Source organism: Lacerta agilis, chromosome 3 (genome assembly GCF_009819535.1).
Source record: "Lacerta agilis isolate rLacAgi1 chromosome 3, rLacAgi1.pri, whole genome shotgun sequence".
Classification (NCBI taxonomy): domain Eukaryota; kingdom Metazoa; phylum Chordata; class Lepidosauria; order Squamata; family Lacertidae; genus Lacerta; species Lacerta agilis.
This window is the reverse complement of record NC_046314.1, coordinates 89,415,519-89,559,697: the sequence shown is the minus strand read 5'-3', so window position 1 is coordinate 89,559,697 and position 144,179 is coordinate 89,415,519. Positions and strand designations below refer to the sequence as shown.

The 144,179-nt window shown below is 42.4% G+C and overlaps 2 protein-coding genes across 8 annotated transcripts; both read right to left on the bottom strand.

The window, feature by feature from the left end:
* Window positions 1–5,072: 5,072 nt before the first annotated feature.
* TLR5 (toll like receptor 5) lies at window positions 5,073–25,818 on the bottom strand. Of its 3 annotated transcripts, none has more exons than XM_033144706.1 (2): window positions 25,698–25,818; window positions 5,073–9,692 (listed from the first exon to the last, which is right to left on the bottom strand). In XM_033144706.1, the coding sequence occupies exon 2, from the start codon at window positions 9,678–9,680 to the stop codon at window positions 7,056–7,058; it is 2,625 nt and encodes an 874-aa protein (XP_033000597.1). In that variant the 5' UTR covers window positions 9,681–9,692; window positions 25,698–25,818; the 3' UTR covers window positions 5,073–7,055. The 3 variants fall into 3 exon arrangements, with proteins under 3 accessions (XP_033000597.1, XP_033000596.1, XP_033000598.1); XM_033144705.1 differs by lacking the exon at window positions 25,698–25,818 and adding an exon at window positions 25,514–25,685; XM_033144707.1 differs by lacking the exon at window positions 25,698–25,818 and adding an exon at window positions 10,707–10,727.
* A 20,391-nt stretch (window positions 25,819–46,209) lies between these two features.
* Window positions 46,210–119,451, bottom strand: SUSD4 (sushi domain containing 4). 5 transcript variants are annotated; one of them, XM_033144699.1, is made up of 9 exons: window positions 119,187–119,451; window positions 118,243–118,461; window positions 76,246–76,458; window positions 68,842–69,021; window positions 63,036–63,224; window positions 50,504–50,695; window positions 49,491–49,635; window positions 48,140–48,522; window positions 46,210–46,789 (listed from the first exon to the last, which is right to left on the bottom strand). In XM_033144699.1, the coding sequence occupies exons 2-9, from the start codon at window positions 118,424–118,426 to the stop codon at window positions 46,761–46,763; spliced, it is 1,515 nt and encodes a 504-aa protein (XP_033000590.1). In that variant the 5' UTR covers window positions 118,427–118,461; window positions 119,187–119,451; the 3' UTR covers window positions 46,210–46,760. The 5 variants fall into 5 exon arrangements, with proteins under 5 accessions (XP_033000590.1, XP_033000592.1, XP_033000593.1 ...); XM_033144701.1 differs by lacking the exon at window positions 119,187–119,451 and adding an exon at window positions 118,838–118,857; XM_033144702.1 differs by lacking the exon at window positions 63,036–63,224 and having other exon boundaries at window positions 119,187–119,450.
* Window positions 119,452–144,179: the final 24,728 nt, after the last annotated feature.

The window sequence follows — 144,179 nt, the reverse complement described above, 5'->3', positions numbered from 1 at the left end:
GTGCCACCCCTGCCATGTGGCTCCCAGGAGCAAATGCAGAGAGATTCCTCACACACAGTTAGATGCTTGCGTTGTTTCCTAACCTGAGATCTTTGGCTAAAGGGTGGGTTATAAATTTATTTTATTTATTTTAAAGAGAAAATGACAATCCTACTGGATATTCCTCCCCTCTGTTACCCTCTTTCCCTTGTTAGGGGGAAGAGGAAGAAATGGTGATAAACAATCCCCCAGAAGTCTAGATCTTTGGGGAGATGGAATCCTGAAGGGCAGAAGAAGACACACTCATAGAACTCCTCTTTACCTTCTTGTGGTTTCTGGTACTGAGTCTCTGGTCTACATCAGTTTTTCTAGGTCACATTGACAAATAAACTTAACAGAGGATCGCTCTATCATACTCCATGCCCCTGTTGGAAGGATACTCTCTGCACGATAACATCGTTCATCTTCTGAGCAAAACTAGGGAGGGTGTCCTGAACAGGTGCCATAGAATTCTAATAAAGCTGTAATGTTCCCACTGGGGCGAAAGGGAATCCAACTGATAGTTATGAGCCCAAGTCTCAATTTACATGGGCTCAATTAATCAAGCCGTTAAAAAGCACGCACTCCCAGGGAGACGCCTGGTGCAAGTGCTCCTTTCTTCCACTGTTGAAAATTGCTAACGTAGGAGACAGAATTGAGGACACCAGTTTAATAGCTGCACTGATCTCAAAGAGAGCATAGCTCAGTCAGGAGAGCATGAGGCTCTTAAACTCAGGGTTGTGGGTTCGAGCCCCATGTTCAGCAAAAGATTTGTGCATTGCAGGGCTTAGATGACCCTCATGGTCCCTTCCAATTCTATGATTCAGCAACCATGTACAGCCTGCCTTTTTTTTTTTTTTTTGCATGGGTCAAATGTACCAATGTTTTATATTGTTCAGCAATGTACAAGAGCCACAATCTCTCCTCCTCCCATTCCCACCAACAGCAACCAGCCTAGCCCTTGCAGCCTGCACCATGAAATCCACCGGGTCCTTTCCTGAAGGTGCTTTTTCATACAGCATCTCTACTCTGTACACCGGGGACGCCAGAACCGACTTGTGTACGTACACAAAATAAACATTAAATGGCTTCCCTCCAAGAACTGCTTTCGCTAGAGCAGGAGATAGGGGGCCCCAAGCCCATGACCAAATGTGGACTCTAGCCATTATACCACACTGCCTACCCTCTCCCCAGGCTTCAATGACACACTCCTGCCAGGGAAAAGACACTTGGGATATGAGGAGTGTGACCTGGGGAAGGAAGTGTGGCCTACAAAGAGTTTTGAGGTCCTGATAGGCGTGGAGGGCCACATTTGGCCCCTGGGCAAGCACTTCCCCATCCATGGATCAGGGCTTAATCAACAGCCATGATACCTCTTCTCCTACAGGTGTTGTTGTTGTTGTTCAGTCGTTCTGTCGTGTCCGACTCTTCATGACCCCATGGACAAGAGCACGCCAGGCACACCAGTCTTTCACTGCCTGCCTCCCGCAGTTTGGCCAAACTCATGTTAGTAGCTTCGCGGACACTGTCCAACCATCTCGTCCTCTGTCATCCCCCTTCTCCTTGTGCCCTCAATCTTTCCCAACATCAGGGTCTTTTCCAGGGAGTCTTCTCTTCTCACGAGGTGGCCAAAGTACAGGCATTAAGTTTCCATAATGCCATGGATATTATGGTGTTACCCATTTTTGCTGTTGTGAATGGTCAAAATGCTACATTTTAGCTTTTTGTAGACATATCAGAGATTTGTGTCTCTTGAATTTCATGAGTTTCTGCCCCCAGCTGGCAGCTCTCTCCCCCCCGCAATATAACCAGGTGCGTATCTGTAAAATTACCAAGTCAAAGTGGGCTCTTGTTTGAAAAAAAGCTAATGCCATCACAAATCTCTTAGCCCATAACGAGCCACAACATGCCTTTGCTGCTGTTGGTTTTGTTTTGTTTTTTGGTTTTTTTTTGCAATAATTTGTCATTGGAGTCTAAAATGGGAATGCATAGAGATGGGTCTAGTGAAAAATGAAGTGCAGCCTGATAGACAACCCTGGAGGAAGCTTTTTTGCAAAAGTCTTCTTGGCAAAATCGCCTATTGAAATGCAGTGAGCAGGAAACTTGGCACAACTGGCAGGGCTTTTAAAAATCCTACAGCGCCACCTGCAGGACAAGGACTGTGCCACCCACTTTCTGATTTTCATTAAAGAATCAGCAGTATCTTCCTTTATGGACAGAATCATGTGATATAATTCTTCCCAAAATCAGTCATTTAATGTTAGCTTGAGTGAAGTTAACTGCATCTTAAGAAATGTAAAGATGTATTTGTAACTCTCATTTCTAAATATATTTGTAAGCAAATCAGCCTTTTGAAAGGAAAGGATGCATAGCGGTGTGCGATTTTCCAATTAAACAGCAGCTAACAAAGAACATGGGACGCGGGTGGTGCTGTGGGTTAAACCACAGAGCCTAGGGCTTGCGGATCAGAAGGTCGGTGGTTTGAATCCCCGCGATGGGGTGAGATCCTGTTGCTCAGTCCCAGCTCCTGCCCACCTAGCAGTTCGAAAGCACGTCAAAAGTGCAAGTAGTTAAATAGGTACCACTCCAGTGGGAAGGTAAACGGTTTTTCTGTGCGCTGCTCTGGTTCGCCAGAAGTGTCTTAGTCATGCTGGCCACATGACCCGGAAGCTGTACGCTGGCTCCCTTGGCTAGTAACGCGAGATGAGCGCCGCAACCCCAGAGTCAGACACAACTGGACCTAATGGTCAGGGGTCCCTTTACCTTTAACAAAGAACATAAAAGCAACATATTCAAAACATTCCTCAATGAAAATACGGTATTGCCTTCATATGACTAAACATCCAGCAGAACTTTTATTTTTATCAATTTAATTATACAAAAATACAAAATATGTCAAGATCACTATAAAAATTAATACACAAGCACAGCCCCCCCTTAATGGACATTATAAAAAATAAGACAATGATACAATCCAAGCACTCCCTAGTTTAAGACAGGACATTCCATTGGAGGTGATATGTCAAGGGCCCCATGCCAGAGGTAGGCATGGCCAACCCATTTCTCTTTGTCTGCCATTCCCTTCTCTCTCTTCCCATCTCGCTCTCTTCCTCCCCATCCACTGGGTTGCTGAAGAGGGATAGTTCACTCTTGCCAAACTGTTTGCTTGGAGAGATTTTTCTATCCCTCCGCTTTCCATCACACCAGCTGTTTCCCCCTCCTGCTTCCCTCCATTTGGTATCTTCCCTACTCCATGAAATTAGGCGGCAGGTCTAAACCCCACCACCCAATGGTGAACCTTTCTAGCCAGATCTTAACTCCACACACCCCTATCAAAGTCGGTCTACCGGGGGGGGGGAGGTATAGCTCAAAGATGGGACGCAGGTGGCACTGTGGTCTAAACCACTGAGCCTCTTGGTCTTGCCGAATGGAAGATCAGCAGTTCGAATCCCTGCAATGGGGTGAGCTCCTGTTGCTCTGTCCCAGCTCCTGCCAACCTAGCAGTTCGAAAGCATGTCAAAGTGCAAGCAGATAAATAGGTACTGCTGTGGCAGGAAGGTAAACGGCGTTTCCATGAGCTCTGGCTTCTGTCACAGTGTTCCGTTGCACCAGAAGCGGTTTTGTCATGCTGGCCACATGACTTGGAAAGCTGTCGGTGGACAAACACTGGCTTCCTCAGCCTGAAAGCGAGAAGAGTGCTGCAACCACATAGTAGCCTTTGACTGGACTTAACCGTCCAGGGGTCCTTTACCCTCTTTTACTATAGCTCAAAGGGCTTGCTGAGCTCTGTCTGCAGCGCTTCTAAAATGCCTGACAATCAGCTGCCTGCTGGATGCTTGGGAAGTCCTATGCAAAGCCTCTTTCCTTCAATCCCTGCCCTTACTTTCCCTACAACTGATTGTCAGAGGGGCATGACTTATCCAAAACAGCCTTGTGAGCCAAATGGGCCTACTGGCCCAAATCTCACCATTCCATGCCCCTGGTTCTTAAGGGAAAAGACCTCTGGTAAAATTTCAGAATATGTGCAACATACTCAGTACAGTACTTGAGATTTATCACCATCCTGCACATACATAATTCCAGAGGAACAAAGTTTAATCATTATTAATTGAATTACATCCATTGTTCCCACTAGGCTTTATGCAACTTCTGCAATTTTATTCCTGGTCATTTACCTTATTATCTCAAAGAAGAGGCCCTAATAGAATTCCATCATTCATTCATTCATTCATTCATTCATTCATTCTTTGCAATAAACATCCTGGCTTCAATGCTCATCTTAGTTACTGAGTGACCAGATCTTGTTTCAGCTGATCTATTTGCATCAACACCAGTTTAGCGGACAGAAAACCCTTTCTCCCCTAAGGCTTCTTGAATTGCTTGTTCTTCCCCAACCAAACATCCAATCCTTCTTACAGCCACCAACCACATATAAAACCTTTACACCTCCAGCACTGCGTAGATTATTTTACCTCTTTGCCTCTCGCTTCTGGTTGCTCGGCTTCCATGCTGGATGGAGCTTCATCAACTCCTCCATCCAGCAAAGGAACGGTGATGAAGGGATGGGTTTCTCCGGCCCTTGGTCACCACCAGCCCACTGCACTTCTGTGTGAAGGCTCGACCTGCATGCTCAGCTTAGAGAACAAGTGGCCTGTGGGTGAGACTTGGATGGCTCCATGCTCTGGTGCTGCATATCTGTGCTGGACATCCAGCATAGAAACACAGCAGAGGGTGCAGGGAAGGAGTGCTCCCAGCCCACTGGATTCTGTGCTGGCTATGGAAGAGGCAACTTTATCTCTTCTATGCCCAGTATAATGGGAATGCAGTGGGCTGCCGGAGGAGGAATGAAGCACCCCATGCTGCCTCCACTAATAACCTGCTTGACTTCTAGGCTGGGGGGTGGAGGATGGAGTCTGTGTTTCCTTGCTGCACAGCACAGAAATACAGTGGACTGCTAGAAGAGGTTCATCTGCCAGCTCACTCATTTGCCTGGGAGAAATGCTAGGTTACCTATGCAGACCAGATGAGGAGGACTTGATATCAGGCAAGACTGATTTATTCCATTTTATTTACTTCCAATAACATTCATAAGCCAGCAGCTCATTAAAACCATATATAAGGAAGGTGTACCATAAAATCAATAAACCATCATAAAATTGCAAGATCATAAAATACAAAACAAATTACCAACAGTGAATGTTGTTAGCTCTCTTAAAAAGGTTTCTAGCAGGTGATGGAATATCAAGAGTCATGGGCGCTAGCTTCATTTCAATAGGAACGGTGTTCCAAATAACTGGTGCCACTGTGCTACAAGCCTTTGTTCTCTTAGAAACTAAATGAGGACTGATAGCCGGAGTTTCCACCCCCTTTCAAGCTGGTAATGAACATCTGTGAATCGCATAACTAATACCAGCTATAGATGCACAGCACCTCCAGAAGTCATTAAACTCAGTTATGCACTTAAGATTTCAGAACTTCACATTAAGCAGCAGTCCCAAGATTTCTGCCCTGAGCCAAAAACCTAAATATTTAAATTCATTCAGGCACATGTACAATAACCTGATGTCTTTAGGACAAAGGACATTGCTTGAATATTCCCTTTTTGTACACACGAGGAGCAAGGAACCTGTGGCCCTACAGATGTTGCTGGACTTTCAACTCTCATCAGCTCCAGCCTGCACAGCCAATAGTCAGCGATGATGGGAGCTGCAGTCAAGCAACATCTGGAAGGCCACAGGGTCCCTCTGCCTACTGTGCAGTCATTCAAGCCCTCAGGTAATTTGCTTGAAATACATTCAGGTAGGCACTGGAATTTGTAATGGTCACTATGTTTTTATCTGTATTATGTACACCATATAATAAAAGAGGTGCTGAACTGGGTTTCTAAACCAGTTCAAGCTTTGAGGTAGTTGACATATAAAAATAGTTCTAATATAGAGTTGTTTAACTGCTTTTCCCCACGCATGACAAACATCAATGCGGGGCAGGGTAGGCTAGGCTCCACCCCCGATTCATCCAAGATGAACTCCACAATGTGTCTGGGGTGTTTGCGTTCCCTATGGACATTGTAATGAACATACATAGGTGAGGAGTGGAGTGCCACTTTCCCGCTCGAGGTGTCCGCGCATGTGCATTTGATGGGCAATGAAGGACCAAAGAGGCCACCATCTTTCACTGACTCAATACTGATATTGTACAGGAGATAGGCTTAAGTAGGAGTAACCACCTCCGTTAAGATATGAAAAGGTCACAATGGAAAACACATAGCTATCTCATGTTTCAGTTTAAAGCTGTGCACTCACACTGCTTTTCAGTGCTAGGTTTTTAATGCATGTTCATACGCTATCCAAAATGCATATGTATCCCGTACCTTTGTTATAAGATACTATGGTTTGATGCGTCGTTTTCCAAACCAGCTTCACAGTGATTGGAGTCCCTGAGCCATTTCTAATTTATCTCCAGCCAAGGTGTGAACACCTTTCTTTAGGGTAAAGACATCCTTGTTCCTTGAATGCCCACTGGTGGACACAAACAGAAATGGATTGGACACTAATTAAGCTGTGCTGATGTGAACAGCTAATAGGGAAAGGGCTGTGAAATGCACCTTGAGAACTTCACTGTGCTCTAAGTCAGTAATGCAATTGGCAATATGTTTTCAGGTCTATGGGCAAAGTAGTGGGTTCCCCCCACCCCTTTAACTAAGCAACTTGATGATTGTAACAATCCTTCAACCAAGAAAAGCTTACCTAGTTGGTGCTCACATACCAGTAATTGTTACTATAAACATGCAAACTTCCTTCAATTTCAGTCTGGTTATGTGCAAGACTCATCAAGTGCAGCATGCTGATCTTTGGAAAGTCTTGGCAGTGAAGGAGGAAATGGCATGAAGATCTCTAGAGTGCTCACACCACAGCCTTCTCAGTGCATGATTTGCCTTGCTTATGTAGAGAGATTAGGGCTCAGTACGTTTAAGGAACTGCATGACACATTTCTCTGACTAGCGGCCATTTCAATGGCCTGGTAGTTAGAACTGTCAACTAAGAGATGGTAATAACATTCATTTCCAATGTCTTTGATCTCCTCCTCTTGAGTTTCTTCTTCTTCTTCTTCTGTTTCTTTTTTACTTCCTTCTTCTTCAGTATTTGGTGAGAAAGCGCATTTAGAAACCACTCCACATCTTGGGGGTCTTCGGGCCACCTCAAGTATTGGCCCCTTTGCAAAAACACTCTGACTGGTTGATACTTCATAAGCTGATATTGGGAAAGCGATCCAGCCACCACCATTATGAGGACGTCTTTCAAGTCACAAAAATACCGACTCTGAGCAAAATTGAAAGCTTCGACGCACCAGCCATCCTTGAGAAACTGCTTTGTCACAACACAAATCGTTTTCCTACAGTTCCAAATGGCATCACGAATGTTGCTAATATGATCCTCTCCAGGCAAGAAATCTCGCTCTTCAAAGCAGAGAGAAAATTTGTTTTTATCAGAATACTGGAGGTCTAGGTGCCTTATCAAGGAGTTTTGGACCCACTCAAAATCCTTGCTGCTGTAGCACATGTAGGCATCGTATCTATAGGTCTCTTCCTGCAACGCTGCCTGTTGCTCCTTCAAGAATACTCTTGCCACGGTCTTATACCAAATGAAGCAAGTTCCTCTAAAGCGAGCAAAAACAATCACTGCCGTTAGGAACATTGTCACAGCAACGGTGGTAAAAATGAAGAGCGACAACCGCAGAGGCTCCAATATCTTGTCTTCATTGCAATCATCAACATTAAACTCATGAAGGCTTTTGCCAGCAAGATCAGGGGGTCCAAAACAAAACCTTTCATCTGGTGACCCAGCTAAGGTGACATTGGTTTGGTTCAGCCACACAATTAGGTCGCTTAAGAGGCAATTACAGTAAAATCTGTTATAGGTGATATCCAGATTGTCCAGAGTTGCAAAGAGCTGTGGATCTGGATAAAGCAGCTGGTTCGAGGATAAGTCAAGGTTCCTGAGGCTCACAGGAAAGGCACTGTGAGAAATGTAAGTTAAGAGGTTTGAAGCCAAGTTAAGCCTAACCAGTGATACCAGGCCATCAAAGATGCCCTCTGGAAGGAAACTAAGATAGTTATTATTGAGATGCAGGACCTGAAGCTTGGACAACGCCTTGAACACATCCAAGCACAAACTTCTCTCCCACACAAGCTTCAACATATTGTCTCCAAGATCCAAGTAGAGCAACTGGTTGTCTTCTGCTATATCGTTGTACCTGTAGCAGTAGGAGAAGCGATTGTTTCTTAACAAAATATACTGTGGAACTGGATATCGGAGAAGTTCATAGAGGTCTCCCAGATTGTCCATCCTGTTTCCTCCCATGTCAACATATGTTGAATTTATAGCCACTATTTTACTGTGGTCTCCAGACTGTATCCGGTTGCTACCTAAAAAAGCATAGCTGAGACTTGGGAGTGTTAAGATTACTTTCAGGGCATTGTCATTGAGGTTCACAGTGTGAAGGCTTGGCAAGCCTTTAAATGGAGCCCTATCAATCACCCCAATATGATTGTGTTGCAGAGCTATAGTATGCACATTTTGAAGACCTTCAAAAGTGTCATCAAAGAGTTCTCCCAGCAGATTGTATGACATGTCTAGGTGTTGTAGGCGCCAGAGACCAAAGAACGCTCCTTTATGAATTTTATTTATTTTATTTGAGTTGAGATCCAGCAATTCCAGATCACCAAGATATTGAAATACACCTGGCTTAAGAGAAAAGATAGAGCCATGTGAAATATTAAGCAGGCGAAGGCCACTCTGGGCCAGACCTGCAAATGTATTGTTGTTTGGGTCTGGCATGTTATTAAAGCCAAATGATGAGCCCATGATGTGATGCGGTATCTTCAAACCCACAAGTGGTGTTCCCTGAATAGCTGCACAGAATTTCTGGGTTGTTCTTACACCCCAGCCATTGCCACCAACATCCAGCGTATCGAAGACAATGTTTTTGAAAGGATTGCCACAAGTTGTCCAGTCTTGAGAATCTCCTTTAAACAAACCATTAGAATTAAGATCCAACAATGTGAAAGCTTTCCCTTGAAAGCTGTAGAGATCTCCCTCACATATGGTCTCAATGCGGTTTAATTTCAAGTTCAGAATCGTTAACTTGTGCATGTTGCGCAATGAAGGGTGAGGGTGAATCCTAGCGATCTTATTGTATGCAAGGTCCAGATATTCCAGAGAGACCAAATCTTTAAAGTAATCCTTTTCCAGAATGGATTCGTTAAGATCATTATAGTATAGCAGAAGGTTACTTAACTTCCCCAGCCCCCTGAAAGCCTGTTGATCCAGCACAATCATTTTATTGTAAGCTAAATCCAGTTGCTGAAGATTTGGCAAATTCCTAAAAGCATTTTTTCCTACTGTGACAGGAGAGACCAGCTGGCTTCCAAGTGACAGAACCATCAATTTCTCCAGCAGTGGGAAGGATGTGGCATTCACTTGCTGGATGAAATTGAAATTTAGGGAGAGTAAAACAATGTCTTCAGGCAGAGGGGGAACCTGTGTGAAGTTGCACCAGTCGTAGTTCACAAGCCTGCCTGTTACGGCACACCGAGGATCTGCATTTATTTCTCTGTATGCAAATGTCAGTCCAATGAGAAATAGTAGGTGACCATGAAGCATTGTGCTCTTGTCCTAGAGGAGAGAAAAACAGCATTGTAATTCACACAGGACTAGAGAAGGCTGGGCTAAACAGCACACAGAGTTTGCTTTACCAGAACTAACCAAAGGCTCTTCTAGGCCTATTTCCAACAGAGGCCACCCACATGCCTGAGCTCATTATTTAATTTGATGAGATTTGTACAGTTCTTACTCATCAAAGCCCCTGTGCAATTTAAACAGAATAAGCAGGGTATAAAGTTTATAGAGCACTCTCTGCTGTTGATGAGCAGAGGGATGAGACCTGAAGATGAAAGCTTCTATTTCGTCATTATAGCCAATTACTCAGGCGCTGGGGGAACCAGTGGCTTTCAAGATATTGTTGGACTCCCAACTCCTAGCCAGCAAATGCAGTGGTCTGAGATGATGAAGCTGGGGGGGGGGTCCATCAATAGCTGAAAGCCACCTGTCCAATATATCAGGGATGGGGAACCTCAGGCCAGGGCCCAAATTCAGATCCCCAGGCCTATCCAACTGGTATCATCCACACACCACATGCCCCCCCCCCCAGCCAAGCCACACTTTTGCCTAGCTGGAATGAATTTTTTAGCTTCTGCCTCTTGCTTGGCTGAATGGAGGACAGATATGGTTATGCATGCTTCTGTGTGTAGAAACTAGACTGATGTATAAAAGGTAGAATCTGCATCTCTTTTGCCTCTGATCTCACCAATGAGATCATGTGGCCCCTGGAAGTTTGCACATAAGGTCCTGAGCAGTGCCAGATTTACGTATAAGCTAAACGAGCTACAGCTTAGGGCCCCGCTCTCTTGGGGGCCCCAAAAAATTAAAGAAAGAAAAACTGGATGTACATTTCCAAAATGTAAGTTCAACAATTACTTTGATAAAATACATATTTTGTTATGTGCGAATGGCTTTAGATACCTATTAGGTCCATAAATTACCATATAGCATATACAGTATTTATCACAAAAAAACAGTGGCAAATTGTTGTTGACAAAGGACAGCTGGACATATACAGGGCCCCATTACCTTCAGTAGCTTAGGGCCTCATCAAACCTAAATCCAGCCCTGGTCCTGAGGGAGGACATGCAAGGACTCTGCTCCTTGACCAGGAGTAGCAAGTAACTTCTTTCTACCAGTTTCTGTTGTAGCAATAGTTTGTTGCATGGTAGCTGGGCTGAGGAGAAGAACACAACAAAGAGGCTGAAGGACTCAATGTCTTCTTGATAAGGAAGGGTTGGTTGGGATCCTGGGCTTCCCACACCCATGACAGTTGTTATCTCTTTTCAGTTCCTTATGAGTTGGTTGCACAAGCTTCTCACCTGCACAAGCTACATGTTTATGGCAGGGTATAAATCCAGCAACAGATAATATAGAGCTGAATAATTAAACAGGACTGAAAATAATTAGCACTGCTACTACACAACGCTACAGGCTCCTCTCCTTTGCTATTAAGGTTGCCCTTTTTACTGTGCAAAGATGGATTTAACAATGTACTACTTCCCTAATCTGCTGGGAGAAATTATTCTTTTCATGTTTCCTATCCCTGTGATACTGCCTGGGCCAGAAGGAGCCCAATATATATTAAGTGGAATATTAATCAAATAAATGAAGGATGAGTAAATGAATCATTGGCAGTTATGGCCACATTCACACCAAATACCCTTAAAGCATCATGGAAGCACTTTAAATTGTCGCGGAGAGATGATCTTCTGGAGTGCTTAAAGCAGCCTTGCCCAACCTTGTGCACTCCAGATGTCCTGGACCTTGTATGTTAGTACCAACTCCTTGAACTTGTCCCAATAGCAGTTTGGTAGCCAGTGCAAATCATGCAAGCAAGATGTTTATATGCTGGTGTTAGTTTGTCCCCACAAGCAACCTAGTCATGTTCTGCACCAGCTGCAAAACTCCTGACCAACCCTCAAGGGTAGCCCCACATTGAGCACAATGCAATAATCCAACCATGAGGTCACCAATGCATGGGCAACTGTGGTCAACCTATCTGAAAGACACCAAGTTGGGCAATGCTGCTTTCAGCATTCCAGCAGTACTCAAGATGACCCTTCGGGCTAGTGGTTTAAAGGCTAAGAGGACCCTGCTACTGAAACAAGCTTCCCACCAAGGATGTGAATTGTGGAAGAAACACCACTGTGGTTGATCCCGTGTACAAGGATGTGGGCCTTTCAACCAAGAATAGCAAATGTAGTGCCCTCCAGATGTTGCAGTCTACAAACTCCCACCAGCCTTCTCAATGGTGGAGAACATAAGAGAAGCCATCCTGGTTCATGTAGTCCAGCGCTATGTTCTCATAGTAGCCAACCAGATGCCTATGGGTAGCCCCAAAGCAGGATCCGAGCATAGGTGGGTGATGGGGGTTGTCCTTCACAACATCAGGAGGACATCACGGCAACAACCTCTGCTTTAAACATTATCATGGGATGAACCTACAGAAAGAGGCTCCTCATAACATGTAAATAGGCATGTTATAGTTTGTGCAGAACAATGTCGTTTGCCAGCACAGGAAGAGCCAGTTTTTTTTTTAAGAGTTTACTGAGATTATAGCTGGAATAAACGACTGGAAACCAGAGGAATTTTTTTTTTTGTCCCCTTCAGCATAATTGCGTTCAAAGTTAATCAGCATAAACTGCTGTGGAACCGAAATCCCCGCAAGACATCCCATAAATGTATGCTTTAGGGGGGAGCAGGGGGGAGAACTGGGCCATGGGCCAGTAATTAACAAATAGGCCAGTGCCATGAATTATTGATACCGAATTAACTGAACTGCTGCATTCACAGAATGGGCTGCCAGCATCTTGCACAGACTGCTTTTTGCAAAAGGTTTTCTGCTGGGCAAATGCTTGTGTTGTTGTTGTAGTTTAATTACTAGAAACGTTTGCAGACTTTTGAAGCGGTACCGATATCACTTAAGAGTTGATTACTGTGACAAAATAAAGAGCAACCTGCCTTTTTTACTGCTAATCTGGACGGCATATTTGGAATGGCTCTAACCCCAGATCAGGTTTAATCCAAAGACACCAGCAGCACGGAGAAGGATTTTTGGGGATGTGTGGGCAACCAATTGCAAACCAGACACTTCATTGTCCATTTTGGCTATTAAAAACCTGATAGCAGACGTTCCCTCTCTTTTTTTTTTTACAGGGTCTCCCATTTCTCCAATGCGTGAATTCCATTCATCCCCAGTCAACGTGCCAATGCAGTGATGATGGAAGATGCACCCCAGATGGCACCTGAAAGGCCACATTTTCTCTTTATCAGCTGCAAGGTAAAAGGAGGATATCCCAACAGCCTAAAAAGCATAAATTGTCAAGCTCATCATATTAAAAAAAAACAACCAAAGGTTTACTGCCCCAAGCTCATTTAAAAAAAGAAACTATGGACAAGGTGATTCTCTGACAACTGCGATTTCTGGATGCATATCAAATGGGTTAATGGAGATTGAACACATGAACTCAGTAAAGGCTGTTAACTCATATTCTTCCACCCTGACTGGAAGATGCTGGTGACTCAGGAACTGTTAGTTAATAGGAACATAAGGAGGACAGACAACTGCAACACACTGAACATGGGGCTGCTCACAACGACTGTTCAGAAGCTTCAGCCAGTGCAGAAAGCAGCAGCAAACACAGTGGGGGAGGCTGTGACAAATGTATTATATTGTCGCATCAAATCTGCATTGGCTGCCAGTGTGCGTCCAACCACAATTCAAGATGCTGGTTGTTACCTAATGTTATGCATAGTCCAATTACAGCACTACCTGTGTTTGGTTTTCTTTAGATGGAGGTCACTGGAGGCTGGTTGGTGCTTGCAATATTTGTGTTTATTTACAAATATTCAGGTTACAAATGTATATATGGGGGTCTCACCCACATGGCTTCTTCCTGTGCAAGCAGGAGGCCTCCACCTACAGATTCAGCAGTCTCTGTGTGAACCGAGGCTGCCCATCAACACTCACTCACCTTTGGTGTACATCCTTAATGTACATGCTGTTCTTGGCAAGGCTTCCATACCACACATGAAACATAAGATTCCTTGTCACCCAGTGAAAATATTGTTAGTGGGAGTACAGCTTCAAAGAACAAAGAGAGCTAACATAGTGCCCTCCAGATGTTGGTGGATTACAATTCCTGTCATCCCTGATCATTGGCCATGGAGGTTGGGCCTGATGCTCCAACAACATCGGTGGTGGTGGTGGTGAAGATCTAGGTGTGGTCGAAAGCATTTCTACAGTGCCATAAATTAGTGACACTGAACAAACCACAGACGCACACAAAGAGGAACTTGGGCATACTGCTGAGCTTTTAAAAACTGACCTGCACTGTTTGCACAAGACACAACCAGAATCAAGCTGTTCTAAGCCAAAAGTGACTTCAGCTTTACCGGGGGGGGGGGGGGGCTGCCCCCACCGGAGAGCTGGGAAGCATGTGCAACTGGGTGTCTGCCCAGTTCCTTCCCTTTCACCAACTCTATCTTCCATGGCTTAAGCAACAGCAGGAGTCAAACATGTCCTTTTTGCACGGGCATTCTGAATGGGGATGGGTAAAAAAGAAAAGAAAAGTAGCCTCAGGAGGTTGGGTTTTGAACAAAGGAGTGGCAGCATGTGGGGATGTGTGCATGTGCACCCACCAAGACTTATCCTGACAGCTCTTCTGCTCAAAATAGTTCCCTACCCAGCTGGTTCCCCTGCAGATCTGAGATGTGTACAGGCACCTCCCTACTTGTGCATGATCAATATGTGTATGATGTTTTCAGCACCGCAAGGGGATGGGGCAGGGGCAGAACGAGGTGGGGTGGGTTTATGCACATCCTGCTAATGCACCTTGTGCCTTGGAATGTAATTGCTGTGTAAACAGGAAGCTGCCTGTATTACACTTGTAAATGTGCATCTGGAAAAGAAGCTGCAGGGAATTTTGAGCAGAAAAGAAGCTAGTAGGGAAAGGGCTGAGCATTCCTCCTCCTCTTCTCCTTAACTCACTGCCATTACTCTCTTCAAAATCTTTGTCTTCCAAGCATGCTTTTCAGTTAAAAAAGCAAAAACTATTATTATTATTATTATTATTATTATTATTATTATTATTATTATTATTATCATCATCATCATCATACTGCCCTATACCCGGAGGTCTCAGGGTAGTTCAGACTAGTAATTACTTGTCCCTGATTCTTAAAACAGTCTCACCACAAACTATAGTAAATACAGAATACTGTTTGCAACCAAAGACAATACTGTACAGTGTTACCTCTGGTTACGTACTTAATTCGTTCCAGAGGTCTGTTCTTAACCTGAAGCACCACTTTAGCTAATGGGACCTCCCGCTGCCGCTGTGCCACCAGAGCACGATTTCTGTTCTTATCCTGAAGCAAAATTCTTAAGCTGAAGCGTTATTTCTGGGTTAGCGGAGTATGTAACCTGAAGCGTATGTAACCCGAGGTACCACTGTATTATAACCAAACCAATATACTGATGCCATCCTTTCCAATATCAAAGATGTAATGAGACTTAACATTATCATATATTCTTGGTGTCTCAGACTGAGTTAGACTGTTTCCATTCCAAAAAGAAAATAAACATGGGGTGGGGAAGGGAATTTATTTTCCCTCACCCCATAAAATTCATACAACCTCAAAAGACAACCTCAAAGCGGTTTACAAAAAAGAAAATACAAAAAAAATTACCAGCAAGAAAAATTAACAACAATTTAAAAACCATTCTGCCTAATAACTACTTGATCTTGTTACTGAAATTGGTCTGGGTTCTTGACATGCCTGTGATCTTGCTCAGTGACTTGCAAATGCAGAGACAGAAAAGGGGGTGGAGGGAGAGGTAGAGAAATTAAATGCCATATTCACACACACACACACACCCGTTTGTGTTATTGTATCTGATTAACATTTAGTCCCCATCCTTCCTAATATAGCTTCATACAAATCATGAGCAAATTGAGCAATTAAATGAGCTATGTAACTTGTACTATTTTCTGAAACAGTAAAGCTGTCATATAGTATTTAAGAATTTATACAGTTATATAGCTCATATTCTTAAGCAGCGGAAAGGTTCTGTTTAGCTATATCACAGCATGTTTTATGGTGATAACTTTAACCTTAGGCAGGCTCCCTCGCAATCCTGTTTTAGATGCCTACTAAAACTTTTCCAGGCACATAATTTAGCTACATATACCGGTACTTGTTTTTAAAGGCTGCTGATCTATGTAACTGATTTTTCTCCCTCTCTCTCTCTCTCTCTACACCACTTAGCAGTTGTTTGATTCAGGTGTTTATAAATGAATCTCAAACAAAGAACAAGTAAATTAGTGTGCACTTTTGCTGAAGAGAAATATCCAGTGTAGAAGTCTGAAACCTGATCTCAAAGATCCACTGAGAGCAACCTTTTAATTGTCCAGAAATATAGTCCAGCCTTATGTAAAGGTTTAAGGAGTGCGGTAAGTATCAACCCCGACTAATCTCACTCATCTGTACAACAATCCTATGCTGTAGTTCAAAGTGGAAAATCCCAGACTTGGGACATGAATGTGGCCCTCTGTGCCTCTCACTCTGGCCCTTCAGACTCTCTCCAGCCACACTACCTCCCCCAGTTGCACCCCTCAGCAGCTCTGCTTCACACCCTCATGTAATTTTTGCTGGCTGGAGAAGAGAGGTGTATTTTTTTTGCTCACTTTTGCCTGTGGCCCTGCCCACTACTGCTATGTGGCCTATGGAAAAGTTGCCCAGAAGGGGAATGCAGTACTTTGACCGAAAAAGATTACTCACCCCAATGTTGATCCACTGCTGCTCCTGTTTCCATACAGGGAACCGGCTACTTGCCAGATCTGCTTTGGGTGGGGCTAAGGTTCCCCCAGTTAATAGGTGACCTTTCAGCCAGTGGATCATATCTGCCCCTAGCAAAGAGGAGTACCATTTGCCCTGCTCCCACAAATATTGGCAAGAATGCACAGCTCACATTGCAACAGTCAAGGTCCAGCCAGGCCCTACGTTCTCATTCCCCACTAAAGAGGAAAGTATTAAAGCAGGCATAGGCAAACTCCGGCCCTCCAGAAGTTTGGGACTACAATTCCCATCATCCCTGACCACTGGTCCTGTTAGCTAGGGATGATGGGAATTGTAGTCCCAAACATCTGGAGGTCCGGATTTTGCCTATGCCTGTATTAAAGGCACATTATCATCCTTCTGCGATTAAAAAAAAAATCCAGTGTGACCCAGAGAACAGTTTTCTTTTTTTTAACAGGAATGTGACATGGTTAAAAGGGATCTAACAATAGGGAGACTTTATGCACACAATATGAGCCAAATGGGTTTCCTATCTAAAATATTCCAGACATTTAGCAAACTTCAAGCAGATGATTTGATTTGGGAGTGGGGGTGGTTTGAATTGGAAAGGACTGGAATCGGATCCTGCACTATTAGTAAAGGCACGTCAAAATTGCATTAAAGGGAAATGCAATACATTGTAAGGGAAACTTTAATTTCTAAACTTGATTAATAAATTTGGTTTGAAGGACATAGGGTCAGAATGCATCCAGCACACCAAAGTTTTACATTTCTGCTGCCCCCCTCTCCAGTACATACAAGTCATTCAAGGCTGGATAGTGTACGGCTCTGGAACTGATTTTGAGAGTTCACCAGAGCACAGGGGGGCTGCAGGGGAGAAGAGAGGAGGAAAAAAGTTCTGTTCTGCTAGTGCACATCTTGCATTGGATAACACCCCATATTTAATACTTAAAGTCCAAACATGCCCCGTCTCTGTGTGCAGGTGTGATTTGAGCTACAAGCCTTAAATTAAACAGTTTAAAGAAATCAGATAGTTGCTATGCCTTCAAGAGCTAAGAATACAGCAGGTTTTTGTCTAGCTTTGCAAAAGAAAATATTTATATTATGCAAGGAAGATGATCCAGGATTAGCGGCACGAAAGGTAATAGCTAACGAGATTAAAAACACTCACACAACAATGAACACTCATGGTAGTCAAGCTATTCCAGATTACATGTATTTTATACTTAGGGGCTGTCACCCAATTACAGTAATTGTGGTCAACCAAACAACAAGATGTGATACAAAATATCCAGTTATTTTTTCATATGAGTAAAACACTGGTTCTCAAGCGAAAAGCATTCAAATTGTTGCAAGCCACCCTAAGCAGTGTATGAAAATAAGAAGGGGTGGGGGGGAAATGTTACAATCAGTAATAAAATTGTTCTATTTTAAAGGAGCAACATTGCAGTCATTAAGGTTGAGAAAATATGCTTGAAAATGAGTCACCAATGCCTGCTGAACTTTCAAGTGCTAGGGATGTGGCTGAGTAAAATTTCAAGGCTTCACCAAAATCCTTTCACTTCCCTTGACTAACACAGTGTTTTTCAACCACTGTTCCGCGGCACACTAGTGTGCCGCAAGATGTTGCCTGGTGTGCCGTGGGAAAAATTGTGTTTATTTGATTCCTATTCAAGAGAATTACTTTATATATAGTCAATATAGGCACAGAGTTAAATTTTTTAACATTTTCTAATGGTGGTGTGCCTCGTGATTTTTTTCATAAAACAAGTGTGCCCTTGCCCAAAAAAGGTTGAAAAACACTGGACTAACAAACACAGAAGTGGTTTGAAAGCAGGAAAAAATTTGGACCAATTGATAATGCAATAAAGATTGACTGACACTGATACCTATCTGGAATGGTTTACTCAGACACTGAATTTGTATTGTTCCTGGTTCTCACTCACAAACCCATCTGAACACTTCCCCTTTAATAAACACATTGAACAATACTAGGAAGTTTTCTTAAGGATGTAATATGGAACACCCAAAAGAAACAAGTTACTGTCTTTCTTTTTCATCAGCTGCAAAGATGTTACCTGTATTATTGTAACATGTTGAAATTCCGGTTAGCAAGTTTGTTCTGTACATTTCTCAATTACAGTTTCCTCTGTAATGGAAGCAAAATTGAACAACAGCTGCTCCTTGTCCAAGTGTTACCCTTAAGCTAAATTCATTGGCAAAGCACATCAATACACGGTAAGCTAAGGTATAACTTTAGGACACAAACTAAGGAAACATGAGATCAAGGGAAGGATTCACCTAAGGACTCCTGTCAGCATAGGAAGAGACTTCTGCTATAGGGCTTTCCCACTCTCCTCCCCAGCACATACCTGGTGCACCCTAAAACAGGATTCAAAGGAGTCGGGTGAACCCCCAGAACAGCAGGCAGATGGGAGATGATCATTCCACCTGGAAAGCAGCAAGTTAAATTTTACCCTGAGTGAATCCTACCATCTGTGGTGGAAATATGTAGCCTATAACTTACTGTAGTATAGGGCAGTGAAAGGAACAGAGAGGTCTATAGACAATCTGATAATGGTATTCATTACTTGGACACTACTCATCTCTCCTGAGCTTTCTAAAGCCATGTATGGACACTGGGATTTAGAAAGAGAAAGCAGTTGTACCCACCCTAATCCAGCTAAAAGATACATACATGAATTGCACTCATTTGAAAATCATTCATAACATCAAAAAGCTGGTGGGGCTTATACAGCATTACTGCTGATCATTATTTGATGAGATTAGGCCCCAGCCACTGAGCATGTGTACCACTGGATTTGGGGTCCGTGCTAGGACTGAAATCTGGATGCAAGGCTGGTACATTTATTTCTGTAGTGGGGAACTTCAGGCCCAGGGGCCTTAGCTACATCCCGGCTGGACTACTGTAACACACTCTACATGGGGCTGCCTGAACACTTTTAAATGTTCAGAAGCTTCAGCTGGTTCAGACTGCTGCATTCGGACTGCTGACTGGGGCCACTTACAGGGAGCGTATAGCTCCCTTGTTAAAACAACTTAACTGGCTACTGGTCTGTTTCTGGGCACAATTCAAAGTGCTGGTTATGACCTATGAAGGCCCATATGGTTTGGGCCCAGGCTGCCTGAAAGGTTATATCACCCTGCCTGGGTGCTAAGATCCTCAGGTGAGCACCTTCTCTTGGTCCCATAGGCATCAAAAGCACAGTTGGTGGTGAAACGAGAGAGAGCCTTTTCTGTGGCTGCTCCCATTGCAGGCTAGCAACTTCCTATTCAGACAGGCCTTTGATAATTCAGGAGCAGATGATGCCACTCACTGGACTGCCGTTAGGGCAAGCTGCATTTTAACTGCTAGCATTTTAACGTGTTTTGGTGTGCTTTAATTATTGCTTTTCAGTAGTGTGTTTTTATTAACTTTGTATTTTACAATGTTGTTCTTAAATGTTGTGAGCTGCCTTGGATTCCCATGTGGGAGAAAGGTGGGATATAAAAATATATTAGATGAAAAGAAATATAAATAATAAATAAATATCTGTCTGGTCCTCAGAACTTTTCGCAGGCCACATTCCTCACAGACACATTTTGCACCCTGGTCTTTTTGTCCGGATGGAATGTGTGATCATGCCTAGTTTTGATGGTGGACAGAGAGGAGTGTATAGAAACTAGTACACTGTACAAAGGTAGTGTTTTCATGCCCCCATCCACGTTTGCCTCTGGCCCCACCCACCTCTGTTAAGTGCCTCTCAGGTGGCTGTCCATAAGGGGAACCCTGCTTAACCTCTTGAACTTGTGCTAGTAACTTAGATCCTCAGCATAGTAAGAGAAAGGCTAATATTTTCCTATTTTAGGGGACATGAAGAACCACTGGACAAAAGCTCGAATAATGGGTTTAAACAAAATCAACTGGATGTCAGAGTCTACAACAGAGAGATGCTGGGGTTTCATATATTAACGCCCTGCTTCCAATCTCCAAAAAGGTTTGAAATATGACCTTTCAGTATCAAGCTGCATCTAAAGAAGAACATTCAGTTCTCTAGCCATTCGTATGCATTCTTCCACACTCCCAAAGGCTGCATAAATCATCCTTCTCTTAGAAGCCAGCAGGAAAGAACAATACAGAAAATTTAACTTCTGCAATTCTCAGTTTACTATGATGAGCCAGCAAGATAAGATTCACTTCCCTTTCATGTTTTGATCAAAAACTTCCATAGAGCAGAGGTAAGGAACCTGTGGCCTTCCAGTTGTTGTTGGACTCCAGATGTTGCCTCATCAAACCCAGCCAGCATGGCCAAGGGCCAGGGATGGTGGGAGTTAGGCTCCAACAACATATGGAGAGACATAGGTTCCTCATCCTCAAAAGCCAATATGACCACCCTCCCCTGTGTGGGCACAGATACTGCATGCAATGGAAAAAAAATATGAAAAAGTAAAACCAGGCAAATAATTACAAAATGATAAGAACTACAGAACTATAAAAAAAACAAGCAGCTTAAAGTAAACACAAGAATAGATTAAACGGGTTCCAATATTTACATGCACATGATTTATTGTCGACCAGTGTAATAGCCTCTACCAATAACATTATATAAACACATGCAACAGACAACCACCAAAAAGAACAGACTCTGCCTTGTGCCTTGCTTACTCTAACACGCCTTTCTTTCTTTCTTTCTTTCTTTCTTTCTTTCTTTCTTTCTCTTTTTGTCAGAAACAGCTGCAGGGTCTGCGATCTGCTTCAGTGGGAAACTGGCATCAGATGAGCAGGGAGCAGCTTCTTGCCTCTGACATTTTCTCCCACTAAACACCACCACCCTCCCCGACTTTTCCCTCATGCAGAAAAAAGATAACAGGTCCTTGCATCACTTTCCTCATGGGGAAAGATTCGGCTAGGTAGCCGTGTTGGTCTGACGCAGTCGATATATATATATATATATATACACACACACATATACATACACACACACACACACACACACACATATACATAGATATGTGTGTGTGTGTGTGTATATGTGTGTGTGTATATATATATATTAGTCCAGTAGCACCTTAGAGACCAACTAAGTTTGTTCTTGGTATAATCTTTCGTGTGCATGCACACTTCTTCAGATACACTGAAACAGGAGTCATCAGACCCTTATATATAGTGGGAGGGTAGGGTGGGGGTTTTCTAAGGAGGGTAGTAGGAGATGGGTGACTGACTCAATGGTGAAAAAGAGCAGCTTGGGGTAGTGACAGTTGATTTTAAAGGGAAGTCTGTTAAGAAAACTCTCTACTTCATCAGCTGTCTACACCTTTTGCAGCTGATGTAGGTTAAAAAAAACCAACCAAAATAAATCACCAGTAACTTAAACAACTAGTGGTGTTTGGCCTGAAGTCCATTCAGCAACCCAGGTTGGTCGCTATGTATGGTATGGTTTAAGATGGAGCAAAATTTGATATAAAAATAACAACTCTGAAGACTCTGCTCCAACAGTCATGGAACAAGAGACAAGTCCTCTTGTGGATCAGGAATTGGTTAAGCAGCAGGAAAAACAAAGTAGGAATAAATGGACAGTTCTCTGAATGGAGAGATGTGGAAAGTGGAACCAACCAAGAATCAGTATTGGGTCCTGTGCTTTTAAACTTACTCATAAATGAGTTAGGGGTGAGCAGTGAGGCGGCCAAATTTGCTGATGATACTAAATTGCTCAGCGTTGTTAAAACAAAAAGAGATTGTGGAGAGATCCAAAACGACCTCTCCCAACTGAGTGAATGGGTGGTAAAATGACAAATTCAATTCAATGTAAACAAGTGACAAGGAACAAGATCTTGGGGTTGTAGCAGAGTGCTTGATGAAGAAGCTAACATGGCAGCTGTGAAAAAGGCAAATTCCATGCTACGAATCAGTAGGAAGGGAACTGAAAAATAAAACTGTTGCTATCATAATGCCACAATACAAACCTATAGTGCAACCACATTTGGAATACCGTGTAGTGTGCACACTTCTTTCCCCTTCACCTCGAAAATGAGATTGTAGAGATAGGAAAAGGAGATTGTAGAGATAGAAAAGGTTCAGAAAAGGGCAGGGGCTTCTTTCCTGTTTGGCTGAGTGGCACCCTGCGCCACAGCGCCCACCCAGCAGGGGCGCACAGCAGCGGGAGTCCAGGAACAGCTGCTCTGCGCGCTGCTTGTGTTGGGATTGTGAGTGAGGTGCTGCCGCTGAGGCAGCCAGCTCAGGTGCCTGGCCTGGCCTTGCTCTGCTGCTGCCCCTCCTCCGTAGTACTTGCAGGGGGCTGCCTTGCCGGTTCCTCCACCCTCAGCCGACTCGGGAGTCTCCTCGGTCGGTCTCCTCAGAGGAGGAGTCGCCATGCCAAAAGTCCCACAGAGCAGTGTCTGGCACTGGCCACAGGCAGGGAGAGGACGGGAAGGAGGCAGATGAGCAAACAAGTGGAGGGGGAAGGAAGGAGAGAAGCAAAAGCTCCCTCAACTGCGGCTGAGTGTGGGGAGGGCTGCGTACTGTTGGGTGAGCATTTTTATTCAATTCCACCACCACCCAACAACATTGTGCTCTTTCCCCTAAGAGAAGCTTAAAAACTCTTGCTAATTCCTGCCATAAATACCAGTAGGTCAACTGCTGGCACTCCACTCTAAAAAAAGTTCAAAAACTGGCCAATCCTCCCCCCCCCCCAAAGGCTCAACAACTCTGGGCAATCGCTTCCAACTGGGTAGATCACTGCCCTAGAATTACAGTATTGTAGAGTTGGAAGGGACCCTGTTGAAGATCACCTTTTTACATTTGCTCTCAGCCTTAATTTGCCCTCCTCCTACTATGTAAGTTTACATCTCTCTCTCTCTCCCTCTCCCCCTCCCTCCCTCCCTCTCACACATGCACACAAAACAACAACACACAAACACAGTTGCCTCGGATGCTAGTCCTACTCAGAGTAGACTCACTGAAATGAATTAAAAATCCAAACATTAATTTCAAACGATCTGCCCTAAGTAGGATTTAGTTGGATGTAGCCTGTTATTATGACCAAACTATCTTACCCAAAAAGAATTGCACAAATCAGTTTACCTGAGTGCATTATTCTCAGGGTGGGGGGGACTCATTTATTTATAATTGCATAATCATATGGGACTAAATTGCATTATGTTGTAAGGACCTTTTATTAAATCTTAGAATTGTAAAGTTGGAAGGGACCCAAGGGTCATCTAGTCCAACCCACTGCGATGCTTGGAACCTGGCACTGGGCTGCAAGAATGTACTGTAAACTATCACATTTTCAAAATGTCTGATAGCCAAGTTCCACTACTTTTCACAGGCTGGGAGTAGTGGCTCCCTCAGATTGTACCCATTATGGAAGTAGACTTGAAAAGAAAGTACTAACACAGTTTGTGTTGTGGATATGCTACTTCCATAGTTTACTTGACATGGTTCAGACTGACCAATGCATTGTTTTCAATGACAGTCTGTAGCAGTTGAAGCTGTGAAATGTGCTAGGGGCAGGCATTTTTGTTGTTGTGAATTCTACTGATGTTAACAACGTTATCTGACCAAGAGTACGCAAAATCTCTTAACTGGTATTTGAAGCATACAGTATGTGTTAATGAGATGAAAGCAAACTAACCATGGCTCCAATTGAGAAAATGTTTGATACACATTGACTTTTAGTGAATTTTTTGTGGGCTGATTCATTTTCCACATTGAACAATGATTTATGACCAACAAATTTGCTAGACAGAAAAAAATTTAAATAATAAAAAATGATCATTTTTTAAAGAGCTGCCTTGATGTAGTGGATTTTAAATTTTAATTATTTTAAAATATGTTCGCACGTTGTTTTAAAAAGGTCTCCCTTATTAAAGCAAAGGATTAAGGTGTTAGGAGAACCTTAGAATGTGAGGAAAAACTATACCATACAATGTACTGTATCAAACTATTTAACATGAATAAATTTCATTTCCCAAGCAGAGATAACGTGCAAGTGTGGTGTCAGCTCCCTAAAAAAAAAAAGGTCAACAACTCTGGGTAACCTTTCCTAAAAATGGTCAACAACTTTGGGGTCCCCCCCCTTAAAAAAGGTAGACAACTCTGGGAAAGGGGAGGGGGAGGGATCTTTGCACCACAGAGCCGGATATGCTTAAGACGGCCCTGGAAAAGGGCAACCCAAATGATCAAGAGGATGGAGTAACTTCCCCTGTGAGGAAAGGTTGCAGCATTTGGGGCTTTTTAGAAAAGGTAAGAGAAAAGGTTAAGAGAAAAAGTAAGAGGTGACCACATAGAGCTTTACAAAATTATGCATGGCATGGAGAAAGGGGATAGTATAACTCTCTCTCGTATAACGCTGGAACTCATGGCCATCCAAAGAAGCTGAACGCTGGAAGATTCAGGTGTTGCGAAATCCTTAACTTTATATTTACCAATGGGCATTTTGCAATCGAAGGCAGAAGCGTTCTGCTCAAATCATTGTGGCCATTTCCCTTCATGGTACGGTTACCAAATCTTACTTAAAATAAACACCTCCATGTTCCTTCCCCAAACTAGAGGCACCGAAAGGTGAAGTGGCTCAAGTGCTAAGGAAATATGCAGCGTCTTGCTCCCATCCCAGATATGTAGCCCAGCACACAGACAGACAATGGGGGGGGGGGGGAATGAGCTCCAACAGTATCCAGGGGCGCTTTCTTCATTTCACTTTCTTCACTTCTTTCATTCATTCCTCTCAGAGTTAAGCTCTTTCGCTCTCCCGCCACACATGCTCTGAAGCACTTTTGGTGGTGAAACTTGCATCTGGAGTAGATAGTATTAAATATTCAGGAAGAGTCAGAAGCCCAATGTAACTTCGTTTATTCAACAGCTCACTCCCACATTAAAACAAGAACACACTCTGAAAGCCCCAACAAGAACAAGCCTCTGCCCAACACGGATGGAAATACACTTTAAACATGCTCAGAGGCACTAGCTCACTTGGCCCTCCTGAGACTAAGGTCTAGGGCTCTCTCTCAAGGAGGAGGGAATGGCAGCTTACCTTGGGTTGCTTCCTATATTCCTTCCCGGGCTCTGCCTCTCATGACAGAAGGGAGAAAAGTGAAGAGGAGGTGACCATTGCCGCGAGCAGAGACTCTGTGGCAGAGGCGGGGAGAAGGCGTCTCTCCAAGCCAGACGTTTCCTAGCTTACGCCTCGCCCACCCACTGCCACCCGTCCCGGACACCTTCGAGGACCAGCGAGGAGTCCGACGGAACAGGTGCCTCGCGCTGCCCTACTTGGACGCACCTGGATGCAAAGCAGCACCCGACGCGACCACTGAGCAAGGGGAGGGGCAGAAGCTGCCTAGACGGTGTGTCTCCCCCCTCCCTAACGAACAATGTAGGGCTTCCCCCCACTGTTCCGTGGCCAACTGGTTCCGCCCAAGAGGGTGGCAAAAGCCGCGCGCCCCCTCAGAGGAGCGACCAAACGGTGCCTTTGTGCGCCTAACTCTACAGGCACGGTCGCTCCTCCTCGACCCTCCTGAGGACTAGCTACGTGCGCTTGCTGCATTCAGCCCCGTCTTTCGCCACAGGGCCAATGCAGGGCAGAGGCGCCGCCCTCTCCCTTGTGAATCTTCCCCTCCTTAATCCTTCCGCCGCTCAGCAAACTGGAAGCGTAGAAATAGGAAAGGCGTCTATTTTCCGAGCCTGTAGGGGACTTTTTTTTTTTTTTTTTTTTTTTAAGCAGAGAAGACGCTCTTTTCCTGTCCAGGAGCCGCGTCGCTGTTGCTCGGACTTCGCGGCCGCTTTCCGGGCCCATCCTCCCTGAGAGCTTATAGTTGGCGTTGCAGGAAGAGAAAGCCCCAACACCCCCCCCCCCCGTGGGTTTGCATAAGGCAGGAAGGCTTAACACTGCCACAAAAGAACTGCTCCAACTTTTATGGAAGGCGACGGACCGTGTGAGCGGCCCGCGCTTTCTCTGTATATCCGCACTGCAGCGAGGATCCTCGCAATGGATCCTCTGCGCAGCCCTGACAGGAAATCGTGCGCTTCGCCAGCCAGCCAGGGAACAACAAATTCCAAAGGGCGAAATCCAGGTGCTATCGGGGCTCTTGCAGAAAGTCGGCCTAAGGCCAGCTGAGGCGTGCTGGAGACCACTGAAATTGCCTATTCTCCCATTATACCTTTAAAACACATTCCAAGCACATTCCTTTCCCCCAAAGAATTATGGGCACTGTAGTTCAAGGGTTGCTGGGAACTGTAACTGAGAGGTGAGAACTACATCGCTCAGAATTATTTGAGGGGAAAGATTGTGCTTCGAATATACTATTAAAAGTCCATTGAGTATGCATCCAAAGGATTGCATGCTCTATAAAATGCTCTAACATGCTCCCAGCATCTTCTTCTTTCTTCTTTGGCGATCACTCGTAGCCGAGAGATTGTCTTCCATAAGCATGGTTTTAACAATGAGTCCGTAAGTGACAACAAAATAAAAAATTCTTTCCAATAGCACCTTAGAGACCAACTAAGTTTGTTCTTGGTATGAGCTTTCGTGTGCATGCACACTTCTTCAGATACAGTCCATAAGTGACTGTGGAGGGCAATTCTGGACCTGATTATCGTCTTCCAAAGCAACTGCTCTAACTCCCAGCATAGGCTTCTACCAACAAGGGTGGATTATTTCACACACCTGCCAATATAAGGATTTGATTAGCTGTGATTCCTGCATTGGGGTGGGTTTTGATGGATTGGTTATTTAATTTTTATACTGCTTAATATATTAAAAAAAAACCTGCAAGCATTGCACAGAAAAGTGAAACAACAACAGACACCTTAAACAAAATAATATAAAAATGCACTGTTACTTATAAAAATGCACCCCATACATTTAAGAGCATGTTTAAGACTCTTGGTGTCCCCCCAAAGAATCCTGACAGCTGTAGTTTGTTGGGAATTGTAGCTCTTTGAAGGGTAAACTACAGTTGCCAGGATTCTTGTGTGGAGTGCTTTACATCTATGGTGTACACAACAGCATCAGCAAAGGCACAATATGGAAATTAAAAGGCCCTAGACCTACGTACTCAACAAGCTCAGCAGGAGGAAATGGGACTTTGACAACAATTCATGCATAACCACCCAATTGGTTGTGATGTCCTTCCTCCTCCACAACTCTTTAAGAAAACATGGAGCAACATTGCTAGATTTAGACCCTAGATCTTATCTGCTGTCCTTTTAAAGTTGCACAATTAAAACAGCAACAACCCAGATTCATAAGAACAAGTAATGGAAAAAAGCAGAATTTGTTTTAAGAGAGATGGCTTCTGTTGGGGATGTTCTGGGATAACAAGTTTTAAGGCAATGCTCAACCTTAGACTTTTTTGACTTATTAAATATGTGTATTCCTTTACTAACTAAAATATATATGATTCATATTAAAGTAACTGCATGTTTAAAAAAAGGATTTGTGTTTGACACCCATAGAGAGGTTGGTGTATATGCATTTGCATCAAGCATGTTTAGGACCCGGTATAAAGGCACCTACCAAAGTGGATGAATTATTTCCTCAAAATCTAAGCATAAATATGGGGAAAGCAAACTACTTGGAAGATGAGCTAATTTATAGAAGGAGCTGGTTCTCCCTTTGAAATGCCAGCCTTTACTAATAGGTACTTTTGATAATGCCAGTTGGCTTGGTCTTTACTCATCTGTCATCTTTATTATTATTTAATATGACATTTAGCAGTAAAATGCTCCTCTAAGTCGTATAGAAGAGCCAGTCCAATAATGCACACTCTACACATGAAAGGCAAAAAAGAGGGGACAGAGTAGGGAAGACCAGGACTGGCCTAAGCTATTTTGCTGCATGAGGTGAAGGGAAAGATGGCACCCCCATCCATTTCAAGATGGTGACCCCATATATGACACACTTGAAGGCAGGGAAAGCTGAGTAGCACACACAGATATATCCAACACCTTGCTGCCACTCGCCTCTTACTCCAGCATCTGCTGCCTGAGCCAGTTGCCTCACTGTCTAATGGTAGGACTGGCCCTGAAGAAGGTAGAAACCTACATTCGTGCCAACCAGCTTCCAGATAGAAACAAATTTAGTTCTTAAAAAACTGGCTCTTGATAGGGGCACACACGTATTGTCCTCTTCTAGGTCATATGCTGAGTGTCAGACTAAACTGATGTGGAAAGTCTGAAATCAGGCTTTCCTTTATTTTAAAGAAGGTGCAGGGCTGGGGGTGGGAATCTGCCCCATTTTTTCCTATGCTGTTTTCCAGATTTAAAATTCCCACCCATCTCACAAAGCTGTTTGCCCTTTGGGAGGAAACATTCATTTACCATATAGGCCAGGGGTTCCCAAAGTGATGCCCTCCAACATTTTGTGGAGCTGGTTATCTTGTTACAAAATCCCCAAACTATTACTGAGGAAGTTATTTCCTCATATTTAGCTTTACAGTTTGACCCTTGGTAAATTGTCATAATTTTCTTGGGCAAACTGTCACCTTTCTCTTTCCTCTAAACCAGGGTTTCTGAAATGTGGGTCTCCAGTTGCTGTTGGACTACAATTCCCATCATTCCTGACTACTGGTCCAGCTAGCTAGGGATGATGGGAGTTGTAGTCTAAAACCAGCTGGAGACCCAAGTTTGGGAAACCCTCCTCTAAACCAAGAATGGGTTACCTCATGTTCTCTAGGCCTCCCTTTCTGCACCTTGGGACTCTTCCCCAGGCCACATCCTTCACAGGACTGCAAGCCTCCCAGGAGTGCATTGATCTGGCCGGAATGTGTCCTTAACTTGTGATAACATCTCTTGCTTGCCTGGATAGAATGTGGAGTGTGTGCAAAAGGAACCAGAGCTGGTGAACCAGCTGTAGCTGGAAAAGGGTATTCTTAGCCATCCAGGCCACCTGAGCCCCCCAGTGACAGTACTGAACTTGGGACTTGGGCATTTTCGTTTCTTTTCCTTTACTGACAGCTACAACATGAAACAGTAACTTTAGCCGACAGATTCCTCAGGAAACACCATACATACAAACTCTAGCTCATTGTACTAGTTAAATATTAGCTAGGAAAAGGAGCCTTTCGACTTTTCACTTCAGGTTACAAATACCTTTTAAGGCCAGCACAGCAGGCCAGATCCACACAGCACAAGGCATCTGAGGGACAGAAATTCCTTCAAGTCTGAAGCAGACCACACTATCTTCCCCTGTTCCTGTTATACAGACAGTAACTAACACACATGCACACACACACACACACACACACACATTTTTGTGTAACATTCTAACACAGCCAGCACAATATTGGATCCCATTCCCATTATGGCTATCACGTTAGTGGCTCGAAACACAATGAGCTTGTTTCTCCCCACGGCACATCAAGTCAAATTGTTACATTGCTGTGTATACTGTGGGGTGGTGAGGATGTCTTCACCCAATGTGTTTTACCTGATTTGTTTACCTGCAAAACACCCCCCCCCCCAGCTCCAGTTCAATGGACAACAGCTGTCTGAAGTGTACACAACTCAGGATAACCATGGCTTGTGTTTTCAAAGTAAATGGAAGCTGGCTTGAAGGAAAACACATCTCAAGAAGCTACAGAATACATATGGATTTATGACTAGCATCATGTGTGTTGGGCTTCAAACACCAGTGGTGAGAGCACATTGGAGCCTGAGTAAAAGGAAATGTGTGCACAGCCTCTCTCTCAAGCTGCTGCTTATTTTGTTCTCTCTCTCACCCCCACACCCATCAGTCAAGGAGAACTCACTTTCTCAAGCTGATGGATTTCACATTTCCAGCATGCCATATCTCCACCTTGAAGTAAACACCTCTGGCCATTAGTTAGCCCCCTGTAAAGAGTCATCACGTTACCCGAACATCTTAGGTCGTTCCAAGCAATTTGCCAGGGATGGGGAGGTATGGCTATGTCAGCATTTATAAGAGCCCTGCTGGATCAGGCCAATGGCCCATCTAGTCCAGCATCCTGTTCTCACAGTGGCTGACCAGATGTTTGTGGAAAGCCTGCAAGCAGGACATGAGCACCACAGTTTTCTGACCACCTGCAGTTTCCAGCAACAGGTATACTGAGATATGATGCATTCATAACAGGGGAGGGATAAACTAAAGCACTTGAATACCACAGACATGCTTTAGGCATTGAGAGAGAGAGAGAGAGATGATTTTACTTTACTCCGGATGCTAATGATACAAGGAGATGCCTTATAGTATATTATGTCAGAGCAAAGGACTATCAGCAATAATTTGTAACAGCTTTCCTTGATCTCTGAAGCAAAGGTTCCCCCTGGTCCCAGGCTTTCATCCAACATATATTTGCTAGATATGTGAGGGGTTTTTACTTGAGGCTTCATGCATGCAAAATATGTTTCATGACTCAACCACAGCTCCCATCCTGCACTCTATCCCCCATGACTTAAAATCTCCGACTGGTATTTTACTTCAGCTCTAGAACAGTGTTTACTCCTGTAAGCGCCCCATGTGACAGGAGAAAGGAAGGCAGATTTTCATAATTTATGGAATTAAATTATGTATTTAACCAGTGTAAACATGTTTAATTAATGTCACAAACAATTAGGGGAAGTCTTACTCTCTGCCTCATATGAAGGATATATAGTGCTGTCATGCTGAAATCAGACCAGCATTTCTAAGTAATATTTATTTGCCTGGAAGCAAAACAAAAAACCTCACAGATCTTATCTCAAATTGAACAGACTGAAAGGATAGATTAATCACCAACTATGTTGTGCTGGCAGCAAATTAAAAATGTGTTAAAACATAGTTCATAAGCGATAGACTCAAGTGCTATAGTGGAACAAGCACTCAATATCTGAGAATCTATAGTTTTGAAGAATTTATAGTGCTTCATTTAAAAAAAAAATAGAATGCAGCTGCTTAGATATTTAGGAGTTAGCCACCCAAAGTGGCTCCTTTCTTCTTCTTCCTCATCCCCAGTGGCTGGGGAAACCCAGCCAGATGGGTGGGGTACAAATAATAAATTATTGTTATTTCATTTTTATACTGCTTTACAGTATATTTTTCAGAAAAAAGTTAAAGTGCTTCACAACCTACATTGAAACATCCACTAAAACAATCCAGAATATAACCTTGCTAAAGAAAGTCAAATATAAAGTATACATCCAAAGCAACATAATTAACAGGAAACTAAAATATTATCTAAAAAGATTTCAAAACAGAACATTACCAAGGAGGTCAGCTACAGAATGCATGTTTAATGCAACAAAGTTAACAAACAAAATCTTAGTTACAAGTAGGTAGTAGTGTTGGTCTGCCATAGTCAAAACAAAATAAAAAATAAAAAATTCCTTCCAGTAGCACCTTAGAGTCTGCTTCAGTGTATCTGAAGAAGTGTGCATGCACACGAAAGCTCATACCAAACTTAGTTGGTCTCTAAGGCGCTACTGGAAGGGATTTGTTTATTTTTTATTTTGTTTAAACAAAATCTTAATTAACTCAAGGAGATGTTAGGTGTAACAAATGCAGTCTAATATAATTCTGTCACCACCCTGTTATTACTGATGAACTGCCTTGGTGATATTGTGAGCGACCCTGGTATTCTTGATGCAGGGTGGTACCGAAATTCTTTAAATAAAATTAACACAGGGACAGGAAATATTTGAGACTGCCAACACTCCTATATGTGTTGAGAGTGCTTTTGTGCAGTGTTCTGCTTGGTTGATAGATAAGCTGATGAACCTATCAGTCTGTTTGTCAAGACAATGCCATTGAGTTTACTGTTTTGGCAGTGAGACATGGATGACTCTAAGAAGGGCTGCTTGCCACACCTTCCTACAAGCTGCTGTTAAACAGGCTAATGTTCATTTTTCCAGAGCACACCTATTAATGGAGGAATAAAAGTGCTCTTTCTGAAGATTCTGAGGAAGGGATGTGATCATTCTCAAACCAAACAGGATTGGGTTGGCACTGGCAGGTGTTATGTGCAAAACATGCACCAGTGTAAGATATTAGTGCATACTGGTGCAAAATGCTACAGCCAGAGCCTATTGCTGCCAATGTTCTTCCCTAAAACATTCTCTCCTACCTTCCATAGCATGAGCATACATGATGTCCCAGTTTGAACTGTATCCAATGGTTGTGTGAATGGGAGGCAGCCCACACAAGTGATCTTTCTAGTTTTCTTTTGCTCTTTGCAGCCCCTGACCAAAACAACAACAACAACAAAAAACCCAACATAAAACCAACTTTTCAGAGAGATGGGGAGCCCTCCTGAACAGTGTATATTGTATGGTAAGGCGCTGTGTGTGTGTGTGTGTGTGTGTGTGTGTGAGAGAGAGAGAGAGAGAGAGAGAGAGAGAGAGAGAGAGAGAGAGAGAGAGGACCCAAAATCAGGCAGAGAAATCTTCTGCAAGCTACTTACTAGCAAATAGAGACGCAGAGATATGTTATTCTTACTTTAATTGTATTTTACCACTTTTATGTTTGTGAGCCAACCACAGAATTGTTACTGAAGGGCCTCAAAACAAAATATAACAATATAATACATTCATAAATGGCGCCTGTCTCTTAAGTTTTTGTTTGCTGATTTTAAATTCACAGGTTAAAGTTAAAAACGCAACAGGTCAAATGCCTGCCACAACACAAACGCCTACATGCAGCAGTGGAAGGCTAAAAAGAGTGGGGTGTTTGTGCCAGCTAGACCTCTTTGGCCAGCGTGCTCTAGAGCGTTGATTGTGGCCACGGAAGGTTCTGGTTTAGCATCCAAGCCAAATCCTACTTAGATGGAAGATGGTCTTTCCTGATCATTATCCCTTTCTGGGGAAATTCTCCGGAGGTCAAGTTGACCACAAAACAAACTGGTGTCGTTACATTGCCAAGATTTCCCCACAACAATCTAACGTGTGGGCATGTTTTGTTGATGATGCATGCAAGTCTGGTTGAGTAGGGTTTAAGCAGCTCAGTGCTCACTCACATGAGTTCATGCTTTCAATAGCATCCACAAGCAGCTGGGCGACACAATAATAATAATAAATAATAATAATTTATTATTTGTATCCCGCCCATCTGGCTGGGTCTCCCCAGCCACTCTGGGCGGCTTCCATCAAATATTAAAATACATTTAAAATATCAGAGTTTAAAAACTTCCCTAAACAGGGCTGCCTTCAGGTATTTCAGGTGCCTTCAGGTGAAGCAGGCCCACTTTCCACAGTATGTTTACAACGTGGGAGTGATTTACAGGAGCCCTCCTCTAACTGACATGCCTCATATGAGAAACAGCCTCCAGAGATAAGCAAATCCAAAGGATTCTCAGTTAGCTGCTGACAAAGGAATTGCTCCTGGCATCTGCTGCGAGGTTTCATCTATTCAGCGCCAGGTGGAGACAAGTGCATCAAATCAGTCTACAGTTATCATTAATGCATTCCTAGCTGCTTTCCATGAAATGCAGATTATGAAGTGCAGGGTATAGTAGTGCTAAAGAAAGCTAATCACATTAACTGGCTTAGACTGCAGAAGATATCACATCAGCCATTTCTATTACAGTATTAAGCCAATGCAGAGGTCTCTCTCTCTCTCTCCCCCCCCCCCAGAGTCTTGACGCATTTGAGCCCCCAAGGGATCATATTTTCAAACCACTCTAATGTCCCATGTACAGACCTTGCAAACTGTTGAATGACAGCATGCCCATGTCAGCAGAGGAAAGATAAAAGCATCACGGGGAGCTTGTTTTTGTTTAACGCCCCTAGTTGTCAGGCAGACAATGACGACACAGGCATAGAAAAGGTAATTAGCAGGGGAAAATACAAGGCAACAAATCACTGCAAGACAGTCACAATATTGTCATACTGGAGAGGACAAGAAACACATGAAAGCTGGAAGCATCCCAAAGACCATAATGAGAGGAGAGAGAGAGAGAGAGAGAATAAGGATGAGAAACCATACAAAAATGGCAAACAGGGCCATATGCACTTAGATAATTCAGATGCAAGTGTGTGAGAGAGAGACTACACAAAGGAACACACAAACATGGTTTAGGGGGCCTTATATGCCTGGATAGGTCAGAAGCAGCAAAGCTGCAGCATAGAGGCAGCACCTTGCCCCCACTTCCAGGGCGGATGGCAGAGAGCACTGCAAAATGAATTTCGACAGATTTTGATGCATTAGCTTAATGTAGTTGGCTGTTGTTGAGCTGGCAGCTCAGCAATATTTTTGCACATTGATAGACAAAATATTCATGCAGGTGCATCAAATAATGGAGAGTTACTTCTTCGAACAGCTCATTAGTCAGTGTAGCAAATGGAGTTTTCACAATAGAGAACGGTAAGCAAAGAAATGGAGCCATTGTTATTCATAAAATGATCTGGACTCTTAAGAAAATTGTTTTTTATTTAAAAAAAATGTTAGATGTGTTTAATTGCCTTGGCAATTATGAAGAGGAGGAGGAGTTTGGACTTGATATCCTGCCTTTCACTCCCCTTAAGGAGTTTCAAAGCAGCTTCCTCCCCCACAACAAACACTCTGTAAGGTGAGTGAGGCTGAAAGACTTCAGAGAAGTGTGACTAGCCCAAGGTCACCCAGCAGCTGCATGTGGAGGAGCGGGGAAGCGAACCAGGTTCATCAGATTACAAGTCCACCGCTCTTAGCCACTACACTACGCTGGCTGTACTCTATAACCTGGGGGTCTTTATTGTAGAGCCAGTCCATCAGTATAAGATCATAGAATTGTAGACTTGGAAGGGATCCTGAGGATCATCTAGTCTACCCCCTTGCAATACAGAAATCTCAACTAGATCATACATGACAGATGGCCATTCAACCCTTGCTTAAAAACTTCCACCTCTTCCTGTCAGAAAGTTCTTCCTGATGTTTAGTCAGAATCACATTTCCTGTAATTTGAAGTCATTGGTTTGGGTCCTACGCCCTGGGGCAGAAGAAAAGTTTGCTCCATCTTCCATGTGACAGCCCTTTATATATTTGAAGATGCCTATCGTATCTTTCCTCTTTTACAGGCTAAACAAACCCAGGTCCCTCAACCATTCATCATCAGGTTGGGTTTCCAGACTATCATCTTGGTCACCTCCTCTCCACATGTTTCAGCTTGTCAACATCCTTCTTAAATTGTGGTGCCCAGAACTGGATACAGTACTCCAGGTGAGCTCTGACCAAGGCAGAATAGAGTGGTACTATTACTTCCCTGGAATGGGACACTGTATGACGGTTGATGCAGCCTATAATAGCATTAACCTTTTTTTGGTCTTGTATCACACTGTTGACTCATGTTAAACTTGTGGTCTACTAAGACCCCTAGGTATTTTTCACATATACTACTGGCAATCCGAGTGTCCCTCAACTTATATTTGTGCAGCTGGTTCTTCCTGACGAAGTGTAGAACTTGACATTTGTCCCTATTAAAATTTATTTTGTTAGTGTGGGCCCAGTTCTCCAATCTGTTAAGGTCATCTTGAATCCAGATTCTTTCTTCAGCAGCATTGGCTACCCCTCCAAGTTTGGTGTTATGGACAAATTTGATGAGCATCCCCTCCATTTCTTCAAGTCATTTACAAAGAAGTTGAACAACAATGGGTGGAAGACAGAACCCTGCAGCACCCCACTTGCCACTTTCCCCCCCCTAGGATGACGAACCATTAGTGAGCACTCTTTGAACGGGTAATTAAACAGTCTATGAGCACAATGTGAGTGTGGGGTTGCTATGTAAAGCTTTTAAAAATATTTTCTAGAACCGGTTTTGGGAGTTCTCCATTACAAAATAGCTGTCTATAACATATATCATGCCCCAAAGCCTTTGTTCCCTTCCTGCAGTAGAGTTACATTTTTTAAAAGGTCAGTGTTTAAGCATCAGAGGCATAACTTGACTGTTTTATTGCAATACCTGAGGATTCAGTAACCACAAAATGAATCAGCAGGATAAGTTCAAAAGGGTAGCACATGTGGCTATGGAAGACTTTGATACCTACTTCTGTGCACTGCAGACTCTAGTTGCCTAAAATGATGATGGTTTAATGGCTTAAGGAGATGCATTAAACAAAAAATAACTCTTACCTGATATTTCCCTACCTCACCTCAGGTGCTCTTTGCCAGCAGCCCAAGACAGATGAGTTCCTTTCGGTCATGAGACAGGTTCAGATGAACTATCTACAAACTGTTGTTGCCACATTTAAGAAACTTGTAGTATTTTATCTAAAATGTCTAAGATCAGACTTGTAAACTCCCTTACTGGGAGTTAATTCCCATTAAACTCAGCAGGATTTACTCCTGATTAAACATGTATAGGATTGAACGGTGAGTTGCGTAGAGACAAAAAAATCCATGGGTGAAATGCCGCTGCAAACTGTAATCTGATACCCAGTGTGTAAGAGATGAAGAACTGAATTACACATTCAGAATAACCACATGGCACAGCCAACTTGGCTCAATCAACTCAACATGCTGCCCCCCCCCCCGGTAGTCAACCCAAAATTGCAGCACTTAATCCTTATAAACACTATGCAAATACATTTATTTGAATTTATACCATATATTTTGGATTTTTCTAGTTATAATTGGGAGGTGGGGCTTAAGTGCTGGACTTTCCTTAGCCTCAGGACCAGTAATAGAGGACCAAGTGGGTATGGATATAGCAAGAGTTCATGATGTAGCGCAGGAGAGGGATGGCCCCATTTATTGGGAGCAATGCTTATGAATTATCCATCTGAAATGGGGCACTCATGAGGTTTTTATCTCCAACATTCCTCAAAATCAACAGACATGAAGGCAAAATAAATGGAAGATTTTTGATACATTACAGTGGCAATTTTCTCCATTTGGATACTACAGTGGTACCTCAGGTTACAGATGCTTCAGGTTACAGACGCTTCAGGTTACAGACTCTGCTAACCCAGAAATAGTACCTTGGGTTAAGAACTTTGCTTCAGGATGAGAAGAGAAATCTTTTTTTTTTTTTTTTATAAGATTTTATTATTTTCCAATAAAACACCAAAAAACAAAATTAAACAACAACACAAGGTATAAAAACAACAATAAAAACAATAACAATAACAATACCAATAAACATAAAAAGAAAAAAGAGCATATACATACCTTAACCATTACCTATCTTTCTACTTTCCTTGTTACTAACTTCTTAATTTGGGGACTTCCCCCATTCCCTCCACTGTCTTCAAAGTCAAAAACATCTTAAAGGTAGCTTTATATCTTGTTCATTTAACAATTGCTCGAATTTTTGATATGCTTAGCTTTACACAATCATGATCTTAATCAACTATAAACCTTATCTTAATGTCAAAACTTAACTCCTATTTAACAAATAAATCATTCATTCAAAAATTTTCTTTTGCCAGTTTTATCAAATATAACCCTACTAAAGCCTCTAATTTATCTCTGCTCAAATATTCAATTTTACTGATTTAACTAAATAGTCTTTAAATTTTTTCCACTCTCGTGACACCGTCTCCTCCCTCTGGTCCCGGATTCTGCCGGTCAGTTCTGCGAGTTCCATGTATTCCATCATCTTCATCTGCCATTCTTCCACCGTTGGTATCTCTTCCCCTTTCCATGTTCTTGCCAATAATATTCTAGCTGCTGTTGTGGCATACATAAAAAACACTCTGTCCTGACTGGGTATCTCTTCGTTGGTCATGCTCAGAAGAAATGCCTCTGGTTTCTTACAAAAGGTAACTTTCATTACCTTCTTCAACTCATTGTAAATCTTATCCCAGAAAGCATTTACCGCTGGGCACAGCCACCACATATGATAAAAGGTACCTTTCGCATGTTTACATTTCCAACATACATCTGACATTTTGGTATTCATCTTAGCTATCTTAACTGGTGTCAAGTACCATCTATAAACCATTTTCATTATGTTTTCTCTTAAACTATGACAAGCAGTAAATTTGATACCTTTTTGCCACAATCTCTCCCAGTCATCCATCATGATATTATGTCCTATATCTTTCGCCCAATCTATCATTGATGATTTAACCAGTTCATCTTTCGTATGCCACTCTAGCAAAAGATTATACATTTTGGAAAGGTTCTTAAAGTTCGATTCTATCAGTTCTGTTTCCAGTTTTGATTTTTCTACTTGAAAACCAGCTTTTTTGTCCATCTTAAATGTTTCAAATACCTGATGATAGTGCAGCCAGTCGGGGACCTGGCTTTTCACCTGATCATAGCTTTTTAGCTTAAAAGAGTCCCCTTCCTGCTGCAATATGTCCATATATCTTAACCAGTTTGCAGACATGTTCGGTCTCTTATAGGCCTTGGCCTCCACTGGAGAGATCCATCTAGGGGTCTTTCTCTCTAACAAATCTTTATATCTAGTCCAAACCTGATACAAGGATTTTCTAACTATATGAGTCTTAAAAGTTCTGTGGATCTTAACCTTGTCGTACCAAAGGTATGCGTGCCACCCAAACATATTATCATGACCTTCCAAGTCCAACACATCAACGTTCTCTAACTTAAACCAATCTTTTAGCCAGCAAAAGGCCGCTGCTTCAAAGTAAAGTCTTAAGTCCGGCAGGGCAAAGCCTCCTCTGTCTTTAGAATCTGTTAGAATCTTAAATTTTATTCTTGGCTTTTTGCCCTGCCATATAAATTTCGATAGGTCCTTTTGCCATTTCTTAAAAGAGTCTAGTTTATCCAAAATTGGTATGGCTTGGAATAAAAACAGCATCCTTGGTAGGACATTCATTTTAACCACTGCTATTCTTCCCATTAACGATAGTTTAAGTCTTGTCCAGATCTCCATGTCTTTTTTATCTCCATCCACAATTTTTCATAGTTATCCTTATACAGGTTCAAGTTCTTATTTGTGAGATTGATACCTAGATATTTTACAGATTTGACAAAATTGAGGCCTGTGGCTTCTTGAATTCTTTGAATCTGTTCTGCACTCATATTTTTACCTAAAACTTTGGTTTTCTGCTTATTTAATTTGAAGCCAGCTACAAGTCCAATTGTTCAATTAATTCCAAGGCTCTGGGGACACTGCTTTCTGGTTCTTGCAGGGATAGCATCAAATCGTCCGCGAAGGCGCGTAATTTGTATTCCTTCTCTCCCACTTTAATTCCTTTTGTCTGTTTATCTTTCCGAATCATATTTAGAAGGACTTCCAGGACCGTAATGAAAAGTAAAGGGGAAATAGGGCACCCTTGTCTTGTTCCTTTCTCTACTTCAATCTCCTCCGATATCACACTGTTCACAATGACTTTTGCTCTTTGTTCTGTATAAATGGCCTTAATGCCATTTAAGAATTTTTCTCCAACTCCCATTTTTTCCAAATTCTTTTTCATAAATATCCAAGATACTTTATCAAAAGCTTTCTCTGCATCAACAAACAATAGTGCTGCATCTGTATTTATGTCTCTCTCCAGTTTTTCTAGAATGTCCACAATAATTCTCGTATTATTACTTATTTGTCTTCCTGGTAAGAAACCTGCTTGGTCTCTATGAATATGATCTTTCAGCACTCTTTTCAACCTTGTAGCCAGAACATTTGCAAAAATTTTATAATCCACATTCAAAAGGGATATTGGACGGTAGTTTTTCATTAGAGTCTTATCAGTATCTGGTTTTAAAATCAGTGTGATAAAGGCTTCTTTCCACGTTTCTGGTGCCCTATTTCCTTCTAGTATTCCATTGCAAATTTCTCTTAACGGCTGTGATAGCCAGTCTTTCAATGTCTTATAATATTTTGCTGTTAATCCATCCGGTCCTGGAGCCTTCCCCAATTGCATGTTGTTTATTGCATCTTCTATTTCTTGTGTCGTTATTGGGTGGTTGAGAGTTATTAATTTTTCCTCTGGGACCTTTTGCAATCCATTCTTTTCCAGAAATCGGTCTATCTCTGCTTCATCTATCTTCTCCTCCTTGTACAGTTGCTTATAGAATCTCTGAAAACACCATCTGATTTCCTCCGGTTTCTCTACATTTTTTCCATTTACTACCAATTTACTGATGACATTTGCCTTTTGTCTTTTCTTTAATTGCCAAGCTAGTAGTTTTCCACATTTATTTGCAGATTCAAATGTTCTTTGTTTCATCATTTTCACTTTCCATTCGATATCTTGATTCATAATATTCGCATATTGAGATTGCAAGTATTTAATTTCTTTTTGGATTTTGACACATCTGGGATGTCCTCTTAATTCTTTTTCCTTTCCTTTGATTAATTTCAACAATCTCTCCATTTCTGCATTTTGTTGTTTCTTCTTTTTTGCCTTTTCACTAATGAGGAATCCTCTCATTACTGCTTTACTTGCATCCCAAGCAATCCTTTTCTCCACTTCTGAGTTCCAATTAATTTGAAAATATTCTTTCATCTTTTTCGCCGCTCTTTCTACTAGCTTGGTATCTCTCATCAATGCATCATCCATTCTCCACCTGAAAGAATCCTTGGAAATCATTTTTAGGTTTACCTGCACCGGATTATGGTCTGAAAGCGTTTTGGGACCGATTTCTGCTTTTTGTAGTTTTGGAGCCAATTCATTCGAGATCCAGATATAATCTATCCTCGACCATGACTGCTGCGATTCACTAAAGTACGTTGCCTCTGTTTCTGTGGGATTTTTTAATCTCCAAGAGTCCACCAAATTCAGATTGTCCACCATTTCAAAAAAAGTCTTTGGGAGTTTCCCATCATTTGTTAGTTTTGTTCTTTGAGATCTATCCATTAATGTGGAAACTGCCCCATTAAAATCTCCGAGGCAAACTACCTTATAGTCCAGATAATCCAGCAGCAAATCATGTATTTTTTTGTAAAAAATCGACTTTCCATCATTTGGTGCATAAAGTCCCAGAATCAAAAATTTTTCGCCTTGTACGTTAATTTCAATTGCGATGTATCTCCCTTCTTCATCTTTAAATAGCTGTCTTGGGCTATATTTCTCCTTTGCATAAATCACTACTCCTCTCTTCTTGACCTTGTCCGATGATATGAACTCTTGGCCTAATTTTTTGTTCTGTAGTAGTCTTCTGTGACGCCGGACTATGTGGGTTTCCTGTAAACATATTATGTCCAAATTCTTCTTTTCTATGCTGTAAAATACTCTGCGTCTCTTTGGTCTCTGGTTCAATCCCCGAACATTCCAAGTCATTAGCTTGAGCGCCATTTCTTTGTTTATTGCTCTCCTCCAGTTGCCTCTCCTTTCTTTTCTTGTTCTGGATCTTGGCTTGGTCCTGGTGATCCCGACGGTGGTGGGAATACCTCTGGAAACTTGTAGAGCTGTGCTGGGTCTAATGGGGTTCCTTTAAAGAATTCCAGATGCTTGTCCAAGAACTTTTGCTTTTCCGCCAGGGACCTTATTTTTATCTTTTTCCCTTCAAACGTAAATGCCAGGCCTTCTGGAAATTCCCAACTGAAGGAGATTTTTCTTCTTCTTAGCTCCGTCACCAGGTCGTTATAAGGAGCTCTTTTTTCCAAAAAAAATCTGGGGATATCCTTATAAAAAATTACTTTGTTCTGCTGTACCACCAGGTTGTTTCTGTAGTGTAAATCCAGAAAATAGTCTCTGTCGTGTCTATCATGCAGCACGATCAAACAGTCACTGACTGTTTTAGTGCTTTTCTTTCCTCTGGAGCCTCTTGGTCCAAATCTGAAGGCCTTCACTATGCGTGCTGAGACATTCACCTCTTCTAACTCCCAAAAAGTTGAAAATAGTTCCACAATATAGGCTTTTAGGTCTTCCCCCTCCAGTTCTGGAAGACCCCTTATTCTTATGTTTCCTTCCCTCTGATGTAGTTGCAGAAAAGCGAGAGACTCTTCCACAGTTCTCTGCCGTGTTCCAATATTTTCTAGCTGCTCCAAATCTAAATTGTCCAGTTTTTCCTCCACCTTTTTTATTTTTTCTCTGACCACTTTGATTTCCTCAGAGTCCTTTTTTAACGTAGTCACCTCCTGCCCAATTTTATTAATTTCTTCTCTGTTCTTTTTTACATTTTCCTCAATTTGACCAATTGATTTTTCTAAAATCTGGGTAGAGGTTTTAATATCAGCCTTAATATCCACTTGGAGTTTTTCAATTGCAGAGTTAACTGTGGTATTCACTGATGCACCAATAGTGTTCACCGATTCTTGTGTTTGCTTCAACCCATCGGTGACACTTTTCAAACCTGCTGCAATTTCTGCAACACTTGCAACCAATTTCTCCATTTGTTCCTGCAGGGTTAAGGAAACAGAGCCTTTCCTTTTTTCAGAGCCAGTTCCTTTAGATCTAAGTTCCATTCCCTGTGGGCTCTGTAACTGTAATCTCAAGGTCACTCCAGTTGCTGTAGTGACAATCTCAGACATTCACAGCAGAAGACCAACAGTCCCAAAAGTAAACACCAGGTGGCCTGCAGCTAGTTTCTGAGAACAAAGAGGCTGCTGAGCCAGGAATCCACAACAGTCCAGTAATCCAACTTTTAGGCAGGAGTTCAGATTTTTCAAAAGTTATAAGTTCCTTAAAGCCAAGAAGAGTCTATTTTAAATAGCCCAAGTCAGTATCTGTTTCTCACTTGCAATGTAACCACCAAGTCTATAAAATAGCTTGTATCTGGCTGCAAAAGAGTCAAAGTATCTCCACTGGTAAACAGTCACTGTAACACTGGAACACCAACAAAGAAAAAATGGCAACAATATATCCCAGCCCGCTACTGACCCGGAATCCTAATCCAGAGGGTGAGGGGCTTCTTCTTTTGCCATATCAACTGTTTTTGGATCTTTAAACAAACTTTAAACAACTTTTAAATCACTTTTAAGAAGTTTGGCAGAGTTCGCAAAACTTTCCCGTTAGCCGCGGCTTTGATCTTTTAGCGCTACCAAGCTCGCGCAAACAGTTCAAAGGGAACAGGCTTCCTTTTAAAGTTTCCTCTGCAAGCAGTGCTCTTTAAACTTGTAGAATAATCCAATATTTTAACTTACAGAGTTTCTTTGGAAGTTTCTATGTAGGAAGTGCCGGGTGCTCAAGTCTGGCGGGATCGCTGCTTTGATCCTCCGCAGGCAGTCGCTTCTTCAGTCCCGTGCTGGGGCTCCGTTCACCCGATTCTCCCCCTTACGAGGGTAAATCAGGAGCGGAGACAGCACGTCTGGGACCCACGAAGCCGTCGGTCCACGGGACGCTCTTCCCGTGGCTTTAAGGGACCCGTGGCGCAGGCACGGAGATCCCTATCGCCTAACGGAGGACGGAGCCTTCGGACTCCCGTCCGCCATTGACTCGGCACCTAACCGGAAGTGAAGAGAAATCGTGCGGCAGCGGGGCGGCAGCAGCCGGAGGCCCCATTAGCTAAAGTGATACCTCAGGTTAAGAACAGTTTCAGGTTAAGAACGGACCTCCAGAACGAATTAAGTTCTTAACCCGAGGTACCACTGTACTCAGCAGCCATAGAACATTGACAAAAATACATACTGTGTATTACATGACAGTTTCCCAAGGCTGTTTACACTGTTCAGTGCATGGTTCTTGAGCAGCCATTGCTTTCAGACAATTGCAATTGACTCAAATACCCCTGCATTGCAAATACATTTCCATGATGCTTTGGGTCTTATTTCGAGCATTACTTATTTTCATTATCATGAGCTGTAAAATAAAAATACAGTATAAGGCACAATAGCTTCACTGCCAACCTACAGAATCCCTCCTTCCCATTTCCCTATAATATTCATCTTTTTTTATCACTGTGTACCTACACAAGTGGACTCTTCAGAGCATTTTCATTGTTTATGTGGATGATTATACACTTAATACTGAAAATAAGAAGTGGTTCAGGATCGTTAAGGGCTTTTACAATGAGCTCTTTCTTCTACTATAGAAAAATGAACCATATATATCTGGATTGGTAGTAAAGGTGGTACTGTACTCCTCCTGGACTTTTTTAGAGTAATGATTTAAAATCTAAAAGCAACCTAGTTGCATTTTCTCTGTGCTTTACTGTGATGCTATATAATGGCAAGATGTAGCTAATATGTCAATAGCATTTGTAATCTGCAATGCTTTTACAGTTGGGCACAGGTATTGTTTCCTAAACCAACCAGTATCAAGCTGTCGAGAAAATTCTTATCAGAAATTACATACACTAGAGAAATAAAAAGTGCACACATTTGGGAAGCATCCAAAATTGTCTTACGTATTTAACTGTTTGTCTAGAGAGATATAAATTGTTACTGTCACAAGTCAAGATACAAGTGCACCATGCAAATATCTTCCTACCTGCACAAGCATTTTAGATAGGTTTTTGTCCTGGATTTTCTGCTATTTTTGGTTTTTTTTTGCATTTTGTTCCATGCAGTTGTTCATTTTAAGCTGTATTTATGTTGCAGTGCTGTGTGAATTAGTCACACTTGTATCCCTAGAATCTTTTGAAGAAGTGTGGTTAAGAGATATTTTAAATAAGTAAAATGAATGTCATTGTATTATGGAAGATAATTTTTGTACTTATCTTCAAATACTTGAGCATGTGGAACTAGGAAGCCTAAATGAGTTGGATTTAACAGTAGCTGAAGTAACAGCTTAGATGTATTGAGTGGGGAGGAGAAATCTACCCTTGCCCTCCCTGAAATGATATCCATGCTTCCCTTTTGTGTCAAAAGAACAGCAACAACAATCAAGACCATGGAACAAAAGAAAAAGGTTAACTGACACAGTTGTGATATGAATTGGAAGTGAGGAAGAAGTTGAAGAGAATTCCAGATACAGTGTTACCTCGGTTTACGAACTTAATTCGTTCCGGAAGTCCATTCTTAAACCAAAGCATTCTTAAACCAAGGCGCACTTTCCCTACTGAGGCCTCCCGCCGCCGGTGCCCTTCCACCGTTCCGATTCCGTTCGGCTTCCGGGGCAAAGTTCGCTAACACCTACTTCCAGTTTCCAGTTTTGCAGAGCTTGTTCACCGAATAGTTCATTAACAGGGCTGTTTGTAGACCGAGGTACCACTGTATACAGTCTGGCATTTTGTGTTAATGGGAAAAAGGAAGAAAAATAGGAAGCTGTCTTATACCAAATCAGACCATTGATCCACCTAGCTCCAGAGTTTGTCTTTCCCAACCCTTCTTTCTGCATGCAGAACATGTACTCTGTCACTGAACTACAACTGTTCCTGATTATACCATGCATAGTGAGGCTCTATAAAGTTCTTAGTACAAACCTCAGCTTAGGTGTGAAAGCACTAGTAACTAGCAATACTGATATCTCACAACAGAGCCAGCCAGGTCTTTCTCCAGGATGTTCCTCCTTGTAAGTAGCTCAAAAAGGCCAATTAACCCCCTCCTTTTTCAGCAGACATTCAACATTCCCAGATTCTTAGATGCCGCTGAGCATGCTCACTGACCTATTGAAGCAGGGGTTTCCTCTTTGAGTTTGTACTTCTATCTGCATTGGGGTTCAACCAATACCATTGCCTTCCTCTTGCTTCTCAGTGGCCTCATTAAACATGGGTGCAAGACACTACTATTTCAACATTTGCCTAACTGTGGCTTTGCTACTTTAGCTTATAACTTGGAACATTCATGAGAAGAAGAAAAAACAGGTCAAATGCAATGCAATTGTGATAATGTTTCATAAATACGTCTATTTTAGATCTTTCTTTTTCTTTTTAAAAAAAACACCTTTAGACCATGACTCAAGCCTCTTCTTTCCTTTTATTATACGTTTACCCAGAATAAATTCTTTCTTGAACTCAGGTGCAGCAGCCGCCTCTTTAAATGACATAACCACAAGAGTTTCTCTCTATAAGCTTGGTTAAAACAGACCATTCAGGAATGACGTTTTCCCAATTTTAATTTCAACACTGTTTATTTCCCCGCAACCCATAAATTAGGATTCCTTTGTAAATTGTGGTCCATCATAAATATTTAGCAGCTTCAATAAAGCAAAATTCACATCCTCTGACATGCTTTCTTTAGGCAGTTTGTACCTGTGCCACAAACCACTCACACTGGTGTTTCTAAAGAGCAGTTAAGACTTCCTGCGATGCAGATACACTCATCACAATTCCATAAATCTATAGTTCTTTTGCAGTGACTAGTCTCATCAAATCCTCAGGATTCATTTTGTAAAGCTGCCGTTGAATAGCTGATGCTCTCAACCCCCAAAGTTGATTAAGATATGTGCACACACAAAAAAATCTGGTGACATCATAATGTGGAAGATTTATAAAAACCGAAAATGCCCTCCCCCGACATTTAGTCAGTCTTTATATAGAGATTTATATAGATATATAGGTATGTTTGTATACATATGTGCATGATTCTTTTACGCCCTCCTCCCCCCCTCAAGAGGTGTGAGCAGGTAATGATCAAGATTTGTGCAGGTTAAGGGTCTTCATCCATCAATGGTATTTCTAGAAAATAAAAGAAAGAGTTAATTGGGTTTTAATAGTGAACTCTGCGAAGGGAGGACCTGAAATGTTATTTTGCTATAACATGCCATTAACAGGGCCACTGTTGCTAAGGGGTTAAGGCACTTGATTATGCATGGAGTCAGACAACCCATTTTTTCTTTTACTTTACTACATAGCGACCTGGTGCAATCACAAAGTACACTAAGTGACTGCATACAAATCAGACTAATTGTTCAAAGCACTTTGCAGGTGGCTGTGCAGTCAGTGAAGTAGTCCTCTGATTATTCTATCTTAGACCAGGCTAGTTTTCAGAATGAGAATTAAATGAAGATTCATGCCCCCCACCCCCATTTCAGCTTGTGTGCTTGAAGCCTGGCACACATTCATGACTAATTTGGAGTCATTTAATTAGTATGTTGCATGAAGCAGTTCAATGTGCAGAGGAATAAGAGACTGTGAAACCTTCAGCAAGCCAAATTTTAAAGATGGCCAAAAATCACACTGGCTGTGGAACCTATTCAATAATGTTGGATCCTAAGAGTAATCTTAGTGGCTGGGGAAACCCAGCCAGATGGGTGGGTTATAAATAATGAAATTATTATTATTATTATTATTACTTTTATTATTTGCTCTCAGCATAAAAGATGACTTAGCATATGTCTTCATTAGAATAAGTGACCATGAAAATCTGCCCTCACTCCTAATGGATCGCTAACACCAGTTTGCCACTGACTCTGACTTTGAGCATTACACAGACCACAGTAAACTATACATAACTCATTGAAATACACAGCTGGATGTTGAGAAAAATCAATATTACAACAAGGTAATTGGATTGGCCTTTCTGACAGAGTAACAAAAGACTATGTTGAATTTTACTGTAATGTGGTGTGTGCGCTCATTACTAAAAAAAAAAAAAAAAAAACCAAGGGAAAAAAGAACTAGCGCATAGGCTGATGAAACAGGGCATTTTTGGCTACTCTCATACTCCAGGCCCAGACTATAACTCCACATGTTTTTAAAGATGTGCCGTGTACCCAAGAAAACCAGCTAAGCTGACCTCCAGCAAATGTTCAGTAGTTTGCATTGGGGAATACGTTAACCCTCTCCTGCCATAAAGGACTTTTTAGGCACAAATCCTTGGTAGAATCTGATGCAAGGTGGTGGTGAAAGTTTGAGTTGTAAAGAATTTGCTGCTGCTGCTGTTGTTTTTTAAAAAAGTCAGGAGCAAAACAGACATAGGCTGGAACAGAAAGAAAGACCCAAAGCACAATCTCATGGCTTCTTCATATGGGGGGAAAAATTCTGACACTAAAGCGAGCTCACATAATGTTCAAAAATCAAAATTACCATCTGCAATGTCAATGCTTGGGCTGGTTGATGCTACTTCCCCGGTGGTGCTGTTGATAGCATCAGTTCTCTCTGAGATAGGATGTGCTCCCACTTGACACACAGAAGATGTGTACAAACTTTGAAGAAGTTCTGAAGAGCCTGAAATGCTGTCACAGGTATCAAATTCCGCTGGCAACCTGCCCAAGTCATCTGGCCCTGGATAAGCTGGAGGGTTCTGATCATCGGCCTGTAAAACATACCCCTGGCCAGCAGGGGACACACATCCAGGTGCCAAGGCATTCAATCCACTGCTCACAGCTTCATCGTAGGAAGGTAGCATCACAGGAACACCGTCCACCACCACAAAGTCGGGGCCACTGCTGCAATTCTCCTGAGCTCCTCTATATTGGAAGGAGAGAAAGAGTGTGTGTGTGTGTGAGAGAGAGAGAGTGAATGGCAGAATATCATCTTCCAGCAACATATGAGGTTCACCACTTAGAAAGTTTTTAATAACCTGAAATTGAGGCAATGCATCATTAATATTTACTTCAAATATGCCCAGGTATCTGTTCAGACCGATAGCCATGTGCAATTTGTCACAATAAGCTAAATAGCTCCAGCAAACCGGGGAAGAGGTGGGTGAAGGAAAGCAAGCAGCTGGGTGGCACAGATAAGGAACTCCCTTATTCCTCATTCTGCACTGTGAACATCAGCCTACATTAAGATTCCCAGAATCACAAGTTAGGCTGGGAAATCCAAGGTTGGCAGTGAGAAAATCTCAGCTAACTTTCATGGTATACTGCATCTGTATTGTGCATTAAGGCGATGGACACATCAAGTGCGAATAGTAACTTTATTTACTTTTATTAAATTTGTCAGTTGCTTTATTTTGCCCAGGGCAACCCAAAGTGACCTACAAATAAACAAATAGACAATAAATCCCACATGAATACCAGGTACATTAAAACCAAGAGGAAAGAAAAATACTTTAAAAACATCCCACCCACTTCTAAAAGGTCACAGGTAGTTAAAGGCCAAAGGCCTGGTTATAGATGAAGGTTTTTGCCTACAGATACATGATGGCGGCGCCAGGAGAATTTCCCTGGGGAGAGCATTCCACAAACAGGGAGCCACCGCTGGCAGCCACCCTAGTTTAAGATAAGAGGGTTGAAAGTACATTATTGATTTGCTTGTTCATTCAGGGCTTTTGTTTAAACCTCTTTGATGATACATATAAGAGAGTGGCTCGCAATATTTATTAAAAAAGAATATAGTGCAGAAAAATCAAGTAAGGATTAAATACAGTACCACACTGCCAGCTACTGGGAGAAGGGGAAGGAGGAGAACATAACAGAAAAACGTTACTAACCTTGGAAGAAAACGTGCCTTAAATTTGGTCTGGAACATTCTGGCAAGGATAACTAACAGAAGCACTAGAAGAACACTGGTGGCTGTGAATGCCACAATCTTCCATGTTGTCAGTAGAGTTTCTTGTGTATTTGGCCAAGTTTGTTCTGTGGCACAAACGATAATGAAAAAGTGTCATGTCAGGTAATAATGGCTTAATACTTTTCATTGGAGCCATAAAGGATCAGGGCGCAAACACTTTACAATCATGCAGATGACACAAAACTGGGAGAGGCAGCTTATGCCGCAGAAAACAGAATCGGGACTCGATATGACCTTGAGAGACTGGAGAACTGGGCCCAAACTAACAAAATGAATTTCAATAGGGATAAATGTCAGGTTCCTCATTCAGGCAGGAAGAACCAGCCCATATAAGATGGAAGACACTTGGATTGCCAGTGGAACATGCGAAAAGGATCTAGGGGTCTTCGTATACCACCAGCTTAACATGAGTCAACAGTGTGATGCAAGAGCAAAAAAAAAAAGGGCAATGCTAATCAACAGAATTATAGTGTGCCAATCAAGGGAAGTAATAGTTCTGCTCTATTCTTCCTTGGTCAGACCACACCTGGAGTACTGTGTATATATATAATATGCCCTTTAAAAATTATTTGCATATATATAGACATCAACATAACAACAACCAAAGCCAAAATAAATGTTACATTGGTAAGATTCTGCACAGTCAAACAGGGGACCCCACCTTTCCACTCCTATTTGCCTGAATGTTTACTGTCTAAACCAGGGGTCGTCAACCTGGTCCCTACCACCCACTAGGGGGCATTTCAGGATTCTAGGTGGGCGGTGGGGGGTTCTAGGGCACAAGCTGAATCCTCCTTCCACTGAGCACTGGTGGGCGGTAACGAAATTTTACCATCAAGAAAGATGCATTAGTAGGCGGTAAGTATAAAAAGGTTGACTACCCCGGTCTAAACTTTCATGTACAGGTCAGATTCTCAAGTTGTTGTTTATTACCTGTTTTGACACAGTATACTTGATATGACGGAAACCATTCTCCATACTGGCAGGTGATATATTTGTAATCATTGGTGAGAGTGTAGCCAGGATCACAATAGAACTCAACCACAGTCCCATGGTTGTAATGCTCGCAAGGCCGCGGGTGGCAAATGTAATCTCCATGAGTCACCATAGGAGGTAGTGGACAAACTTGGACACAAAAAGACCAAACATACATGAGGATGAGTGAGGTACAACATTGCACGACCGACATCAATAAATATAACCTGAATGCAATGTTGAATAATAATAATAATATTAATAATAATTTATTTATACCCCGCCCACTCTGGGCGGCTCCCAGCTGACTATTAAGACTATTAAAAACATAGTACAGCATTAAACATTAAAAAACTTCCCTAAACAGGGCTGCCTTCAGATGTCTTTTAAAAGTAAGATAGTTGCTTATTTCCTTGACATCTGTTTACATGCAATCTCAATACACAAACAAGCTTGTGCACATCCCTTTATTTATGCCATTTACAAACCAATATATTAGCGAACTACAAGCCTGAGCCCTTGTGCAATGGCAATTATAATTTTCATACCAAGGCAATAAAACTAACAAGACACAACCCAGCAGACTACAGAGCAATTTCTCCCTGTATTCTCCCTGTCATTTTAATGATTATTTTGAAATGGTTTTGTGGTATCTTGTGCTTTGTTGCACCTATGTATATGGTTTGCCACAAGCTTGAAAATTTATACGAGTGGGCAGTCTATAAATATTTTCATAAATAAATAAAATGAGGGCATTTTTTTTAATAGAAGAGGACTACAGCCTTGACATCTCCAACGTAGTTTAGGCAGCAGAGGTTTATCACCTCCAGCTCTTAAAGACTACAGAAAGCTACAAGTACACAAATAATTATTTCAGGTGGAGGAAGGGGAATAGTAGTTCAATTAGTCTATTGGTTTCGATAAATGTTTCTATCCCTACTGGAACTTGCTATTTGTCTGTGGTGCAGATATACATACACCAAACATTAAATGCTTCCTTGGAACCTCATAAAGAAAGAAAAGTTCAGAATACAGAAGCACTTCCTAATACCACCAGGAGGGGATGAATGCTGAGTGCAATCCAGCACAAGGTAGGCATATGTAAAACCCACTGAAATTGACGAAATCGGTGAAGTGCACAGCATCACATCTTACTGATTTATTATTTGTTGAGGAAACCTAACTTTCAATGAATTTTACTATACACCTGCAACAGATGTTAAGAACCAAAAAGGTACACAGTGCAGAGCTCTATGAAAAGAAACATCAACAGTTTTATATTTTATCACAATTAAATGTAGCCATGAATGCATCACCATTTACACATTGCTCCAATCCACTAGCATTTCATTTATTTTATGAAGGTTGTTTTACAAAGAAAAGAAGCAAGCAACAGGTGTCTAAATTGGCATTTTGGTGTGCAGAGTATTACATAAACATTCACTAACACATCAAGTAAGGCAGGTAACTGGCATTCCTATTTTACAGATACAATTATTTAAATTCATAGTATTTTTACTAAATATAGTTGTACATGCAACATTAGGAGCAGTTTTACAGCTGTTTAGAAAGCACTGGTTAATTTAGCTCCATACCGTATCCACACAGACTCCAGAAACTCTCCATTTGCTCATTGCTAAATAAAAGGTAACCACAACCACTGTCTCTTAGATTAGGGCTTCCAGGCAAGAGGATAAAAGTAATGGGCTGAATTCAGCCCTGACACCTTTCCTTTTACAATTTAAGAATCACCTGTTACCAATGTTATATGCTGCATTAACCATTTACACAGACTCAAGAGAGCCTTTTTTTGGTCTTAAGCATCATTTGTGTAACGGATCTTTAGAGACTAAAAAGCAAATCCGCTACCTCAAGCCAAAATAGTTAACAGTCCAACCCCCTTCAGATAAATTTCCAAAAGGACTTACTCTCAAGTAAGTGTATGTTTGCAGTCTTTATGTCACAAGCTCTGCATGCTGAATTCCTGCTACTAGCATTTTCATTTCAATAGCTGAACTTGCAAAATATTAATTTATTATTAAACAGCAGCAGGTGTCTAGTGCACTGGAGATAGATTTGGGTTACCTAAAAAGGGTGAGGCTCGGCTCCTTTCCAGGAAAGAGCAAATTTGTTCACTGCTTCCTTCTACAGGCTGCTGTGTTTGGATTTCATGCCTCTATTATGCAGTAAAGACCTACTGCATAGATATAAATAATGCACGCATCCATTCACAACAGTAGATTTCCCACAGAAATCACAATTCAGTAACTTCTCCCTATGCATCTACTTACATGAATAATGCATTCCAAAAGTAATTCCCTACCCCACCTACCCAAAAGAGCACAACAAGACATTAAACGAACCTTCAGAAGAGCCTGATTGTGATGTGCAACACTTTCTATTCTGCATGCCCTGGAGACATGGCTTTGTTTGCATTTTCACTAGGCAAAGCTTTATAAATTATAATATCTGGAAACTAGAGCACATAATTCACACAGAAAGCAATATTCTACATCTTTTCCAAGCTGGACTCAACCTAAGGGAATGCAAGATGATTCATTAGGAAGGTCTGAAACGCTTTCCTTGTTTGGCTTAAAACAACTGCTCTAAATGGGAAGGAACCAAGGGAAAGAAACTGCTGATAAGCTCTCTCAACAAGCAAACCTCTCTGACAAGAATAATCTTAGCTGATTAAGGGACACTCTATTACCTGCTGTCCCTAGCCATTTCTCTGCTTCTCTATCTAAAGATCTTTGCAATGGTGTTGATTTGCAAGGGTCTGGAATAGATAACAGGCTGTCAGAGATGTGTCAATACAGAGCAGTGATCCAACGCCAAGCAACATGAAAAGATTTTCCACCAGAGAGATTAACTACTTTAAAGAAGCAAAATTTCAAGCCTGCAGCAATGCCACCTGCTGCCTCTTCTGACATTCAGAAAGGCCCAATGCATTAACCAAACTGTGAAAAGGACTCCATGAATTGAAAGTGAAGACATTAAACATACTTTTCCTTATTTGTTTGTTTTGTAACACAGGAAAATCTTTTTTTTTTATAAAAAAAAACAACTTTAAAAAAACAACAACAATATTAAGGAACCAAAAACAATAGAGTGGAAGTAAAAGGAACAATGCCACACAGGCTCGTGCGTCTATTAGGAATTACCATTTCCAGATATTTGATTATAGAACAGCAGTGTGCAGGGATGAGCTCCCACAAACAACTCCCACTGAAGTCCTACTAGCACAGATCAGCTATCAAGCCAAATGTCTTCAGAAGACTACAAGAGGAGAGTCAAGGCACACATTACAGGGGAAAGAACAATACTCTCTTTCTATCTGTGGTAACGAAAAGCAACAATTATGTTAGCTAGCGTGTTGTTATCTTTTGGAGAAAAGAGGATATGTGTGTATTTTGGACCTAGAATGCATTGAAAACCGACACAAATAACAATACAGTGGTACCTCTGGTTAAGTACTTAATTCATTCCGGAGGTCCATTCTTAACCTGAAACTGTTCTTAACCTGAAGCACCACTTTAGCTAATGGGGTCTCCCGCTGCCGCTGCGCCGCCAGAGCACGATTTCTGTTCTTATCCTGAAGCAAAATTCTTAACCTGAAGCGTTATTTCTGGGTTAGTGAAGTCTGTAACCTGAAGCATATGTAACCTGAAGTGTATGTAACCTGAGGTACCACTGTATATACATTTTAAACAGGTAAGGCAAATGCTATTTCTCTATTTTTTTAAGAACAACAACAACCACCTCTTGCCTGCTGCTCTCCCCCCCCCCCTCAAGTAAGGACATGGGCCACAGATGAAAGAATAATGGAGCAGGTTTGAAAATAACCAAGTTATCCTTGATTCAAATTGTACTTCGTTCTTATTGTAGTTATACCCATGGGAATAAAGGCTTTCCATTCACTCAGTAATGAATTTTATGCTAATACAGGCAAATTCAGTCTCGTGCTTTCCAAAAATCTGTGTGTGCACTAAGAGACGCATTGTTATATTTAAGCTCACAAATTGAGATATTGATATTTTAATTGATAACCTGCAGGCTCACACAGGCCTTTTCAAAAGAAGTCAAGCAAGTGAGCAATTCTATAACTAAACCTTTTTAAATCCAAGCAGGTGCTGGACATCAAACGGCCTGTAATATTCCCAATTCTCTTCCCAATACGCTGTACATCAATAATGCTAGAAGACTGAGCCATCATCTGTCAAAGCCACTAAAAACATTACTGCTTCATTCAACATTATTAGCATTAAGACCAATATTTTGCAGACTATTAATTCAGAAAAGAAAGAGCCTTTGAGATAGTTCTGTGCATTACAAAACTTCTAGCCTAACCAAATGAAGTGGGGCCTGCTGTGCAGAGTGCTTCTGCCCAGAGCTCGTCAGCTATATTTATTTCCACCCTCACTTGAGTCTTCTGATTCACCCTGACACTTTGCATTGTGTAACACTGTGCTCAGTCACAAGAATGCAAGATGAGCCTACTGGATCGGGCCAATGGTCCTTCTACACCAGCATCCTGTTGCCACAGAGATAAGCCCTCCCATGATTCCCAGTGGAGATAGAATATAGCTGTCAATGGCTAGTATCTTCCATGAGTTGGTCTGAGCCTTTTAAGCCATCTAAATTTGTGGCCATCACTGCTTCTTTGGGGAGTGAATCCTCCTTTGGGCTGAGTTTTTTTGTTTTGTTTTGTTTTGCCCTCTTAGGCTTTATTCATAAGCATTTTTCAACTTCTACAAACCTTGGGCTTCTCAGTAGCCCCGTTTTGGCTACATAACCTGCAAAAACCCTGAGCTCATTAGCAGCGTTTATTATTATACATTGAAAGCTGCTGCCTACTAGGGCTGGTGGGAGGAAGGATGGGACAGCTTACAGCAGGTGGCGCCAGGGGTAGGCAGAACACACTGGACAGAGTAGTTTAAGTGGTGGCGAGAAAGAGGTTGAGGAAGGGGAGGAAAAGAACCAGCACCTTTTAAGGGATGAGAGGGAGAAGGAAGTGCAAGACAAAGGGCTGGGAGGCAGCAGAAATTGGCTAAAAGGTGGTGCTGGGGACTTTTTTGTGCTGCATTGCAAGAAAGGAAGGTGCTGTCTTGCAGTGCAACACTGAAACCAACATGATCTTTTCGTGGTTCCTCCCGCCCCCTTTCAATGGATTCAACATCACCTGCCTCTCCAAAGTGGAGTGTTGGCTATCAGTTTCACAACTAAAATGCAGCAGTGATCGGTTGAAGCATCCTGCATGAATTCTGATTCGGTCAGAGGCAGCAGTGCTTCTGAATACCAGTTGCTGGAAACCGCAGGAGAAGAGAGTGCTTGGGTCCTGCTTATGGGGCTTCCCACAGGCATCTGGTTGGCCACTGTGAGAACAGGATGGTGGACTTAAGACAGGCCACTGTCCTGATCCAGCTGGCTCCTCTTGTGATTAGTCCTGGGCCACAATCAAAATAAGATAGGTGGAGATATTTCTGAAGACCTTCCTGTGGATCTGTTGTGGGAATCTGTCTGGAAGAAGCCACTTTATGCAAATTGCAGGAAATAACTGTGTCATCCGGAATGGCTATGTGTTTCCAGCATCAAGGAAAGAATCACAACGCTATTTCCCCCCCTGAAATACATCCCTCACTTTCCCTGGAGAGTAATGGGGCAGTGCCAGGTCAAGCAACAGAGACTCCAAAGCAGAAAGACATGCAGAGAGTAATCATAACGTGTAAGATGGGGAGAGTAGGTTTAGGCTCTGGAGGGAAGCGGGAGACTGATTACTGCTGGTGAGCAAGTGCCCTTGTTGTTCTTATGAAAAAACCACCACTGATATTACTGTCCCACTGACTGCAGTGTACTTGCCTAATCTATTACCCATTAACAAGGGATATATATTTTTTGCCTTCTCGAGAAGGTATCTAGGAGATAATGGGGCACTTTTGGTTTTCATTCTGATTTTACCAGGCATTGTGATCCAAAAGCATCTTCCCACTGTACAAAACAAGCAGATGGCAGCAGAAAAAGCAATTCAAGTTCGATTCAAGTTCGGCAAGAGATCCGCCTGCATGGGGTTAGAATCAAACAGATAATCTATTTTATTAGAGGAGGAAATGCACAGGAGCCCTTGCTCCTTAAATCTTTGCTTCCTTTCGTGAGGTTTATCACCCTTCAAAAATGTTTTAGAGCCTCTGAATAAAAAGGCATGACATTCCTCTCAAATCCAGATTAGCTGCTGTACTACAATGCACTGGAAAACTGCTGTTCAAAATACTCTGGAAATTATAGGCTGCTTTTCAAAATAAATCCTGCCTAACCTATTATCCCAAACAGAGGGAATCCTGCCTTCCTGACAGATGCATCCAGCAGTTAATACAGAATTTTATTCTTCATTCTGGTTTATCAAGTGTACAGTTCCATTCCTTTTGCCTCCGAGATTATAGTGCAAACACACTCACTATGACCAAAACCTTGTCAAATGCATTTTTCTCAATTGTTGTGATGCCATAGAATATTCATTACATATAACTGATTTTTAAAAAACCATGGTCCATTATGGGATATTACAGATTTAGAAAATGCAATGATAAAAGGACAAAGGTTAAGGTTATGGAGCAAAATGTATGGAATTATTAATTGCTGTGATATTTCCATTAATACATATGAAAACATGGGTTCAAAACATGAACCATGTTATTTCAAATGATGTATGGAACTGGGGCTGTGTACAAACTATATATTTAAAGCACATGACTTCCCCAAAGACTTTTGGGAACTGTAGTTTGTTAAGGGTGTTGGGAATTGTAGCTCTGTGGTGGGTAAACTACAGTTCCCATGATTCATGTGCTTTGAATATATGGTGTTTACACAGCCTGGGTGCGGCAAAATGTCCCACATCAAACACTAAGTTTTGTTGATGGTGGTACTTGACACCTGTCAGACTGAATCAAATATACTCAGGAGTGGATAACAAATGTTAGAGGTGTAAAACATCAAATGATGTATTTTGATCATAATCTAAAATAATGGTTTTCTGGACAAAAAGCTTTATGCAGCAGAGCTTCATAATAAAATTAAATATATATTTGTCTCTGAAATAAAAAAGATTCATTTTTTAAAAATAAGTACTGTATATAAAGTCACAATGTGTTCTAATCAGTCTTTTCTATCCTTTTAAGCAGTGCAGAATGTTATTCATGCAAGCTGTTATTCATTAAGAAATAAAGCAGAACAATTTAAAAAAGAAAAAAGAAATTGTACATCTCTGTATTAAAAAGTGCTACCAGAGCCATGAAATGGGAATCTAAATTTAAAATCTCAATTTATATTCCAAGAAACCTGGGTACAAGATTTGCATCTGAATACTCATTCAGGTGTGCCAAGGCAAGTTGGAACATCCTTGCATGTGAGACTGATGCTCTGAGTGGGAGAGAGATACCATTCTAAAGACTGTCCTAAGAAACACAACATCCCTTATTAAAGAATTGATATGACTGCATTGCCATATTTAGTTGCCTCTAGCACAAACATAATAACAGTAGCAAAATCTAAACTACTGCCATGGTCTTTTCTGTTATCTGACGAAGTACTAACCAACTGTATAGAGGCATGAGTATTTACTAGGGGTGTGTACTGGCCATATGTGAGCCAAATAAACAAGATGAATAAGGCAGATTCAGTAATCTCCACCCCTCTACCGAGTCCAAATGTGATGTCAGTACCCCCTACACACAGAGAGAGACAGAGAGAGAGAGACAGAGAGACTCGTTGCTCTACTTTTATACTGCTGTGAATTTGTGGATGACAGACCTTTTACCCTTTCCAAAGGACATCATTTATAACTCTGAGGAAGCTCCTGGACCCCCTGGAATCTCACCCTGGGGTGGCATGTAACAATAATTTTCCATGCCATATAACTTTGTTTAATTAGGTACCTATGTTTCTCTACTTTGTAAGCACCAAAGTAGTCCAAAATGTTAATGCTTTGGGAGTTTGAAGAAATGCAGATTCTTCTGTAGGCATTGAAACAACAATAATGCAATTTATCCAGAAATACCAAATAAAGTGGAACTTAATCCAATCTACTAAAAAGAAGCAAACATCCTGCAGCAAAAGATCAGAGGAAAGATGGAACTACTAAACTATTATTATTTCACAGCAATGTTGTCAACATTTGCGTGAGAAAAAAATCATACCCCTGTTTAAATATAGACTAGATGGGGCTCACTATTTCTCTCAAAGAACGGGCATGAAGGGGAAAGGACAACAGAAAGGAAAGATATTGCATCAAAGTTGATTAGGGGATCTATTGATCCATTGCTAATGTTGACAGACAAGTTATATAAGGACAGTAGACATTTCCCCTTCAGCTTTCTGACTAGATTTTGTGCCTTATTTACTGCTGGCATTTGCAACATTTAATACAATTAAAAACCGGACCACACACCTAAAACTACAGAGAAAGCTGTAAAATGGGAATGGTGCAGGGAAGCTTGGGAACAATTTTTCATTCAAGTGGGTGATTATGACAGGCACTCTCCACATCATAACCCCCCAAACTGAGTGAATTCAGGCAACCACCACCTACTGTTAATTTGTACCCTCCATGGTTTGATTGCTCTCTTAACAGCTGGTTTTTTTTTAATGCTAATTATACAAATGTCTGTAGTGACAGTTGGAGGTTTAAAATTGCTTTGGATTTATGTATGATCACTTTTAGTTTGTGGTTTCATTTTATTGAACCAGTTCTAATGTTTTCTGTTCTATGATATAAATTGCCTTCAGATCCCGTAGTATAAGGCAATAAATAAGGTAGTAACAGCAGCAGCAGTCTGGAAAATGAAATTATCTGAGTATCATTCAAAAGTAACTATAAATGGCATAATACTGACTTTTAAATCTTCTCTGTGTTAGCTGAGTTTGAAGCTAGGACTGATAGTATAGCTTCTAATAGTGTACATACAAAACCTTTAGTGGGAATAAAGCAAAGAGGATTTCTCCACTGGACCTGGTGCTAAGTCAATCAATATGGTCCAAGATACAAAAACTGTAATACAGCTCTCCCTCCATGACAAAAAGCAAGCATGCTTATCCTTACATAAAATGTAAGTTCAATATTAAAAGGCAGGCCTCAGGGAGTAACCAGCTCTTCTCTCTTATTGCCTAACCCTTTAGCACAATTTGATAGTTCAGGGAGGAGGGGAAATGCATTTTTCAAAATATATATATGTTGCAACACTTTGGGGAAGAAAACGCAGGTGGTCTTTTTTTTTTTTTAAAAAAAAGACGCTTAGAGATTTGATTAACTAGAAACTGTACCAAGAGGTTTCTACACAGAACACACAGGTGACAGTAGAAATAAAGTAGTGATTTAGTTTGACAACCCTATTATCAAACTGGAATAGAAGCCATGAAAAGGAGGTGCAGATAACAAGCCAATATTTTGTTCTCTTAGCACTGTATTGTGTGCATGGCTTCAAAAATTATAAACGTTCAGCAATGGAGAGGTGGGGAGGGGGGGAAACTTCTGTTAGGATATGCAACAGGAATGAGTCACTTTGCAGCCTCTGCCCCCTGCCTATACAAGCCTACAATGTCCACAGACGGGGGGTGGGGGGTGTTTGCAAACTTACTACAGTATGGCATATTTCAAAACACTTCTATTATTTCAGCAGTAATATGCTTACCAGGATGCCATAATGGAGTGGGGTGGGGGCAGTGGCGGAGGAACCCACTCCGGCACCCGGGGCAGCGCATCCCATACAGACTGCACATGTGCGAGCGAGCACCCTCGGCAGCTCTACAGCTGGGGGGAGGCAGGGGCCATCTTGTCACCCCTCCCAGAGTGGAACCCAGGGCAGCCCGCCCCCTCCGCTCCTCCCTTCCTACGCCCCTGGGCGGGGGAAGCAACCAAATTGGGTGTTTATATGCACAGATATGACAGCCTTCAAAAATATATAATAAAATTTCATTTTATTCATGCGACAGTAACTCAGTATTATTCTATTTATTATAGATTTATTACCAGCTAAAATGCAAAAAACTGTCTCCGAAAGAAAAAAAACGCAAACCTTGCAAACATGTTATTATAGAGTAAGAAAGAATCCTACACAAACTAGGCAGATTTTGAAAATTCTTCTTATCTCCAGTGTTTTTATTCTACATACAAAATACTTTGCACTTATCTGTAATACTGAGCATTTGTGTATGCATATACAAGAAACAAGCAACAATACAATACAGGTGTAATTCCATAAATATTTGCACCAGTATTAATGCACAGATCGAGATAAAAATTGACACAGTAAAGCCAACTAAACCAATTTTCAGCAATAACCTGACCTTCAGCAATACCAATTATATCCAAATCATTCCTGACAGATCATCTAATTATCCTTTTTTTAAAAAAGCCTCCAGTGCTGAAAATCTACATGTTCACATGAATATCTGTTCCTCTGCCAAACCATTATTGATAGACAATTCTTCCTGGTTATTAAAACCTCAATTGATCCATCTTCCAACTTAAACCTGCTGCCTGTACTCTCCCTTCTCACCACTAACCACAGGAAGTAACTTTTCCCCATCTGTCCATATTTAGGAACATAACAAGGAAATAACAAATGTAATTTCTGGAGCCAGGGGCGCTAAAGGAAAAAAACAACTCCTCCCCTCTATCACAGACAAATTTCACAGGTGTGTTGTTTGTACAGCACACTAAACTGTAACTTAGTATGATGTGCACAAACAAGAATAAACTGCATGGGTATTAAGTTAGAAAGAAGTATCAATAGAGTTTTACCCTAATTTCCACACCCTGCTTGCTCAAATCGCCTTTTGGCGAAGCTTGATAAAACAATTGGGACACAGAGAATCAGTCACAGGTACTCATTTCTTCTTCTATTCCACAATGCATATGTTCAAGACAAGTTTTTTACTAATTGTATTATCTTTATCTGTAGAACTCCAGAGTTGTTTATAGTGTTTGCTTTTGTAAACTCTCTGAAAACCAATAAAATACAGTTACAAAAGAAGAGGAAGGAAAGATGCCAGAGAATCGATGGGGGCTTTGGACTACTGAAGGGCAACAAACCAAGGACAAGCAACACTGAAGACACACAGTATTGCCAAAATATTACATTGTAAGACTGTTGTGCTCAGTCTATAGGACTGACACAGTGCCAATGAACATGATCCCTCCATCTTCACACAACAGTGAGCACCTACATAGGGCAATTCTTTTCAGTTGGTTAGTTGTGCTGAACACTACCACTAATAGAAGTTCCTGCAGGAAAAGGTTTCAGAGCAAATCAATAGATCCAACAGCAATAATTCACCAGGATCAGATACAGTTTTATCCAGGGTTTTGAAGAAACTCAGATGTATGAAATTGTTGAATGATTGGAAGTGATATGCAATCTCTCCCCCCACCCCAAATTGGCCTATGTACTGGAAGGTTAGGATGTAGATAATGCATTACAAATTCTTGGAATAGGCTTGAGAAATGATCCTGGAAACCAAGAGTACTATTTCAGATGCCATGACTGAGGAGGACACATTCTCAGCAAAGTTTAAATGGAAGCATTCTTTTTTTATACATTCACATTTAAAATTCAAAAAAGCAGTGTATTTTTTAAGGGCATTTGTTTGTACCTCAGAATAAACTACATTACTGTTATTACTATTCAGACAAGGACTCATATTTGCTGGACCTGTCAAGAAATGCCAATTGGCAGAAAGACTGAAGGATAGAAGGAAAGCAGAAACAGTCTGTTCACATGGGCATGTTTTCAATGAGGAACTGCAAAGAATGTGAGAGGGTCATGTGCACACATTTTACACATTTTGATAAAAAAACAGGTGAGAACAAATGCAGGTGGGGTGGGGAGAATAGAGACATTAAATGCATTCAAGATAGTTAACAGAGTGGCTGGGGAGACCCAGCCAGATGGGCGGGGTACAAATAAATTATTATTATTATTATTATTATTATTATTATTATTATTATTATTATTATTATTAATAACGGGGGGGGGTCTTATTCAGAAGAATCAAGTGGTGTCCAGTCCCCTTGGAATTGTACCACTTCAGAATGAAAATAGGTCATGAGCTGCAGGAAAGTTTTTCAGACTGAGCTAGGCCAAAATTGTTATTTGGTACGGAATGCACAGAGCACATTACTCTCATTCACTCCAATGGAAGCTTTTTACACAATGCAAATAGAAGGCATGGGGGTCTGACCTGAATTGGCACTGCAGCAGCAGGGAGAGGGTTAAGGGGCCTTTTCCTCCCATGTCAGACTGGTCCCACTTTTAGAGCCCCCACCCCACGCCTGCAATTTTTTTTTTTTAACTTCCACATAATAGTTAATTTTGTGAATAGAACATCTAAATTTGGCTCTAGAGAAAGGTGAAGTGGAAAGTCATTAAATGAAGTAAAAAATATACCAGATATTATCTGACAAGTAATATATATTTTAAAAAGATATAAGATGTTTTACCTTCCACATCAAGGCACCTGGGTGGGCTATCTGACCAGATAAGGTTATACATGCACTCAAGGAACTCTGTCCCCTCTAGTTTATATCCAGGAAAGCACTGGAAATATATCATAGTTCCTATTGGGAAGGAGGACTCGAACTCAGATATGTTAATGTAACTATGAGGAAGAACCAATGGCCTCAGGCAACCTGCAAATTAAGAAGAAGGAGGTATCTTATTATGAGACGCTTATTTTTAAAACATCCCAATTACAGCTATCAGGCTAAAATATAAATTCCCTTCTCTCCCCACAGCGAATGTTACTCCTGCTCATCTGACTCAACTCTCAGATTCACCCCGCAATGTGCCAGATCACTACTCCTAATTGCTTAGCGTACAGCTGTCGCAAATTACAATATTCTGTCTGCAAAATCAGCATAGGATTAATTAAAAATGGCAGTATTTTCTCTTTTTCTACATTCTGCCCCTCCCGTTCAGTTTCTAGTTTAACAATTATTCTTTTTCAAATGGAACCCTTCATTTTTACATCGATACTTATCCAAACAATTGCTTGTTCACTTCAAAGGTGTGATACTCAGCATCTTGTTGTATAGTCGTTTAGTCGTGTCTGACTCTTCATGACCCCATGGACCAGAGCACACCAGGCACTCCTGTCTTCCACTGCCTCCTGCAGTTTGGTCAAACTCATGTTAGTAGCTTCAAGAGCACTGTCCAACCATCTCATCCTGTGTTGTTCCCTTCTCCTTGTGCCCCCCATCTTTCTCAACATCAGGGTCTTTTCCAGGTAGTCTTCTCTTTTCATGAGGTGGCCAAAGTATTGGAGCCTCAGCTTCAGGATCTGTCCTTCCAGTGAGCACTCAGGGCTTATTTCCTTAAGAATGGATAGGTTTGATCTTCTTGCAGTCCATGGGACTCTCAAGTGTCTCCTCCAGCACCATAATTCAAAAGCATCAATTCTTCAGCGTTCAGCCTTCTTTATGGTCCAGCTCTCACTTCCATACATCACTACTGGGAAAACCATAGCTTTAACTATATGAACCTTTGTCGGCAAGGTATGTCTCTGCTTTTTAAGAGGCTGTCTAGGTTTGTCATTGCTTTTGTGTGGACAGGCGGAGTCCCCCAAACCCTAGGCGACCCCCGAGCGGAATAATGACACAAGACAACGTGCTATGGGACTAAAATTGGCCACAACTTTATTAAGATTCAGATGTAGGGAGACCTTGGCTCAGGCATTGGGCGTTTATCCTTCCCAGCCCCCAGCCGGGGATCTGGGAAACTTCAGGGTTATCCAGAATGTGTGGGGATTGGGGTGGCTCTGGAGAACAGAGAGCCCGCCCTCCGTTTTGCCGCCACTGGCAGGGGAGAACAATGACAACCTCTCAGCATATGGACAATGCTTCCCCCAATACCCCTTTAACAGGGAACCCTGTTATCGCCGCCACACTGGAGGCGTGGAGTCACCACCCCACGCCCCCCTGCTTCTCAGGTAATCTACACCCTCTATTGTGTGGGCTGGGTAGTCCCTCCCTTACCTGGCCAATCCCTTGGCAACACCTCCCCCAGGTGGGATTGGACGGTTAACTGGGTAGGCGGAGACCCCAGGTATCCCTTGTGGGGGAGGGCACCGCCAGCCGAACTACCAGGTGTCACCCAGGAATTCAGGGGGCTGTGTGCGACCACGCAAATGTCGCCCCCCCATTTGATGTGGGGAGCGGTCATTCTCCCAAGAAGCAGGCATCTTTTAATTTCATGACGGCTGTTACCATCTGCAGTGATCATGGAGCCCAAGAAAGTAGAATCTCTCACTGCCTCCATTTCGTTCCCTTCTATTTGCCAGGAGGTGATGGGACCAGCGGTCATGATCTTTAGCTTTTTTATGTTGAGCTTCAGACCATATTTTGTGCTCTCTTCTTTCACCCTCATTAAAAGGTTCTTTAATTCCTCCTCACTTTCTGCCATCAAGGGTGTGTCATCAGTATATCTCAAGTTGTTGATATTTCTTCTGGCAATCTTAATTCTCATTTCTTTAAGAACTTGCCATAGTTTGCTGTGGTTGACACAGTCAAATGCTTTGCGTAGTCAATGAAGCAGAAGTAGATGTTTTTCTGGAACTCTCTAGCTTTCTCCATAATCCAGCACGTTTGCAATTTGGTCTCTGGTTCCTCTGCCCCTTCGAAATCCAGCTTGCACTTCTGGGAGTTCTCGGTCCATATACTGCTTCAGCCTGCCTTGTAGAATTTTAAGCATAACCTTGCTAGCGTGTGAAATGAGTGCAATTGTGCGGTACTTAGAGCATTCTTTGGCACTGCCCTTCTTTGGGATTGGGATGTAGACTGATCTTCTCCAATCCTCTGGCCACTGCTGAGTTTTCCAAACTTGTTGGCATATTGAGTATAGCACCTTAACAGCATCATCTTTTAAAAATTTTAATAGTTCATCTGGAATATCATCACTTCCACTGGCCTTGTTATTAGCAATGCTTTCTAAGGCCCATTTGACTTCACTCTCCAGGATGTCTGGCTCAAGGTCAGCAACCACACTACCTGGGGTGTATGAGACCTCCATATCTTTCTGGTATAATTCCTCTGTGTATTCTTGCCACCTCTTCTTGATGCCTTCTGCTTCTGTTAGGTTCTTTCCACCTTTGTCCTTTATTATGGTAATCTTTGTACAAAATACAGGTGGGTAGCCGTGTTGGTCTGCCATAGTCGAAACAAAATAGGAAACAAAATAGGAAATTCAGGTGCTAAGGTGCTACTGGAAAGAATTTCCTATTTTGTTTCCTATTTTGTACAAAATGTTCCCTTCATATTTCCAATTTTCTTGAACAAATCTCTGGTTTTTCCCATTCTGTTGTTTTCCTCTATTTCTTTGCATTGCTCATTTAAGAAGGCCCTCTTGTCTCTCCTTGCTATTTTTTTGGAAATCTGCATTCAATTTCCTGTATCTTTCACTATCTCCCTCGCATTTTGCTTGCCTTCTCTCCCCCACTATTTGTAAAGCCTCATTGGACAGCCACTTTGCTTTCTTGCATTTCTTTTTCATTGGTATGGTTTTCGTTGCTGCCTCCTGTATAATGTTACAAGCCTCCATCCATAGTTCTTCAGGCACTCTGTCCACCAAATCTAAATCTTTAAACCTGTTCCTCACTTCCACTGTGTATTCATAAAGGATTTGATTTAGATTGTATCTTACTGGCCCAGTGGTTTTTCCTACTTTCTTCAGTTTAAGCTGGAATTTTGCTAAAAGAAGCTGATGGTCTGAGCCACAGTCAGCTCCAGGTCTTGCTTTTGCTGACTGTATAGAGCTTCTCCATCTTTGGCTGCAGAGAATATAATCAATCTGATTTCGATGCTGCCCATCTGGTGATGTACATGTGTAGAGTCGTCTCTTATGTTGTTGGAAAAGAGTGTTTGTGATGACCAGCTTGTTCTCTTGACAGAATTCTATTAGCCTTTGCCCTGCTTTGTTTTGAACTCCAAGGCTAAACTTGCCAGTTGTTCCTTTTATCTCTTGACTCTCTACTTTAGCATTCCAATCCCCTATAATGAGAAGATCATCCTTCTTTGGTGTCATTTCTAGAAGGTGTTGTAAGTCTTCATAGAATTGGTCAATTTCAGTTTCTTCAGCACCGGTATTTGGTGCATAAACTTGGATTACTGTGATGTTAAAAGGTATGCCTTGGATTCGTATCAAGATCATTCTATCATTTTTGAGATTGCATCCCAGTAAAAGCTTTTGCCACTCTTTTGTTGACTATGAGGGCCACTCCATTTCTTTTACAGGATTCTTGCCCACAATAGTAGATATGATGGTCATCTGAACTGGACATGTGGGGCTGCCTTTAAAGTACAGAAACGTAACTGCAAAGGAATGCTGCCACCTTGATCTTGGTGATCAGAGCATGTAAAACCTATTCTTCACAAGCTTTGTGTTTCCAGGCCCAACTAAATGTGCAGGTTTTGACCTAAACAACTGGGGACCAAGTTATCTGAAGGACTTAAACCCAAATGGGTCTTTCCCAAGCACAAATATTTGCTCATCTTTGTTTCCTTGGTCAGTGCCATGGGAGAGAAGGCCTTATTTGTGGTTGCCCCAGTTTATGGAGCACTCTCCCTATGGAAATGGAGGTTGCCTCAACTTCTCAGATTTATAGGAGGGTGTATTTCAGGCAGCTTCCCCCCCCTCTTTTAAGTCTTTATTTTATGAGCTTAAAATAGAAAGCTAATGTAAGAAGTATAGCTCTTTAGCAGCGAGAATCTGCACATCTATTTATTTTTAATCAACCTGTGTTTTAAACAAGTTTGTACAGTTGCCGTTTTAATTATATAGCTGTGTTTTAAAACTGTATTGTGTTTTTATTATACAAAGGGTGCCTTGAGTGGGCTATGCCTAAAATGGCAGTCTATAAATAGATTTTATAAACAAAAATACAAACATCTCTCCTTTCTAGGAAAAGAAAAAGAGATTGCTTCCCTCACATTGAAGGGGAGAATGGGAGCATGCCTTAGGTCTCACTTTTTCCTTACCTGCTCTTCAAGACTTTTAAAATAAAATATGTATATCTGCTCATTTTCACTTATGGCAGGAAAGCATAATAGGCACTGCATAACTCCACCAAAAGTAAAATCTGAAACTTTTTTTAAAAAAGTTTAAAACCTAAAATAAAGCAGTCCACACCTGAAAATAAAGCTTTCCCTGTCTAGCAACAGGAGCAACTAAAATGTAGCTAGAACTAGGCCTATTCTCTAATTATATATAGAGAAAAGTTATTCAGTGTACAGTACACTAGGCATATGCAAACTTTATACAAATCTAACATCTTCCATCCACTCTTTAGGTGGGCATTTTATCTTCTGTGGTGATGTGCAAGTGGTCATCCTAAAACAGGAGTAGAAAATCTTTTCCCTACCTGTGTTTGGAGCAAGACATAAAAGTGGGTGTGGCCAGAGGCATAACTGGACGAAGTAATGGATGTTACTTTTCCCTTTGTATAGTAAAACTACATTTCAGCCACCCAAAAGCCAGAGGTCCACACACTGCCCTGCTCCCTGCATCCTCCATCCAGGCAAGCAGAAGACACTGCCACAGTTCAAGGACACCTTGCAGCCAGGCAAGAGTATTTGAGGAATGCGCAGTGCAGTGTGTAGGGAGAGAGGTAGGGCCTTGGGACCAAGCATGGCCTGGGCAGAGTCCTGAAGACTGGGTAGAGTGGCCAGAGTGCTGAGCTTAGGTTCCCTACCTTTGTACGAAACCAAGTGGTATGCAAGTATGTTTTTTGCCCATGTTCATTGAAAAAAGGTCATTTGGCAAAAGGTAAGAGGGGATGCAGGTGGTGCTGTGGGTTAAACCACAGAGCCTAGGGCTTGCTGATCAGGTCAGCGGTTCGAATCCCTGTGACGGGGTGAGCTCCCATTGCTCGTTCCCAGCTCCTGCCCACCTAGCAGTTCGAAAGCACATCAAAGTGCAAGTAGATAAATAGGTACCGCTCTGGCGGGAAGGTAAACAGTGTTTCTGTGCGCTGCTCTGTTTCACCAGAAGCAGCTTTGTCATGCTGGCCACATGACCCGGAAGCTGTACGCCGGCTCCTTCGGCCATTAACACAAGATGAGCGCCGCAACCCCAGAGTCATCCACAACTGGACCTAATGGTCAGGGGTCCCTTTACCTTTACTGTAGTAAGAACTATAAGTAACCATTATCTCTTTCAGCAGTAAAAGAAAGAAGAAATAATAAAGATAAATAGGCATGTTACACTGAGACAAGGCGTAAGGTCTATAAAAGAGGATGTTCTGGTGTACTAAACCTTGACAAATGGGCAGATTATCCCACGTTCCATCGTCTTGACACACTGAAACCATGTTGTCTAAATCAGGGTAACGGATCTGGAATCCTTCATGACAGCTGATTATTAATTTATCTCCAGTCCCGTATGTCTTGTTATGAACCTCTGCATCTTCAACAACAGGTGCAAGGCAATCTGTGGCTTCATAAAGAAATTATATATTATTAACTTAAACGTCAAAAGTTGACCAGCTATGTGAAAACACTCTTACACAAAGTCAACCCACAATAGCAGTTATTCTTAGAAGAATCTGCAAACTTTTGTGCCTAAGCTGATTTAACACCACACTTCCATTAGCACTGAGACTATTATAGGATATTACATCCTGTGGATTATAGGCAAGTTCTCAACAATCTTTAATATTATATGTATAGTTAAATATCTTTACAGCAAAATAAAAATACAACCACTTCATCAACAATATTACTATAAAGAGTAAAACAACAACAACAACTGGAGGTATAATATGAAGAAGAGTTTGAAATGCAGTCTGGCTGAAAAAAAGCACTGCTCACATACCAAACTTATCTGCTACAGTATTAGACTAACTGAAAGCTAGTAATATGTCTTCCCTTTTATGAAATGTATTTTTAAATAATGTATAAATTTATAATGCGCCTGTCACATCCATCCCCATCCTCAGTCATCTTCAAACCTTAGAGCAGTGTTTTTCAACCACTGTTCCGCGGCACACTAGTGTGCCGCGAGATGTTGCCTGGTGTGCCGTGGGAAAAATTGAAAAATTACTTTATATATAGTCAATATAGGCACAGAGTTAAATTTTTTAACATTTTCTAATGGTGGTGTGCCTCGTGATTTTTTTCATGAAACAAGTGTGCCTTTGCCCAAAAAAGGTTGAAAAACACTGCCTTAGAGTGCCTCCACAGCATCAGATTATTTCAAATCCCTATTTACTTCTTTGCATCACAAGTGGCATTAAAAGGAGTGTTTGCATATTTATACTTCAGTTTCCTTCATAGCTGGTATTCCTTCTGCTCCACATTACTATGGATTAGTTTACTCACCCCCCCCCTTTTGTGATTTACACAAGAGTCTATTACAAGCTGCAGCACAAAAGGACATTTAAGGTCAGGAGCTCAACCCCCCACCTCAACTCTATATCTATCCTATAGATTAGTCATAAAGAGCATATGTATCAGTTGATTAATAGTAGCAGAGGCTCCTACATTCTTAGCTGGAAAAGGGGCGGGGAGGCAATTTTCACAGATTCCCATCTTAGCAGCAGCCCCCAGCACGGCATCCGACAGCACTCTGGTTGGCCTCCTAATTCCCTTTTGGGGAAACGAAGGAAAAACTGAGATATGCTGGTGTTTGGTTTGTGCTGGGTGACATGAGCAGTCTGCTGAAATAATCAGTTACAAATTTTATGGATTTATTAATTTATTTTGGTATTGTACTGGGTGCTGTTTGTACTGATATGCATTTTATAGTTTCATTGATTTATTGCGAACTGCCTTGCAACCATAGTACTGTACAGAGCTGTCTATAAACGGAACAAATCAATACTAAATTGTGGGTGTGAGAATCCTGTTCCACTGTGCGGGTCAATGCTGAGGCTGAGTTTGGTTGGGATTCCCAGTTTAGAATCCCCCATACCTTTCAGGTGGCAAAAAGGTCAATTTATTTAAATTACTCCCCCTCAGACCTCCTCCTGGGCCAAATCAAGCACACATAAGCCTCAGGTTCCATTGACTTGCATGAAGGCTGGTCCTTTGAAATGTTCCAGAACTCTTAAAAACAAATCAAATATTTTTTTTTATTCAGAAAGAAGTAACTCTACCAAGGTAGAGCAAGGATTCCTATCTTTTCTGCTAACTCCCCCCCCCAACCTCCCCAGGCTCAGGTGATACATACACACCAGGAGTACACAGCAACATTTTGTTGCAGAACCCCACTTTCTTGTCCTCAAATATTTTTAAATACAGTAGATAAAAACACAACCACTTAAGAAGGGCTTGCAGCATGCCAAGTGTTATAAAGGATACTAGATGTTCTATGTCGTCTCTGCTCCACATTACTATGGATTAGTTTACTCATTCCCTCCCCCCCCCTTTGTGATTTACACAAGAGTCTATCACAAGCTGCAGCACAAAAGGACATTTAAGGTCAGGAGCTCAACCCCCACCTCAACTCTATATCTATCCTATAGATTAGTCATAAAGAGCATATGTGTGGTGTAGGAGAGCCAGTGTGGTGTAGTGGTTAAGAGCGGTGAACTCGTAATTTGGTGAACCGGGTTCGCGTCTCCACTCCTCCACATGCAGCTGCTGGGTGACCTTGGGCTAGTCACACTTCTCTGAAGTCTCTCAGCCCCACTCACCTCACAGAGTGTTTGTTGTGGGGGAGAAGGGAAAGGAGAATGTTAGCCGCTTTGAGACTCCTTCGGGTAGTGATAAAGCAGGATATCAAATCCAAACTCCTCCTCCTCCTCCTCCTCCTCCTCTTCTTCTTCTTCTACTACTACTACCACTACTTCCTGAACTATGCCTGGTTTTTTTAAATCAATTTCTTTTTATATGTTACATTTCTATTGCATTCCTTTCTCCAAATCACCCTTTGAGAACTGCAATAGTCAAGTAAGGTTATTTAGACTGAGAGGTAACACAATTTGCCCAAGGCCACTCAGCGGTCTTCTTAGGCAAGTGGAAACTGTGAAACACAATTTCCTCACACACAATGCCAGCACTCTACCCCACTGCATTATGCAGTGTGGGGAGGATATAGGGCGTGGACTCTATCCACAGCAAGCAGTGGGGAGGGGGCACAAGACCAAAGAAGCAAAACTGAGAGAGGAAGAAAGCACAGCATCTTTGATCTCATGAGTGACATATACAGACCAAATGTGAGCAAAAACATCAATGAATACATCATTGACTTGTGGCTTGCTGTTGTCTAGGAGTCTTGCTGTTCCACAAATAGACACGGAACATAACTGAGGTGAAATATGAGATTTTCATTTTCAAAAGCAAGAAACATCGATCCTGTTATACAATGACTTCATTCTCATTTATTTCAGATGATGGCTTGTAGATTGCACTATTTTAATTGTGTGGATTCTGGCCAGAAACACTGCATCTTTCACTGAGCTGTTAGTGGGCTGCCATCCCTGCAAATAGCTTCTGCTATTAAACCAACTTCAAAGATTCAGCCAGAGGAGACTTGTTCAATGAGGAAAGTTTGCTGAACACTTATGTACAAAGGATGAAACTATTTGTTTTTTACCAAAGATTCTAAAATATTTTTGGGGGGGGGACTGTAACTACTAGCTCCCACTCCAGCAACTGGGGTAAGTAAATACATATTCTATATGGAACAGTTCAAAGTTAAAACAGAAAATTAAAAATTCCTCATTTGCTGAAAATATGCTTAGCCCCTCTATTTCCTCAGTAAACACACTGTTGAAAGCCCAAAACTCATCTCCTGCAAAACACAATCTCTAAGCGGCAATGGTAATGAATCTAACATGCTTTTCTCTAGACTATTTCTTTTAACTATGATATTTGTGCCTTAAGATATGCAAGAAGCAAAACAAAACAGATCAATGTGGTGCTTACCTTTTAACAAAGATAAACAGAGAAAATGCCAGCTCTGAAATCCCCAAGGGTAATATTCTGTTATGACAGAAGTATAGCACTAAGACACCCAACATTAACGAGCCTGAGAGGTACTTTGCACATTACATTTTGCACATGACCTAGTCCACTGTGGCCACGGTGGCCATGCCCAGAGCCCTGTTTGTCCCTCCTTCTCCCACATATGCACATAAGTAACACAAGGGTTGTTAGGGAATAAGAGGTCTGTGTGCATCATTCATATGCCCACTCAGCCATCCTCTGCTGCCTCATGCAAGTTACTTGTGTTCCATAACATGCATACACACAAAAACCAGAGAAGGGGGAGGAAGCAACAGTAAATAGAGCATCACAATGTATGGGGCTAGTGAAGAGGAGAGGCATAAGTAAAGCAAAACATTCAAATTCTGCTACCTCTAAATAATAAGTTGAGCCAGGACATGAGTGCTGCGAGAGTAGTAAGTGCAAATATATTGTGTTTTCTGTTTCCCTGTAGATTGATCACATTTGAACTATTTACACAACACAGATGCTTCTACCTCCTGTCCCCTCTACACTTCAAACTGCTCAGAAAGGTGTGCTTTTCTGTCAGTGAATAGAAGCAGTATAAATCCCCAGCTTCTTTTAGTCTGAACAGGAGCATAGCCAGGTTTGTGTCTTGAAAAGCAGTAGCATATGCTAGTTTGCTATGTTGTCAAATCACCTATTTGCCTGGTTTAGGCTCCAGTTTGTAATATGTGACAGCATAACAAACTGAGTTCCTTTTCTGGGAGCATTTTTCTCTGGCTAAGAACGTAAAAAAAAAAAAAAAAGCTTCTGAGCTTGTGCAGTGCAGTTGTCTTCTAGAATGGGTTCCTTGTATATTGAAAGGATTGTAGCAAAGCTAATGTTGTCCCATCCAGTCTTGACATATCAAGTACTAGAACAATAGACATTTAGTGCAGAATCTCCACACTTTGTTCACTCACTTTTTACAGGGCATCTATATGACGTACTGATGTTTCCCCTATGCTTATTCCATACTCTCCCCCCCCCCCCCGGCAGAAGAAAACCCAACTTTTAAAAGAATAATGGAACAGTTGCACAATCATCCCAAGGGTAGATTGACATGGGTTGGTCCAATACATTTTGGAGGCTCCATTTTCATATGCAGGGAAAAGTCCCCAACTCACTGAGGGTTTGAGACCCATCGGCTACCCTCACCTGGTTTAGCCGGCCAGTCAAAGCAATTTCCCAAGGTTTGGTTGCTGCTGCATGCTGACAGCTTCTAAGATCCACAGGTAAGAACTGAGTGCAGGATGGGGACCAAAGGTGTACAAACTACCCCAGAAGAAGCACAATGCGACCCCCCCAAAAGTAATGCCCCCTCTAACACCCATACACCCTGAAAATGTACTGCAGGATTATTCCTAAAAGGAGGTGTTAAGCTTATTCCTGATATAACTAAGATAGATACCTTGGTTGATAGTTAGCGTTAAGATCTATTAGCAATCTATCAATGCAGCTCAACTTGTTTTTTAGGTATTCTTCTACCAACGCACCCAGGACATGGTTTGATCAAAAATTTACAAGCCAGTATTATGACCTCGTGATCTGTATGTGTTATCAGAGTGTTTAAAAATGCTGCTGTGGGTTTTGCCACCACTATGATATACAAATCTGCCTTATCAGTCAGGGCAGAGGATATGGTTCAGTGTTTTTGGGGCTGCAAATAAGCAAATGTTTACGTTTCCTCATTGAGTCACATCACATCAGAGCACTGGTGGGAGGCCAGGAGGGGGCAGCACATGCTTACACTGAGAGTAAGTGGGGCCACATCTAGGGGCCTAGAAGGCTGGAAGCATATTACAAGGCTATAATATGCAATCTTACATTGTAGGTATGCGGATACATCATTTGCCGCCCCTGCCCCCAACCATTTAAGGGTTCTGCATATACTGTATGTCGCTCCATCCTTTACTTTGATATTATATGACTTCCAGTACCAATGTCTGCAAAGGTGTGTGGGCATGGACTAAGAAGAGTGCACAAGTACAATGCAAAACATGAACAAATTCTTTTCGTGAGATTACTACCAAAGCATAAAAATGCACAACCATCATCCTAAAGAAAAATTGTCTTCTAGGCATAAGAAAATTAGATTCTGTTGTCCTAGAAGCTTCAAATTTATGCCTTTTTGTTTTGCCTTCAGAATGTAGTAATGTGAAAAACAAGCTTAGTATGCACACAAAGCCTGCTAACCTGAAGCAAGAAAGATCCAGTGTAAAGTGTGGCAAAGGATCTCAAATATAGTGTCACTGCCATGCAGCTAATGATCATGGCCCGAAGAAAATAGAACAATCTGCAATCCCAGAATCATTGGGTTCTACACATTATTCAGTTGATAGAAACAAGGAAGGCTTCTGGTTGACTTCTTTGAAGAGCTGGTGCTCCTCATGTTTTCACTATTCACGTAACACACTATTGCTTGGGACTCCGTGCTACTGATGACAATAACTTGTCATTCCCCTCTTTTGAACCATCACAAATGTCCAAAATATCTATGCCAATTTTGCTTTAGCCAATGGCAACTTATGAAATAAACGTTTCACACCTCCAGTTAGGCCAATACCAGCTTGTTGGCAGCTGCAACGCAAGGAGGAGACTTAAAACATAGCAATACTTGAAGCGTCACAGAGGAGGAAAAGCAAGTTCCTCACCTCTCTGCCCCCCCCAACACCAAATGTTCAATTGATCTAATTTGCTGAAAATACATGTATTGCTCATGACAAGGGCTTGATCGACACTATTAAAATACATAGCAAGCTGATTCTTCCAGCAAAATGGTATCTCAACATTTTTAGTGGTGTGTTTATCCATGTTTGCGCATTCATGCACAAACACACTAAAGACAGTCCATATTTTTAATTTTCTTGATCACAACATTATCACTGACAAGCACCCTATAAATCAAAGAGCTGGAGCTTTAGTGCATGTTGTTTAATAAATGGTGAAGCTTTTCCACAGACAAAGATTTTTTTTCCAAAACTGCTGCTGGCAAGAGCCAGAGTTAGACCAGCAAAAATTGTCAAATATGTCTGAAACAGAAAATGAACGTAAGAAAATTGAACTAATTACATACAAAAGAAAACAAGTTCTTTTATTCTCACAGATGTGTTCCTAAATATAGAAGTAAAATTGCATTATTACTGCATTTTATAATCTGGCTGCCATTCTTTTCCGAACCCAAATGAATAATTTACAACATCCCCCGCAATACATAACTGATTTAATACTCCGTTTAACACATACCCTTATCATCATTATAAATTTAACCATAATGCCCAGTAAAACATAACATTAAAATTTTACAAAGAGCATTCATTTGTCAGAATAGTAATTAAACGCAACTAATAACATCAGATGATCTTTTCATCTGTTCATTAAGATGTATCAAGAGACTCCTGAATCTTCTGCCCCAATTCAGAGTCCACCAAACACACAGGGATTAGAATGTACCAAATTTGTCAGCACACAACATTCTTTATAAATATATTAACTTTAAGGATTGTTTACTCAAGAGGAATTGAAGGTTTTGTCTGGGGAACCCAGGATAACCTGGAATACTACTGCCTGGATTCAGCTGGGTCTCCAGTTTCCATTTGTTGTAAAAAAAAAAAAAAAAGTCTTCTCAGAAAAAAAAGTTGAGCATGATCCCATGAGCTGGAAGCACAGATATGATAGAAATACGGAGTTTTCACAAGCAAAGTTTGTTGGCAGTAAATAGACTTACCTTCTTGGAGGCACACGGGTTTCTCACTTGGCTTCCAGCTTAGGGAGCCGTTGAAATGTCTCTCACAAAGCTTTTTGGATGGGCCCTTAAGCCTGTATCCTTCTTGGCAATGGAACCGGACTACTGAACTTTCAAAGAAAACACCTGCGCCAGGCATCTTATATCCATATTCAGGGAATCCAGGATCAGCACAGGCATGGAGTTCATCAAAACCTACATCAACAAAGAGGCAAAATATTTTATGTTTGGTCAGAAATGTAGACAGTGTTTTTCCCATCTCCAACATCTGCCAAACTGAGATTCCAAGGCAATGTTACAGTCATACTAGTTTCATAAAGTGACAAGTGGGGTCTGCAATGAAATACCGCTGCTGATTCCCAGGTTACTCTATGTGTTAACTTTGTTTTGCCAATATACAATCCTCTCCACTGCCAGGCCATTTTAATCCCAATCCTCTCCACTGCCAGGCCATTTTAATCCCACTTCCAGCTTCCAGCCTTTGTTTGCTAAAATTACATCTTTTCAAAAATGGTGTTCAAGGCAGCCAACAGCAGTAAAATTATGATCAACAGGTTTTTTTTCTAAAGCAAATAAAATGCATCAATGAAACTAATGGAGGCAACAGCCAGTTTAACAAATTGCAACACATTTACACTGGCTGTAACAACTCAGTCAAAGCCCTGTCTGAACAAGACTATCTCTGCCTGCTGGTGGAAGCTCATTAGAGAAGAGGTTAGGTGGGTCTTCTGTGGTAAGTTGCCTGTAGATGCAGCTACCAAAATGGTATTTCTCTTAAGTTTCCAACAAATGAACCTCAGCTTTTGGTGGGAGAGAAAAAGGAGCGTCCCTCAAAGATCTTAAAACATGAGCAGGCTGAGGCTCTTACGGAAGAATATGCTCTTTCACTGCAGCAACTTTCCCTCTGATCCCACTCTTTGCTAACTGCCTTTCAAAGGCTTTTTCTCATCCACAGACATTGAACCCCTGACCTCAATAACCCCTCCCTTGAACTCTCTCCCAGGTTTCTAACTCCATGTTTCTACTGCACCCACCCCCATTCTGACCTAACTTTTTGTCTTCTGCCACATCACTTTTAAAACCAAAGTTACATTTTAGAAGTCTCCCCACCTTTGCACACATGTACACCCCCCTCTCTCTCTCTCTCTCTCTCACACACACACACACACACACAGCAGAGGTAGCAATGTGCAATGCTTGTGGACTTCCCATGTGCATCTTAGAGTAGCAGCAATTATCATATAGGATCCTGCAGACACTGTTACCTACATACTTATCCTGGTATCCTGATTTCAACTAAGTGTTTTGTTCTACAGTACAGTTTTGGTTTCCTGTCAACAGCAGATTTCTGCCTGACTTCTACCAAGCTGCAATGGAAGCTGGTCCATTAGGGCAAATGAGGCACTGTGGCACCACCCTCAGCTCACCAGAGAGCTCTCTGCTAAGCTGCCTCAGGGCCTAGTTTCTACAGCTACCTGAGCTTTATTTAAAACCTGGGCTAGAAATACTCCAGACTCTGTCAGGCTGAGTTTTTGAGCAAAGAAAAAGCAAACAACAAAAAAATTGTATTTATGAAACCAAATGTAATATTAGGAATGTGAGAAAAACGACCATAAAAACAGTATTGTTGACATGTTAAACTCTGGAGGTCAGCGCAAGACAGCTGGAGTTACAGCAGCTTCTTAGAAGGCTTACAACCCATTGCATTTTTACTCTCAACCAGAGAAAAGAGGAGCCCTTCTCAAACTGATCTTTCTTACTGCTGTCCAGAGAAAGGAAAAGCAACATCCTTTGTAGGAGGAAAGCTCAGTTGAAGGTGCAGAGAGGGCCAACTGACACAGCTACCAACCTGTCTATTGTTAAACTGGCAATTCAATTGTTTAACTAAAAAGGCCAGAAGACCTGCACGTGGGCCCATACTTCATGTACAAAACATAATGTTGTGACAAAGACTAAATCCCTGTGATTCTTGCACTTCAAAAAGGAGCTGATTGCAGCACATTGTGTGAAGCGTGTGTTTGGCCTCCAAGATTGACCCACCAATGCCTGAAACTAGCACCTCTGCAGTAGCCTCTCTGACCACTGCTTTTAAAGCTGACAATCCTATGATTCTATTATGATCTAGTTGAGATTCCTGCATTGCTGAGGGTTGGGCTAGATGCCCCTCAGAGTCCCTTCCAAATCTAGATTCCATTAATATTGTGTGTGTGTGTGTGTGTTTGTGTGTGTGTGTGTGTGTGTGTGTGTGTGTGTTTGTGTGAAAATCCCAATGTGTCTATGCCCACACCAGATAGGAAATTCTTCCATTTAAGCTGGGAGAGTGATCATGCTTCTCAGGTTTACATGCTGGATTTCATGCACATTCATATAACCTCTTGCCAAGCTTCACTCCTCTGTATGGGCATCAAGTGGCCTCAGAGATGAGGCAGCTGCACTACGTGTGAGCAGGAAAGGGCAGCAAGATATGTGGCAGACCAATCAGGTGAGTAATATCTGTAGTGTGGTAGGGCCAGCAACATGATTCAGTGCCAGGCTTCATTTTCCATTTACATGTTAAGATGAATTACCAAGAGGCGACCTTTTGTAATGTATAAGGTGACAACTGCTTTATGAAGCTTATTTCAACACACACAGTGGAGGTTTACAAAGAAGCTTTACAGGAAACGATTAAAACCCCAGAAAAAACGAGACAGACAAACTAGGCAGGTGCTGAATGTTAAACAGCTTCACAACTGGCACAGCAGGAGGGCAATTAATGCCAGTGGGGGAGAGACCTGGAAAGTTTGAAAGCTATCAACTTCTGACTTTTAATGCTTTCATTTTGAGTGAGATAATATCTTAGGGGCTTGCTATTTTCTGCACATTAAGTGTGGTCAAGAGACACCAAGGGAGAAATGTATCACAGTGGCTCAACACAGAGAACAATTTTCTCCCAGACACCCCCCCCCCAAAAAGTCTGTATTGCATGGTACAAGTATCAACAACAACAGAAAATCCCACCACCATACCAGGCTAAAAGCTTAGAGAGGAACATCGGTCCCCCAATGTTCCCAAGTGCAAATGATGCTGAAACAATTAACTTTAACCAGGATGAGGATATCATGTTTCCAAGCCCTAGGCACATACATTCTCTGGTGTATAAAACTGGAATCCAACATCATTTGAAGAGCCACAGGTTCCCCACCCCTGGGATAGAGCCTATTTGTGAATTCATAATCCAAGGTCATAGTTTATTAATGCTGATAGTGTCACATTTATATAAAGGTCAGGTTTAGGAAGAAGTGTCCAATAACATATAGCTGTGTATGTATATGTTGTAATGTTTTTCATATGTAGGCTCCTCTGAACAAAATGCAAAATATGATCATGCTGGACTTCACAGAACTTGAATAAAGGCAATATTAACACAGATATTTTTACAGTTTACAAAGCATAGTAGTTAAAACTCAAAGAACCTCAGCTCGCCAAGAAACAGTATTAGCAAGGCCAGTTACTATTCAGAAGAGAAAGATGCCTGCAGCAATATTGAAATACATTTTTAAATGGAAAGAAAAGGGGAGGTATCATTTAGACTGCCTGGATAGGTTATCCACTCGTGGTTGTTTCTTCCTCCTCTTTCTCCCTCTGAAACATAAAGCCTGCCTGTTCTGTTAGGCAATTTACCAAAAAAACCACAGATAAAATGTAAATATAAATGCTTTTAAAGCTGCTAAGTAGTCCCAACATTAAAGTCAGTTATCATAACAAACCCTTAAAGGCCACTAAACATGCACTACATTAAAGAAATGTAACATAAAATGGGCTGCTGCAATCCCTAAAAGTCTGCTCAGGAAAGAGATAGTGTGCTTCTAGCAGAATACAACACTGTGAGTAGTCACTGTGGGTCGTCGTCCCCCCCCCCCCAATATTTTAAGCTTGAATATAATTATCAGTATCTGTACTTTTTGTTTCTAACATGACTGTTTACAATTTGCTTATCACTCTACAACCATGTGGATCTACCTGCCAACTCAAAATCCCACTTTGTGTATCTGATGAAGCAGACTAGTCACTGAAAGCTTATGTCATAATAAATGTGTTCGTACTTGTGGTGCATAAGAAACATGGCTGCACTCCTGCAAATTCTTAAACAATCTAACTTGGTGCATACTGAATTTTCAAATGGGGCACCCAAAGGATTTGTGCATTTTGCTCCAACTTAATGCAGAGAAAAACACAAACAGATGCCTCTTTAAAGCAGCTTTGTAAATAATCTCAGAAAAGTTACAAACCTGGAAAAAAAACACCCAAACCCTAGCCTACTCAAAGGCTAGTAGCCTGCATTTTTATGCTGGCCTCAAAGAAGAGGAAGCTCCCTCCCCTATAGCCAGCATGGAAACACAGGATAGTAGCATCTTACCAAGATAGTGATATAGAGAGGGGGGGGAAAACTTCTACCAAATAGGCTGGTGGAAAAGGGAAGAGATGAGGGGTGTTTCCTTCATTCACAGCCAGGACAGAAACCATATGATTCTATCATTCCTCCACCAGTCCACTCACTCACCAAATGGAATTCCTAGCTACCTTACTATCTTTTACATAAAAGAGTTCACTGGCAGAGGGTCTGAATGTCTTGTCTTCTTTCTCAAAGTTCCATCCTAGAGATGCCTCTCACACTGAAAGCATAAGCACCTGATCCAGTGTACACCGAGGGCCATTTTGCAAGAATGACACACCCACATACTTGCAATGAAAGCAGGCCAGCCCAAGATGTTTTGCTGCCTCAAGTAGACAAACAAATGATCCCCTCTCACCTGCAAATCAAGGTTCATAGTACTCACAGCTGACCAAATTATTCTGGCATCTGGGGCAGAATAACTTTTCCCTGGGGATGAAAACGAAATAATAATAAATGGTTGCAAATTGGCTGCCCTTTCATAACACCCAAAATCAGATACCTCCCTCTGCCTAAGGGTAGGACTGGCACTGGTGAAAATAGCACTAATTATGCACTTCCGATGATATGAGATACTCTTATCTGTACACAGAGATTACCACTAAATAGGAAAAATAGAATGTGAAGCATTGGGTGTGAAACAGAGGATTAGAAACTAGCTTCCCACCCATACTGCTTGATGCATTTATCTGGTGCAGCTAGTTATCATGTGTGATGAAGGATAGGATTTTTCAACATATCAGGCATCCTATTACTAAAGATATCCTGGAATGATGATAGTATCAAGATATCAGGCTTCCATTTTATTTAATAGCAGATTTTTACCATCTCAATAACCTTCTTTCTATCCAGTCATAACAGATAAAAATGTGCTCCCAGTAATCAGTTTATATAATGTTATGACATTTAGTGCTTTTCACTGACTATTCAAAAGCCTCCTCCTATTGCTCACCAGCAAATTCAGAAGAGTTAAAGTTTGAGCAGCTCTTTCACATTAAACATATTAAATTAACTCCAGTGTTAGTGTAAAGGCCTTGACATCTGTTGCCCTGGTCACTATAGAACACATTTTTAAACCAGCCAAGAGAATTTTCAGAGATAAGCCTTTGAAAAGAACCATGAAAATGTTGTAAGCATGAAAACTAATTGAGCTGGTTCCAGCTGAAAAGCCTTATCTTGCAGGGAAGGTTATATCCAGCTAGGCAAGAATTGCTTTAGAACCAGGTCTGAATCCATTTCTCTGTAAACTGATAGAGAAATAATACAAGTCTTTATTCTATTTTCCGGAACCCTTCTTGTTGCTGTACTGAACAGCCCATGACCTACTGACAGAATAAAAACCCACAATATCAACTGTAAAAGCTCTCACAATACCATAAATTTAGAACTGGGTTGCTGTTTGTTTATCTACAGCTACAATGCTTGTAATCTAAGGAGGTTAAAAGTAATGTCAAAAACCCTTAAGGATAATAAATACAAAATCAGCAAAATTAAATAAGAGCAGTAGTTTTCTTCCCTAAAAGGTAAAGGACCCCTGACAGTTAAATCCAGTCGCGAACGACTCTGGGGTTGCGTCACTCATCTCATTTTACTGGCTGAGGGAGCCAACGTTTGTCCGCAGACAGTTTTTCCAGGTCATGTGGCCAGCATGACTAAGCCCCTTCTGGTGAAACCAGAGCAGCGCATGGAAACGCCGTTTACTTTCCCTCCGGAGCAGTACCTATTTATCTACTTGCACTTTGACGTGCTTTCGAACTGCTAGGTTGGCAGGAGCTGGGACAGAGCAATGGGAGCTCACCCCATCGCATGGATTCGAACTGCCGAACTTCTGATCAGCAAGCCCTAGGCTCAGTGGTTTAGACCACAGTGCCACCCCTATATAACCATAAAAGGCAACAGTGTCCAATGACCATATCAGATCCAGCGGCCACACAGCAGCATCTTGACAGAACTTTGATGTCTTCCCTCCCAGCAAAGGATGGAAAATAATGGCTTAAAGTCAGACAAGGTGGGGGAATTCAGTCCACACCAGTAACTTTCTCAAAGGATTTTCATTTTCTTTAATATTTAAGGATGAATGTCTGTGTTTGTCATTTTCACTTTCATTCATTCATTCATTAGTCCGTTCCATCCCATTTCCATATTACTCTGTGAATGTTTTTTTTTTTAAAAAGCTGCATATTAAAATAATATTTATCTCAAGATATGAGATATAGCTCTTGAGAGTCCCATGGACTGCAAGAAGATCAAACCTATCCATTCTCAAAGAAATCAGCCCTGAGTACTCACTAGAAGGACAGATCCTGAAGTTGAGGCTCCAGTACTTTGGCCACCTTATGAGAAGAGAAGAATCCCTAGAAAAGACCCTGATTCTGGGAAAGATGGAGGGCACAAGGAGAAGGGGACGACAGAAGATGAGATGGTTGGACAGTGTTCTTGAAGCTACTAACATGAGTTTGGCCAAACTGCGAGAGGCAGTGAAGGATAGGCGTGCCTGGCGTGCTCTGGTCCATGGGGTCACGAAGAGTCGGACACGACTGAACGACTGAACAGCAACAACAACAACATGAGATATAGCCACAAGGTGACTACATTAAAGTGTGTTTGTGGTAAAAAAAAATGTGAAGGCTTTATCAAGAGTGAAACTCACTTTTTTTGACAGCCCAAACAGAGAAGAGAAGCTTGAGGGTTGAGTAACATTATCCTTAAGTCTCTAGAGACTGACTACAGAGGAATTGCAAGACTGCTATGATGTCATAGCCAGAGCCCCAAGAGACAATCCTCATTTTCAAAAAAAAAGAAAAGATGGGAAGCAAAGACATGTATCCAAGGCAATTCTGTCATCCTTAAGAACAAAACTGTGTAGGTCTGAACATTGTCCATCTCTCTACGTGCCAAGGGTTCGCCTTGGTTGAACCCACTTTCAAAAGCAAGTTTTCTCTCAAACTAATCCAATTTTATTTCTTGGGCTTCCAAATTCACCTGGCCTTTTTTCTCTGTTGCTGTGCTGTGTCAGGAAGCATAGCCTTTGCTGCTGACAGCAGGACATGATCACCTGCTCATGCTTCTCATATTCACTCAGTGTACACTGCAGCTGCAGGGTTACCTCAGATCAACTTGCAACAAAATGCTGCAGAGGGACTACAGCACAAGGGGCACAAATGTGCGGTGTGTCACACTAAAAGAGAAAGAAGCCATTAGAGCCTCCTGAACAATCGCAAGCACTAAGAGCCCCTACTTTTAAGCATGCAGATGCAGAGCTCTCTGCCTCTGGGTGGTTTTCTCCCTCATTAGGGACATTAGCTGAAGTGCCCACTTACAGCTATGACAAGAAAAAGGACAGACGTGCACAGATTAGCAAGCTTTTCCTTAGGTACCGAATGCCACACTTACCATTTAATCAGAGAAGCAACTTCGGCAATTGGACATGTGTGTGTGTGTCTCCCACACCTATACCTTAGGGGCTCCAGTTACCTACTGTTTCCTGTTTAAGATGCAGGCATACAATAACCCTGTTTAAGATGCAGTTTGCTTACCTCTTTTGTCAGATGACTTTCTGGGATTGGTCTGGCATTAGCAAGCACAAGGAGGATAGCCTTGGCTATATTACAGTTAGGAAAACCGAGACTGAGGTGGGATGAGCCATCCAACAAGATTGGGATAACTGTCACAAATGCGCTCGGGGCAATGCCAAACTGCCCCAGACTCAAAGCACTTCTCTATGGCCACTCCCTGGCTGCCGATGCCCAAACAGTCCAGAGGCCAGTAATATGCGACTCCTCTCCGATGAGAAAAGGCTTTCTCTGAAGCAGTTTCTCATAAGGTGTACAATCCATATCTTTGGGAACCTTTCGACACCATGTGTAACAAAAAGCGTTTAGGCTCTCAGCCCAAAACTCTTGTAGCAAACCTGCACTTAGCAGCTGTACACACTTACCTGTACACACAAACCAGTTTTCCATGATGACTCCTTGACAGCAACATTATGCTTAATGTGTTGTTCACCTAAGAAATCCTGAAAATCCCGTGAAACAAACACCTGTAAATCATCAGTGAAAAGACACTCAATTTTGTCATCATGAACAAACTTGACTCTTTCACAATAACTACAGGGCTGTTTATACTATAGGGTAGTATGAATAACAGGGAATAAACAAAGAGAAACAAAGGAATAAGAGCAAGGCTGCAAATCTTGGTGTCGGCTATTATTAGAGAAATGTAGGCAAGAGCCATTGAATAGAATACCATTGGCTTCTTTTAATCCTGCCACCACCCCCAGCAAGACAGAAAAAAAGGCTCAGGAGGTTTAAGGAAGGAGCTGACATCTCCCTTAGCAAGGGAGTCAGAAACTGTGAGCCCCCAGAGCCGTGCATCAAATAGGACCTGGGCTTAGATTCCTGTCTCAGCTGAGAAACTCACAGGGTGACCTTGAGCCAGTCACTCTGCATCAGCCCAAGCTGAGGCAATCAACAAATGGCCACACAATCACAGCAGAGCAGAATGCAATGTCATCTATAGCCTTAGAAACAGTCCTGACATCTTAATGAAAGAGTCTGGAAAAGGAGAAGCTGTTGTCATCATGAAAAAGTTGGAATACATTACAAAAGACTGAGAGGCAATTATCCAGCACCATATTTGTCATGACATGTAAGATAACAGACCCAGTTCAGGGCTCTCAACCAGCTGCTGGAGATCAGATCACTGTGCCTGAGACTGTTCGAGGAGCCCCTGGAATAGCCTCCTACTATCAGGTTCTTTGGGGCCAGATCATGATCCTCACAGGTGCCTTCTGCTGAGCTTGAGGAAGCATATGCCTCTCTCAGTACCACACTACTCCAGCAAAGCAAGACACACAGCAGGTGGGAGAGCTAGGGAACAGAGGAGTGCTCAATTTCAGGCCCAGAGAGTTGGCCCTTTAAGAAACTGAAGTTCTCAGCAACGGGGGAGGTTTTCTGGAGGCTGAGGTTTAAGAGCCCTCAGACTACTCTCAACCTCTGCAGGAGCAAGTTGCTCACTCAGAGCTATCCATGGTCCTGCAACTCCTGCCTTGCTGCCTTCTCCATGGGATCCGGCAGAAGACTAGAACACAGCCATATTTTACAGGCTCTAGTGAAGAATACCAGAAAGAATCACATATCCTGATGAAGGAATTTGCTACAGGTATGCAGAAGCAATCCTATACTGACACACCCAAAGAGCCTTGGCCAGGGGATCTACTACCCAAAATAAAGAAGCCAGCAACTATTGTTGTGTATTCATGTTATCACCGTCTGGTTCTATTAACTCCATTTTTGGACCACATGCCATCAATACTCCAAGTTACTTGTGGAACACTACTGATTTCCTGATGAAACTACAGCACATTGACAGTCTGCCAGAATATTCTGGTGGACAAGCTAAATATACAAGTGTGGAAACTGCACATTTTCTGTACAACTGTAGTAACTGATGGGAGGAGAAAAGTCTTAATAAATAATGCTGTGTCTTGACCGGGAGATTCAGAATTCAAAGTTTGCTTCATGCCCTTATTCACTTTGGTTTTATATAACTTTATTCAGATTTGTGATTTTTATTTTATTTTATTCAAATATATTTTAATATTCTATTTTAATATTTGTTACAAGAGGACCATTTCTTTTTTAAAGGGGTATGTTGTGAGCTGCCAGAGATAGTCAGCATTTTAAATTCATACTGTAATTTATTTGACTCCAAGTTAACTTCTGTTGATGTTACCTTATGCTACTTTCATATTGTTAAACTTCTGTTTGGTGATGGCTTAATAACTAGATACATCAGAAGTAACCAACATTACACCCTCCATGTAGCCGTGGAACTAAAACTCCCATCCTCCTTGACCATTGGCCATGTCAGCAGGGGAGCAATGGAAGTTGTAGTCCAACACTATCTGGAGGGCATCAGAATTTCTTTTCCCTTTCTCCCCTTTTTAATGAAATAGGGCTGCCATACACCTGGGATTTTCCAGACATTACTGGAATTTCAAAGGTGGAAGTGACATCAGCCGCGGCTTTTCCTGGATTTTCAGCAAGTAAGCTGAAAAATTGTCTTTTCTTGGCCTTTTTTGTAACTTTGGGGTTTTTTTTTTAAAAAAAAGCTCACCTTTTGGGCTTTCCTATAAAAGCTCAACAATTTTTGGGGTGTCCTGGTTTTTACTTTTTGAAATATGGCAGCCCTAAAATAGTTTTTATGAGCAGCTACATTTTTATAATTGGTTTCACACTACTTATTTTTCTATTGGCTTGCATTTGTTTGGTATATTTCTAGAAATCAAAAGTGGTATATAAACAACAACATTTAGTTTGAATAAAAACATGGGAAACGACTCCAGGCAGCAGCAGTACTCAAAATTGAGCTTTGGATTGAACTATTCATATACACAAGGCAGATTTTAATGCTTCCAGTCATTTAAAGGAAAACAACATGACAAGGCCAACTGCATAATTTATGATTGCTTGTTAAATAGGTGTTATGTACTATTCAGCAATTCCCTGGATTTAGTTCTTAAACAAAAGGCAAAAAATTTACAAAGCAAATCTGCCAAAACTTCTTTCAGAGCATTTAGCTCTTACTAGCATAACTTTTGTTTCCCTATGAAAAGATTGCTATAACTGTCAAAAATGGTTTACTGTATGTGTATACTACTTCCTCCCCTCAAGAGAATTTTTAAAATTTCAGAGAGAAGGGAACAGGCCTGCAAGTCTCGAAATGGGTTTTATTGGTTATGCCACCAATAAAAATAAATGTAACTTAAAAATTAATGAAGAAAGAAACAGAATTATAACATCAACAATATTGTTACTTCTGGGTGTTGATTTTAGAAAATGCATTTAGCGTTCATTTGAAGTACTATAGTGCAAGAAGCTCTTGCAGTTTATCTGTCACATTTTGGAGCAGTCTGGAGGGGGTAAAATTAATTACTATTGCCATTCATTAGTTTGAATATTTTTATACTGCACATGTATCCCTTAGGAAATGTAGCAAAGCAGCATCAGAAATGGTGTGTGTGTGTGTGTGTGTGTGTGTGTTGGAATTCAACATCCCACTATTCTAATCCTTTAATCTGTGCAAGCATTCCTGCTTGCCAAATGAAAGGTTCCCCCCTTCTCCTCCCCCCATCATGCTCTGGTCTCAGGGCTCTCAATCCCCAAATCCAATTTACAGGCATTGTGGGAGAAGGAGGAGGAGAGGGAGAAGGAGAGGAAGTCCCATTACGATAGTCTTTGTGTATGGCTTCCGCTGATAGGGCTGGTTAGGTTGACCCCACTCATATGTTTTTATTTCTAGGCCAATAGCACAAGTACACATTAAAGCAGGGGCGTCCCAGCCATAGAGGCTAGTGGTGTGGGGAACCACGGCGCCATGTTCTGGAGGGCGCCAAGGAAGAGGTCCGGGGGCCACGTTGGCGGCTCGGTAGGGGCGGCAGCCTTCCCACCGCCAGGGAGAAGGCAGGAGGAGGCAATCAGTGGCGGAGAGCCGGGCGCGCAGCGATCAGCCCTCCCTACCTCTGTCCCCCCCCCACTTCTTCTTGGACTGCTGCGCACTGTGCACTCCCTTTCCACAGAGCCTCTTTGTTGCGCTTGCCTGCCTGCCCATGTGGGGGATCCTGAGGGGGGCGCACGGGGATTGTGGCCTTTTCTCCATAAGCTGCTCTTACTCCACTCGGCCTCCCCAAGGGCTTCTGCTCCTGGGCGGCAGCGGCGCAGCTGGAGGAGGGTGCGGGGCGGTGGGGAAGGAGCCTGAGGGGTCCCAGGCAGGGCACGATCCCTGGTGGCTGCCACTCCTCTGAGCGCTTCTCCAGCCTGCCGCTGCACAGGACTGGAGGAGGGTGCAGGACAGCCAGGAAGGAGCCCGAGGGATCCCCGTGGAAGGGATCCACACAGAACGTGGGCATGGGAGGCACCAGAGGGATCCCTGCACCACGGCGCCAGATAGGCTTAAGACGGCCCTGCATTAAAGAAAATGCAGAGTACTGTATATTCTGGCGTATAAGACTACTTTTTAATCCAGGAAAATCTTCTCAAAAGTTGGGGGTCGTCTTATACGCCGGGTGGAGAATCTGTGGTCAAGTATATCTCAAACTCTATATTTTAACTGGAAAAGTTGGGGGTCGTCTTATACACCCAGTCATCTTATACGCCGGAAAATACGGTAATTAAATGGCATTTACTCCATTCAATAAAGGGCCTGGTTTCTTCAAGACTCTGGAATCAAACACAGGTGTCACTTGGAGTTACAGCATTAAAGTGTAACTATTATAAAGCTCTGCTGTACAAAATTCACTATTTTCTTTTTGTTTTGGGCATAATAGCAATTTTGCGTATCTACGAGAACTTCCAGAAATTCTGCATCACCCCACATTAAGAGTATCTTTCCACAAGCAAATTATGGTTTGGGTCAGATTCAACATACTCAGGTCTTTTTGCTGTTTCAGAATAGTTGGAAAAAAACTGACAACTTAACAAGGACAGGACCTCCTGTAGTACCTTCTTGCAGCTAACATCCTGCGAGGCAGCTAGCTGACCTTTTCAACATTTTGGATTACCTTCACGGCAAACCCTGTTTTATAATTCATTGTTCTTCACAGCAAGTCCATGTAGTCATGTTCTCTACATGAAAGCAGTCCCAAATCATTGTCATAACTCCCCCATACAGGCATATGTTAGTGTGAACTAAGCTGCACATGCAAGGCCAGTCCTTATATTAGGCAGTATGAGACGGCTGCCTCAGGTATGCAAGTGCAGGGGTGAGGACTGGTGGGGAGCTGTTGATAAGTGGCGTAGGAAGGGGGTGAAGGGGGCGGTGCGTCCTGGGTTCCACCCTGGAGGGGTGACACTCTGGGTGCACACACCCCCCAGCACGACACCCAAGCCAGCCCCGTGGATGCCCAGTAAAAAGCCACGCTCGGCGGCAGGGCTCGGAAACCTGCTCGGCACATGCTTTGCTATTTCCAGCTCGGGTGGAGGCAAGGGGCGGGCGCTCCCCTCGCCTCTGCTCAAGCTGGAAATAGCAAAGTGCGCGCCGAGCAGGTTAGCCGCCGGCATGCGCTTTGCTGCTTGGGCTGCGGGCGGAGGCGAGCTGCGGGCCAAGCCCCGCCTCTCCCCTCCGCCTGCAACCCGAATGGCTTTGCTGCTTGGGCTGCGGGCGGAGGCGAGCCAGGGAGGGGCGTCAGCGGCCCAAGAAAAGCCCGCCCCTCCCCTCCGCCTGCACTGCACCCGCACTCTGAGCGGGAAGGAACGAAGCAAAGCACTGTTCTTTGCTTCGTTTCTTCCCGCTCAGGCTGCAGGCGGAGGGGAGGGGCGGGCTTCTCTTGGGCTGCTGACGCCCCTTCCTGGCTTGCCTCCACTCCATAGCGTGCATGTGCAGCGTCACTACACACGCGTCAAATGTAATGACGTATGCGCCGTATGTAGCATGTTGCGCATGCGCGCTACAGAGTAACTCCGCCCCTGGGTTTGCTGCCCCGGGTGCTGAAGCAGCTGCTGATGCTCATAGTTGTGGGCACCATGTGACCTGCACTGCACCCTCTAAACTACCCACCTGCTCTTAGCTGCAGTGGAGACAACCACCAGTGTTCAAGTAATATTAAGCTACCAGTCCAAGAAAACTGGAGGGTGAGTGTTGCTGTCTTGTTCTTTGCGTCAGGCAGCAATATGTCTTGAATGGCAACATGAAAATGTGATTTATTTATTTATTTATTTTTAAAGGAGCAATCAGGTAGTTCAAGGGTACGAGGGGGAATTTGCATTGCTTGAAAATGCCGAGGCTCAAATTGTGGGAGACTTTCAGGAAGTAGTATACCAGTTTTAGAGCAGCTAACAAGAATTCCACTTTTTCTCTATCCCTAGTTACATTTGCAGGTAACCGAGAATGGCAGATACTGGATTCAGTTTGTCAGATTTCTGGGCATGCAACAGAGGATGGACTCATTCAGGGAAAGCCACAGAGGTTCCCGGTGCTCAGCGAAGAGACCATTACTACTTGGCTGCAGTTGCTAACAAGGTGTCAAACAAATCCACAAGGTCAGCATTATGAATATGCCTCACTTCAAGGTTTATTGAGGGTACTAAAACGTGAGAGATTTTACTTTCTAGGGTTCCATGATCACTGCAGGTGACAGCAGTCACAAAATTAGAAGACGCGTGCTTCTTGGGAGAAAAGCAATGACAAACCTAGACAGCATCTTCTTAAAAAGCAGAGACATCACCTTGCCGACAAAGGTCCGTATAGTTAAAGCTATGGTTTTCTCAGTAGTAATGTATGGAAGTGAGAGCTGGACCATAAAAAAGGCTGGTCGCCAAAGAACTGATGCTTTCGAATTATGGTGCTGGAGGAGACACTTGAGAGTCCCATGGACTGCAAGAAGATCAAACCTATCCATTCTTAAGGAAATCAGGCCTGAGCGCTCACTGGAAGGACAGATCCTGAAGCTGAGGCTCCAATACTTTGGCCACCTCATGAGAAGACTACCTGGAAAAGACCCTGATGTTGGGAAAGATGGAGGGCACAAGGAGAAGGGGACAACACAGGACGAGATGGTTGGACAGTGTTCTCGAAGCTACCAACATGAGTCTGACCAAACTGCAGGAGGCAGTGGAAGACAGGAGTGCCTGGCGTGCTCTGGTCCATGGGGTCACAAAGAGTAGGACACGACTAAACGACAAAGAGGCCCCAAACCAGGTAGAGTATTCTGCCTTCATTCCTTGCCATCTAAGCATGATTTTATTTACTTATTTGCTTCAGTAATATTTCTTATAGCACTACAATTTTGATTTGTGCACAGTTCATAGTTTCCATCAAATTTATCTTTGCTGTCATTTAAATTTCTAAAGGTTTTCACCTGGTTTTATATTACAATAACATCCATTTGATTTATGCTGCTCCTTGTTTTCTATACTTCTGGCAAGCCCCCTTTAATTAGTCACTTGAGAAATCTTGCCCCAACCTTTATGGCTGGAGATGTGCTAGAGCTTTTCTTTTCAGCTAAACTCTCCTCTGAGATGGAATGAGCAAAATGAAAGCAAGCATGGAACAACCTGTGCCCAAGTAACATCTCTCAGTTTTGTTTATTTCTCCCAACCCCGAAGCCTTTCTTTATCACCCTTTAATAAAAACCCATCAGGTGCTCAGTAAATATATATAAAATACTGCAGGAATCAGAGCAACATTTAAAAGAAAGCCATACATTTCAGTAGAACTGAAACCACAATCAAGGAGAGTTAACAGCACATGCTGTGCAAATTAAAAGGGTCTTTTTCTGGCACCAAAATGACAAAGCTGTTATCAAGAGAACCTCTTTGGGAAGCTCCAGTGCTTTCTCCTCCCTCCATGTGCCAACCTTCTCTATGGAAAAAGATAGGCTGCGGGGTTCTGGGACTGTGTGTGTGTGTGTGTGTGTTTATTTTAAAAACCCAACATACATAATATTGTACACTGTAATTATTCTGGTTCATTAAGAAATGCACAAAATAAATGTGTTATTATAGATATATAGGACATATCCTACTGCAGTCTTCTTTCCTTGGCAAAAATTTTAAGAACAGGTACTAGAGACACATCCTGCTTGCTTCCGTGATTGACAAAACAGAAAGAGAGGAAACAGAAAAGAATCCAGGATCTCCCTTGAGATAATGAACTATTCTTGTCACAACGAAATGACCACATTACTGAAATTCTACATTATCAGTTCTCTGCTACACAATGAATCATCCTGTCTGTGGTTTGCAGGTTGAAAAATTCTCAGAACTGGGACAGAATGGATGTGCAGTTTTTGAATCCCAGTTAAAAGCATGCAACCCTCCATCCAATGTGCAAGGCAGAAGACACACAATTAGAGCTCATCACAATGAATTGTAGCCATGTCTTGCCAAGCATTGGGGCAGCAGGGGCTGGTTATGACTTAATTAATCTGCAAAGGACTGAATGCCAAGGACTGAATTAGTCTGCAAAGGACTGAATGCTAAAGGAGGAGCTTTGGTGCTTAGTTCTCGAAGAGCAAAGGTGCCAGTGGGGCTGATATTGGAAGTCCCCTCTCCTCTCAGAGACCTTGAACAAGATGAAATGTTATGCATTTCCTATACAGACATTTCTGAGTAAAAATAAAATAATTGCATGGAATTGTGTCACATCTATCTATCACAAGCACACACACTCCCCCTTTGGCTGTGCTTACACACATTTATTTATTTATTTATTTATTTATTATTTAACTGACAAAAGTATTAATATGCTGCCCTTTATACTGCAGAATCAGGGTGGTGTACAGCAGTAAAATGCAAAACATCAATAAAAACAGAATAATGCAATCATTAAACGACTGGCCAGGAAAAGATAAGCTACTAGGAAGCCACAGTTGATCATTGCTACCTATTGCAACTTTGTGCAACAAAATGCACACATTTCATTATTTTTTTCTACGTGGAAATGCTTTCCATACAGGACAATTCATTACATTTGAAGCAGATCTTAGCTTTAAATGCAGAATCTGAACAGATCTCACTATGACCTTAGCAGGCAAGTCAGAATTCTGTCATAGCTGTTCCAGCACACCCCCTTTTCCTAACACTCTGGATCTTGTGTTTAAAGGGACCATTATTACAAGTTTATTGTGCCAGTTAAAATGAAGAAGGAACTTCAGAGCAGCCAGTTTTTGCTGGCCAGGGGAAATGTATTTTCTTTGCTTGTTTACTCCAGGCTAATTTAAATCTCTTGCTACTCACAGTGCCTTGTCCAAATGCTGGGAAACATTATAGTTCATTTATAATGCAAAGGGGAGATAAAGCTGGCTTACCAACCTATTGTCTATGTAGAAAGGTGCACAGATCCACATCGGTTTGGCTCAAAGAATCCCCTACCCATCAGTGAAAAGTAGAAGAAGAAATTGGGGGAGGTACAGAGGGTGGCACCAACTAATAGGCTCCAGAATGAAATCTAATTGATAGTGTTATCCATGAATGATTTAAAATCATCCCAAAATGGTCCCAACATGTTGGGTCAAATCAGCCTGATTCATTCATATATAGTTCCATCTATATGGGCGGGGAGGAGAGTTAATATTGGTTTGTGTTTTTTTGTTCTTATTTTTATCATGTATTTTGTGCTTTTATGTTGTAACTTGATGTTGTGAATCATCATCATCATCATCATTAGTTTCATTGGCCATTTCATGCACAATTTCTGGTGATACTAAACCCTGAACAATTTGGGAGCCAAATACCTGAAGGAGCATCTGTATGAATTTGCCTGTTCTTTAAGATCTTCTCCCAACAGCCTTCTCTATGTACTTCCTTCATATGAAGTATGAAGAGCACCTACACACGAGACAGCTTTCTCAGCAGCAACGTCCTGATTATGGAAAATTCTTTCTAGTAGCACCTTAGAGACCAACTGAGTTTTTTCCTGGTATGAGCTTTCGTGTGCATGCACACGAAAGCTCATACCAGGAACAAACTCAGTTGGTCTCTAAGGTGCTACTAGAAAGAATTTTCGATTTTGTTTTGACTATGGCAGACCAACACGGCTACCCACCTGTAACTGGTCCTGATTATGGAATGCCTTGCCCTGCTATCATTCAACCTCCAGGCAAACATGTTTTTGTTAACCCAGGCATTTTAAGCTATTTTATTGATTTAATCAAGCAGGTTTTGGGCTGCTATCATTTAACTGTCAGGCAAACGCATTTTTGTTTACCCAAACATTGTAAAGTACTGTATTGATTTACTATAACAAGTTTCAGGTTGCAATCCTATATACACTGACGACTTTTCCATGTTTCCATTTGTCCTGTGTTCACTTCCATTTGTCCCATGTTTTCTACACGTGTCCAAGAGGTTTTTCTTTTGCCTCACCACTTTCCCCAGGAAATCATCCACTGTTTATTGCTGAATCAGAACAAACGTTAATCCCCAGAAAACTTGATTGATTCAGTGGTAAACAGCGGGTTTTCCTAGGGAAAGTGGTGAGACAAAAGAAAAGCCTCTCCGACCTCGAGCTCACAATAGAAAAGGAAGTGGAAGAGCCCACACCTGTCTTCTTTTCATATAAGGTAAAGGGACCCCTGACCATTAGGTCCAGTCGTGGACGACTCTGGGGTTGCGCCGCTCATCTCGCTTTACTGGCCGAGGGAGCTGGCATACAGGTTCTGGGCCATGTGGCCAGCATGACCAAGCCACTTCTGGCAAACCAGAGCAGTGCATGGAAATGCTGTTTACCTTCCCGCTGGAGCGGTACCTATTTATCTACTTGCACTTTGACGTGCTTTCGAACTGCTAGGTTCGCAGGAGCAGGGACCGAGCAACAGGAGCTCACCCCATCGTGGAGATTTGAACCACCAACCTTCTGACTGGCAAGCCTTAGGCTCTGTGGTTTAGACCACAGCGTCACCTGCATCCCTCTCCTTTTTATCTTTTTTTTTCATATAGGCATGCATATAATTGTACTTTTAGTCTTTTGTAAAGGTTTGTCTGCTAGTTTTATCTTCTGTACTCCTGGGTTTTGTTGCAGGGTGTGTATTACACTTTCCATCATCCTGAAATCTGGTATTATGAAAGGTGGCATAGTTTTTAACAAATAACATATACAGGGCACAAGTTAAGGGAGCCTTTGACAAAGGAGAGGCATAAGAATAGGGTAGATCTGGAGAACCATTTCCAATTCCTAGGCACCAACAACAAACTTTTGTAAGCCAAAATCAAATGATTTGCTGACAGCCCTACAAAAACAATACTGCGAAAACAGAGCAAAACAAATTATTAGGTAATAGCATAGAAGCTATAAGACCTGGGCAACCAGTCCCAGGCAATTTTTCAGCTGTAGAGATAATGACTTTCATATGTCAAGTAAAAAAAAAGGCGAGAGAATAGCAGGATTTTGAAATGACAGTTTGCCTCAAATTAAGTGGATTCAAATGACCACATTTCTCTTATTGTGAATTAATTTATGCAACCCAACCACCACAGCACAGTCACAATGGAACTGTACAAACTGAAAGGGGCAAATGCATGAACTCTGCTTTCAGCAAACTATTTTTAGCAGGTTGCAAAAAGACTGGCAATATCAGAAGAAACTATGTACTGCACCCCCTTTGGTGACTCCCTTCCATACAACTTCCAGTGACTGAAAAAGTTAAAATCTATGGGTTGAATACAGATCTGTTGTTCCATGATTAGACAGACCCCTTCAGTTTCCAGGAGTGTGCCAGATGCAGCAGAGGCTCTTGTTATGAGAACTGGATGCTCACACTGGTGGAAAAACAGCCTCCTGCTGTCCTCGGTGCCACCTCCCACACTGTTCTGGAGGTTCAGGGCCTCAGGTAGTTGCAGGTGGGAGAGAGAAACCAGAATAAAATACCTCCCATGCAACCTTATGGTGCCTTAATTCCTCCATGTGTAAGATCCATAACTCATTATTGCAAAGAAAGCAAAATCCACTGAAAATCCATGGAAAGGTGGGCATCTTTTGTGCATTCTACAGATTCCTGGGTGCCATCACTTTTTCTGCCATGTGACATTCTTCTACCCCTAGCACAGAATATTTTATTCTGATTGTGAACTTCCAGCCATCAGAGATTCCCTCCATCAAAAAAATTTAAAAATTTAAAAGAATCTATCTGCATTAGGCACTAGGGCACTAATGACTGGTAGAACCACAACATAGAATCCATGAAGTCTGATAGAAAGATCAATCATTTAAGCGACAAGAAAATAAGGATTGCAGCCAAACTAACCAAGTTCCACATGAAAGCACTTGCTAATTCAGAGTACATTTGACTTTAAAAGAGCTTTTTGGTAAAAGGAAACTTACTATGCTATTTGCTCAAGTCAGTGACTAAAGCAAAAATAAAGGCACATTAAAATGTTTCTTCTTCAGCAGCTTAAATTTCTCATGATCAACACACTTGACCACTTTAAACTCAACAGCAAGCCATTGAGTAAAAGATTTGTCTCTGCAGCAACTATAATAAATTTAGATCACTTTTTAAGAATGTATGCTTTTCTAAAGGAAAAAAGGCTGCTAAGTTTGTGTAGATACAATTTCTTTGTTGTTGCAATGTAAATATATATTTATTATCTATGTGCCAGTTCCCATGCCCTACTGCAGCCTTTGTTGGTTGGGGCTTATGGGAGTTGTAGTCCAAAACATATGAAGGGTGTTAGATTGGCAAAGGCTGTCCTATGGTAGCCAAGCCTGGGACCAGGCCTAAGTACATGTAACTGAAATAGCAGCATATTCCTTCCCTGTATACTCTCCCTACACGTCCTATTAGTGGTACTATACCATCTTATAGATACATCGATGTCTGCCCATGATCGAGAGGAACTAGGAACTCACATGTCTTGAGGGAAAGGCATAGTTACACTAGAGAAGGAGATCGTGAAAGACAAAATGCTATCAAATCCAGATACTGAAATCAGTGATGCCGTCCACTGGATTAGAGTTAGACAAATCTCTCAATTTAATTTCCTCTCATTTTTCCAATACTTCTCCCCATTTCCTCATCCATTCTAGATTGGAGAATTTTAAGAAGTGTGGATTTCAAAATGATACCTTTGTTTTGGTTCATCCATTGGTTCAGGAAGCACAAATTCGGTAGGTTAGGAAACCAAATGAATTTCTTCTCCATTCCTTTCCTTGAGTAAACAACTCAAGCCTTCCAGGAGATCTACTCATCAATTATCCAAACCCCACACTCCCCTGTATATTCTTGCATTATGCATTGAGCTGAGCTGAGAAGCAAGAGTACCACAGGGACACAAGGCTTCAGGGGTGCAGGACCTTTCAGCCCAGGACAGAACATCAATATAGGGCTCAGTAAAGTTCTGCAGCTTGCAAAAGCGATCTGTCAATCTTAGAACTGATCCATCATCCAGCTGATCTCCCTTTGATTCAGATTAGGACTCAGCAGAAGAGGCAGTAAATCTGTTTCTAGTTTATTGTATCAGTTTTGACTGCTAGGTACCAGGGAGGAGAGTTTGAAACTAGTTTTCTTCCCCACATGCCAGTTTTCTATATGTAGCGATCATTAATTTTTACTGGGGAAGCATTCCATTATGTAACATTTTACACCTGGACCTAAGCGAAACAGTTCAGACACTAGTTTACCTGTTCCAACTGCCTTTGGTAAGCATAAACTGCAGAACTGCTATTGGCATATTTCTTTGCTGCCTACTCTCTTCCCCACCAATTACCAGTTGCCATAACCTTCTGCCAACCCGTTATCAAAGTCAAGGCTCAGAGGAACTGACCTTGGTACCTATGGGGCCCAGTCAGCCAAATCAACTCCTTCCTTTTAAGGAACCCAAGATGGATATAGACTTTCTCATTTCACACTCAAGACTGGCCTGTGAGGTAGGTTAGGTCAAGAAATACTGACTGGTTTCCATGGCTAAGCAGGGATTTGAAGCCAGGTTTTCCTGGCTCAGGTCTGATACTTTGTTCATTGCTCTGGCTTGATTCATGAGTGCTTTCAGGAGGCATCCAGTATCAGTGAGTATGATAACTATATACCATCACTGGTCATGGTGTGCATCACTAGAAATCAAGTCCCAACTGCCTCACCCACAACAAGGACTAATGTGAAAAGGGGGAAGAGGAACAAAGAACCCACAGTAGCTGCAAAATCAGTGAGCCTATACACAAGCTGACGTATCCACCTGACTGGCTCCTGAGTGCAAGCTGCACTTGAAGATTGATAGGTTGCATTGCCCTGAACCAATTTCCCTTGAATACTTGCATTTCTCTGGAACAAACAGTCTCACTTGCGTCCAGTTTGAAATGGGTGGTTGCTGGCCTGTGCGTTACCTTCAGCCTCCCAGTCATGCTAAGTTAGCTTGTCCATGAAGCTCAGACAGTATAGAGCCCTAGACACAAACAAGCCAAAGGTGATGCCAGCATGGTTAAATATCAGGATTAAGGATAATCCACAAAGCTGCCTGCTTTGTATTTAAATGCCAGTCTACTATGGTCTGGAGTTTCAAACTTCCCTAGGAGTATTTCCATTATTAAATCCAGATGTAGACTTTATCTCATGGAGCGGGTCCACCTTCCATAATTCTTTCTGCCCTACAATATATTTAGCCTAAGATTGGTTTCTTAAATTCCCATTTTGGTATTGCAGTGTTGCAAATAGTTCCAACAGGCATCTGTAATTCAGGCATGCATTTTGCCTCGTGTCCGGTCATCTAGGGTGAGGGCGACCATAAAGTATACATCAGTTGACCCTGGGCAAACAGTTGAATGGTAAAGAATGCCCCTTTCTGCTGTTAGCTTGTTCATTGCATCACTCCTGGCGCAAGGCAGACCCAAAACAAAAGAAGACACGTAAAAAAATGAACACAAAGTAGTAAGCACTGAAGTTGGCACAGATAAGATGGCAAAGTAATTACATCTGAATTCCTCCAGAGTAATTACACCAGAATTGGATGTAATTACTCTGAGAGAAGTTGAAAGGGATTATGGGCAAACATGACATTATAAAACATTTAACCTGATTTCTTGGTCTGCTTATAATTTATAGTCGCCAGCCTTTTACAAAAGTATGCTTTTCTGCTGAATGCTCTTTATGTAGCAATAAGCCAATCTCCCCTGTCTGAACTCATTGCAGGCAAACTTAAAACACCCAGCACTGGAACATCAAAACATAAAGAGACAAGCTTTTAAGTTCCTTAGTGTTGCTTTTCCATTGCTAGCTTGTGTGATCAGATGGCTGCTTGAACCACTCCCTGAAGGTGCAGGGGAGGTCATTCTTATTTTCAGTATGTTTTAACACTACCGTTGGACACATGCCACAAGCTGAAGCTTGTCACTCAAGGTCATAGCCCAAATGCAAAGACTAGAGAGTCCAATTATTTATTTAGGGAAATTGGACCCCATATTTTGCACTGAAACACAACAGTTATGCTATGTGGCTTTGGGCTGGCTCACAGTTAAATTATCCTACATGCAAAAATGTATTTAAGGGATTTATATCCTGCTTTATATACACAAGAGGCTCTTAATGCAGCTTAAAAAAATAAGGAAAAACAGAGTCCTAATTATCTAAAACATTGGACAACATATTAGTCAGGAAATTACCTGTGTGCAAAGTCATACCTTGGTCATCCAACCAAATCTTAACATGGAACAGGCCTAGTGGAATTCTATGTGGAGCAAGTTCATATATATATTGTCTACACTGTACTGCCAGCAGCTCTCCCAGGTTTCCGACAGGGGGCATGTCCAGCCCTATCTGGAGAGGCTGTGGGGTGGGGTTGTGCTTTCTAGTGGTGCTAGAATTAGCTTTGTTCTCCTTGTTTAGAAGGCACAACAAGGATATCACTTGTAAGAATCTGATAAAGAACCTCCTTTTGGCAGATGCATGGAGATGAGATTACACTGGAAAGATGCAGGTGGATGTGCTATCCAGAAGCAATTGTTAGAAATTTCACTCCTCCAATGCTGCATTTGTGATTGGTGTAAATCACATGCCTGTCTGAGAAGAGTGTGGGAAACGGAAGACAGTCTTTATCTCCTCCGCTGTATGTACTTTGTAATGTACTTTCACTTTTACTTGTGCCTGCTGTTCTCTCGGAGCTGGAGAGAACGGATGACATTATGCTTTTGTCTGTACATAGTGTGTAAATAAATAGTAGATTAGCTCTATGATGTCTCACGCTTCTTGCTGTGTTATGCCAGAAGTGTAGTGTGCATATACCATCTGGTATATGTCACTGAGCGCACTGGAAGAGAAGGGAGATGCCTTTTCCAGAGCTGCGTGTACCGGAGGATGCTCAGAGTTCCGGGAGCTTGCAGGGAACCCCAGGGCGTTTTCCAACAATAATGCTTGGCTTCAGTTTATAAACTTACACAACACTGTAGAATGATGTGTGGAGAAACAAAAACAAAATGATGTTTAGCTTGTGTTTATTTATTTTATTAACTGTCACCCAGAGAAACCTAGACCCCATGTGACTCATACATCTTTTTGGCTTGGTTCTTTAACTTAACATGCTGCTATTATTTTATGCCTTAAACCAGTGTTTTTCAACCACTGTTCCGCGGCACACTAGTGTGCCGCGAGATGTTGCCTGGTGTGCCGTGGGGAAAATTGAAAAATTCAAGATAATTACTTTATATATAGTCAATATAGGCACAGAGTTAAATTTTTTAACATTTTCTAATGGTGGTGTGCCTCGTGATTTTTTTCATGAAACAAGTGTGCCTTTGCCCAAAAAAGGTTGAAAAACACTGCCTTAAACACATCATGACTTTTATTTTGCTTTGTTTCTGGTGACCAATACTCAATATTTGTTGTTTGTATTGTTTCATGTCGTCCTTAACAAAAATGATACTAGTTACAGGTAGGTAGCCGTGTTGGTCTGCCATAGTCAAAACAAAATAAAATAAAAAATTCCTTCCAGTAGCACCTTAGAGACCAACTAAGTTTGTTCTTGGTATGAGCTTTCGTGTGCATGCACACAAAAGCTCATACCAAGAACAAACTTAGTTGGTCTCTAAGGTGCTACTGGAAGGAATTTTTTTTTTTTTTTTTGTTTTAAAAATGATACAAGGAAGGAAGGAAGGAAGGAAGGAAGGAAGGAAGGATAAAATGGGCTGTCTGAGGGTATTGCTCATATACAGCACTGAAATTGAAGGTTGAAATTTCATGTAGGTGAGCTTACCTATCATAAGGATTCATTGCTTGCCCTTTGCATCTTGTGGCTTGAATAATTTGCATGGTTAATTTATCATCAACCTTGCACTGTATCAAAACAGACCATGAGCACTACATGCAGCAGCACCATGGAGCATCACTTACCATTATTAGCAAAGTATTGCATGGATGTGGTTACAGATGAGCAAACATTACAGTCATACGCTGATGTATGCATATGCACTCTCTCTGTGCCTTTTACAGGCAGCTGTGTTTAGGGAAGTTTTTAATCTGTGATATTTTAATGTATTTTAATATTTGTTGGAAGCCGCCCAGAGTGGCTGGGGAGACCCAGCCAGATGGGCGGGGTACAAATAAATAATAATAATAGTTGTTGTTGTTGTTGTTGTTACATTCTCTTCTGGTGGAGAAAATAGACTGGCAGTCATCACAGACCTTTGCTGTAAATACAAAGAGCAGTTTAGCTCTCTCCTTGCTGCACGGAGTGCAAAGCATGTCAAGGCTGGCTTCTTAAGCTATTTCCTCTGCAAGCACTTTCTTTAATACAGTTGATCTCTACCTGTTCTCAGTCTGTGGGGCCTGCTATACAGATGGCCTTGCTGCATGGCAGAACTTGGCAATGCTTAGACTTCTTTAACTCTATATTTCCAAGTACTATTTGTCCATTAAACTTAAATCCTTTGAGAATTAAGGATTTCCTCTTAATCTTAATGACAAAACTTTTGAATGACTACAATCATGTCTAAATATCCATGTACACACACACACACACACACACACACCGGTCTAAGTGTGATAAAACATGACCCACTTTAAAAAGAAACCTGGGCTAAAAAAAACTCTGCTAAGATATGACGGTCCAGGATTCTTGAGGCTCTTGTTGGGGACAAAGGATTGCACTGGGCAAGTCAGGTAAGAGCCTTGCTGTGTAGTCCTTCTGGGACAACTCCAATTAACATGGGGGAAGAGCAAATAGCAAAAATAAAAATAAAAATCATCTAATCCAAAAATAGATTTCTTGTGTGTGTGTGCACTCATGCCATTAGATTATTCACTGTTCCAGTGGATACTGTGAGAAGGTTAATAGTTCAATAATCCATTCTTTTTCACTGTTAAGATATCTCTGGAGATCTCCCAAGGGTACAGAGTAACTTGTCTATCCTCAGTCGATATAAAGAACTTGCCCAATATGAATATAGCATACAGACATCTCCATGAAATATCCCTGGATACATTATTTTAGAATAAGCTAAGAACCAACATAATAAAAAGCAGTATATTGAGCAGTAATACATAGGCATCCATTTGCTTCATCTGTCTCCCCAACAACAACTATTTGATTATCTATCTCAGACATGACAGAAAGTTGTATGTGCCATGAGATTTTTGTGTAATTCAGCTGCCTTGTAATCGTTTTAAAAGGCCAAACCAAGAATTACAAGGGTATTCTGAACACGGGCAGGAGCCCACAGACAATGGATGCCTAAATGTACCTTAGAATGGGCAGGTAAATGTAAAGGTAAAGGGACCCCTGAACGTTAGGTCCAGTCATGGACGACTCTGGTGTTGTGGCGCTCATCTCGCTTTACTGGCTGAGGGAGATGGCATACAGCTTGCGGACCAGAGCAGTGCACGGAAACACTGTTTACCTTCCCGCCAGAGCAGTACCTATTTATCAACTTGCACTGCGTGCTTTTGAACTGCTAGGCTGGCAGGAGCAGGGACCAAGCAACGGGAGCTCACCCCGTCATGGGGATTCGAACTGCCGACCTTCTGATTGGCAAGCCCTAGGCTGAGTGGTATAACCCACAGCGCCACCCATGTCCTTAGAATGGGCTGGTAGGACCTGGTAATAGTTGCAGGACCTTGGACAGCTCCAAGCAGATAATTGGTTTCAACTGGATCTTCACAGAGGAGAGACTCTCAAGTTCCACTTCCTTCTTGAAGAGAGGGAAGTCTTAAAGGAGTGGTCTTCTAGCCTGGAGATTAGCACTCTGTCACTTCTCAATCTGCTCCTGCCTTGTTAAATTGTCATCTGGTCACTGGGCAGCAATGAATAGGCATTAATGAGTACAAAGGGGGACCATTTCCTCAGAGAAATATGGCTCAGGGTACTTTCTCTAGGGGTTCCAGTTCAATAAGATCTTAGCTGACAAGCTCCAGATCAGTGCTAGGACCTGAAATGCGCACCACTTATCTTCCTAATCCAGCTGATTCAGAGTCCTGGCTGCTGCTCAGGGTCAGAGTCATAACAGAGGAAGACCTGAACCTAAGAGGGAGGACACACATGTCACATTTACAAGGTCCCAAGTTCAATCTCCAATTAAAAGGTTAATGGGGGGAAATCTCTGCTTAAGACCTTGGTGAACTGCTGCCAGCATGAGTAGAAAATATTGGGCTAAATGGACAAGTAGTCTGATATAGTTTTCAGCAGCTTCCTGTGTCCCTAGCCATTTGGCGTGTGTGTGTGTGTGTGTGTGTGTGTGTGTGCGTGCTCTTCTGTACAATGATGGATTTAAAATTTGAACCATCTCTTTAATAGATCCAAAATGAACACTTTCCCTTTCCTGCCAGCATTACAGTTTATTTATAAGATAAGTTTTACTCAAGAACTTTAAAATTACAGCTCTTTGAATGGACTTGAAACACAGCTGAAAAGATGGGGATGGTGTCCCCCACCTCATCCCCCCCCACCTATAATTGCTTAGGCACTTTCATAATGTTAATGTTTCACTACAGCTCAGAAAATAAGGTACTAAAACAGAAGAGATTATGAGTAAATGCCATGCTAGTTTTGCCCTGTGGGGGTGAAATAACAGATAGACAAATTGGCATGCATGCATGCCAAAGCTATATTTAATGCAACATCCTACAAATCATATAGATTAGATACATAGCAGAGGAATTAAATATTAATACTATTGATAGCCTAAAGAAACCTACCACCTCTCCACAAATTCTAAAATTATTTCATCCAGTAAATAATCCATATTTTATATTATTGTGGGATGTATTTGATGTGAATTATCATCTCAAATATCACTTCTGAGCTCCTCTGCAATTAGATGATATTGTGATCCTTCTGCAGAGAGTTTATGCAAGTTCAACTCCCACAATGTTGCTTTTCCTTGAGGGTAAACTACAAACAACAACAACAAAGAAGACCTACTACACTGAGGCAGCAAGGAGGCAACAAAGTACACCCACAGACCCTGGAATATTTAGCTGCTGAATCACTGTAACACTCACTATTAGACAGGGTTTCTCCATGCCAAGGAGACTTCAAAATAGCACTGTTACAGTTGGATTGCTTCAGCTTTGCCTCCCAGTGCTGATGCAATTGAAGCTGCCACTTCCAATCTTTGAAAACTGCTCATGTATGTAAAAGATGTGTGCACACAACCAGGGCTTGACCACACTTCCGCTTGAACCATGCCTAGAAACATGGGTCTGAATGGGTTTCCCCTTGCCCCACTCCTTTCTTAGGAAAAACCTCTTTAGTGCTGAAATGGAACAACCGTCAATCTGGAGAAAATCCGAATTGCTGTTTGTTCTGATTGAGCACTAAAGACTGGCTTTCCCTTGGGGAAAGCAGTGGGAAATGAAGAAGTGTGGATGTACAAATTTAAAAACAATAAACAGGTGTGCATCAACAGAGATTTATGCTGCAGAATAGGAAGCAAATATACACACAGCCAAAAGACAGAATACCATTCTGTATGCCATTCTGCTCTGTATACAGAGCAAAATGTTATACCATTAGCTCTATTTTTAAAAATATGAAAGATGAGGTGCCCTAATGCAGAGTACCCTGGGGTTTTAAGCAGCAGAGCTGAAGCACAAACACTATACCCAGCTATTGTTTACAGACACTGTCTTTGCTTGAAAATAAGATTGCCACAGTCAATGTTGAAAGAATGCCAAACAGTTTCTGCAGGAGAAACTGTCAAGAATAGGTTGCTGTCGTCTTCTTCAAATACCAAGGTCAGCACTGATTTAGGTAATCAGCCATTACAAGGCTGAGTTAAGTTAGACAGAAGGAAAGCACTCAATGAAATGTCCTAATGCCAGCACTTGCTCTCTTAAACGTGAAGTTTCCAGTTCACACATTGCACTTTCCCCAGTCCTCATCCTCTGCAAGTTCTCTTATTTATTGTTTTGCCCACTACTTTCTAAAACAGAGGTCTCTAGCCTGACACCCAACAATATTGGCCTTTTCCAGATGCCTTTTGTATGTATATAGACTTCTATGATCACAACACAGACCCAATTAAAAAAAAAACCCTCAACAACCAGCTATGGTGCCAATTCTGTCTCCATCAGAAGTGGCTTGTTTGGTGTCTACCAGGAGAGAGAGGTTCAAGGGAGCGGGGTGGTTGGCATGATGCAGTGGCTGAGTCAATCTGGTACTCCTGCTGCTGTACTCACACTATGCCAACCTTCCCACCACATTGTTCCTCACCATCCTGGTAAGCACAGTGGCATACCTGAAAGGATGCTTTCTTTGTGGCTCTGCCTCACTGGGAAAACTACATCTGGCCCCCATATCTACTGGAACAACACCTTCAGAAGCTTCACACACATTTTCTAGAGTGATACAAGCCACAATCTGCCAGCTATGCCGTAACACCATTTGTGTGGGTCAAATAGGCTGCCTTACATAATGATGATTCTGGGGTGGTTCCCAGTATGTCTGGATAGACTAGTCTGTACACAAGTGGATAAATGGACACACAGACAACATAAAAAATGGTTAACAGAAAGAAACATTGGCCTGGTCCACATATAGCACGAAATCATAAGTGTGGCTTGTTCAAACCCAGCCCTGAAGACCAATCATGGTTTGTTTTCCAATAACTAACTATGATGTGAAGCCATGTTTGTTATTGGCCTATGACCCACGGCTTGTTTTGGCACCATGTCTGTACCCAGCAGCCATATTTAACTGTGATTTGTTTGGCCACTCCACTCCAGCTGAAATTACACAAGGTCAGAGCAGCTGGATAACAAGCCAAGCTTTGGAGGAAATAAGACACGACTCTGCCCTTTAAAAGCTTGTGCAATTTATTAGCCTTCCTTGTGTTCCAAATCTCTTCTGCTGTTTTCAATATGGGGTGGGGTGGGGAAGCATGCGTATAAAATGTTTATAAGCAAACACCAAAAAATGCTATTTCTTTTTACTATTATTTTCTCATGGTTCTATCATTAAGTATCTACATCCATTAAGCATGTGCCTTGGCATGAAATGAACAGGAGCATTTCAAGCCCAGATTAAAGGTGTCAAAACCCATGCTCAGAAAACATGTTAGAATTTAGACACGGGGCATCGCTGCCACCACTGCCCTGTGAACTACAAACAATCAGTAAGAACAGGAACCAGATGACTGGAATGCATCATTTAATCTGTCCTACTTCTTAAAAAAGCATTATATATTTAGATGCAGTAAAACCCAAAAGCTTGGCTGCGTTAGTATTATAATTTTAGTCTTGTTTGAAATACAAATAAACCCTTTAGAAAATGATGACCCTGAAAAATCTCTCCCATTGTCAAAAGGGAAAGAAAACTCTGTACATTTAGAAAATATTTAAGCAGACGTCTCTCCCCTCCTTCCCTTATTCTGTCTTGGCATATTACTTTAAATTCACATCTAAAAAGCAAACTTGTTGATCTTGGTACTGCTTCTTCAGCTTGGAGGTACAACACAGTTAGCTGTTTATTTTGTGTGTTGTTTGGGGAATAACCCTCAATTTTTGTTATGTTTATGAAGGAATGAAAATATTTCTCATGCCAAGATTTATTCTTATATTAACTTGGCTGCCAAGAGTGGGTAGCATTTAATAGGCGTATTAAGAGTAGATTTTAACAATATTTGGCCATGGTTCCTGGGGCTACTTGACATGCAAATTCCTGTATATTCGTGTCTATAGCACTTCTCACCTGTCTCTTTTTATCTCCTGCTATATAAGTTGATTGAGTTTAGTTGAAAGCTTGAGGTGGTAGTAGACAGGACAACAACAAGTGGGGGGACCTACTTATCTATTGGTATTTGAATGGTCATAAAAAATTAAATAAAAATCTAGTTAAATTTGCTGGGCTTCCCATAAGACAACCACTTTATATGCAATGTTTTATCCAAAAGGCTGTATATACACTATATACACTAGAGTGTGCTGCCATGCATACCTGCTATTGAAAGCATCAAGGAAATTATTTAAAGTGTCTCTTGTAATGTGATAATAAATTAGAACATAATTTTATTCATATGCACGACCACAGCAGGGGGTGAGGAGAACCCAACTGGACTGCCAATAATAATAAATTCTGAGCTTCTCGGTCTTGCATATGATTCAAAGTGCTGGAATGACACAAACTTCTGGCAGCAGAGCAGCCATGATGTTTCAGTCATTTACAGGTGAGTCCTGGTCTACTACATAGGAACTGCAGGAAAACACTAGAATTTCAACAAGACTGAAGTGGGGAGGGGGAGGTTTGCTTTTCAAATCCATTCAAACTCAAGCTAAAATGCCAACTTTGACCCCATTTACAAGACTAGCTGTCCTTGAAAAATTGGTGAATTCATTAAGAGCATAACTACAGCCCTGCTGGATCATCTAGTCCTGCATCCATTTTTTCCCTGTAGCTAACCAGATGCCTCTGTGAAACACATGAGCAGAATAAGATAGCAATAGCCATCCCAACTCTCATTTCTCATCAACTGCTATTCAGCAGCATGCTGCTTCTGAACCTGGGGAGCTCATACAGTCACTGTGACTAGCAGCTGTTGAAATACATCATCCTTTACAGTCTCCAACATGTTCATAGATGGATTAATTAACCTCTTCAGTCAATGGCTGAACCAAATCAAGGAAGAAGAAAACCACCCCAATGTATCCACAACTGGATTATCCCATACCATGTAACACAGGGAAAGCTGCCATGGCACCCTCCAGATGTTGTTGGACTTCCAACTCCAACTGGTCATGCTCAAGGGCTGATGGATGGGAGTTGTAGTCAAGCAACATCCGAAGGACACCATATTGCCCACCCCAATGTAGCACAAGCCGAAATATCAGGTCACCACAGCAAACATGCTTGAAAACAAGGTCAACTCCCTATGATGTTCATCAGTTGTGAGCTAGAAGGCATGGTTATGCTCTCCTGGTGCGAGGAATCTACCCACAGCTATTGGAAATCACATTGCAAGACTCATTAGCCTGCTCACCTGTTCTTCTACTGCCACCTACCTGCTTGTGCCTTTACTGATCCTGCACACAAATACCAGCAACAGCTATAGAATCTAGATGATCCTACACACACTAGATAAAAAACACAGTGCACCCCTGTGCCTCCTGCTCATGCACTCTTCCTTGTATTTTCCTTTTGAAGCCAGAAGACGAGAGAGAATCTACACTGGAGTTCTAATGCAAGCCAAAACAGAGCAGTGGAGGGTAAGAGGTAGTTATTTTGCATCCACTTGCTCTCCTGTGTTGCCAGTTCCCTATTGCTTACTGTACTTCCACTTCCAGCTCACGTCTATCTTACCCCCAAGTCTTTCTGTACCATCAGTATTCACCTCCTTCTCCTTTCAGTGATTTTTTTTTTTGTCCCACATACGGAGTGTGGATCCAAGGTCCCCAGCATTTTGGGGCCTAGGGGCACATTTGGAAATTGAAGGAACTGTTGTGGGCACCACAGAATACACATTTCACAGAATAATTAAAAAAAATTGATGTCCAGAACCCTCCAGCAAACAGACAGAATACATATAGACACTGCAAATAAAACACAAAGAAGCAGAAACACTCTCCCCACAAAATAGGGCATTTCCTCCAAATAACCACCCCTTGCAAACACACATACACACACCAAAAAACCCTCAGTTTAAAACTGGTAAAATTTTGGGAAGGATCTATACAGGCACCACACTTGACATGCCACCAAGAGACCATAATGGACTTCAGGTTCAAACATTTCTGCAAGTTGCTTCAAGCCTAGCATAGAAAGGCGTGTCTCTCAACAGATTGCTTCCATTTATCCTTTCCCTACAATTAAGTGCCACCTGGCATACCTTTCCCTGTCCCCACATGCCCCATAAGCAGGTGTTTTAAGTCTGCAAAGAAGTTTCTTCCGCTGAATTATCTTATATAGTGCAACACTGCCCACAGAACAAGAAGAGCGGAAGTGACTGTGTAGACTTCACCCACATGCACATTTCGCCTACAATGATAAGCCATTCTTTTGCCTCACTTGTCATTTGGTTCCCAGGTTATTGTGGTTAAGGTTAATAAGAAAATTAGTCCCAATTACACTGTTCGTAAGGGGCACTTAGAATTTCCAGCTATACTAGCAAAAAAAAAAAGCAGCAAAACCCCCCTAATTACTACATTATTTATTTGTCTTTTGGAGTGGGCTGAGTCTTTTCAGTTTTACATTGTGCACACAGGGTCTTAAAATATTGCAGCATTGTTTGTGTGATGTGATGCAGAGAAAAATGTCTGTCTCTTTCATAAGTACTTATGCTGCTTGAATACTAATTATTAGTGTTACAAGAATGTTTTATATTGGCATCTAACACATTGCTTCATACGCTGCATGCCAATAAGTAGACAAAATAGTGTGATCCGACTTCTTTATTCTGAGTTAATGCCTCATTTCATTAACTGGTGGATTTAGCTCTACTACAAACCCCAATAATCAAACTGTCAACATCACCCAGGCCAAACCCAATGGTGCCAATTGCTGTTCTTGCATTTTTTCATCCACTGGTTCCTAGCAATTTATGGGCAGTAGCCCCTGGCCAGCACACTGGACAGGAGCCATGCCACCTCTGAGTGCAGTTGTGTACTGACATGCAAAATAGTACAACGATGAGTGTGTCAGCATCAGCTGGGCAATAAGACTTGAAATGAACACATGCACAAGGCTTTTTGTCTGTACTGGCCAACTGGGCATCAATGATTGCCATTCCGGACAATAATTTTAGTGGGGTGGGGTTGTGGAGAGAGAAAATGCATAGCCCATTGTTGCTAAGGAAACACCATTCCCTGCCATTGTTAGGGCCACCTTTACTCAAAAAGCTTCCGTTTTGTCTGGAAGGGTAAGCTAGCACAGGACTAGTCACAATGGGTGGGGGAGCACAAGTACACATTGAATAGCCATGATGAATATAAAGGTGCAGCCCATGTAACCCTCGTCTCTCCAGTGCAAAAAGAAAACCTCCTGGTTCCCAGCAGAAACCTGGGGGAGTGTCCCCCTCTACCCCATTCATTTTCAGAAAGCTATTCCAACTCTGATCTCCCCTCCCTCCCCGTTTCCTTTTTTGTCTCTCCCAACTTTCCAAGTAGTTATCCATGACAATTTAAGCATGCTGATGCTTTCATTTTGTTCTCCTCCTTTACCCTGCTTTAGATTCCTGTGTGCCTATCACCGTCTTATGTTTTATTTGGAGGATTTTCAGCTTGGAATTATGTGCAGGGCGAATGCAGTGAGTAACAAGCGGCGACAAAGGCGATTAAATAATAGCAATTATGATAAATAATTTTAAAATGGGGAGGGGGAGAGAGAGAGAGGTGGGAGGAGGGAGCTATGGATGGTTGGTGGCGATCTTTTTGCCTGGCACTGTTGCAAAGGGGGGTAGAGTTGGGTTGCCTTGACAGTAATGTCCATCTCCCCCACCCCACCCCGCGCCAACCCCTGGCCACCCATGGGTGAAATGGACAGATTAGGGTCCCAGCCTTGCTGCTGCTTTGTATGTCAATTTTGCCTGCCAAATTTTGCCTGTCTGCGGACAAACGCCGGCTCCCTTGGCCTATAGAGCGAGATGAGCGCCGCAGCCCCAGAGTCGGACACGACTGGACCTAATGGTCAGGGGCCCCTTTACCTTTTTTAAGGGAGTCTATCTAGGATCCCCGTGCGCAAGTGGAGGCAAAAGCGGCCAGCTCGTGGCCCGCCAAGAAGGAGCAGCAGCGCCACCAATGCATCTGGTTGCACGTGTGCCCACCCGCAGAGGGGAGGCGGGTCGACGGGGCTCGCGCTGCTGCCCCTGAGGGGAAAGGAAAGGCTGTGAGGGAATGAGGGCGCCCGTGACCAAGGGAGAGGAGGCGGAAGAGGAGGAGCCATAGGGCTTAGTGGCTCGTTGCGCCCCACCAACCTCTGGGGGCGTGCAGGGAAAGGGGCGGCTGTCGGCAAAGCCGCACAGCTCCCCCACTCACTGGGGCGCCTCTGAGAGGCCGGCACCCTGGAATAACACACCAGTAAGCCCAATAGGAAAGACGCCTCTGCCCAAGGGGTTGTTCTTCCTCAGGCAACCTTTCCAGCTGATGGAGGCGGCACCTTTAGGTGCTTGTGCTCCTTAGTACTTAGTGGCCACTCTGTTTCCACCTCATATTCTGTGTCTTGAGGTGGTTAGGTTACCGTGACCCCAAAGGCCTTGAATCCTTCTGCTCTGCCTCACGGTGCTTTGATGAGGGATGCTGCATTGCAATGTTTGCATTGGGAAGCTCTAGGTTATCCTCTGAAAAGGATTCCTCCAGTGGAGCCATGACAAGGAGAAAATGCTCTTAAAGTGCTTAACTTGGACTACATTATGCCTTAAGAAGCTGTTGCTGCTAAGTTTTGCAATGTTCTTAATTGAGCAAAGGTGGCCAAAGTCCAATAAGGAACTTAAACATGAAAATCCAGAGTTTTATAAGCTCTATATTTTTCTTTTAGAAGTCCAAGTTTATATGTAACTTATTCACATATCCACCACCATCAAACCTTCCCAATAAAATGTGCTGTTTTATTAAGAGTGTAGGTGTAGCTGTGAATCATTTATGGACAAATTAGGCAACAGGCTTTCTAAACACATAGCAGTAACATAGCAGATAATTTCAGATTGGCAGGATTATTAGAAGAAATGGTCTGTGTAGTTTCTTCAGCATTCAACTTTCCCACATCAGTTGGGAAGTTCCATAGCTCCAGTGTTTCATAGACAGAACAAAATACATAAACAGTTGCACCGAACAAAATATGTTACTCAACACAAATTAAAATTCCCTTAATCGTTTTCCTATCAGTGACAGGTAACAAGTTATATCACTTTCTTTATTCCCCCCCCCCAATTTATTTAAGGGTTTTGTATTACACCCTTCACCCGGGTTTGCATTGAGAAAAATATATAATAGCCTACAATGAAATATAGGAAAAACAATTATATTAAGTCCCAACACAGGGAGGAAAGACAGCAGCATTAAATTGCTCTGGATCAATAAATTTTTCAAACCACCCCTCCTCCAAAATGAAAATACCGAAAGAAGTATATCTTGACTCGTTTTCTACAACAGTGTAATGAAGAGGCCAGGAACATGTCAGCAGAGAGTGAATTACAAAACACAGAGTCGCCTTCAAAAAGGCCCTTCCCTGAATGCCTACTACGCTATGTACTTTCTCCAAGATCTCAAGGGGCAGGCAGGTCTGTATGGTTGAAGGCGTTCTCTCAGATACTTAGGAACCTGGTTATTCGGCGCTTTAAACACAAGGGTAAGCACTTCGAATCTGGTCTGGTACGTAGGCTTATATTCTGCACAATAAACAAAGTATATCGGCGGTGAACATAACACATCCATAAAACGGTAAACGATAAAAATGTTTAGTCAACACCTAGACAGGGATACACAATAGCTGATAGCTGAGCAATGCTTCAGAAAAGGTCTGTGTAAACAGAAAAGTCTTAAGCAGGTATTTGAAACAAAGTACTGATGGTGCATGCTTAATATTAAAGGACAAAGAGTTCCACAAGCTAGGCATAGACACACCAACTGCCTCATTTATTGCTGAAGCAAGGCAAACATCATGCGTTACCCTTATATTTTTTTTTGAGATTTTATTAATTTTCCCTTTTATAAACAAAAACAAAAAAATAACACAAAATACATAATAACACGCAAACATTGAACAACAATCATAACAATAACAATGAACATAAATAGAAATAAAACATATACAAACCTCAAACATACATCTCTATCTTATTCTTGATTCAAACTTATCTTATTTCAAACATTGTGACTTCCCCCGTTCCCCCCACTGCATTCATAAATTATCTATGGACTCTGGGTAGTTTTGTATCTTTTCCCATAACATTTACCATATCTCAAACTTCAAATCAATCAAACGAATATATTTATAAACTTCAACTCCATTTCCATCTCCATTTTATATTAACATTCTTAACTATTTATATCCTTCATACTTAAATCATCTACCCAATTTTAACAAATCTTAACAAGCTTAAGCCAATTCTACTAGCTAACTCTGCATCATGCGTTACCCTTAACAGCGTATCACTGGCTGAACATAAAGATCTGGAAAAAATGTATAACTTTCCTAGGTGCTTATCATTTAGATTTACTTATGGAAATAATTTTATTCTGCATCTTTCTCAGGTTTGTGTCTTTGGGAGCAAAAATATTATGGAAGCGGAATTATTCTTTACAGAGTTACTGACAAGAAAAAGAAAACGTTTGCATGTTATATTGATTTGGGGTAAAACAGCAGAGCCTTGCTGTCAATAGAGCCTTCAGAGAAGGAAGATATAAAATAAAAGGAGTTTAGAAGTTAAATTCTGTCCTCAGGCAACCATTAATTGAATCCATTACAGAATGAAACATTAAAACAGCCAGGCACTTCATTATTACATGGAACAGTTTGCCTTTGCTTACTTTCTTCTCAGCATTTTAGAGTAGAGAGAGAGGTCAGCTTTCAACACAATTCTTTCGTTTTTAAAAATGAATTTGTTTCTATTCTCTGCAGGAATAATATATTGTGCAGATTGTATTTGTTTTAATGATATTTTATTTTGCTCTTTGGTAGTATATAGTGGTTCCTCTGGTTACGTACTTAATGCGTTCCGGAGGTCCGTTCTTAACCTGAAACTGTTCTTAACCTGAAGCACCACTTTAGATAATGGGGCCTCCCGCTGCGCCACCAGAGCACGATTTCTGTTCTTATCCTGAAGCAAAGTTCCTAACCTGAAGCACTATTTCTGGGTTAGCGGAGTTTGTAACCTGAAGCATACTTAACCTGAAGCGTACTTAACCTGAGGTACCACTGTGTGTGTGTGTATATATATTCAGTGTCTTGCTGTTAAATGTCTGCTAAAAATGTTTGTAAGGTTTGCATTGTATTGACTTCATATTGAGTTAATTATGTACTTTTCCTTATCTATTCTATGGTGGCCTGTGGCTGACAGCAATAAAAATGAATTGAACTAGGCTTATTTCTATAAAAGCTCAGTTCTTCACATTTAGCTTTATTATGTACACTTTAATACCATTAGACCTAGAGAACACTTATATTCATACAGATGTAAGGGGGGGGGGAGATGCACTGACCACAAGATTCAGTTCAAATCCCAATTCAGCACTTGACAAAACAACCAACCTCAAGCTTTGCAGGCTGCCTGATTCTGCTCAGGGACTACCCAAATTTACTTCATTTATCTCTGTTTGTTACATATTCACCATTGGACGAAATTGCACACTAGCCCCTCCAGAGTGGATAAAGCCTGGCAATTTACAAACATATAGGTCCAGAGACTTTTATTGTGGGTAACATTAACCTTTTGTGTTCTTTTTTAAAAGAAAGTATTTGTAATAATAATAATAATAATAATAATAATAATAATAATAATAATAATATTTATTATTTATTATTTATACCCCACCCATCTGGCTGGATTTCCCCAGCCACTCTGGGCGGCTTCCAACAAAAATCAAAATACATTAAAATATCACACATTAAAAGCTTCCCTAAACAGGGCTGCCTTCAGATGTCCTCTAAATGTCTGGTAGTTGTCTATCTCTTTGACATCTGAAGGGAGAGAGTTCCACAGGGCGGGCGCCACTACCGAGAAGGCCCTCTGCCTGGTTCCCTGTAGTTTTGCTTCTCGCAGTGAGGGAACCGCCAGAAGGCCCTCGGCACTGGACCTCAGTGTCCGGGCAGAATGATGGGGGTGGAGATGCTCCTTCAGGTATACTGGACCGTAACTATTTCATTTGGTGGCAGAATTAGATTAAAATTAGCAGGGAAGTTCACTCATGCTCAGGGCATTAATCCTGACAAAGTTCAGAAGGATAGCTGCCATGGTTCACCTGGGGGTAGGTTTTTTAAAAAATGAACTCCATTTCCCTTTTCTGGTTTGAATATTGCAGGCACAGGGGAGATGCCCTGGGTAAGAAAGACTGCAGCCTCAACAAAACCGAAAGAAACAATGCAATCTGGCAGCAAGTAATGATGCTTTCTTGTACAGTTTTACCTTGGGTTAAGAATTTAATTCGTTCTGGAGAGCCGTTCTTAACCTGAAACTGTTCTTAACCTGAAGCACCACTTTAGTTAATGGGGTCTCCCGCTGCTGCCGCGCCGCCCCCCCCCAATTTCTGTTCTCATCCTGAAGCAAAGTTCTTAACCCGAGGTACTATTTCTGGGTTAGCGGAGTCTGTAACCTGAAGCGTCTGTAACCTGAAGCATCTTTAACCCGAGGTACCACTGTAATTAAGCAATGCCCACGGTGGGATGAAAATATGTAAAAACATCAGTGGGTTACAAAGCTGTTTCAAATCTTGGCCATCTGGCACAGCACTTAACATCATGCCATAGTGCCTAGGTCAGGTAGCAGCCCCACCTACTGAAATCTGAGAAATGGGGAAAATATGGGAATCACACGCACAAGCCTGCACTGCCAAGTTTTGTGGAAAGCCTTATCTGCAGAAAGAGCTGCTTCGTTTGTCTGCCATTGGCTGGCCCACAAAAAACTGAGTGACGCTATCACACATTTCACAGCACTTCAAAACATTAGTATATCCCTCTAGTTTTTATTTTCTATATGAGACACCCTCACTTTTTTTTTTAACATCAGCTTGTTTGTGTCCTTGGATCTCCTGCCAAAGTACCCATAGAGCTTCCTGCAAACTCTCAGGCAGAGAGAGTTAAACAGAGAGTTAGCAGAGTTAAATGAGTATAAACCCATTGGTTCCAAAGAGCTTAAATCCATTTAGCTCTATGTTGAATTGTGCCTGGATCATTCCCATAGGATCTCCTCTATTAAGCAGCTCCAACCTTGTAAATGTACACAGAAGTATAGCACAAAACATCTGACCACAGATACAAACTTAAGCTGAGTGCATACCAAAAACCTTCAGACTCCAGTTAAAACCAAGAGGCATCAAATACTATTTGATTCTCAGCTTGGCACCTAACCTTGAAAGGAACCTCATTTTTAACCACCTCTACATGAGAAATCCAAGCAGTTATTTCACATACAGACTTCCCTTCAGTAAATGTGAGGGATTTGACGGCCACATCTGGACACAGCAATATTACATAAACCCAAGGATGTGGGCTCCCCAGATGTTGTTGGACACCAACTCCCATCAGCCCCAGCCAGCATGGCCAACAATCAGGGCAACTGAAGCTGCAGTCCAGCATTAACTGGAGAGCCTGTTTGAACCGGTGGTAATGGTTTGTCTTGCTCCAAACACATCACAATAATAGATTATTAGAGAGAAACAAACAAACCATAAGTGCTGGTTTGGAAATAATAATCAAAACCTTAGGTCCTAACTAAAGACTTTTCAAAGTTGGTGGAATAAACAAAGATTTGAAAGTTTCCAGTGTTATCCCCATATGGAACAGCACTTATCTGAAAGCACTGCAAGGGCTTTCTTCTGGTGCTGGCCCCAGAAGTTGAAAAGCATGTCACAGAAGACAAATTTCTCTTTAGAAGAGTGGGGGTTTTTTGTTTTTGTTTTGTTTTGCAAAAATGACACAGCAGATTTGCTCTAACAGCAGCATTTAGCTCAGCTAGTACTCTGGACAGCTAATAGTTTCATAGTAGGGTCACTGTGAAAAGCCAGTTGGGTTTGGTGGACTAAGATCTTCGCCTCATCTCACTGGCCCTTTCTGGCTACATAAGAAATCTCACTGCTACAGCAATCCCTCACTGCCAGTCTAAACTCGGGGTTATCCACTGGGTTTCTGCCTGTATCAGATCAGCCTCCAATTGCTGATCCCCAATTGCTACTGTTTTACCTCAGCCTATTACTCTGAAGAGGGGGGGGGGTGTAAGACTCCCCAATATTTAAGGACTGATTTGTTCAGATCATTGTTTATATATGCCTGGTGTGTCCCAGGGGGATTTCTAACCATGTGAGTGGATGCCTCATATCACTGTAGGAGGATTTATTTATTTTTAATCATCAGGGCTGAGAGGAAGTCTTTTCCCCACTGAGCATCTGTATGCAGCTTTTCCTCATATACATTTGGGAGTGCAAGGATGCTTGGACTTCCTCTGATTAATATCTCTTATTCTTGGAAGGCGGAACACAGTGGTTCTCCCTTTAGCATGAAGTAGAGCATGAACAGATTGGTGGCTATGTGCTTTCCTGAAGAACCTTCTGTGTTTGAGCGGGGTGGGAGAAGATCCTTCCATGTATCTAGGGGGACTGAATCATCTTTAGAGGAAGAATCAGATTTTTCTGCTCTTTACAAGCAATCCTCATTTTCAGTACGTTTAGGAAGCAGTCATTTAAGAGGTCATTCCCCTGAGCATTTGCAATGAGGGGAAGGGGGTGGCCACTTTGCCTTCAGCCTTCAAGATGGGATGGCTGGGTTTTCCCCCTTGTTTGAATCTGCCGATTTGAGAAGCAGCCAGGCAAGACCGTGGGATGATTATTTCCCCCCCCCCCACACACACACACACTTTTAGCATTTGTGCATAGGAGATCAATAGCTGGAGGCTGTCTCCTCCTACGTGAAGGGGGAACCTGCCCGTCAGCAGCTTGCCAGCCTCCCTCCCTCCCTCCCGGTTCTGCCTGTCACATGAGTTCGCCGCTCACTCACCGCCTGTGATCTGCGCGGGGCCAAAGCACAGAGCCAGCTGGAACCACAGGACCACCAGAGAGAGTCTGGACTGCGAGCGCTGAAGCAGCGGGGGCGGTGGCGGTGGTGGCGGCGGTGGCTGATGCTGCCGCCGCCGCTTCTCTAGGAACGGATCCCCGCTGCTCGGGTTCATTCCATGATACATCTTTCATCCGCAAAGGGCATCGGGATTGCAACGGTCTGCAACGACAGAAACAGGCAGCTTTGCTTCAGCAGCACACGGGCAGTTTCCTCCGCACACCTTCCCGCCCCCCTCCCGGAGGAGGCGCCACTCAGGCAGCGGCAAGCGGCACTTTCTGGCCCTCCGCCTGCAAAAGAGGAAAACATATCCCACGCCGGGTCGCCCCCCGCGCGCTGCCCGTCCGTCGCGCGCTCCCTGGCGGCAGGATAGCTGTGGTGCTTTTGCATGCAGAACCGGCCTGCCCTCCCCAGGCAATTCTTCGGCCCGCTTCTCGCCGGGGGCGGGCCACCCCCTCCTACCAACGTCACATTATCCGAACCCAGAAAAAAGCCCCGCTCCGGCGGGAACTGCCGTCCCCTCTTCTCCTCCCCTCACCCCGGTCCCTCGCCGTCGACGAATACGCCGTTCCTCGGCGCCGCGGCTCCATTCCCTTCTCCCTCTACGACGAAAGTCCCGGCTGGAGGTCTTCCTCTGACCGACCCGCCGCCCGCCCCTTCTCAGGAGCTCCCGGTCACTTCGGTAGGCGCGCGCCGGAGTCCCCCGCGCGGTTTTTGGCGAGGTGCCGAAAGGGAGAGAGAGCTGCGAAGTTCCTTCACCTCCTCGGGTCTCTCACCTTCCCCCCACCGCCGCAACCCTCCCTCAGTCGGTGGTGGCCACCAGCCCCTCTCGGCTTTCCCGCCTCCTCCTCCCCCCCCCGTCCGCGGCGCAGTACGCCCTTCCTTACCTGAGAGCTGCCCGCCTGCATGAGGGAGCCTCTTTGCTGCTTCCCCCCCTAGCCAAGCTCTACCGCTGCAGGGCACGCGACCCTTCGCCGCCGCCGCCGCTGCCTCCGAGCCCGCACTCCCCTCAGTTGCTAGCGGAGGAGGAGGAGGACGGAGAGAGAGACACACGGCGCGCGCCGCTGCTCGCGCTCATCCTACCTGTCTGCAGGGGAGGGGGAGGAGGAGGGGAGCGAGGGAGAAGGAGGCGAGAGCAGAGAAACACCCGCGAGGCGCCGCCGGCTGCTGCAGCTGCTGGCAATGAGGAGGCTGAGCGTGCACCTGCTTAGTGCACGAGCCGCCTGCCACGCTGCTGCTCCCGGGAGGGGCGCCCTCCGGCTGACGCGCGGAGCGAGCGGCCCTCGCTGCGTTTTCCCGGTGACGAACGACGAGCGCCAGGAGCGCGAGCGGAGGAGGAGGACGAGAAAGAGGCGGCTGTGGCTGTGGAAGCCATCCTCGGTACCACAGTGGCTCCCGAGGCTGTCACCAAGCCTGCTCTGGGACTGCTGCAAGAGCGGCGAGCATTTCGGAGGAGGAGGCCCCTGGGCTGCTGCCGGACTCCCCTCCCGCCCTTCAGGAAGGGGAAACGCGCCTTTGGAGTCGAAGCGCGAGGGTGGTGCTTGGGCGAGGGGCACGTTTGTCGCGATCCCTTATGGATCGCCACCAACAGTAAAGGGGCATGATGCAGCTAACTCCTATGTGGCATCTCTCTTTTTTATTTTTTGAAGTGGCGGCCATTTTCCAAAACTGACACCCGGAGAGGTGGAGAAGGAAGCCGAAGGAGGCAGCCAGTTGGCATTTAATAACTTGCTTTAACATTGCAAACTGGATGCGATTTCGCCTCCATTTTCAATTTGCAGGAGGAGGCCGCTGGGGGCGCTGTTTCCAACCTTTCCTCCGGCATATACTACTGTAAGCTACTGTATCTAGGCTCGCGCGCCCGCGGTTGGAAGTTAAGAGATTTTCGGCTGTAGTCGGCTACTAGGTCTAAGAAAAACCCTACCGCCCATAAATATTGTTGAACATAATAAAAAAGCTGGTTTGGCTCCGTGGAAACAAAGTGCAATTTCATACACGAAACCAGATCCATTTGCAAACCTACAAGCCTCATCCCCAGACCCCCCAAAGTGTTCGCCAAGCCACAGGGGCCTTGTATAGTTAATTAACACATGGACTGATTTAGGGACTGAATCTCCCAGATGTGGCAGGTGGCAGATTAATTTGTCACTAGGAGGGTTTGTGGGAATTTGGCTCAACCATTGACATCAGGCCAGTACTCTTGCAAGCAGCTTTAGTAATAAGATTTATTGCATGTATGTTACCCTATTCATTCTGAAGTGCTTGGTTTCCAAGCTATGTTTATTAAGTTTGTTAATTGCTTTACAATTTTTAGGTTTGTAATTAAAATGTGTGGTTTCAATGAGTAGGCAAATGTCATTCACAACTCAACATGGCATCCACAGGAAAGGAAATCAAGCACGGTTGCTCATGTAACTGTAAGAGATTAGCCATGCAGTGATAATAGCATTGCAGTTATGTGGCCTGCATGGACTATTTGTTAAAAGAAGCAAAACAAAACAAAAACTTCAAAGCTCGGTAAAATTAAAATTCAATTATCTGACTGAACGTTCCAGGCAGGGGTCTTTCTAGACCCTACCTGGGAATGGCAGGGATTGAACCTGGGACCTACTGTTAGTAAACTATTTGTTTCACCACTGAATTATGAGCTATTAACAGCCTGGTACCTGGCATTGCTCAGGGATTCTAAGAAACAAAAAAAAAAGCAGTGCTATTTTGAAAGGTTCAGCCTGCCATCTTGATTCAAAATGGTGTCCAGTTGTATCCAAACATAAAGGAAAACCTGCTCCTTGTTCTCGTGAACCATCATACAAAATTTGGTTACAATATCTTAAGAGGTGTCTAAGTGGTTACAATATCTTAAGACGTGTCCAAGTGGTGTGCATAACTAACAGGCAAACCACTTTCCAAAATATACAGTAGATGACCTATCTCCTATTTTTAAGTCTCTCTCCAAAATGTACAGAGATTGTTTCAAATGATTAAGTGTCAGCAACATATACCCTGATTGTAGCCATTGCTAGTCTCGGTATCAGATCTCAGGGATGAGATGTGCTCCTGGTGTTTGAAAATGTCATAAGAGAAGTAATCTGGAAAGTCATATTTACTAGGAGCGCTTGTTTGTCTTCCTAACTCTATTTGTGAACACAGCCAACACAATACAGTTTTTCCTACACATGCCCAACCCAGAATATATCCAATTTGTGTGCCACATGTTCTCACAGCTGTGGTGGAAAACACTGACCACAACTTCCAAAGACTTGTTCCGTGGAATGGGCATTTCATTTGTGCAGCATCCAGCTAAACTGTCCAGCTTAGATCAATATGCTCCCATAATAGATCAATCACTGCCAAGCCACAGCAAGTCTGCCAAGTTGCAGAAGGATAGTACAATTACCACTAGCAGCACCAGCTGTATCTCTCAAGCTGAAGGTGTCGATATTTCCTGAAATGTCAGCTGATACTCAATTACATTCTAGTGCGAACTATTCAGACGTTGTGAAAAGGGGAATGTGCAGCTAAGGGTGCAGCTGCAGCCCTTCAGATGCTGCAACTTCCACCATTGGGAAGGGCTGTCTAGGGTTGATTAGAGTCCAACAGCAAGTGAAGGGTTAGCCGTCCCCCCACGGGACTGTTAGACACACCACAGGAGTAGGGAACATTTTTTAGCCTGAGGGCTGCATCCCCTTCAAGACAACCCTCTGGGGCCCACATTCCAGTAGTGGGCAAGGCCAGAAACAAAAACTAGCAGAGCATTGTATGTAAATTTTACCTTTGTACCATAGGTTTGTTTATGCACACACTCGCACACCTTTCTCTATCCTCATCAAGATAAGCACAAGTCATTATTAGAGTTTAAGAACACATGCTAGCCAGGCAAATTAACGTTCAAGGAGGGTGTGAAGCAAGGCTGGTGAGAGGTGTGACCCAGGGACAGAGGGTGTGACTGGAGGTACAGTGGCCTGGGGATAGCCACAAGGTCCAGACAGAGTGGCCTGGAGGGACATCTTTGCCCCATAGACCTAAGGTCGCCCCCCCCCGCACACGCACATACTGCAGTACAGCATTACAAAAATAAACAACTGCACTACATGTAGCTTGGACCTAAGTAATCACGCAAGCATGTGTGAGTACCCCATTCCCCAATAATGGAGTTCATAATTTCACAGAGAAACACAGTGACCCTGAGTAAGCACCTGGAAGCCCTGGAATCTTGCACTGCTCAGAGATTGTTGTGGCATGCAACCGTATTCATCGAGAAAGGGGGTTTGGCTCAAACACATTTGTGCAGGGTGAGAAAATTCCAGCCTTAGACTCTTTTTGCACCCCTCTGGCTCTTATGCTCTGGAACCACAACCACAATGAGACTCTGCTAGGAGAGTGTTATCAAAGATAGATGATCTGGGATTCTGCATGCCTGATGCAAGCTGCAGGTTGCCTTTGAAGAAGGTTTTTCTGTATTCGTTCCATCTGTATCTCCTCCTAGCTCCAAGTTGCTCAAAGCTGTATTTCGGGTTCACCTGAGGGTAGCCTGACAGCCTTTATTTTACTTTATTTTAAACTGTTTTGCAGAGGGACTGGCTGAAAGCAGCAAGGGGGGGAGTGAATGCATATCCATTTCCCTGCCACATTTCTTTTGCTTCCAACTGACCCCACCCTAAATTGGGCTTCACATATACATATTCTTAGCAGTATGATGTGGGGCTTTTTAACGGTAACTTGTGTTACGGCAACGACAAAGAAGTGCTGAAAGGCACAGGGGTGTAACAACAATATATTAATGAGAATAAGCTTACAATAAAGTAGGCAAAATATCATTACAGTTGCAAAGTGTACTTTTCAGTAAGGCTTACAAAGAACCGTATAGCACAAAATAATGATTACTGTATTGACGAATGCTTTAAGCAGCTTGCAGGAGACAAGCTTCCGAATAAGGTCCTATTTCGAAAAATTTCCTCAGATGATAACACCTCAAAAATGTTTCAAGGCCATGATTGCAGTTGCCACAACTGGGGGGGGGGGACTCCAGGAACTGTTTATCTCTCCAAACAAGTCACACAGTTCCAAGAGAGGATAATATCACTGCAAAGGTCCAAAATTATAGAAAGTTGACTTGTGTTGTGGGACTTTTACCAGTTTTTAGATCTAGGGTCAGTTTCACAGAGTGGAACAAAATCCAAAAGAGAGCTTGTATAGAGATGAAGACAGCCTTCTCCAACCAGGGAAGCAATTCAATGGAAACGGCCTGCTATGGTGATCATTCCATCAGAGCAAGTGTTTCAGCTTTTCAGGCAGAACAACCCCCTTGTTCCAACCCCCCAAACTAATTTCAGGGGCCATGGGGGGCAGAGGGGACGGGGAGCCCTGTTGTGAAAGACAAAGTCCTTGTGCAGGGTTTCCACTGACAGGATTCATTACTTGAATCCTGCCCCTGGTTACCAAAGATATTCTGGACTATTTTTATGCAGTATACTGTCCTCATAAGTTGCCTTGCAGTCATGGGAAAAGCAGGGTACAAATGGATAAAAGAAATGAAGTTTTGCAAATGGTGCTTTTAGCGGTGTCATCTCCCTGGCTGAAGATAGTGTTGTTTGTACAATGGGTACGTATTCTGCCTTCCTTTTGCTTGTTGAATCAAAGGAATGAAATCAGGAAGAGGGATTCATTATCACTTACAGGCAAGAGCACAACCATAACAGATCTTCCAAGCACAAGTGTAAAATGTAGTTATCGTTATGGTTTTACCAATTACTGCTAATTAAGCTTTATTAAAAAGGCTGCAGGCAGAGGAAGAACTCTGAGTGACCCTGCGCATCCCTTCTGCTAATGTGACCTATATAAATTATTATTTGACCTTTAAAAGCTGGTTTCAAATATGTTGATGCCAAAATCAGCTTCGGGGAACCTTTAAAAAAAAAAAAAAAGTATTCTGCAAACATATGAAGCCGGCTTATACCAAGCCAAATGATATATCAAGCCTAGCACCATCAAAGATATCCCAGTTTGCTTTGACACTCGCCCTTTCCTCTGGTTCACTCATTTTGCACAGAGCACCCAAACTACATTCCAGTGTTCTCTGTGGTCTCCTCTCATGCTTTTTCAACTGTCACAGTGTCCATTCCTGTTCCTGCAGGGGTATGGATGATTTTAGGAGCGCAAGCAAATTTATGTGCCAGTTCTTGAAAATTCTGGCTCATAGATGAGGTCATAGTGTGCTTCCCTTCCCTTCTGTTCTGCAGTCTGAGAGCAAAACTACAGCATATGGTTTCAGAATGTACCTCTCCTTCAAGCGTTTGGTTTAATCCCTCTTTACGTTTCTATTCTACAATTCCTCCAAGGACTTCAAGGGGCTGTACAGAATTTTCTGCTCCATCCCATATGAGTTAGGTGAAGGTGAGGAAAGGTGACTGGCCCATGATCACCCAGTCAGCATTGTGGCTGAGTGGGGATTAGTTCCTTGCGTCTCCCTGATCTAGCAGCTACACCACACTCAAACCAACAAAAATAAAGGATAAGAACACAAAGCATAGCTTGCATGGCCTCCATCCACCAGTTGTCTCTGTTGTCTACTTCTTCCCCATCAAAATTTAGACTGTACACTCCTTGAGACTTGTCTTTTTGCTCAGGTTACTATTTAAAGCATTATATACATAGATGTGCTATAAGAACACAAAAGAGCCTGCTGGCCAAGACCAAAAGACCCTATTATCTAGCACCCCCAAAGTGGCAAACCAGATGCTTCTGGAAAGGGCAAAAAATGAAATCTTACTTAGGTAGGTAAATGAAAATCTCTCTTTAGGCCCCTATTTCCTGCGGAAAAGGTTCACAGTGCACTCAACAATGAAGCCTCATTTTTACCAATTTCAAGCAGTGCTCTACATTATATCTAAGAATAGTTGCCCAATACTTTCTTCTTATATAGTCTCAGAGGAGGAAAAACAGATTCCTTCAGCAATAATTAAGCTCTTTGGTATTCTGTATTGATTTTTAACACCTATCTGAACAAGAAAGCCATGAGCAACATGTATGAGTCTATGATTAAAGTTTCTAGGGCAAGGCAGAAGTCATAGGGGATATTGTATTTCAGATGATATAAAATAGGATACGGTGCCTTTCACTTGCACACGGCTTTTCCCTGCTCACACTTTCTGAAATTGGTTACTAAGTTCAGAGTGTTGAGAGAGAGAAATATTATGCAAAATGGATTTATCTCCAGCCCCATCTGAACACATTGTTTTCCAAATAATATCATCTAAAATATCAAATCTTTAACTTTTCAGGTGAAAATATTTTTTATGTACTGAGCTTGGATCCTAGAACAATAGGCAGGTAGGATCCTGGAATGCAACAACCTAATTGGCCTGCAGGAGCAGCCCAATCAGGCCCAAGGAGGGAGGCAGAAGCAGCCAATCACACGGAACCTATTGTGTAAATAATATATATAAAGCCAGTGTTTGGGGGAAAATTCATTCACTGTTTTGACGAACTGCAATAAAGAGCATGAAATCACTACGCGAGTATATTTCAATATTATTATTATCATCATCATCATTATCATTGTTATTAAATGTGATTTTTCTGGAAGATCTGCCCTGCATTTTTTTAAGTGTCTGTGTTTGCAATTGAAATAACAATGCCCACAGTGTTTGGCCACCATATTTCTTCACTTTTCTCAGCCCAACTTGTTTCCAATTACTGTATTGCTTTTCTCTCAATTCTTCTTTCCCTCCAAATTTAAACTAAGCTATTATAGGCAATTCTTCAACCCAAACCATTGTTTCCCTATAACAATGGTCTCTCATGTCTCGAGAACTGCTTCTTGCTCGCTGACCAGTATGGGCCCATTTGTCACAATTGCCCAGTATATGATATCTATCAATCAATCTAACGATTTTATTTCAGCTTTAAGCTCATAGAAAAAAACCAAGGCAAATACACACGCACTGTTTGATTTAAAATTGGTAACAATAAAAGTCTTATTAAGCATGTAAAATTAAATAAATATTATAAGGAGATTTCAGTTCCTAAACAGCAGCCCATTACGTCTCTTGTATGTCAAAATGGAAGTTAAAAAAATGGAAGTTAAAAATTTCGCCATTTGTAAAGTTACAAACTGATCTGTATCTTGCAATATAAAGGAAAGTTGGAAATCTGCCGGGTGCCCAGACAATTTGTGAATTAATGGTAACAATAAATTCTTCCGGACAGCACAGTATAAAGGACATATAAACACTATATAGAATCATAGAAGAATCATAGAATCATAGAGTTGGAAGAGACCACAACGGCCATCCAGTCCAACCCCCTGCCAAGCAGGAAACACCATCAATGCATTCCTGACAGATGGCTGTCAAGCCTCCGCTTAAAGACCTCCAAAGAGGGAGACTCCACCACACTCCTTGGCAGCAAATTCCACTGTCGGACAGCTCTTACTGTCAGGAAGTTCTTCCTAATGTTTAGGTAGAATCTTCTTTCTTGTAGTTTGAATCCATAGTTCCGTGTCCGCTTCTCTGGAGCAGCAAAAAACAACCTTTTGCCCTCCTCTATATGACATCCTTTTATATATTTGAACATGGCTATCATATCACCCCTTAATCTTCTCTTCTCCAGGCTAAACATACCCAGCTCCCTAAGCCGTTCCTCATAAGGCATCGTTTCCAGGCCTTTGACCATTTTGGTTGCCCTCCTCTGGACACGTTCCAGCTTGTCAGTATCCTTCTTGAACTGTGGTGCCCAGAACTGGACACAGTATTCCAGGTGAGGTCTGACCAGAGCGGAATACAGTGGTACTATTACTTCCCTTGATCTAGATGAAGTGATATGATGAAGTGATATGATGAAGTGTTTCAATCGTTCTATTATCACAAGAACATAAAACCGGAACTTGACCTTTAGAGAATCTTTGAAAAAGGGAATTTGAAGGGAAAACATTAAAACGCGCTTGGATAAAAGCCAAACGATGACTGGCAATAGAGAGAGATGATAGGTAAGATGGCACATGAGTTGGCGGAACGACACCCAACTGTCGCGGGGAGCATGAACCCCCACCAAGCATAAACCTAGTTTATGATAGCTGCTGCCTGCTCTGACTCCCAGACGCAGGTCTTATGTGCAGAGATGTGCACTATTCTGACAATTGACATATCCAGAACCCCACACATTGTTCGAGCTCTCTACTGAGCTTGCTGAGGGTTCTCAGCAGCCCGAAAAATGCCACTACAAGTAAAATCCACGCACTGCCAGCCTGCACAGGCAGGCTGTGTGAAATCTGATCCACAGCCATAATCAATCATATTTCACGTATGGTGTATTGTGAGTATGGTGATTTCAAGGCTACAGAGAGGTAACACCTGGAGAAGGCATCAAGCACTTGCATGTGTATGAAATATTTTGGGGTATAGATATATGCCAGGTTTTTAGGCAAATTCTTTATCTGAAATTCAGTGCCTAGCTTTCTTACCTTATAAGTGAGAAAGTGTTAATTAGTAGGGCAGAGCACAAGAGCTACTATTTGGGTCTCTAATGACAACTTTGTGAGTATTCAGGGATGATTCAACATTTAGGAACCCAGCCCTTTTTTACTGATGTCTTCATCAACCATCCTTCTTTTGTTTTCAGTGCTTTTCAAGAGATTCTACAGGCCCATGTTTGAAACTGATCTGTGCAGGTGTGGAGAGCTTTGCCGTGTTTTGTTTCCATGCATAATTTGTTTTCTCCAGTGGCGCATGCAAATGCGTGCACAGCGTAATCGGAGGCAAAAGCACTATGCAGCACTGACCTCAGAATCTGGAAGCCACTTTGGGGATTGAAACATGCCATAGAAATCTTCCAAAATGAAGAAAACAAAAGGGGCACCAGAAGTGGCAAAAAGTACAGAAGGGAGCAGCAGTCAACCTCTGGATTCGTTCTGGGAGCAGATTTTGGTGCTCAGACCTGAGACGCAACATGAAAATAGAGGAGTATTTCATCATGTCGATGTCCATTAAGGAGGAAAGAGACACATTTCACTTGAACCCCCATAGGCATGAAATCAGCCCTTTCCAATGTTTCTCAAAGTGTCGATCTTTTAAGAAGAGAAATTCACAAGTTCCCTGGGCTTTCTAGCATAAAAAGCAAGTCCCTCCAGTCCTAGCTGAAATGCTTCATATTACTGTCAAAAAGATGTTTCTCTTGCTGTGCAGTTCATTTCTTTTTATAAAAAGGCCCATTCTTTCCCTTCACAATTAGTGGTCAGGACTGAAATATTTATATTACACTGAAAATGGAATCTTCTTTTAAATGAAAGAATTCAATCACAGAAGAAGAAAACAAAATTAAGGCAATTTTTCTTTTCACTTTTATATGTCTCCTCGTAGGACTGTGTGTGCTTGCAACACAAAGCAAATTGTTTTCTTTGAACAGATGAGCCTGAGGCTAGGGCTGTGACAAATTGCTCCACACCGAATAATAATTTGGCACATCCTGGAATATGCAGTAACATACTTTGGGATGTATTCTTGGCCAATGGTGTGGAATTTTACTTTTCTGTCTAAATCCTCCACATATTTGATTTTATGTTCAAAAATTTGCATATATCACTTTGTTCCATAACCTTAATTAAGGTCAGTTACATTTCAGTTATAATAATAATCCCTTAGTCCAACAGCTACATAAGTAATGATTTCCATTCGTGATGTTACAATATATAAATTTATAAAGCTTCAAGTGAGGAACTCAAACTATTACCTTTATTTTGCCCTGTATGTGAAAACTGTTATATCCATGGAGATTCCTTCTGTCCATGGAGATTCCTTCTGTCCATACACGGTGTTGTCTCTTTCACTTCCTAGCTGTTGTTTTCTCCCATCATGGCTTGGAGCAGAACTTGGAGCCGTTTTTGTTTGTTAATATCAATATTACTCCAATGCCCTTCCTCACTTGTAAATATCTTTATATCTTATAGTCCAGAGAAGGTTGCCAAATCATAAATATATAAAAGAAGCTTAGAATAAACAAACGGTGGTCATCCCTCTCCCCAACTGACTCTCACGTCAAAGAAAATCTTATCTCAATTCAAACCTTTGATCCATGTAGCTGGTATATTCCACAGTATGTTGTTGCAACCCTTTCCCATCACACAACAGTACTTTAAAGCCAATTAAAGATCCAATTAAATGGAGAACCTCTGCTTCTTAATGGTGGTGTAGGAGGGTTTTCGCCAGGCGAAATGCTTTTGCGCTCAGCGCCTCCCTGCCTCCCACATTCGGAGCAAGAGCCAAGTATCGAGACAAACTGTGAATGCAGTTCATTCCCCCTGGCCCTGGGGGGAATTTGTAAGGACAATTTACCCTCTGTTATCCTTGTTTTTCATTCACCGGCGATCCCCCGCTGTCATGGTGGCTGCCTACATTAAGGCAGGCAGGACCGGAAGCCTCAAAACTGTTCCCCCCACCCCCAACAATTCATTTGCTATAACCCAGAACATCCAAATAACTGTATTTCTAGAAATCTACTTATCCAAAGTTTGGTTCTGAATCTCAAACAACACGTTGTGGTTTAGATGTTTGGGTGGTGGGTGGTAGGTGGTAGGTGGCAAGATCTAGGCCAGGGGTTGTGAACATGGTGTCATCCAGCTGTTGTTGAAGTGGGGAAGGATTTTCTAAAATGAAGTAGGCATCTGGGAAGGTTCATATAGGAGGCTGCAAGTGACACCAGGAAAGCCAAAATAAATATATCAGTGTCTACATTCATCCAGATCACTTCTTGTAGCAGTACTATGATGCTTCAAAACCATGTAGAGCCTATTTTGTTATTAAGTGATATACAGTACAGTATATGAAATAATTAAATAGTGCAACATTTTTAGACTGCGAGCTGGAAAACTCTGTTGTTGTTGTTGTTGTTGTTGTTGTTTCTATAGTTCAATCACCTTCGGTAATCTGCACAGGATTAGAGTTCTTGCAAAGATTGTAGATGAACTAAGCTACATGGTCGTATTTTTACAGGGGCTGAGCTGTCTTCCAGCATAGTTTTGCTTTGATCTAGCAAGTTCAGTGACGAGAAAGCTTAACTTAATTGTCAGTCCTATTGTATAGGAAAAGAAACTTATTAGAAGAAAACAAAGGAAGCAGTTCTCTGAGCAGCAGGGATGAGGATCGGTTTTTTAAAATACAGCTAAGTGCTCAGAGACAGAATGAATATGCCCGCTTGTAGGCAAATTTTGTTAGATAGATGGAAATAATTTGTTTTGAATAAAGGAGAACTTCTTAGGAAGCAGCAAGCTGCTTCTGGTGGGTAGCAGTCTGATTTTGCAGGCTTCAAGATGGTTGTACATCCCGTTTCTGTATAGACATAGGGATTCCAAAATATATTATTTCTGGTCACAGTGTAGTCTTCTCTGACACACGTAACTAAAAACCATAACAAAAGTATGTGCAGGTTTGTGCACACAGCATTTTTGCCTAAGCACAGTCTGGCTGTGAGCTTGCTGGTGTCTGAGGAACACCCTGGCAAGAGTACCCTAGCTTAGGCATGTCATTGGAGGTTCCTTTCATCAATAAATCTAGGGATGAGCTTTGCTGTGCAGATAGAGAATAAATGTACTATAGCAGTGATGTGCTTAAGATAAATGTGAGAGGAAGGAGCATAGAATTCAAAAGCAAAACAAAACACACAAGTATGAATTATGTGCTTCAGCAGCTGCCCTCCGGCTCATCCCTCCCCACCGGGCAATGTTATTAAAGAGACATATGGATTCATTTTCATGTCTGAGATTAGCAGAAGCCTCATTGTGAATATTTAGGGGGAAGCATACGACCCCCTGAGGACCAGTGGAGGTTTCACTCCCCTTTGAAGAATCTGTTCCAGGAGGGACAGAATTGGTCAAGGTCATAAAAGGGATGTGCAGTGCTCCCCTTCCTGTGGCGCGGCTGGTTTCAATTTTTGCTGCAGCATGATATCAGCATTTGCATAACAACTTGCTCTTAAGCATCTTACAAGCATCATCCAGCCATTAGCTAAGTCAGTACCACTCTCCATTTTGCAGATGGCAAGCAGGCACAAAGCCCAGTTCTGTTGCAACTGAAAAGCTGCTCTTCGGTGCATTGCAATAGTGACCAAGAGCGAGAATTTTCATAAAGTGTTCGAACAAATAAAAAAAGGTTCCTGGCACTGCTACATGCACATGCAGTGAAGGGTCAGGATTGTGCCCCCCTCCCAGGCTTCACTCATCCGCATAGTGTCCTATGTGCTGGAGCCCATTACACAGATGCCTAACTCATGCTTTCTGCACACCTTGAATTTGCTTTGCACAAATTTGGCACCCACTCAGTGTGCTCTTTGCATGTGTAAGCTCTTTTACAAGCGTTAGTTCCAACTAGAGGGAGGTTAGGAACATGAAGGAGATCCTGATGTCCTATTGTGCATTGAGCTTGAACAAACAGTTACAGGCAATCTGTGATAAATATTGCCCCAAAGTTGCAGAGTCAGATCAGGCCACATGACAGTTACCCGGGTTACTCATTCTTTACAGTACGAAATGGCCTCAGATCTGATTACCTTAAGGACTGCTTACTCCCATGTAGACCTATCTAGACATGAAGATTGGCTGCAGCGATCCTACTCTTAGTGCCAGCTTGAGATGTCTGATAGGTGGGGACAGGAAACAGTCTTTTCTGTAGTGGTGCCACTATTTTAGGGACTCGGGTGGTGCTGTGGTCTGTTGGAGTAACCTGCTCCAACAATTCCAGAAGGTTGTGAGATTTGAGGAATAGAAGATAGGAGGTTCAGGGCTGAAGAAGCAAAGGCGGCTGAAGAAGCAAGGGCGGCCGAAGCAGCAGAAGGTGGCCGAAAATAAAAGGACTGCAGTCGTAGCTTGTAGTGCACTCAATGGCTGTGAGTGAGCTCTCCCTCCCTCTAATGGAGGCAGGGGCTATTTATTGTGAATTTATACAGCAACGTAAGCATAACAATAGCCAATAACATCTAAGCATAAGGAGCCCTTCCGGGCGGGAAACAGCTTCAGGGACTGTTATTCAGGGGGCTTCCTGGCACGCTTTTCCTGGAGCGGAGGAAACTCAACTCCAGCTCCATGATCCCAGCCGGATCTTCTTTCTTTCCTCCGCGCGCAGCAGCACAAGATCGGCAAGATAGCAGCTGCGCGCGCGGGAGGCGTTGGAGCGTATTCCCACAGTGGTCCAAACCACTGAGCCTCTTTGGCTTGCCAATCGGAAGGTCGGCAGTTTGAATCCATGCAACAGGGTGGGCTCCTGTTGCTGTGTCCCAGCTTCTGGCAACCTTGCAGTTTAAAGCATGCCAGTGTGAGTAGATAAATAGGTACCACTGCTGCAGGAAGGTAAATGGTGTTTCCATGCACTCTGGAACACATCACATCCTCCATGCGCCAGCAGCAGTTTAGTCATGCTGGCCACATGACCTGGAAAGCTGTCTGTGGACAAACTCCAGGTCCCTTGGGCTGAAGCGTGATGAGCACCACACCCCATAGTCACCTTTAACTGGACTTGACTATCAAGGGAACATTTACCTTTCTTTCTTTCTTTCTTTCTTTCTTTCTTTCTTTCTTTCTTTCTTTCTTTCTTTCTTTCTTCTTTGCCACCATTTTGCAACATCCTTTTATTCGAGATGTACCAGGTCACTCTTTGAGTGGGTTTTTTTTTGCCAGAAATGGCCAACTCTTTTATTTCTATAGATTGTGTGTGTGTGTGTGTGTGTGTGTGCGTGTGTACACACATATATACACAAACTGATGACTTTAGCCATTTATTTATTTTTACACTAGCTATTATTAGCTGTGTTTGGTGTTCTAGATAACTGCTGTTGGTTATTCTGGCTTTTTACGTTGCATTTTCTAATTATTGATTTGGTTTTATGTGTTGGTTGTAAGCTGTTTCGAGCACCAAAGTAGAAGAGTGAGAAAGAAATAAGAAATGATCGTTGTTATCAGTCCTGAGTGATTAGGTCACAGTGATTGTTGAGGAAGATCCAAATAATTCTAGTTTAGTTTCCTCTCTCCATCCTCCTCTCTGCAAGGGCAACACTGAGACTGAGAAGGATACTGACCAGCATTGCTGCCCCCCTGGGTTGTTTATAAGAAAGAAGGTAGGCAGCAGGGGCGGTGAGCTGAGGGCAGACAATTTGGTGGGTCAGTGCCCCATTCGCCCAAATGGACAGGCCTCAGCTGCATGGAGGAGAATCACTCTGGCAATTTTCCTCTGCATTTCTCCTCAGTTCCTGGCATCTCTCCTTGTCCCAGAGAACCAATCAGATTCAACCACACAGTTATCATTTGGCAGACGTATCTGTCAACAGGGAGGGATATATGGGGCTCTTCACATCACTGACGAACCTGCTGCTTCCTGGTGTTGGCAGTGAGAGGCCAGATGGCTGGATCTGATTAATGGCAGCTCTAAATTTCATCTGCAATCAGTCAATTAATCAATGCGTTCTTTTATCTCTTCACTGTTTTCAAAGTTTTTTGGGGGGTTTTTTAACCCAATTCCGCCACAATCCCAGGTAGAAAAAAACTATTTTAAACTTAGGAAATATACATTCCAAGCTGCTCAAATAAGACCTGCTGATTAACATATTATTAATTTTTGTCCTGTGATGGAAGAGAGATTAATCTACCTGGTGGAACATAAAATCAGCACAAGTGTTAGTACAGTATGAGCGCAGAATAAGCATGGTAACCCTGCAGCCAAGAGTCCCGAGATCAAACTCATGCCCTATCACTAAGTTATGGGATGGTCGAAAGCAAATATCTGCCCCCACTCCATCTCTGTAATTCAGTCTCTGTGATAAGGCAATATTAATTATTTTCTCCCTAGGACTGCTGTGAAGATCTGGCTCTGGTGACACATGCCTTGTTACAACACATGTGGACTGCTGCAATGCGCTCTGTGTGGGGCTGCCTTTGCAAAAGGCCCAGAACCTTCAGCTTGTTCAAACTGCAATAGCCATCTTATTGACTGGAGACGGGTGACACAGACCTTATTGCTGAAACAGTGCCTTCCTATTTCCCTGTCCCAGATGCTAGCTATGACCTTTAAAGACATACATGGTTTTAGGGCCAAAGCATATGATTGTCTGTTTTCTCCGCGGTAAGCCTGTCTGCCCAAGGTGGGAGGCTCTGCCACTGCTTTTCCTTTCTCCCCAGTCTTTTGAAATGTTCAGCTGCTGCTAACGTGGCAGCAGAGCTGGCAGTCGCTCCCTTTCCCCCCTGCTTCACTCTGAGAATGTCGGACCAGAGCAAGGCATTCTGGGCAAGGTGGCCGAGGAGAGGACCTACGCCACTGTTGCTTTCTTTGATTTCTACTACTGTGGGAAAGTGGCGGCACTGCATGCCATCTCCCAGGCTGTCTCTCCCTGATAGTCTCACTCTAAGGAAAGGCACAAGAGTTGAGTAGATGGCGGCAGCAATGGGTAAGTGGGCTGGCTGGCAGGTCAAGGCAGCAGGGGCTCAATCCTGCAAATTTACCACCTCTGCTGCCTGGGGCAGTTGCTTCAGTTTGCCTTATGGAAGGACCAGACCTGCTGCCAGTATATGAAGGTAATCTACAGAGGTCCTATTTGTTATTTACAAAAGGTTTTTTAAAAAAGTAGAAGGTAAAGGACCCCTGGACGGTTAAGTCCAGTCAAAGGTGACTGTGGGGTGTGGTGCTCCTTTCGCTTCCAGGCCAAGGGAGCTGACGTTTGTCCACAGACAGCTTTCCGGGTCATTTGGCCAGCATGACTAAACTGTTTCTGGCACAACGGAACACTGTGACGGAAACCGGAGTGCACAGAAACGCCGTTTACCTTCCCGCCGCTTATCTACTTGCACTGGCGTGCTTTCAAACTGCTAGGTTGGCAGGAGCTGGGACAGAGCAACAGGAGCTCACCCCATTGCAGGAATTCGAACTTGCTTCTGATCGGCAAGCCCAAGAGGCTCAGTAGTTCAGACGACAGCACCACCTGCATCCCGTTATTCACAAACCCACATTCGGCTGTGGCAAAAGGTGAAGGTCTTTTCCGCTGCTGCCTTGGTGAGGCCCAGCACAGCATGACAGAGTGAGCATCCCTTACCCTGAAGAAAATTGGAGAAAATAATTTCTACCCCCTATTACCAAAGCTCCAAATTTCCCAGCTTGGCAACTAACGGAGTATAGCACAGGACGGTGCAATGATGTTTTAATTTGTTTCCATTACGGGAAGAAGCCACATCAGTCAGTCACAGATTTTTACTTCACACTTGTGTAATGAAGTAGCGTTCAGTCTCCATAAAGCTTCACTGAGCCGGTGGTGCTGAATCATAATGATTTTAGATGCCAACAGCCAGGAATCTCATTATTGTAGGCCTTTGCCATAGATCAGGTCTCCCCAGGCAAAGGTTGACAAGTGTGACAAAATGAATATAGAAATCTTTTCCATTCAAGTAGCGTGAACACATCACGGACACCAGAGGAGGAGGTAAATGGGCCGGAGTGGACATTTTCCCCAATTACAGCACAAACAGAGGCAAGACTAATTTGTTGGACTTCACATGAACTTAAGTCTAGGTTCTGGAAGAAAGTTTTAACTAATAGGATGGCTAATTTCAGGCTTCAGTTCCGCACTGTCAGCATGATCCTATGAGGTCTTAGCACCCTGCATCAGGTGTTAAAAACGTAAAACTAACCTAATTATATTTGTCTACTTACAAAGGCAACCCAGGAGACGCACAGGCAGACATAGCTCAAAACTAGAGCCAGCACAGTTTTGTATACAGTGAGCAATTGTGTCTGGAAATCTTCTCATTTATCCCAAGTCAGAAATACAAGAATAATTTTCCCAAAGGGAAGATGTGATTTGCTATGGAAGACCTTGTGATAATGCTGTACTTTCAGTCATGCTGACAGAATAATCTATGCTGTGCTTGTTGCGTGTCGAGGTCCCCAAACCACCCCTCAAATGAAACACACTTCACACAGAAATTTAAGTTTAAGGTTTTTTGGCATAATTTTGGCGACAACTTTATTAAAATACAAAATATGTGAGTGGTTGCTTAGGCATTGGTTCAGACTATCTGTCCCACTGGGGACAGAACTGACATCCACCTGCCTGTGGAAGTCAGTAAAGGGAAAACACTTTGGGGAGAATGGGAGCTGGGGGTCTGAACCTGGCCTCTCCCCTAATGCTCCCAGGGGCTCTTGCGTGGGCCCTGGCCCCTGACGGGGGGATATAGACAAGCATGGCGAGCCCCTGGATTCCTTTAACGCAGCATTGGAGGGGCAGCCACAGCCAACCCTGCCCCTCCACCAACCAATTAATAACCAATGCCTAACCGCCAACCTTACAAGTTGTGACTAATTGCTACGCAGTAGGCAAAAACCAAATGGCACCAGCCAATCATCCAAATGGAAAAATTCCTACCAGGCCCCTGCCCCAAAAGCAGACGGCCCTATGACAGGCATAGCATTCTTTATGAAGGCAGCCCTGTTTAGCGAAATTTTTAATGAGTGATGTTTTAATGTATTTTTAATCTTTTTTCGGAAGCCGCACAGAGTGGCTGGGGAAACCCAGCCAGATGGGCGGGATATAAATTTATTATTATTATTATTATTATTATTATTATTATTATTATTATTATGCATTATAACTGAAATGTAATTGTTCTGCATCCCATCACGTAGGATTCCTGCAGCCCAATCCTACCAATGTTTACAGCAAAGTAACTGTGAAATAATTGATTTCAATGGGATCTATTTTTCAGATGCTATATCTAAGTACCTGGAAGTATGCCTCCAAATGAAATGAGTCAGAATTTTAATTCAGAGCATGGGAGAGGAGGTAAGGGATCACATCTCCATATTGTTTTCCCAGTGTCTTACATGTTCTCTTTTTTGCAAGATGTGTTTGGCGAGAAGCCTCAAGATGGAGATTTCACGCATCATCTCAACAGCAACAAGCGCAGTATTTAAACACGCTCTGGAGGTGATCAGCTGGGCTGGGAATTCTTCCAGGAGATGATTTAATTAGCTCAGAGTAAAGCTAGCAGAGGTCTGATTGCTCAGTCTGAAGAAAGCCAGTTGTTTCTAGAGCACAACTGTTACAGCACTGAAAAAAGACACCCCAACATTTCCAACCAGCAAGATTTAATAGCTAGCATCAAGGAGTAGACAGCATCTTAAAAAGCAGAGACATCACCTTGCCGACAAAGGTCCGTATAGTTAAAGCTATGGTTTTCCCAGTAGTAATGTATGGAAGTGAGAGCTGGACCATAAAGAAGACTGATCGGCGAAGAATTGATGCTTTTGAATTATGGTGCTGGAGGAGACTCTTGAGAGTCCCATGGACTGCAAAAAGATCAAACTTATTCATCCTTAAAGAAATCAGCCCTGAGTGCTCACTGGAAGGGCAGATCCTGAAGTTGAGACTCCAGTACTTTGGCCACCTCATGAGAAGAGAAGACTCCCTGGAAAAGGCCCTGATGTTGAGAAAGATGGAGGGCACAAGGAGAAGGGGACGACAGAGGATGAGATGGTTGGACAGTGTTCTCGAAGCGACTGGCATGATTTTTGTCAAACTGCGGGAGGTAGTGAAAGATAGGGGTGCCTGGTGTGCTCTGGTCCATGGGGTCATGAAGAGTCGGACACGACTGAACAACTGAACAACAACAACAATCAAGGAGTAGGAACAGAAACCAGAAAACAATTGCTGAACAGAAACCAGAAAACAATTGCTGACAAACTAGCAAAATAAAATTATAGGCGATATTCATGAGTGGGCCAGAAAAGTAGCATTGTCTTAAGTACTGAGATATGTGCAGATTGCTCAAAAGGCCTGAAGTTGGCATCCGTCTGTCTCAGGAGACAATTGAGGAGTGTGCCTTTGGGGGTGAGGTCAAGTTGTTGAACAGTTACAATTCTTGCTGTGGTTGTAGAGACATGTTTTGTTGCAGCTGGGGCAAATGAAGGCGTCCGGTTGTGCTGTTGCAGATGCACCATGGCATTTCTTCTCTCTGCACTCCTCCCAACGGTCATTTCTTCTCTGGTCACTGCAATGGATGCATGACCTGGCTGCTGTCATCTGCAAGGGATTCCCACATGACAGGGTTGATGCCGCCAGCTTTCATGTCACAATTGCGGAAATCTTTGTGATGCAGAGTTGGTCTGCCAATTGATCTGGTGGCAGAAGCCAGCTCCCTATAGAGCACATCCTTGGAGATCCTGCCATCTTCCATTCTGCAGTACCATCAGCTAAGGCAGAGCTAAAGTGAGAAAGATATAGTCATAATATAGATGATAAGCTGATGCAAACACGTAGAACTCTAGAAAGAGAGCCCAAAAATGGAAAACGAGCAAGGTCCCAACAAAAGAAGAATGGCAACTTAAGTTGACAGAATATGCACAACTTGCAGACTTAACATATAGAATAAGAGAACAAGAAGAACATACGTTTAAAGGGGATTGGAAAACGTTTACTGAATACAGCTGAAACCGTTGGCAGCATTAAGATAAATTCAACAGTGTAAACAAGTTTTGATGGATGCAGTAATGGAATACTGAATGGTATAGTTTTTGTAAAATATGCAGGGATTTTATGATATGTAAAATGAACCATGGAAAGAGAAGGGAAGTCTTTGGTATCTTAAGGATGTAAAATGAGTATTTTAAATTGTAAAACAGAAAACTTAATAAAAATTATATATAGAACTCTAGAAAGAGAAAGAGAGAGAGAGATGGAAAAAGCATTAAAGAGCACATACCTGTATACAATCTAACGATCATTAATCAAAATTAAACAATTTTAAGTCTCACTGATTTGCATGTGCTATCAGAGCATATCATTTACCACTTCAGTTAGTTTGAAGTGTGGAACTTTGGGAGGTTCATGCTGAGACTTTGCATGCCAAGAAAGTTGAGAAGGTAAGAAGAACCCTGCTGGATCAGACCCAAAGGTCCATCTGGTCCGGCATCCTGTTCTCGCAGTGGCCAACCAGATGCCTGCAAGCAGAACCTGAGCACAAGGGCATTCTCCCCAGTTGTGATTCTCAGCAACTGGTATTCAGAGGCATATTCTTCCTCCAATGCTGGCTAGCTACTGCATTGCCATGAGGCAGGTGGGTTCAAAGACGGAGAGATCTGTCTACAAATCTTGCTACAAAGAAAGTATATGGGCAGAAATCCCTGGGGAGAAATTCCTTCCTAGCCCAGGTCAATTAGACCCTGAAAGTGAAGCTAAACTCATCCACTGAAGAGTTTTGACATGCCCTACATTTCCTTACATCATTATGTAACTCTCAGGCTCCAACTATGTTCCTTTCTTCCAGGCGCAACTGTCTTCGTTCCATCACTTGAGCCCTTTATTTTAAGCTCAAGCCCTTAGGTTGCAAAAGACTGCCTGACTAGAACTTGCTGTCCAGCAGCGTCAAGATTATGCATTACCCGGCAGCAAAGATCATTGCCCTCGGTAGGACAAGTTCTTTGGTCATAAATTTCCTTATTTTAATACCAGAGCATCACAGATATAAATCTCAGTATGCTGATTCAACAGGAGTAGGCACCGCAATATAAAAACACATATTTTTTTTCATGTTTACAAGTTGCTGGGGGCAGGGAGACAAAGAGGAAGTGGTCATCTAGAGACATTCGCTTGGCTATTATTCAAGACAGAATGTTGGAGTAGTTGGACCCTCGTCCAGCAAGGCAGTTCTTGGCATGATCTCTATCAATGGCTATTAGGTTTGATAGCTAAATGGAGCATCCACCGTCTGAAGCAGGATACCTCTGAAAAACAGGTGAAGGCCAGAAACAGGGGTCTCATGACCCTCTTCTGAACATTCTGTTGGAACAGAATGCTGGTTTAGATGAGCTTTGGCCTCATCCCTCAAGATAATCCTTAAGTTAAAAAATAAATATTACAAACAGGAAGAAACCCCAAATCTTTAGGCATTTGTGACCTTGCCTTCTAAAATTGTTACATGTTGAGTAAAGCATTGCAGATTGTCAGTTCAGACACTAATTTTGACTACATAGTCACTAAGAGTTAATAGTCTCCCAAAATGCCATATAGCAAGCTAATTGGAGAGTTTTTAGAACTGTAGCAGATTAAATAAAGTGTTTGGATTAAATGTATTAGACCAGAGGTGGGAACCCTGTGGCCCTTGAGATGTTGCTGGACTACAACTCCCATTATCCCCAGCCATTGGCCATGTTGGGTGAGGGGGGCTTAGGCGAACTGGAGTCTCACCTCTGGTTCCCCACCTCTCTCCTAAACAGATAAGCTGGCAAGAAAGAGGCAGCTGCAACCATCATTTCCCACCTATATCCAAATAGGTTGAGGTGGAAGTGTTTGTTCTATGCATATTCCTCAGGGTTTAAGGAGAAACAAGCACCCTGTTTCTGCAACGCAAGTTGCAGATTTAAGAAGCTTTAAAGATTTTAACATCTTCTCCCTTACAGCCATGTTTTCCTAAGATGACTGAAAATTCTACATTCATTTTTTGAAAAACACCATGGTCCATTGCACTAACTTGTTTACACTGAAGATAATGTTCAATGTCTCCTTGTAGAACTTATTTGACAGTCTAACATTTTCCTCAGTGATCTTAAACTCTTCCTTGGAATATTCTTATTTTGCCACTCACTTTATTAACACAGTATAGCAGTTAACTATCCAGAGACTAGAGGCGAACCTAATTGTTACAGCCTACAGAAGCGCATGAATGAAAGATGTGCAAATATGTGCAAATTACTGAGAATAACATATACAAATTCATTACATTTCGAAGGATTGCTTGCAAAGATGCGTACATTTGGCAAAACCGCATACAAAGATGTGTATATCTGGTCAAATGTGCATGAGAAACAGGTACACATTTTTATGTGGACTTAGGTTTTTCATTTATTTAAAGAATGCAAACTCTTGTGGAAATGCAGTGAATAAAATTTTGGAAAGTTACACAGGTGTCTGGAGTTAGAGATGGACAAATTTGTCAATTTCCGTTTCTCGAATTTGAAAAGGGGCTCTGCAAGAACAGCCTTGCCCAAAGAGCATTCCCAGCCTTCGAGAAGTGGAATTAATTTCTTTCTTCACCTTTCTGCACTTGTATTTTGAAAAATTAAAAGTAACAAGAAGCAAGTCTCAGTGAGGCACATCAAATTTCCAACGGAAACCCCAAAAGAAAAAATGTTTCCTTCTCTTAAAAGGAAAGTGAAGAATGGAAGCTGAAGCCCTTAAGGTATTTCCCGCTCCGGTTTTTAACAGCTACAAGGCGTCCTATGCAGTGTGCAGAAAACCTTGAAGCAGCAAATTCAATAGAGCAGCATTGCCTTCCACACTTGCATGCTATATATAGCCTGGGGGCAGAGAGAAAAACAATCCTGTAATCAGCAACTAAAGCAGACTTTCCACAACCTATTGTCCTCCAGGCATTGTTAGACTACAACCCCATCAAGCCTCGAGCCAGCATGGCCAATGGTCAGGGATGATGGACATTGCTGACCAGCCACAACTTTACACAGTTGCATAGACCAGAAAGCAGTTGCAACTGATTGTTTTGGTGCTATATATTGGCATGCCACTGAGAAGGAAGAGACACAAGGAAAGGCAAGAACAAGACACAAAGCAGCTGGGCTAAGCTGAATTAGGTGAGTATGGATAAAAGCTCTACTTTCCTACTGTTCTGCCCCCAAAAAACCTTTCAGATGAAGAAGGAACTGCGGCGTGTTGTTAGCCTAATGGCATCACGTTGCTTTCTGGACACATTCTGAGGTGTTAGCCTTGACTTGCGAAGCCATAACAGCTCAGCCCCAAATGCCACAGAATATCTTTATTCCATCACTGCAACCACCTTTAACATCAACCAAGAACGCTGTCATGGTGATGCAGAAAGGAAACACTTTAAAAGTCAGTTTCATTGTGTGCCACATAAAGGAATGTATACGTCCTCAGCTCTTGCAAGTTTCGCTGAGTGATCTTGAAGGTCCAGTATGATGCATGAGCTCATGGGAACGCTTTCTGGGACAATACAACCCTTTATTCCCAAGGAAAGGGCAATAGCTCAGTGACAGAACATGCAGAAGGTTCCAGGTTCCATCCCCAGCATCTTCATGTAGGGCTATGAGAGAACCTTCTCTGAAATACTGAGCTAGATGGACCTGTTTTCTCACTCAGCATCCTATGCCCCTAATGATCTCATGGAGTATGACTAAGAGGCCCAGAACTTTATGAACAGTAGTGTAGTGGTCACTTCTTCCTCAACTATCTTCAGAGACATCTAGAAGACTGTCCCATTCATCCATGCAGAAAGAGTAGATGTTGAAGGGAGGGTCGCGGTCAAGCCTTCTTCTGACCACACATACACACACTGATCTCCACATGTTCAGGAGCCTTACATGCAGACCAATTGAGGGAATTATATAAGCAAGGGCAAGTTCACAGTCCTTTTAATAAATAAATGCACAGAGCCTACCCACAGACAACCGGACCCATGGATCTTCCCATATTGATTGATAGACTGGATAAATGGAACATTGGGTTCATGCATGCAGGTGTCTAGATGCATAGATATTGTGAAAACAAAGGCCTTGAAAGTATCAACATCAGGGCAGACACATCTCTTTCTTTCTTTCTTTCTCTCTCTCTCTCTGATGATCATATAAAACTTTATAAAAACAGATGATTATAAATTATTATAATTATTATAATTCTGACAAGCATACTTTAAGTTAGCTGAAAAGTCTTAGCCATTGTTTTAATAATTTAATAATTGGCAATTATTATTAATTGAAGTGTTATGATCAGAGTGATTTTACTGTATGCCACCTAGAACGTACAGACAATAGGTAGGACAAAAATTGGGGGAAACTAAATAAAAGATCTCCTGATGAAATATGCCCCACCCTGACATGATAATCTGAGTTAAAGAGAATCCACCAGAGCTAATCTTACTAGAAGGCTGTATAATTAAATTTCCAGAATGGCTTATTTAGTAGAATTGTAAATGACCAGTGTTGTGTTATCTCACTAGATGACAGGTCCATTAATTTTACGCTGCCTGAGGGTGTGATGGAGAAAAGGGCTGTAGTTACATTGCAAGCCTGTGTGTGCCGTGAGCATGTATGTATGTATGTATGTATGCGTATTAATAGTCTCCACACAAACTCCACACCCAGCTCTTTGGCTTACATGATTTCAAGCACGTACAATGGCGGGTGGAAGGGGGGGAATCCTCCTGCTGATCAAAGGTCAGGGCATAGTCACTCATTCCCAGCTATGTACAGTATTAACTGGGGTTTAATTTCAGCAGTCACTATTTAATACAGTTCGATACAGTCCCATCCCCCGGTCCAGCCATGTAAGCCAGTTAACATTAATATTCACCAAGACCAAAAGTGTCTTGGAAAAGAGCTCTTTAGTTTGTCATCAATAGAAAAAGGTATGGGGGGAGGAAGGGGGTAACTTAATTGAAGTGTTATGATCAGAGTGATTTTACTGTATGCCACCTAGAATGTACAAACAATAGGTAGGACAAAACAGTGTGAGAGCAAAATATAAAGGACTCTGAAAAGAAGATGAATTTCAGGAAGCTAAATTAAATCCAGAAATTCTAGGTTTGTGGGTGTTTAAGAGGGGCAATACATTTTCAAAAGCTTTGTCATCATGGTATTGTGGTCAATAAGGGGGAAATTATCCACCAATGACCCAGTCAAGTAACATTTTGTAGAGGTGATGGCAGGGCTGTCTTAAGCATATGCAGCACCGGGGTGCAAAAATCCACCTGGCGGCCCTCCCAGGTTGCCCAGAGTAGTAGAAGAAGAAGAGTTTGGATTTGATATCCCGCTTTTCACTACCCGAAGGAGTCTCAAAGCGGCTAACATTCTCCTTTCCCTTCCTCCCCCACAACAAACACTCTGTGAGGT

What these genes read in the sequence shown, in the direction of transcription:
- TLR5 (XM_033144706.1), bottom strand. Translation starts at nt 9,680, where the DNA reads ATGCTTCATGGTCACCTACTATTTCTCATTGGACTGACATTTGCATAC.
- SUSD4 (XM_033144699.1), bottom strand. Translation starts at nt 118,426, where the DNA reads ATGTATCATGGAATGAACCCGAGCAGCGGGGATCCGTTCCTAGAGAAG. An exon ending in CCCCGCGCAGATCACAGGCG is followed by an intron (nt 76,459 to 118,242) that starts GTGAGTGAGCGG and finishes TTGTTGATGTAG; the next exon opens with GTTTTGATGAACTCCATGCC. An exon ending in AGTATACTGTGTCAAAACAG is followed by an intron (nt 49,636 to 50,503) that starts GTAATAAACAAC and finishes TTTGTGCCACAG; the next exon opens with AACAAACTTGGCCAAATACA.